Here is a 144179-nt window from a genome sequence, read left to right on the forward strand (position 1 = left end):
ATCCCATATACATATGTCTATTCCATATACATAAGTCTATCCCATATACATAAGTCTATCCCATATACATAAGTCTATCCCATATACATATGTCTATTCCATATACATAAGTCTATCCCATATACATAAGTCTATCCCATATACATAAGTCTATTCCATATACATAAGCCTATTCCCTTTATCTATTTTGTACCCCCCTGCATTACCCTTGAGTTCTTATTTCATTTTATTTAATTTTATTCTATATATTTTATTTTATTCTATACTATTCAACATACTTCATTACATTTTAGGAATCAGTTAGTTAGTCAAGTAGAATTTCTTAGGTAGCTACTGTGTTCAGTCTAGAACAGGGGTCTCAACTCAACTTACTTGGGGGCCGCTGGAGGTAGAGTCTGGGTGAGGCTGGGCCGCATCAAGTATTCCACAAAGAAAGGGTTTCAAGTATTCCAAAAAAAATACAACTTCTTTTCCCTTTCCTATTGCAAAACTATGCTGTCTTTATTAGGTCACTGATTACTCTTGTTGAGTCCGCCACCTTCCTAAGTCCTCTGTACCTTGCACTGGGTGACAGGATATATTTTCCTTCCACTTAGTGTCACTCCGGAATCACGTTTCAACCAAGTGACTAACGCGTTGGCTAACTTGTCAACAAAGCCTGAGCTATGGTAGCCCATAAGTGATAAAAAATAAATAAAACGCCCAGGGCAACGACTTGTGCAACAACTCTGCAAAAAGGTGCATGTGAGAAAAACGCGCGGGCCGCACAAACACTAAACTTTGATGTCAAGTAGGGGGCCACAAAATATCGTCCCAATTGGCCTGCGGACCCCAAGTTTGAGACCCCTGGTCTAGAACATATTGTGTGTAATCACCTTCGTCGCATTGACATTTCAGTGCATATATGTATAAGTATGTATATGTATGTGACTAATTAACCTCTTGAAACTTTAATCTTGAAACAATAAACACATCAATAACACAGTTTTCTGACTAGCAGGGACCACGCCTGGAGAAAGGGATGGACAGGGAGTGTGCATGGGGGGCGCAGACAGTGAATCTGGAGAATTTGCACAGGGGGAAGTAATCTGAGGCCAGCTCCCCTTTCCCTGAGCGAGTTGTTGCTCGGCATCCCCTCTGTATGGGGCCAACCTGTCCCCGTGAAGCGTCACCTTCCTCCCTCGGGGTGGCAGCTGAACCCTGTACACCATGTCACCCATCCTTTCCTGTACCACACAAGGCCCAACCCAGTGACAGTCCAACTTAGGGCACCGGCCCCTCCTCCTCTTCGGGGCTATACTATACCCGATCCAGCTCTCCAGCCTGGAAGTGCCTCCCACAGGCCCTCACGTCATCATTTATTTTCTGTCTTATGCCCGCCTTCCCCAGCTGGTCCCGGGTAAAGGTGTGGGCTGACTCCAACCGATCTTGGAGTTTCTGAGTGTACTCTCACCCCGAAGGAACTGTGTGGGTGTCAGGGTGCTTGCCAAATGCCACCTCTGCGGGTGTCTGTATCTCCTGTGCCAACATGAGCAGGGCAGGTGTGCAGGTGGTGGAGACCTGCACAGCAGACCTGTAGGCCATGAGGACCAGAGAAAGGTGCGTGTCCCTGTCCCGTTGATGCTCTGCGGTGGGAATGGCCAGCTGCTGCGCTAGGGTCCTATTAAACCGTTCTACGAAGACCATCACCACTGCTACTCTCTCCATCAGGGCCCCCACCGCCAGCTGCTGAAGCGGGGCATGGGACTGACCTTGTGGGAAGCACAGACAACATCCCTTTTGAACTGTCCCCAGTAGGACCCCTGACAAAGGCGGCAAAGGGTTTTGGAGACTCCAAAATGCCCTGCCCCAGCGGTACCATGAGAGGTTTTAAGCACAGCGTCTCTCAGTGCTCTGGGGACCACCACCTGCCACCCTCCCTCTCCCGTAGGCGACTCCTTCCAGGCACTTTGCAGCACCCTGTGACTCACCTGCAGAGACTCAAACTTTGCCACAGTCCCTTAGTTGCCATTGAACTCCCAGCCACCTCGTCCCAAGGTGGCCTCTGTCGAGACTCCACCCACTGGAACACCGCGTGTAGCGTCACATCCTGTTCCTGTTGTGCCCTCGACTCAGCCATACCTTACCTCCATTACCTGCATCTCCCGACAGACCAGCCCACTCCCTTCGTACATGGGGCATAACTCCTTATCCTCCCGGAGCTCCCTTTCCCGTGCCTCTCTCCACTTACAGTATCGGCATCCATCTGGAGCACAGGGGTGTCGGTGTTGGAATGGCGAGCCCCAGCCCTGTGCACCACTGTGAAGACATAAGACTGTAACTCCTCCAGTCAGCGTGCGACCTGCACCTCCGGTTCTCTCAAAGACATCAGCCACTGGAGAGCTGAGTGATCAGACCGGACAGTGAAGGGCAGGCTCCAGAGATAGTACTTGAAGTGCCTCACCGCCATCACCATGGCCAGATGTTCTCGACGAGTGACACAGTACCGGCACTCTGCCTTGTTGAAAGTTTGCTGAAGTACAGCACCACTCTCTCTCCTGCTGGCCCTTTCTGAGCCAGCAGTGCACCAATGCCAACATTGCTGGAATTGATATCCAGGATAAATGGCAGGGTGGGGTCTGGGGGAGTGAGGGTGGGGGACTCCATCAATGCCCCCTTGGAGAGACCTGAAGGCCTGCTGGCACTCTAGTGTCCACATGAAACTTCTGTCCTTTTGCAGCAGACGGTAGAGGGGATCGGCTGTGCAGGAGAAGCCTTGTACAAACCGGCTGTAGTATGAGGCCAGGCTCAGGAAGCTTTTCAGCTGCCGTTGGTCAGTGGGAGCTGGTCAGTCTCATACAGCGTGCACCTTCTCCTCCAGCATGCTGATGCCCCCCCGTGTGTGCCCTGAGAACTCCACCTACTTTCTGATGAAGCGGCAATTTTTGGGTGGATCTTTAAACCTGCTGCTTCCACTCTCTGAAGTACCTGCCGCAGCACCCGCAGGACATCCGAAGCACACAGGAGCTTCCAGCTCCTGTGTACCAGGATGTCGTCCAGATACACAAAACATTCCTGGTGGGGGATACCAGCCGGCACATTCTCCATTTACCTCTTAAATGTGGCTGGGGCCAAAGCTAAGGATGCAATACTGCTTTAGCCCCCTACCCGTGCAAAAGGTGGTCTTTGGGCTAGTCTTGGGGCCTCGGGTCGAGTGAAGAAAACCTGAACGAACCTGACACCAGATCCAGTGACTCTTCAATGTGAGTTAATGGGTACAAGTCTTTCCTGGTAACATTGTTCAGGGGTCTGTAGTCGACACAGAATCTCATCTTGGGGCTCCATTTCCTTGCTACAATCACAACCCCCCAAAGCCCATGGGCTGTCTGAGGGCTCAATGATGCCTGCCTGCTGCCTCTCTTCAATCGTGCTGTCTGCAGCCTCCTGATGACATGTCTTGATGGGCTGAGCATCCCCAGTGTCTATTTCATGCTGCACCAGATGTGTCAGGCCCACATCACCATCTGCCAGAGCAAAAACGTCCTTTGATTCCTACACACCTGCCACAGTTCTTCCCGCTGCCAGGGCTCCACCACATCAGAGTTGCATTCCCATATCTCCCTCACCGCTGACAATCTATCCCCCTCTTCCATTGTGGTTGACTGGGCCAGGGGAAGGGGGCCCAAGCAGGTAGAGGGGAGTGTTGTCGGAGGGGGGGCATGTTTGTCGGCAGGAATGTGGGGCATAAGGACTTGGCTGCCAAGTGCTAAAGAGGTGGGGGAATACCCCTCTTGAGCACCTGAACTCGGTAATGGGGAGCTATCACTACTGACTGTATGTAGTCACATTGTGTCTCTGAGGCCTTCACAGCCAGTGGGTGTGGTATCAGGGTTTCTGAGGGGGATATCATTTTTACAATGGGAAAACCAGGGAAGCTCAGTGTGTTCTCCCCTAGGTCCAGCAGGCAGGGAGCAAACATCAGGAAGGCCAATCCCAGTATACATTTGTCCTGCAGCTCTGCCACCCACATGGGGAAACTTACTGATGGACCCCCCACATCTATAGTCACCCAGTCACTGTCCGTAGCTGCACCGTAGTCTGCTCCAATTGTGTCCCCGCTGGAACAACGTCAGGCCTCCTTAGTGTTGCCGTCGAACCTGTGCCCACAAGGGCCATGCATGCAGCCTCAGCCAGGGTTATGGGGACGTGGCAGTTATCCCCAACATGTGTCCAGCCCACCACCATTGCGGACTCTGCGGTGTCATCCGCTTTGGGGGGGAGTAGAGCCCAGCTCCCCCGTCTGTGCTGTTGGGCTCCCGCTGCTGGTGATGGGGTGGCAGGGGACACAAGGCTAGGGGTCCATATAATCCTGTCTATACAGGCCCTGAGCCGTTTACCTGGTAACTGACCTTTTTTCAGACACTGCCTGAGGAGATGGCTGAGTTGGCTACACCCCCAACAGACCAGGGGCGTTGGTAAGGTCGTGTGGCACTGCCTGGTGATTGCAGTGACACCGCAGAGATCAGTTCATTTGTGTCTGTCACCCCAGGCATCTCATGAGCTTTGCTGTTGTCCACTGAAGTTGTTACTATAGGACTGCTTCCTCTCAGCTTCAGCTCCCACAATCTCCTGTTCCAGAGCCAGCTCCAATGCCTCTTGCAGGGTACGGGGGTGTACCAGTTGGGTCTGGATGCACAGCTCTCTGGGAGTTATGGCTTACACAAACTGGTCCCTGGTGAGCTCACTCTACACTGCAGGGGGGCATGTAGGCATATGCCCTCCTTGACGGGGTCTCAATGTCATTGGCTAACACCCATAGCGGCTCTCCAGGTTGTCTGTGCCTGTTCAACACAGTTCAGAGCACAGGAGACCAGGCTGTTCACACCGTCCAAATCGGCTCTGCAGAGCCCCAACCAAAGCCCCATAGTCACTTCTTTCCTCTGGGCTAGCATCAACAAGCATGCTTCTGCATCATCCGTAAGGCACAACGCCAACGGCAGAGCTTTATTGTCCTCTGACCAACCCGTTGTCTGCGATAGCAGTTCAAATTGGGCATGAAAAACCTCCCATTCAGTCTTACTGGAATACTTTGGCAATGACTATCTTTGTGTACAGTCTGTGCGTAAGCCATGCCTTCACGCCAAGTTGGCGTCACCGTGCCGGTGAGGGGATCTGCACTGTGTGCAGTGGGTCGGAGGATGCGAATCCCGCGTCAGCAGCCATTCTCCTGACCGTCTTCATCACAGGGTTTTGTTTTCCACTGAAGCATGTCCAAACTCTGTCGCCAGACCCAGCACCAAATAATTGCTGTTCCATTTTAATCTTTGAGTGCCGCGTTCCACTGCATCATGTCCAACAGATGGCGGGTGCTATCCGGCTAAGCTAAAGGCCAACTTAACGTCGCGTTTAACTTCTGCCACAAAATGAAACATTCCGCTCAAGGCTTCAAATAAGCACAAGGGGTGAAAAGCTGTAGTCCAGTGCATTTATTGTATAACAGTATAGGCTACTGTTGGCCCTAACCACGGTGAAGAACAGACCTGCCCGCTCATCCACCTGGCTCACATTCCTCACTTCCGGTCTCTCTCTCCGCACTCCCTGGACCTGTCCCCTTGAGCATCTAAGCCTGCAACACGGTAACAATAAACACATCAATAACACAGTTTGAACATTTCGAAAAACGTTCTGGTATTTCTGTGAGAAATTACCATTTCTTGGCTTTCACGCCGTGCCACACAATTTCATTGGACCGCGTCTGTGATATCAATCAAATTTTGGCTGGACCCCTTATAATGTGTATAATTGAATACCATAAGAGAGGTTTCAAGACAAAGCAGTGGCCCTCTTCATTTAAATTTGGTATAAAATACTGCTGAAACCTTTAATAATGTTAGTTCCACTGATTCCATTTGAATCAGATTTAGGCTTTAAAACAGATTTAAAGCCAGCATCAAACTAAACGGCAAAGGGAGAATGGTCTCAGGAATCTGCAGTCAAAGCAATTACCCCCACATTGACCCCTCAACCGATATAGTATTCACATTTCCGTGATGAATGCAGTAATAACTGCATTGCCAGACGGTTTCATTGTATTTTCTTGGGAGAGTTTGTGTGATAAGGGATTACGCCGTACGGATAACAACACCATGGAGACAGGCCCTGCTAAAGGTGATGAATGGACCACCGTTGGGTTTTATAACTTCCGATTATAATGGCAATCTGGCGTAGCTGCTGTGATAAAAGCATTAAGGCACCTCTCCCGGCTGGAAGCCCTCTGCAAACCCCCCGGAGCATTTTAGGCAGAGATGCACAGTTCATAAAGTCACAGATTGGGGTTTGCAAAAATACCCAGAAAAAGACGCGGCACACAACACAATGGACACAAGCAAGTTGAGGTCATGATGTCAGCGCTTTCAAGTGCTACACAAATGCACGGAAAACACTTTTGAAAAATCTCCCAGTTCTATGTTTAAAGTGTAACAGTATATCTAAATCCATGTAATCACATAAAAATATATGCACACATAATTAAGAACATATCTAAGAACATAATGTAGCTTCCAGTCACACACTTTTATTTCAGCACAGGGTAATTCTTTCACAAACCTTTTAGATTGTGGCCTCCCTTGGGTACCTGCCAGAAAGCTTGCCCCATCCTCAAGGCTTTCCTTATCTTGGCCTGACCAATTATTTTCTGTATCTGTGATGTTGAACTGACCATATATTCTCTGACTCCCTGAAAATAAACTGTTCGACTCAGAGAGCTGCTCCTTAGCACATCTCTGATCCGACCCTTGTACAAGTAAAACCAACGTCTGTCTGCCACTTTATTTCGGACCACTGATTGACAAACTGCAGATTAAAGCGACCCTTTAATTTCTGTAACAATTTGGCGTCACGGAACAGGATCGAGCTGCGTCCAGGGGGACCATCTATGACGGAGCCGGCATAGACAAAAATCCTTGTTTGGAGGACCGTTCTTTGGTGGGACTCTGGGGCGCCGCCTCGATTTACGTTCCTGATAGCGGGGTAAGACAGATGTTGTATGGCGGGAAAGAAGGTTTCTGATAAATAAATAAATTTAAAATCAGATCTAAAATCAGGATTTATTTTATGATCCAAATACCAACAGATTTTCCTAAAGTGAAGTGTTTTATTCTAACCAGGGTTTAGAAGAAACCTGGAAATATAGTGACGACTATATTTACTTCTATTAAGATCGTAATGTACGTGAAATGAAATGTGGTTTCCACAGTTTTATTGAGATCATAAAGTACGTGAAATAGAAGGTGATTTATCTATTTAGACGGTAAATAGGTACATGAAATAGATAAAAAGGGAGAATAAACACAAATTGACACAAAGGAAATCCCTAGGTTAATTAAATAAATTTATAAAGAAATAAATAAAATAATATAAAATAAAATAAAATAAAACAAAATAACTTGAAGTAGCCTAATAACACCATGGGTACCAGTAATAGTAAAACGCTACAGGAAGATCAACAAGTAAGGGAATCGAAGGAATGTTACAAATGTATGAAGGGAAAAGATGAAAGAACAGTGATAATTTTGGTGGAATGGGAAAGCTTAGATTTTCCCACAGGAGGAAGCTTTAGTCTAAATCAGCTACAGCAGCTGAAAGTTAGATTACAAGACAGAGAAAAGAAAAAGAGGAAGTACAAGGCTGATTGGTGGGCTTTTGGAGGGTGGGTAGAGGAAGCTAATAACAAAGAAAAGCTTAAAACCGCATACTGCTAATCAATGTACTTCTTTGTATCCTATTCCTGGTGAAAATACCTCCAAATTTACCCAACCACGTCATTAACAACGAGCCTAACATCATCAACGCATACATACCGACCACATCAACACACATACTGTACATCAACACATCAACGACACACCAGCGGTCGACCTGGAGAGCGACGACGACAAGACACAACAAGCCTAGGGCCGACGCCTGAAAGTTGTTTTCCACAACCACAGTGGACTGGTGAAACCTAAAACACCACATGTGACTCATCTACGGTCCGCATTCATCAATGGACTGATGTTCCCACTCAGTGACATGTTGGAACGCTTGTTTGTCACCTGGAAGACGCTGACCCTTGCTGACACCGTCCTCCATGCTGAACACGTCTATGAGACACAACAAAGACCGTAAACAAGATCAAAAGAAACAACGTCAGTCCCAGACCCAGACGACCATGCTCGATCAGGCCCTCACTCAAGGTCAGCAAAGTCCATCACAGCCTCAGCAAAAAACCTCAGGCCAGACCCAACGAGGCGGGGGATGCTGTGGAAGCCGTCTCAGTCATCGTGGCTGAGGAGGTCACAACCTAGGCCGCAGCACCTGCTATTGTTGCAGCTAGGAAGGACACTGGGCCCGCGCCTGTCCCACGGCGCCAAAGAGACAACCACAGGGCAACTGGGGTCAAACAGGGGAATCTGGACAATATCAGAGTTGACGCCGGGAGGAGAGGACCCCAGGGAAAGACCCAAGCTATGGCTCTGAACACCCTGATCAGGTGACACGTACACACACACACATAGGAAAACACTGACGAAAATGTGTTGTTCAAGCGTATTATACGCAAACTACCTGACTACCTGTTTCATTGGATCCCTGACTATAGACTCCCGTTTACTCAGTTTGTGGCTCAAAAGGGTGGATATATGCTATCGGTGCTGTGTGAACCCCATGGGGGAAGACTTTCGCCCGGTTGCATATTTCTCTTCTAAATTAGAACTGATGCTACAAACTGGTAAACCAACACAAAGACACAACAAAGATTTTTGCGTTATCATGTGCGTCTGCTTGACATGGCAAACATAAAAATCTAATTCTGTTCCCCAATTAATCAAGCCACCCTACTCGCCCCCACTGACATCACAGAAAATAAAAGTTTGAACACGTCACACCTGTTCTTAGATCTTAACATTGGCTCCCTGTTAAAACCAGGATTGATTTTAAAATTCTGCTACTTGTAAATAAAGCTATAAATGGCCTTGCACCTCAGTATATAAAATAAATGCTAATTATACATGAACCAGAAAGAACTCTCAGGTCCACAGTCAGTGGTCTTTTAACTATGCGTTCGTCGTGCCAAAGAGTCAAATAAGTTTGTGAGTCTTTGTGGCATGTGTCCAGGTCAGAGAAACACAAGACAATATCATAGCTCTCTAGATATAGTGATACAATTCTTAGAATATAGTGAGTACAGGCTATGGTTTATTCTTTGTTCTTTTATTCCACTTTTTTTTATTTAGTGCTAAATAATTCTGTGTTCTGCATTCTCTAATCTATATTTCTCCTTCCAACAAACAGTGCAGAGCCACCTGTTCTCTGCTCACTAGCACCATTCACAGAGTTTGTTTTATCAACAATCTTCCAGCAGTGGAATTGTCACAGAACCAAAAGCCCCCGCCATTTCAGTACCAGCCAAACATACAGTAAAAATGCAGATACAGTGGCAATATTCCTGTGCAGAGAATATAATCTGTGTGTTAAGTGTTGTATGAATTATTGTTGTGTTTTGTGTGTAAACAGAATCTGTGAGAGTACTGTATGGAGGTTTGTTGTATGGTCTGAACCGCGGACCATCGTCTGATCTACGACTCGGCCAGTAAACAGGGCCCATAGGAATTAAGGTGCGAAGAGCCATTTTGAAAATCTGCATTAGTGTTGACTGTCTGGGACGTGGTAAGACTTTGTTAGTTGTAGGATGTCTGTCTCCTCCTTGTGTGCACTGTATTTTGTGTTGCAGCATTATTGCTGAAATTAATGTTGTTTGAGTGCTGTTGCGATAAAGATGACGGAAATATTATTGTATTGTGAGGGAAATTGAATGACATGGAAAAGTGGATGAGAAATGGACTGTTAAAAGTCACGAATGGAGATAGGAGGAAGTGAGCGGCACAAGGGTTGGAGCATACTGAGAGAAGTTTCTGGAAGACATTACCCTTGCATGTGCTTTGCTGATGACATGTGAATGTGTGTGTGTGACTAACCCTGCCCACAGCTTGGCCACCACATAGCAAAGATTGTAACATTGAGTTCCACCCACTCCAAGCTACACACATTTAGCATAGACAATAGTGCTGATTATCAACTAAAACCCATATATAACCATGACTGAAACCAACTGACCTCAACGGAACCAACGGAACCATCCGAACCACCAGATCTGTCTCCCCCGCTCACTGACATCCCTGCCAACCTGTGGACAAAACGACACCAGCACCACCAGTGCTGCATCCACCGAGGAAGCCAATGCCACTGCCAAAGGCGAGGTTCTCACACACAGTGATAACACTCAGCAGAAACTATGAGCCGGCAAAGCACATGACACCCATTTAACCCATTAAAGCGACTCTGCAGAGTCATAGGGACTCTTGTATTCATACTAATCACAACATTATTAATAGTACTCCCGATACTGCGGCATTATGCTCAACCGCTAAAAGATAATGGGGTCTTCCAACCTACAACCCCACAACCGATGGAGTACACATGGCCACATCGCCATACAGTACATCTGGGACTGCATGATACACTGCACCCATGTTAACTCAAAACACAATCTGTAAACGCCCCCTGTGTCTGCATAGATGTCTTCGGAGTTCCAAGGGAGGTCCCCTCAAAAATGTAAGGCACAAAACCAAATTCAAGTGGATTTGCGTCTATACAATACTTTGTCCCTGGTTATTGACAAAAATGTAGATTGGGTGAACTACATCTATTATAATCACCAAGGCTTTGCCAATTACATGTTTCAATTGTTCAAGGCCCTCGGTGTGCAGCTAGACGCAACTTCAGTAGAATACTGTCTGGCTGGACAAAATATTATGCAAATTGGGAGTCCTACTATCCAAAGCCAGTGTTATAATGCTTGTTATTTGTTTTATTCTGATGTTCATAGGATGTTGTGGGGTTTTGGGATGTGTTTTTCATTTTGTTATGCATTTCTGCATTTTGTTGTTATTCATTTTATTCTGCCTTTCTTTGAAGCCTCTTTTATTCAGTACGCGGAGATGTGGAGATGTTTGATCTCCAGGGGGGAGTGATGGTGAGTCTCAGAATGGTTGAACAAAAAACTCCTTCACAGAGCTTGTTAGGAGCTTCGAACATCTGGACTTGGCCAAGATAAAGATAAGGTCTTATCATAAGGGGCCTCTCTCGCTATGCACATGTACCTGCCCTGCAGAATATATGACCAGCTTGCATTCTGCTTTGATTTTGAAGGTTGTGGGGGTGCAGCAAATGGCATTTTTGGCGCAACCTGACTTTTCCTCTTTGTTTCCCTCCTTAGATACGCAATCACCCCTGGCCGAGCTGGAAATGGAGATCTGGCTGTGGGCTGCAGTCCATGGTCCCTCTATGAGACAAGTCCACTATAAGTATGGAGCTCCTCAGAGGTAGATATAGAGGTGGTGAAGAACTCAGAACATTCCACCAGATGACCCCTGGACCCCACGCCCCTCCAGTCCAATCCCCCTCTAGCCTGGCTACTCCCCACCTTGTTATATGGTCATCTTTTTCCTTCGCCCCTCCATCAAAAGGACTTCCTGGATTTCCCACTGGGTTTTACTGGAAGTCAAGGGCTAGTTTTTTCTGATAACTATATACAAACGGGGTTATTTGTTGACATACCATTTTTTTTCTTGTGTAACAATCATTTATTTTATTGAATTTGTTCCCGCTTTATTCTTAGTATACATTTCTATGTACCTATTGAGGTTGGTTTTTGGTTTGTCTTCTGTTGTGATGCGCTATACGTATATATTTGTTCCCTGTGTGTGTTTCATTTTTAACATTATATTTTGATGTTTTTACATTTCATGTTTTAGTATTTACATTTTCCATTTTTAAATTTTAAATCATTTTAAATTTTTATTATCCTTATGTTTATATGATTAAAAGGGTGGATTGCAGCAATATATCTAAATCCATGTAATCACATAAACATATATGCACACACATAATTAAGAACATAACTAAGAACATAATGTAGCTTCCAGTCACACACTTTTATTTCAGCACAGGGTAAATTCTTTCACAAACCTTTTAGATTGTGTCCTCCCTCGGGTACCTGCCAGAAAGCTTGCCCCATCCTCAAGGCTTTCCTTATCTTGGCCTGACCAATTATCTTCTGTATCTGTGACGTCGAACTGACCATATATTCTCTGACTCCCTGAAAATAAACTGTTCGACTCAGAAAGCTGCTCCTTAGCACATCTCTGATCCGACCCTTGTACAAGTAAAACCAACGTCTGTCTGCTACTTTATTTCGGACCACTGATTGACAAACTGCAGATTAAAGCGACCCTTTAATTTCTGTAACAATAAAACTGTTTACATTTGAAAAAAATAAACCCTTTTGGTGAAACTATGGATGTCTCTAATAGCTTGATTTAATATAATTAAAAGATATGTTGTTTAATTTAAATGAAGGGGTTTTGTTTTTGCTTTGCTGCTGTTGGGGGGGGGGGGGCTGCTATTCACCGACCCCTGCTAAAGTTTACCCCAGCTAAAGTTGCCGCCGAGATCGCCAACTGTCAAAATGATTCCCACAGTCATCTATTGACAGGGGCAGTATCAAATCAAATCAAACCTATTATTTATGTGTTGAAATACGAGCCAATGACTGCAGAGTTATTTTAGGAAATAAAGGAAATAATTTGATTGGTTTCCTGTGACCGTATGATAACATCAGGTGACAGTGGGAAAAATTGGGATATATGTGCAAGCCTGTGAATACACGGTTTGAGTGCGGATGAAATGTGAATGTTGAGACCAGAGGCAGGCCCCCAAAGCTTGGAGGTCCCATGGGCCAGGACAGACAGCGAATGCCCACACAATATTTATTTCTCTCTCTCTCTTTCCATCTTCCGATTTCTCTTTCTCACCCCGAACACAAAACACAAACATGCGAGTGCACACACACACACACACACACACACTCACACAAAGACAGCTATATCTATTTCCAACCAATAGCAATGACTCTACCTCCTTTTTTGAACCATGAGGGCAAAGGGCTTGGAACGATGTGCCTCCATGGCTAGCTAGATTATGGAAAAGGCCCGCATTTCGGCAGTTGAAAACAATGATGAAATGAGGGATGTTGCGTAAGAGGCCATAAGCTAGACCATAAGCGGCCTCACTGCTTGGCCCAGCTGGCCAGATGTTGCCTACGGGGGGAGGGGGGGTTCCTGCAGCGGGTGGAGGTTAGGTCCGACTCTGTTAGCTTTAGCTGACGACACAGTCGGTCATGAGCAGGGAAGCAAGAGGCAAGGAAGGTAGAAAAACAGGCTGCAGCGGCCTTGCGGCAGTAAGGCAGTCCTCTGAAGTCTTTACAATTCTGTTGAGACTTTCAGTCACGAATGTGGAAGAATGTACCCCCCTAGCCCTTATAATGAAAAGGAGGTCTTTTCTCTTCCGGGGAGCTGCAGTGTCAAAATAATAGGGATCAAAGCTCTTTGAAGTGCTCGCTTCTCAACTATCCTTATTGAAATAAGAAAAGAGACTCTGGATCTTACTGACAGTAAGATTCAAGGGTTAACTCTTCTAATTGGCAATACCTGTAGAAATGTGTGTGTGTGTGTGTGTGTGTGTGTGTGTGTGTGTGTGTGTGTGTGTGTGTGTGTGTGTGTGTGCGTGTGTGTGCGTGTGTGTGTGTGTGTGTGTGTGTGTGTGTGTGTGTGTGTGTGTGTGCAGCCACACCCATCCTGGGTCTCGGTAATTGGGGTCCAGGATCAGAGTGGGTGCATACCTGTTGCTTATTGGTTGGTCTAATGAGCAACAAGTAAAACCCCCATCCCCACACACACTCAGCAGAGGAGCCCTGTCATGACACCTGCTCCATCTGCGGCTAACTAGCCCACTCTCTACAATAAACTGTGTCTCTGTGTCGGAGGTCCGTGAAAACGCCACTTGGGTGGCGTGTGATAGACAAAACTGCCACACTACTCCAGTCATTTTCTCAGACAGCGTAGGGTGAACCAGAGAGATGGCGCAATTGCTGGGTTGAAGTAGCTACTGAGAGTATCGGTGAGTGTCCGTCCATGCGATATCTGTGTGTGTGTGTGTGTGTGTGTGTGAATGTATGAATATGAATATGTATGAATATACTACTCTTATGGGGCATGTACCGCTAACTTAACAAGACGTTTCTACAGCAGAAAAATATACACTGAAAAATGGAGTACATACAAATGTAGACGTGACTGCTTGCAGAAGGGTGCACTTTGGCGCTCTAATTCAGTCCATTAGAGGTTCCCTTTTATTAAAATGAGACATAGAGACACTGAATCGATGAAACATAGGAGGGCTATATGCATAAATGAGAGATAGTGTATAGTAAGTGTATTGTGTCGTGTTGAGCTCGAGTGTTAGTGTGCAAACTCAATGAAGTTGAGTTTCTTTTAGATAGATCCATCTGGATGAACCTGTCGGGGGCTTTCTGCTTCAAGCAGTGGTATCCATAGTAACAGATTAAGGCTACCCCTTGAGAGGGATCAGAGCAACGATGTGAGTGTGTAAAGGCTGGTGATGTGCATGTGTGAGTGTGTCCGTTTGTGTGTGTGTATTAGTTAGGCAGGTAATTCATAGGACATATTTTACACAATTATTTTCATTATTGAAACACATCCCTGTTTCCATGACTACCTTATGTCTGAGGTGTAGGAGAGAGGGAGAGGGGCGAGAGAGAGAGAGAGAGAGAGAGAGAGAGAGAGAGAGAGAGGAGAGATTACTGAAGGATGAAACGCAGAGGTGAGTTCATGATGATGAAGGAAGGAAGGAAGCAAGCAAATCAAGGATGAAGGAAGATATCATGTGCAGTTGAGGGTTTTGTTTTTGAAACTTTGCAGCATGGGGCCTCACTGGGAAATGGGCTAACACCCGACAGGGCAGAAATTGAACAGGAATGTCCAAACCACGCCATCATTATACGGTAAGAAAAAGTGCATGGAGGAACGCAGATGGCCTGGACGTGCGGTAGCGGCACATGGACACAACACACGAGGACATAGGACATATACCCTCGCACACATTGGGGAGAAATGTGCCGTGTGCGGATCAAACATATCAGAAAAAAATAGCACAAGTACGGTGCGGCACGGTGAGGCATGGGTCAGGCCTGATGTCACACAGCATGAAGGACCGAGGGGGTACGGAGAAATGGCCTGGTGTTGATGTTATTCTTCATCTTGATGAAGATATTTGCATGGCCGCAAACACTCTCATTCTGAAGCATTAATAATAATTTAACTGCAATCCACTATGTGGACAGTGTGCACACTAGGAAACGCACACAGATTGATAGTGTGTTGCTGGTGTGTATGATGATGTTCCTTTTGAAATTGAGGGATTGAAAATGTGAGCCAAAAGCGGAGCCCGAGATATGAAAGAAAAGGGAAGGTTGGTTGACAGAGTGGGTGGTTGGTTATCGCTGAGGCAAGCGGGGATCGCAGGGGTTCATCAAAACCCCCAATTCGATATACGAGGGGTAGCTTAGCGTGAGCCTATCATGTTATACCTTCATATCCAACTCCACCAACATCCCCGGAATAACCTCCAAGCCCCAGGGGTGGGGGTGGGGCTGTAAATCTATTGCCACGCAGCTAAAGTGCTTCCAAGGTACATGAGCCGAGGCTCAAGAACCTACTGGTGAAATGATTGGGATGAAACAGTACGTAGTAAATCAACAACCCCACCCCAAGTCTGTACCAGAGAAGTCCAAGTCAAGTCTCAAGTCATTGAGGGGCAAGTCCAAGTCAAGTCTCTTGTGGTTGTACAGTAATGAGCATTTTATAATCTGCTGCATCACTTTAAACAGGATATTGCAATGCAATATGAAAAAAACACACACAATGACAGCTTTCCTTTAAAGTTAATAACTGTATTTTGCCTTGTAACATGAAAATAGAGCTACAATTAAATCAATTTGAAATGTAAAAAAACACTGCAGTTTACTTCCAAATCATAGAGAATCAATTATCAGTAACAGTATCATTATCATTAACTTATTGGCTGGATAGCACAAACGTAAGTTTTTATGCTTAACATTTTTCAGTGTTTACATTTTGAAGAAAAATTTGACACATAATATAATGACAGATAATTTGCCAAGAACAAAATATTTAACAATAGTAAATAATATTATCAGAAAAATAAAACAATTACAACCATAAGTCAAGCAAGTCAAGCAGCATCCCCCTCACTGTTGATACAGCAAGGGGGAAGCTGTGATTGGCTCCATACTGTGCCTCAAATGCTTCCTTTAGCCCCAAGTGGAATGAAGTAAACTGCCAAATTTTTGTCACCTTTGCCATTGCATGGTTCAGAATTGTCTCCTTCAGTCCATCTTGCACAACACTGCTGGCAAAAGCACTGTGGCGGCTTTTGCCAGCAGCTGCTCTGGATGGATTGCAATCATCCTGGTAATCCTCATTTATTTCCTCCCATAAGTTGCTGTGTTCCAGGTCAGCTTCACCATCTTCACTCTCAGTTGTAGCCAAGGGGAAACAAACTGTGAATGCTTTCTGGCATTATCACAGATAATGTAATTTAATTTATGTTTTTACATTGAAGTTGTCGCATATCCCCTTAAATGAGAACACTATAATAAGTGAGAACACATTCTTTCACTAGTGTGTGCCCCTTGACCCTGTTCTCCATTTCCATCAAGTGGGCTGTTACCCCTAAAAAGCCATGCATGCTCCTGTCAGTCCAAATATCCACAGTCACAGACACAGCGTCTGTCTTTCCTAGTTTGGATTTCATCTTTGACTGTGTCTGCTGCTTGCTCACTCAGACGTCTGGTTACGGCTCTTCAACTTGCTGGGCAGTATGTCTCCTCTACCACTAACATGAAATTCTTGACGCTAGGTGTGGCAGATTCCCCATCACATGCCATCCATGTGGCGTGTTCAGGGCCCTCCGGCACAGAGACAAGAATACAGACTAAGATCCGGATGATATAGCCAACAAATTTTATGTGTAGCAAAATCCATCTGGACATACAGGGTTCTGAGGGAAGCGTTGGTTCTAAACTAATGTTGCATGCTATATCAATATTTTTTTATGAATATAGAGAGGGTGGCTAAAAAATGGATACAGACAAATGTTACTCAGGCTAACAGGAAATATTGCTAACATTATTATGCATGCAATAGTAACTGTAAACTATTTTTCAAAAACAGTGTACAACTGTATTGTACTACACTGGGTCTCCAACTAAGGACAGTTTATAATCTACTGCAAATCAACACATCCCTCTAGCCTCTCAAACCCAGTGTAATTGTATCCTAATAAGTCTGTAACATCACGTGGTCAACAATAAAACTGTAACCACCCTGTTCCTTTTAACAATTAACGTGGTCTTTCTCTCACTTTAACATTAGCCAGCAGATGGTGGCAATGGAACGTGGATGATTAAGTTACCCACCATTTTTATGGCCATGGCAAAGCCAGCACTCTATCCCAACAAGTGTGGCAAACAAACAAACACTCACTCATCTTTTCAAAAAAGTCAGCCTCACAGGGTAAGCTAAAATGTTTGAAGCATTCACATTACCAAGTGACTGACCTTTCTGGTTGCTAGCGAAGTTTGATGTGGTCGAGCCAGCATTCTTTATTCTGATACCGCAGACATTGCATTTCGCGATTATTTTGTTTGGGCCTTGTGTGAAGGTATTTTAACCAAAGATTATAACAAATGCCACAGCAGCTGCAGGTGTGCTCGCCATGCTGTGGTTGCTGCACGTTAGGGGTGGGTCATCTGTGCGCGGCCGCGCGCACGCTCAGTGATGTAAGGTTACGCATGATAATAAGGTGAGTGGGGGAGGGGAGATTTCCTTAACTTTAATGCGGCAAAAAATAAAAAATAAAATAAAATAGAGATTGTTCACGAGTCCCAAATCTCCAGTCCGATTCGAGTCTGAAGTCTCATGAGGACGAGTCAAAGGTGAGTCTGAAGTCATTCTGTGTGCGACTTAAGTGCGACTTGAGTCCGAGTCGCGAGTCCGGGTCCCCATCAATGATGTCAACTAGGTATATTCTGTAAAAATACATATTATTGTGTCCTGTGGGGGATGGATGGACATGTTCTTTTACGGTAATGGTAATGGCGAGTAGGTCACCTCCCCTCAAATGATTCAAAGCACTCAAAATTGCAGCTGTGGTATATGGTCCACATAATCACAGATCAAACCGTCTCCTCTAATGGTTTTGATGTACTCAAATTAGCCAGAGCAGGGGTACTATTTTTTCTTTTGTTTGTGTGTGTGTGTGCGTGCGTGCGTGCGTGCGTGCGTGCGTGCGTGTGCGTGCGGGTGTGTGTTGGTGAGCCTGAATACACTGTTGCCTACGTGCGTTTGTATCAATCATTTTTTTTCACGAGTAGAAGCCGTGTGTGTGTTTTTAGTTGTGCTCTGAGTGTCTGATATTGTATGTTTGTTTATGTGTCCTGTGTAACTGCAGGCATGTGTTTTTGCGATGTCGACAACGCCGTCTTGGCAGCGGGAGCCACATGTGGCCTGACAATATGATATGATGGATATGGACGGAATGGATTTCCTGCGTCGGTAATAAGGAGAGACAGCATCTCCGTCAACTCAGCTGTGGTCACGCAGGGCTACAGCGAAGGGTGTCAGACCTGTTTCGGGCGCATTCACACACATACTAGTGGAACAAACAATCAAATGTGCGTCCCAGGTGCAGATTACTGCATGAATAATAGAAGGACCCAGCTCGGCCGGAGGTATGACTCACAGCCTGTTTGGAGACGTGCGCAAGCAGGACTCGCAAACCCCGAAACATTCCGAAACGCTTGCTTGTTAGCAACACCGGTCAGCACACTGGGCCATACCCTGAGGGGAGAGAAAAAACGTCACTGAAGCAGATGAGCAGAGATGATGATGATGGTGACGAAAAGGGGTGAGAACAAGAGAGGGAGTAACAGAGCGAAAGAGAGGGAGGGAGGGGGTGCATTGTTAGGCTATGCGAGTTGATATAAAGAAATCTGTTGGTGGTCTGTGTTGTCGCTGGGTGACTCATGACCCAACCTTCCAGACTGAAGAGGACAGCGCTCAATCCTGATCACAGCAGATGTGAGTACCAGCTGCCAGTGCCGTACAACCCGCTACCAGCGGCGCCCCAGCTCAACCCTATTCGCAATGGACCACCTAGCGCAGCTGCTCTCTGCGTCCGTCAAACACCCTGGATTATAAACGGCGCTCTGCTCCCTGCACACACGCTTGTCTATTCTCTCCCGCAAACGCTTGACATCGACATATGCACACAAATACATACACACGCCCACATACTGTACATTCATTTGACATACGTACATGACCTATAAATAGAGCAGCCTGTCCGTAGAAAACCCAAGTCCCACCCGAGTCGAAGCCAGTAAATGGCTGTTCTCACATTTATATGCCACACCAGCCGTAGCGGCTGAGTGGCATATACTGTAAATCTTTAGACTGCACGGAGGACCTAAGAACTGAACCATAAGTACCTTGTTGACAAGCATTTTTAACATGATTACCGATCACATTTGATTTCAAGGTTTCAGGGAATGAAAGTTTATATCTTCAATTTTGCAAATATGTTGAAAGTTGGATTTCGATACATATTGCATTTTTCTGCTTATTTCTTTATTTTGAATTTAAGAGCACCAACAAGTACCTTCCCGTGCTGCGCTGTGACACATATTGTCTTCTACCTTATTTTCGTGCGCTACGTGCCTCACTTTGATTGGCCAGTGTATTGATGACACTATAAAAAAAATTCCGCCAGTTTGTCTGCTTCAACAATGCTTATGCATCCTTGATATCCATACTTCCCATGAAATTAAATGAAGAGTCACTCCAGACAAGCTGGACCATTTGCTGGACCGCAAACATGCACTGCCTGTTACACAAACATGCACACATACATACATACATACAGTACCTACATACATTTAAGTAATTTCCCCCTGGGATTATTAAAGTATTTCTGATTCTGATTCTGACATACATACATAATTACATACACAAAAAAGTTAAAAAAATACACCTCTCTTCCACATAGGAATCACTCTCCCAGAGGATTCCTTTGAAGATTGGTTTGGAGTCCAGTCGAGACCAATGGCCTGTCATGCACGACAGTATGTGACAACACAGAATGACAAATGAGTGCACGCAAGGCTGCACTATAGACACCCACACCCACACACAAACAGACCCAACACACACCTTAACGCTTATTGAGGGGGAATAGTAAGTGCTCGGCATCTGCTCTGCTGGTGTGACATGGTGCTGTTGGTAGGAGGTTTCTGAGTCTCACTCTTCTCTTACTTCTCCACCTCCTTATATAATGAAAATATACTTGGCCGAATAAACAGATTCACATTGCGATTCAAATTCTGGGTATCTAGCCAGCTTGCCATGAAGCTGTCTCATACCAGAGCACCTGTCCAACTGTAGTTGTCGCTTGTAAGTGGAAGATTTTCGCTGCCATGTTCTTTGCTAATATACATTTATTGTGATTTTTATTAATTCCATTTTTTTAATGTGAAAAATCACTGCATTAATGCTGTGTTTAATATGGTTACAATAATCAATTTACTTCAAAATAACTTAGTATCGAGACATTGCCTCCATTCAATTAATTGTAAATGGGTAAGAACTGTTTGTTGTTAGTAGTATCTATTTCAATTTTAACTTTACTTTTAGTGACTAGTGCCTTTTTCCTGTTTTGTTTTTACTACTAACATTTTACTATCAACAAGCTGTTTTGACTAGTTATTTCTCATGACAAGAAAAAAATACACGTGGAGGCAGGCTGTGGAAGTGTGAGTCACGAGAAAGATTCATTCTTTCTCCATGTGGTCTTACAAACACACTGCAAATGCCTCGCGTTCCTCAACCCTCTTGTGTGAATTTGATGTTACAGATTCTCTAAAGAACACACTGAAATGACATACTGGAAGGCATATTTAGCATTCCTTAGCTTGCATGGAGCTTATGCTGAATCCTGTTCCTCACTAAGGCTACGTCCCCACTGCAGGCCAAATTGGCCCAAATCCGATTTTTGTTGCTCATATGTTTTTTCCTGACAGTGTGAACAGCACAAATCACATGGAATCTGATATATTCAATTCGGAATTGGGCCACTTTCATATGTGGTCCTTAATCAGATACTGGTCAGATTTTTTGCAATGCAACCTCAATCTGAACAGTCAAATCCGAATTCATGCGACTTTAACAAAATTCTAGAGCAGTCTCCCTGTAAATAATGGAGGAAAATAAATACATTAACTACATCCACAATAGAACAGTATTACGGTCATGCAAAGAAATACCCTGTGTTTTGTGAATAAACTCTGAATTCTGCCCCAGACTTCAGGACTGGGGAGCAGAGCGAGGAGCACTGTGGCCGCCCCCCTACCCGCAGCACCTGCACCGTGGCCTGCAACCGCCAATTAAGCAACGTATACAACGCTGGGAGGGAAAATAAATAATAGATAAATAGATAAATAGCCGACCAGGTGAGGGGGCACCCACGCTCACCGTGTTTTATGAATAGCACCTTGTGTGGGTGTCCTCTGAGGGAGCGATCGGGTGCAATTTGCGCATATTGTGGTTTTTTTTCCAATTTCACTGAATTTGCTTATTGAAATAGAAACAAAAAAAGCACCGTACCCCTGTCTGGAATCAAAGACTTCATCCGCAAGCTTGAGCCAAGGTACTTGGTCCCACACCGCCCGACAACCAACGGTGCATTTGCCTGCCATTTTACTACTTACTTACTGTGAATGTGACCCGTTCACACTGGAATCTACTTTTGGCCACATTTTAAAAAATTATGTGAATTGCCAAAAAAAAAATCGGATCTGATCAATAACTCTTAATTGAGCACTAAGGCTTGCAGTGTGAACATAGCCTAAGATAAAATTTTGAATTGCATAAACCTTATGTAAGCCAAGATGCAACACAGTCCATTCTCTCTGTTTGTGTCCTCTCGGATGGATCTATGTCTGATTTGATCCAGATGCATTTAACAGTCTGTCCAAAAACCTTATCCACACATAAACCTGTGTTGCATTTGCATCTCCACCGTCATTTTGTCTGTATGTGTGTCAACACAATCAGAGGGAGGGAAATACGTTCAGCTCTTAAAAGAAAGGGCACGATCAGTTGCGTTTTTGTCCGCACCATTCAGTGGAATAAATATGACGCTCTGATTTATGTAGACGCCGCTGGCTCAATCATTGACAGCTGCATGCCTACACCCATCACCGCCTTCACTGCTGTGTGACCCCCTCCCGCTGCGCCAGATACAGACACTATATTTAGATCTGGGGCCAAGAATACGGCAGCCAAGCAATCACCCCCATCCTGCGTGAGTGATGAATTGTCCACCCCCTCCACTCACCTCCCAAGGCCCCGCAAACACACAGGCAGGTCTCTGGTCATCTTTCAGATAAATGTAACGACTAACATACCAGGGTTATGCCAATGGTTACGCCAAAATAACCGATAGAAAAATGACATATCAAGCCACACACTGTCAGTGTACACTGCTTTCCAAATTATTATGCAAATGATATTTTTCTCGGATTTTCCTAAATAGTCTATGCAAATGACAGTCAGTAAAATTTTCAAGTCAGTAACCGTTAGGGTTTAATTTGAATGTTTTTAAACAAACCTCCCAATGATAACAGTATTTTTTTGACAAATAAAAAACACAAAATGCACTGTTCCAAATTATTATGCACAACAGAGTTTAAAAACATTTTAAAGGTTGTAAAGAACAGAAAATAGTACTTTGTTGAATTTGCAGCATTAGGAGATCATATTTACTGAAATCAAAAGCTATTTCAATCAAAAACATCTTAACAGGCCAAGTTACATGTTAACATAGGACCCTTCTTTGATATCACCTTCACAATTCTTGCATCCATTGAACTTGTGAGTTTTTGGAGAGTTTCTGCTGGAATTTGAATTTCTTTGCAGGATGTCAGAATAGCCTCCCAGAGCTGCTGTTTTGATGCAAACTGCCTCCCACCCTCATAGATCTTTTGCTTGAGGATGCTCCAAAGGTTCTCAATAGGGTTGAGGTCAGGGGAGGATGGGGGCCACACCATGAGTTTCTCTTCTTTTATGCCCATAGCAGCCAAAGGGACCTACCAGCTCTCTCCCCATGATTCCAGCCCAAAACATGACTCCACCACCTCCTTGCTGACGTCACAGCCTTGTTGGGACATGGTGGCCGTCCACCAACCATCCACTACTCCATCCATCTGGACCATCCAGGGTTGCAAGGCACTCATCAGTAAACATTTGAAAATGAGTCTTCATGTATTTCTGGGCCCACTGCAGCCGTTTCTGCTTGTGAGCATTGGTTAGGGGTGGCCCAATAGTAGGTTTATGCACAACTTCAAGCCTCTGGAGGATCCTACACCTTGAGGTTTGCGGGACTTCAGAGGCACCAGCAGCTTCAAATACCTGTTTGCTGCTTTGTAACGGCATTTTAGCAGCTGCTCTCTTAATCCAATGAATTTGTCTAGCAGAAACCTTCCTCATTATGCCTTTATCTGCACCAACCCCTCTGTGCTATGAATCAGCCACAAATCTCTTCAGTACAATGATCATGTTTAAGTTTTCGTGAAATATCTAATGTTTTCATACCTTGTCCAAGGCATTACACTATTTGATGCTTTTCGGCAGCAGAGAGATCCTTTTTCTTTCCCATATTGCTTGAAACCTGTGGCCTGCTTTATAGTGTGGAACATCTTTCTTAAGTAGTTTTCCTTTAATTGGGCTCACCTGGCAAACTAATTATCACAGGTGTCTGAGTTTGATTTCAGTAATTCAAAGAGCCCTGAGACAAAATACCATCAATGAGTTTAATTGAAAAACAAAAAATGTAATGTTTATGACACTTAAATCCAATTTGCATAAAAATTTGGAACGCAGTGTAGAGCGAGACCTGTATAGATCAGTGGTTCTTAAATGGGGATATTGCAGGGGTATTCCAAAAATGTGCTACCTTTAAAAATGTAATAGTCTTTGCTATAGCACATATTTTCATTGGAACCTTACATTTTAAATCACATTAATGTCAAACGGAAATTCGAAAAATGACCATACAATCTAGCTAACTGCAATATTTTTTATAATCACCCTGAGGTTTGACAACCAGGCTAAAATAAATGAAAAAATCGATATGTTGGTTAAAACGCAAAACTGAAAACATTGAGAAAAAAGGAGAATCTATGAAAAAGAAAGCAAATCCAGAAACACGAAAATGTCATCAGTATTGTGAAGTGAAGAACAAGGTCCATGTTTCTCACTAAATTGTAAGTATCTGCATCCACCCTTCTTATACCATGCAGTTCATCATTTATGTGGGTTTTTGAAGCTGAAAAAATATCAGAGGGGGCTAGACTACTAAAAAAAACGTTTGAGAACCACTTTAATCGCTCATGCTACCAACTGGATAGTGTAACTATAGTAACTGTATAGTGAGAATATAATTAATTAAAGGGGGCCTATTATGCTTCTTTTCAACAAGTTAATATAGGTCTCTGAGGTCCCCAAAACATATTTTTGAATTTTCTTTGCTGAAAATACCACTCAGATTATGCATTCTATTCATGCCTCTAACCCATCAAGTTCCAGGATGCTGTTTCAGGGGGTGGCACAAGGGTGGTTTGAGCACAAGTTCTGGGATCTGTAAGCCAGTGGGGGCTGAGCTTTACTTCCAGGTTCTGATGAATTTACTATGTAAACTTTCCCTGATTTCACCTTATCAGTCCACCAAAATCTGTTTCTGAACAAATTTGAGGCGAGAAATAAACAATCGAGTTGTTGAATCTTCAGTCAAATTAAATCTACAAGGCCTAATTAAAAAGTTGTTAAGACTTTTGTTTCCGACAATGCACCACATGAGGGGATTTTTTTGTTTAATGCAAACGTCGGAAAATAAAATAAAATAAATCTCCAATAAACCACAGCTGTGATGTGGGGTTGGTGTGGTTTGAGCAGCCAAACCTGACCTGGATCTAGGTGATTGGGGTCAGAATGGCTGCATACCTGTTGCTAGTTGGTTGGTCTAACGAGCAGCAGGTTAAACCCCCATCCCCACACACACTCAGGATAGGAGCCCTGTCATGACACATGTTTATCTGCTCCTGGCTATTTCCAACTGGCCAACTCCGTACAATAAACTGGTGTTTACAACCCCCCGTCTTCTGTGTCTCTGCGCATGATGTCCCTGAACATGCCACACTGGCACCTGTACAGGGACTCTTCGGCACGGGGAAGGGACACAGAGGGGCCGTCCGAAGACGCCCTGGAGGAACCAGTGGATCAACAGGCGGCCGGTCCGGTGGAGGACCGGGGGAGAAGCAGCCAAAGCAACCACCACGGGTTTCCGCTTGAAGCTAGCTCCTCTGCCCAGCAGCCACCACTGGGACCATCCAGCAGCCCAGCAGCCAGGCCACCCCTCCAAGCAACCCCCGCAACAGCCGAGTCCGGCCAAGCCTTCCCCAGCCAGCACAGCAGCCCAAGGCCCCACTCTCCGGAAGGGAGGAGAGGGCCGTCTGTTGTGGCCCTGGGGGAAGGAGGCCGGTCGCCCATGCTGCACCGGGGAACCAGGTCCTCTTGAAGGGGACCAGTTAATTTTTTCGGACATTTGTTTGTTTAAGGTATGGGAACCCTGTGTCAGAGTTTGTTGTTTTAGGTATAGGAACCCTGTGTCAGAGTTTGTTTTAAGCATTTGCTTTTTCATCTCTGTTCTCTTTTGTTCTCTCTCGGTGATGCTGGGGGGAGTAGGCTTAGGCCAGGAATCCTCCCTGGCCTCAGTTTGGTGTCAGAGGTATGTGGTGTGGGGTTGGTGTGGTTCGAGCAGCCACACCTGACCTGGATCTAGGTGATTGGCTAGCTGCATAACTGTTGCTCATTGGTTGGTCTAACAAGCAGCAGGTAAAACCCCCATCTCCATACACACTCAGGATAGGAGCCCTGTGATTACACATGTCTATCTGCTCCTGGCTAATTCCAACTGGCAAACTCTCTACAATAAACTGGTGTTAACAACCCCCCGTCTTCTGTGTCTTTGTGCCAGAGGTCCCTGAACATGCCACTTGGTGGGCGGGTGGTCGGCGAAACTGCCACAACAGCATTTTTATTGGTTTTGTTTGGAAAAACACAGATTGCACGGCGCAGCCTACAGTCTATTTAGCGCATACTTTTTTTTTAGGAAGAAAGCAGACAGCAGAATTATTTTTTAAATACTTACATTTCCATTGTCTGCAGTATTGTAGTACAGTTGGTATTGATTCCTTTTTCTTTAAAAAAAAAATGTGCTGGTCTGTGCAGCCAACAGAGAAGTTCCCATCGGCCCTTATTACTGAATTCTCCAGCCGAGGGTGGAGTTACTCACATGGACCCCGCTTCTAATTCTACTGAGGCCCTGAATGACTTAGATAAGGGCTGCAAATTTGAACGACTTGTTTCATGACATATTTTCTGAAACAGACAACTCACAAAAAGCTGACTGACTTGTCCTATTTCACAGTTTGTGTGTTAGTAGGCCCATCAGAGACCCAAATGTATGTGCACAAGCACTGAAAAAATGTTTCTTTTCATAATAGGTCCCCATTGATGAAATATTCAATCATATCTTGACAGTAATTGAATCCCGGCATGTCATTCTTTTATTAATCCCAGCATGTCATTCTTTTACCTTACCACGGATCATAATCTAAATTCACAACAATCCTGATCATTCAAACCTGATCATTCAAAACAGGTTGATGTGATACGGTCTCAGAAAATTGTCATAGTAGCATTCGCAGTAGCACTTGAATCTTGAATCTTGAATTATGCAGGTACACTGAACAAATCATTCGATGTAAACATAAGACTATCACTTAAACTAAAAAACAAAACTAAAATAAAATTATATTTTTACGCATTCTCAACTTCAAATGTGTATTTTCATTTTTAAATTTTAGTTTGAAAATATTAGTTTACCAAATGAAAGCATTGTTGTTTTTTTTTAAGTTGATCCAATGACTCAAATCCCATTTTCAGTGTAGAAGGCCCCATAGTCACACACACACACACACACACACGCAAACACACACACACACACACATACAAGTCACTCAAAACAAAAAGTCACCGAACAACAACTTCTCCGAAATGCAACCCAAAGAGTGCAAAACAATTTGTGCTAAGAGACCATACATGCTCAACGTGGAATGCAGCTCTTACAGCTGGAGAGAGAAGTTTAGAAAACGGACTCACTCTGAAATGAACTGTATACCTTTTACTACCCAGCAAGCACAGAGTTGTGAACAAAGGATTAGGAAACAGAGCAAGATTGCGACCTGAACTTAGTTTCCATGGTGATAGTCCCCTCCTCGCTCCCTGACTTTCCCTCTCTCTTTTCCCGCAATCCATTTTAATTAAAACGTGCCTGATGCCAAGAGGCCAGCCAGTCAAGCTACTCCTTGGCTTCCTCTCTCTTCCCGTCTCTCTGTCTTGTCATGTTTGCTTTGACTCAGTCTCTTTCCCTCCTGTCTCATCTCTCCACCCTCAATCCCTCCCGCCCCATCCGTCCATCCTCTACTCCATCCTGCCATCTGCACTGGTCTACAATGCTCCTTCTGTTTGCTTTCCATCTCATTCTCTCCCTCTTTCCTTCTTCTTCCCCTTTTTTTCTCACCTCCTTCTTCTTCTTTTTCAGATCATCCCTTTACACTGTTTACCATGTTCTCTGTCGAAGATTGTTCTTTCAGCCTGGGTAGATAATATTTAACACAGAGTGTTATCCTTAAAGGAGTGGAAAAACCCTCTGTTGGCATCTGAAGCATTGGGCCATTTATGCGATAGCGTTCTTTATTAATTGGAATCTAGAATTTCATATTTATTGTTTTGCTTTCAAACAAAAGCACACCCTTCCCCCGCTACGTCCCCAGAGGTAATATTGCGGAAATTAGACATCACACTGCTAATCTGTCACATCACATTCCTCATGCATGCAAACGGCGGCTAATTAATGAGCGGCGAGAGCAAATCGGAAACATTCAACCTCCTCCTGTGTAAAAATAACTCCCACAATCCTTTGGGGTCGCCTGCAATTGAGTGCTGGGATGTCCCCTTTTTTTTTAACATGATGTGTGTGTGTGTGTGTGTGTGTGTGTGTGTGTGTGTGTGTGCCAGTGTATGCGGCATACAAATGTGTGCGCAATGATAATTACCACAGCGTGGAGGGCTAATTGGGCCAGTGCCTATTAATTCATTAAATTGTCTCCCTCATGGTGTAGACTTCAATTCTGGGCCTCAGCACTGGGAGGTCCCAGTCAGATCCAGAGAGAAATGAAAGAGAATGAGGGAAAAAAAATTCTAAAAAGTATAAGGAAGGTAATATCTAGAGAGGACGTTTGCCCGTTGGGTACCATTGATAATCACAATGGATCCTGTCTGACTTCCTCCCTTGATCTACACAACCTCTGATCATGGCCCATTTTGAAACAGAAACCACTGATGGATATTCTCCTTCTTTCTTATCAGAGCGTGTTTCAAATTCAATGTACTGTGTTGGATAAGGTGCTTGAGCTTTTACGTGATCAGAGTGCACGTGTGTGTGCATGTGTGTGTCGAGTAACACACGAAAGGCAAGAAGGAGGCGGGACCAGGATTTAGAATAGTTGCCATAGCAATCTGCTTAGTATTGACTTCTGGCAAAGGCCACGCTCTTCTGGTTTATGTCCTGTGCTGTGTGTATGTGTGTGTGTGTGTGTGTGTATGTGTGTGTGTGTGGGTAATTTTAAGCTGTGCATCTCAGAAAGATTTTCATCAAATGTTAAATGAACCAAATGAGCAGATAGCGATCGTCCAAAAGGCACAATGAGACCAGCACGATTCTACGGAATACAAAAGAGCCAGGCTGGGACCTCCATCTAGACGTGTGTATGTGTGTTTGTTTTACTATACTTGTAAGTATAGTAAAACCAAATAAACCAGTATAGTAAAACCAAATTGAGTAATTCTTTGGTTTAGAAGTTCACCAGGAACGTGGATCCTCACTAGGTGTAATTACTCGGACCTCACTTTGGTACCAGTACAAGAATGTGTGTGTGCGTGTGTGTGTGTGTGTGTGTGTGTGTGTGTGTGTGTGTGTGTGTATGTGTGTGTGTGTGTGTGTGTGTGTGTGTGTGTGCATGTATGTCTAACATGAAGCCCTGGCAGTAGAATTTTTTTTGCCTCCATATCTAGGGAAAACGGAAATATAAACATCCTTCTTCATTGCCTTCATGGTAAATTAATCATCTGCCAGACAGCAACCCACTGTCAGCGGCACACCGATAATGGTGAGGCCACACAAAAATGAGAATAATGACAATATATCCTCTGTGCATTAGAGCAGTTAGGAGACTACTTCTAAGCATTTGCACTTGAGGAATGCGTGCTTCATGGGGGTGCGTGTTTGCTCTCTGGTACCTCGGAAAGGGGAGCTTTTGAATTAAATTACACCCAATCAATGGCATTTTTCATAAAGGGGAATGGAAGACGGGAAGATGTGATCCGAAATGTAGAAAAACGATCCAGCCACGGAATGAAGAGAGATAGGAGGTGAGATGAAATGCGATATAGGAGAGAGGTGCCGGTGAGAGGAGGGGGAGAAGGAGCTAATAGGAAAATGTCAGAGCTGCCGGGAGAGAGCAGAGATGACAATGGTGGGGGGTGGTTTAGTGTTGGGGGGGGGGGCTAGAGGTGGAGGAACAGGGTGGAGGCACACTGAGTGGCAAGCAGGGAAACATAATCTTATGGCTCTCACTGTAATTATCTGTGATGGCCTTAAGATGTGTAAAGAGAGAGGGGGAGAGAAAGAGATGAATGACGCATTCTGTACCAAAGAATGAGAACGATAAAGACACTGACAGTGTCTTCATAACTACAGACTAAATGACTAGATAGATCATTCTTTTTTTTTCTTTTTTTTTTTTTTTAAGGACTTGACTAAGACTTGACTCATTTCGGATAATGTAGATTTCTGCAAATTCCAGAAGTGATTACTTCAAGACTGGTCCAAAAAGGCAAATTTATTTGAAAGAATTTTCAAAATTAATATAACGTGAGTGACAGGTTTCTATGAAATGCTGAGTGAGAAAATTTAAAGTAATTGATCTTCATGAGCTTATGAAAACGGATCTGACATGGCTCACAAGGCAGTTTTATGGACAGGGAAATACAATTTGTTATGTACATATCCTGTGTGACTTAAAATGGGCCAACCCATTTAATTGTATCAAAAGAAAAGACTAAAGATGACGATGATGATGATGATGATGATGATGATGTTGATGATGATGATTATTTATTTAGGAAAAGTCATGCTATTTCAGATAATCTGTCAATGAGTTACAGTACCAGGCTTACTAATATCAATTCACCACTGCAGTTCCTGGAAGATTGAACTGGCAAGAGGCCTGTATTCATCTAGTTGATCTGATTGACTGTAGCACAAACATATTCCTTAGTGATGCAACGTTTGTTCCAAAGAGTTTGTTACTGTCTCAGCGTCACAGCTCCCTAGTACCATAATCCCCAGAAAATTATGTGTTGGAGTATTATTTTCAAGATTTGCATATTTGACACACACTGTGATTTTTTTCTGTGTTGGTCTGGGTTCATGTACACACCTGCTGCTTTTAGTTGCAACTCTTTTAGAAAGAATGTTGCCATGGAGAAAATGCTATGCTTCTGTAGGAATGGGTTATATTTGCCTGGTTCCAGCCCTGAATCGCCAGCCCGCCCACTTTTTAAAATTTGTCTGCAATTCAGAGTCTGGCGTCGGTAGCTTCAGGTTTACTTGGCGAGACCAGAATTTTCATTGTGCCAATCAGCATTCTTGTAGGCGGGATTTGAAAATCTGATGACAGAATCAAGCTGTGCAATCGACAGAAAACAAAATGGCGACTTCCGTTGCTAAAAGCGTGGATTCTATTATAGAATATGTTTTGAAAAAACTTCCAGAATGCTGCGATCTCACGAAGATGCTTTGATCTTGTGAGGGAGGCTGTGATCTTGAGAGGGATGCTAGGACCTCACGAGGGAGCATACCGTGATCTCGCAAACAGACAGAAGTGAGTACAGCTCAAACCTGGCGGCGCCCAGCTGCACGAACTAAAACAACAACAATCACTAAACCTCAAAACGCTACGCAAATCCAAAGTAGAGGACCTTGAAGATTATATCGATTATTATAATAACGAGTATGTGATGGAAGAGGACCAGGACAGTAACAATCAGCAAAAAGGAAGACGCCAGACTCAGCTACCGATACAGATGATCTAATTGATCAAACTCCCAGCGCTGTAGAGGTTAGAATCTTGGATGATATTAACAAGAAGCTGGACATGCTTGGTCTGCTCCTCCGAGACATTTCCAATATCAAAGACGGCCTTGATCTACATCTTCCTGCACCGCATGGTCGGAAACATGCAAAAAGACAACGCAGATCTAGAAACCTCCGTGAAGAGTTTCACAACGGAGATGGATAAAATAATGAAAGAGACTATCCTGGATATCCAATCCAGAAGTATACGGGACAACCTCATCTTTTCCGGGATCCCAGAGAACAACACTGAGACCCCAGAAAACGCGGTGATAGACTTGCTCCACAATGCCCTGAAACTCTCCATGGACAACGTGAAGCAGATCACCTTCTACCGGGTTTACCGACTGGAACACCGCGTGGGGAACTGTCCCCGCTCGATCATTGGTAAATTTGAACACTTCAAGCAAAAGAAGCTGGTTAAAAGCAAAGGATGGGAGCTGAAAGGAACCAGGCTGGGTATGAATGATCAATTCCCCCAGGAGATCAACGACCGACGGAAGGTGCTGTACCTCATCCTGAAGGAGAACCGCCAGAAGGGTAAACGAGTATCGCTATTTGTGGATAAACTATCTATAGACGGTCTGTTATTCAGAGACTCCCCCACACCCTGGTTATTCTGATAATTCCAATAGGCAAAATGTAGAAATTAGCACCCTATCTATGTCAAGATTGTAAATATAGCTCACTCTCATCATCTCACCTTCCTAATCCCTCCCTCTCTACTTCTCTCATCACTCTCACCCTCAATCCACTCACTCACTATATGTATATCTGATTCTGCGCTGTTCTTTGTTTATCCTTGTCTGTTTGTCATTTGTTTGTATAGATATGTATCCCTACAAACTTCCTGCAATACGAGGACAGTAAAAAGGAATGAAGAAGAAGAATCATTTATTACTCGTCTCACAGATGCACTGCACTCACTCAGGAAGAGGAGAAAAAACTCTGACTTATCTATGGGAAAACATGGGCAGGGCAGTATAGCTATTTCCTTGGATGAACATCTATCAACCCCTAACTAACTTCAATGACACCCATTCAGTTTGTGAGTTGGAATGTGAGAGTTTCGGGCTCATCAGCTAAATGTAGCAAAAAGTCACCTCACCAGTATGAACCCCAGCTTCTGTCTACTGCAAGAAACTCACCTCAATGCATCCGAGCACCTCAAACTCAAAGCTAAATGGGTTAATCAGATGTTTTCTACATCATATAACAAAAAAAAATGAGGTGTTTTTATATTGATCAATAAAAGTATCCCAGATCAGAATAAAACCACAATATCAGACACAGAAGGGCGATACATAATGGTTAACAAAATTTTAGGAAACATCAAATTAACCATATCTAATATTTATGGCCCCAAGGTGGATGACCCAAATTTCTTTCACAATATATTTTCAGAACTCTTAGAATTCTCTGACTCAATTATTATACTGGGAGGGGACTTCAACACAGTACTTGATCCAAGTTTAGACTGTTCACAAACCAGAGATAATCACAGGGATGGTAGCTCAGGAAGTAGAGCTGGTCGTCTAGTAATCTAGTAATAAAGGTTGCTGGTTCGATCCCAGGCTCCTCCTGCTAGCATGCTGTAGTGTCCTTGAGCAAGACACTTAACCTCTAATTGCTCCTGATGGCTGCGTCCGTCGGTGTTTGAATAATTGTAAGTCGCTTTGGATAAAAGCGTCTGGTAATTGTAATTGGCGATCAAATAATCCACATAATAGAGAATACACATGTTATTCACCATCCCACAAAAGCTTCTCCGGAATTGACTTTTGTTTGACAAGTAACTCTGTAATGTCCAAAATCACTAATAATCTCCAATCACAGGATGATTAGTTTCAACCTCATAAATGAAACCAACCCGAACCCTCCTAGCAGTTGAAGGTTTAACATCTCACTTTTGACAGATAAATGATTGAATAGTTTCTTTCCAGAGAATGGACTTCCTTTATTGAACTGAATGACTCTCCAGTCACTCTGGGAAACGGCAAAGGCAGTTCTGAGAGAGTATTATTCCATTCTCAACTCATAAGAAAAAGAAAGGAAAAGAATGCCAAAATAAACTGGACCAACGATTAAAAGACTTACACTCCCAACAAGCCCACTTACCCACTGAACAAATCTTGATAATATCATCCATCAAAACGCACAATTCGTCATGTAACGAACAAGGGTGAATTTTTTTGAATGAATTGACAAAACAGGTAAATGTATTGCTAATCAATTGAAACGCGATAGAGATAGAACATTTATTACAGCCATCAAAGATCCACAGGGTAGAATAACACTCAGAGACTTTTATAATAAGCCATATCACTCAGATAATGAATCAAACATATCAAACATTAACTGATTCCCCGATTATATCAACCTAAACTATCCATAGAGCAGGCTACCACATTAGATCACCCACTTATTCTAGAAGAACTCAGGAAAGCACTCTTTTCTGTGCCCAGCAATTAATTAACTGGATCAGTTGGCTACCTAGCGGGGTTCTATAAACACTTCTGGCCATTTATTTCCCCATTATTCGTCAGAATGGTTATGGCACATGAATACTGCTCTCATTTCTGTTTTGCTCAAACCCAATAAGGACCCAACCCTCACTTCCAGTTATAGACCCATAAGCCTAACTAATAGCGATTTAAAGATTATTAGTAAAACAATGTGGTGTGGGGATGAGCAGCCACACCTGACCTCGAACTAAGTAATTGATGGATCCAGGATCAGAGAGGTTACATACCTTGTTAGTTGGTTTTACGAAAGAAAAAGAAAGAAGAAGAAACAATCTTTATTTGTCACACAACACACCACACTACAACACATGCTTGCACACACACACACGTGCACATGCTTTTGGATGGTGGATAACGAGCTGCAGGTAAAACCGCCATCCCCACACAGACTCAGGAGAGGAGCCCTTGTCAGGACACATGTCTATCTGCTCCTGTGCTTATTCCCACTGGCCCACTCTCGACAATATACTGTTTTCTACAACCCTGTCTTCTGTGTCTCTGTGCCGGACCCTTAACATGCCACTTGGATGGCATGTGGCAGGCGAAACTGCCACAAACACTAACCAACAGAATTCAAAAAGTAATTCCATTTATAATTCACCCAGACCAAACAGGCTTTGTCAAGGCCAGCAACATGCACCATTTATTCAGTCTGTCAGCATATCTCAAAGGAACAACTTAAATACTATTATTGCTTCTTTAGATGGCATTTGACAGGGTTAATTGGACATATCTCTTTTCCACCCTCAACAAATTTGGCTTCGAAGAGTCACTCATTTAATTGATCACAATTCTGTATAACTCACCATCGGCTTCTGTCATCACCGATGGTTACACTTCACAGAGTTTCACCCTACAACATGGCACAAGACAAGGATGTCCGCTCTCCCCTTCACTATTCGGCATCTTTGTCGAACCGCTCACAGCAGCCATCCATCAAATTATTAATATCATTGGCATACAAACAGGAAGCTAGTTCACGAAATTAGTATGTATCCATATTTAGTTGTATTTACAGAACCCAATATCATCCCTGAAAGTGTTCAATCTTATATCTCAATTTTCAGCCATCTCAGGCTATTCAAAAAACTGGACTAAAACCACGGTCTTACCACTCAGTGGGGAAGACTGGAATGCTGTTACCCAGAAACTTCCCTTAACCATCACAGCGGGCAACATTAGATACCTTGGTATTAATATCTCCACCAATCTGTCAGGTTTGTTTACCCTTAACTTTATTCCATTGCTCAAATCCACTGAAGAAAACTTCACTCGATGGATAACTTACCCATCTCACTAATTGGTAGGATAGCAGCAGTCAAAATGACGATATACGAATACTACGAAAAATAAACTATATATTTTCAATGACCCCATTCCAACCAACAGTGAATTGGTTTAATACTCTAGACTGAATAATCAATCAATTCTATTGGAAATAGAAGAAACTGAGAATTAAACTAGCAACTCTACAGACAAACAAAGACTGTGGAGGCCTAGCAGCCCCAAACTTCAGATACTACTATTTAGCGAAACATCTTCAATTAATATTAAATGGTTACAACCAGAGCAACTATTGGGCCATGGATGGTGAGACATTGAACAAACAGAATATCAGGATTTATCATTATCTGATCTCCCATTCCTTACTGAATCAATAAGGAAACATAATTGCTTCATTCATTGCATTGACTCTGTCAGCCTGGTGGAGATTCCTCAAACTCAGTGGTCACACTATATCTCCAAACAAATTCAATCCAATCTGGCACAACTCCGATTCTCTGGTTAAAGACAGACCAATAATTTTCATGTCTTGGAAAAGACAAGGAATTACTCATCTGGAACACATATTTGAAAACAATTTGGTTATTTCCTTCCCAACCTTAACCCAAAGGTATAATATCGATGGCCACAGTTTCTAATGTTCTAAAAGTTAAAAACAAATTAACCACGGTGCTACAGAGCAATGGTGGGAGTTTATCTAATGTACGATAAAGCATCATCAGTAACTATGGGTTACCCAGTGACAATTCTTACCCATCCTAGTCTCAGAAATCTTTTGAATTTTGGTAAATGTACATTGACTATGTCTAGGCTAAGAGACTATTATAGGCTCTTAGAGCAGGAAGATGTCACCTTAGTAAGGTGCGTCACAGTAAATCTAGCTGAGACTTGCCAACACCAGAGGATGGGGAGCCACATGATTGTGTTCAGGAAGTAGAGAGATATGCAAAGCTCAGACCAGACTTGCAAGCTTTCCCACTGCATGTGTCAGATGTGGAGTATTGGACTGATGGGTCCTGCTATCGAATAGGAGATACATTGAGTGCTGGTTATGCAGTAGTCAAAGCCCAGTGAACTGAATTCGTTCTTCTGGTCACCCATGAAGTGGACTTGGAAGATAAAATCACGCTCAGAGATGTGGTCTCTATGCAAGAAGCTGCGTCAGCCATAGATAAACAATTATGGTTGGACCAAGGGGCCACTCAAGATTCTACTGGTCTGTGGAAAAATCTGATGGTATCTGATGGTGGACTGATGGTAGCACCCCCCAACCTACTAGGTCTGATTATTTAGGAAGCACATGGGTTAGCCCATGTTGCTAGGGAGGAAGTAAGGAGTATGGTTTTTGGGCACCGTACTTGCTTGAGCAAATTGATAATGTCATAGGCAGATGTACAATCTGTCTTAAAAACAATGTTCGGAGGGGTGTGATGGATCCACCCGGTCACATTCCAACTCCAACAGGTCCTATGCGTGAGTCGGTTGTGGATTTTGTTGACATGATAAGACCAGTAGGAGGTAAAAGATACATGTTAGTCGTCGTGGATAGATTTTCATGGTGGCCTGAGGCATGTCCAACCAAGCGTAAAGATGCTCAGTCAGTTACCAAGTTTTTGTGTTGTGAGGTCAAAAGCAGATGCGGACTTCCAGATCGCATATCCTCAGATAATGGGAAAGAGTTTGGGATAGAGCAGTAAAATTAATTCTGCAAAAATTGGGATTCTTCATAGGACTAGTTGTTAAAATCCCTAAATTTTCAGTACAACAATTGAGATGGTTGAGAATGTCATCTTGGGTGGGGTGAGTTTTGCACAGATCACGGGCCACTAATGCGAAACATCTTCAGTTGTGTGCCCCGGCTTCATTGGGTGTTTCGGCCATTTATCACAAGACACCCTCTGCCGAGGTTGGCCCACCACAGGTTGATCAGACCTGAGTGTGTGTCGCACGATGGCACCAACATGATTATTTGGCAGCACATGTTGCGTCCCTCCGTTTCAGCCACAGCCAGTGACTGCTCCGCTCGGCTGCAGTGGCAAGTTCTTTAATTGCCTTCCTTTGGGCCTGCCCTCTGATCCCTACCTCCTTCAAGAGCCTTGTGGTGGACTTGGCCACAAAACCTCTGCAGCCCAACTCCACTGGCCGCACCTTCACGTTCCAGCCTCGCCCCTCTGCCTCTGCTGCTAAGTTAGCATACCGCAGCCTCTTCCGTTCTAATGCCTCATCGATGGCCTCCTCCCATGGGACAGTCAGCTCAATGATAAAGACTCGCCGGCAGGACTTGGACCAGAGGACAAGATCTGGGCGCAGGTTGGTAACTGCAATTTCGGGTGGGAAAGTAAGCCTCTGGCTGAGGTCTCCCCGCATTTCCCAATCCCGGGCTGCGTTCAGTGGGCCAGAGTCTGGGAGTGATGGCTTGGTCCGCCGTTTCTCCCCTTCCCGCATGAAGGTTGTTCTCCGTGGGAAGGTAGTCTGGGCATTTAGAGGCATGGCATTGGTGGTTACCCTCTTGTTCTCGATTACAGCAGCCAAGCATTTCAGCACTTGGTTGTGGCGCCAGGTGTATCTTCCTTGCGTTAAGCTGGTCTTGCAACCCACCAAGATGTGTCTGAGGGTTGCTGGGGCTGCACACTGGAGACAGGCTGGGTCCTCTCCATACCAGAGATGTAGGTTGGTTGGGGCAGGACATCATAACTTTTGGCTTCATTTCCAGGTGCAGCAGGTCCAATCTTGACTTGGCCCTCAATCAGCATCTCTGCAGGAGTGCATGTAATCATCCTCTCTGTCCACTGCTTGATCACGGTCGCCTTTACAGGAGTCTCTAACAGCCTCCAAAAGAAAACAGTCTCTGAAGGCACATACTGTATGTTGCAGCCAGTGTCTCAGGTAAAGGTAGTCGACTCAGCGTGTCGCTGTTGGTATTATCTTTACCCGCTCTGTACACCAGTAGTGTGCTGGTAGGCTGACGGCTGACAGATCCCAACACTGTGCTGGCTGAGGATAGTGGTGGGATGCATCTCAATTCACTGAGCAGGCTCATCAGTGGTTGATGGTTCGTAATAATTGTGAATACCTGTCCATAGATGTATTGATGAAAACATTTCCCAGCAGAAAGAATAGCCAGACCTTTTTTGTCTAACTGCGAATAACCCTTCTCTGCTGCTGTCAGGGTACGTGAAGCAAATATCCCACTGCCACTTGGTGACACCGTGAAGAAGCCTGTACAGCCTGTACTGTGGAGGACAGGAAGAAACTTCCCATAATAATTTACCACGACCAAAAATGATCAGAGTTCATGGATGCTCTTGGGGCTTGGGCCATCTTTGATCACTCTTACTTTGTCTTCACTGGGCGGAGCCTCTCCGCTGTGATCTTGTGTCCCAGGTTGGTCACACTCGGAGCCAGGAACATGCATTTTCCACGTTTCAGTCTTAGCCCTGTGTCTGAGAGCCTCTTCAGCACCTGTTCCAAGTTAACCAGATGCTCTGCCTCCATGGCTACTATGACCAAAATATCATCCAGATACACTGCAACATGCGGAATCCCCTGCAACAAAGTGTCCATTGTCCTTTGGAAAACGGCAGGGCTGGACGCCACTCCAAACACCAGCCAATTGTACTTGAATAAACCCATGTGAGTGTTGATTGTGATGTACGCTTTTGAATCTTTGTCGAGTAGCAGCTGTTGGTAAGCATGGCACATGTCCAGTTCTGTGAAAAGCTTCTCCCCTGACAGGGTCGCGAACAGGTCATCCATCCGTGGCAATGGATACTCCTCCAGCTTAGTAACCTTATTCACTGTAATCCTGTGACCCCACATAAACTTGCAGTTTTGTCTTCCTTCAAATCTGGAACAATGGTAGCCGCCCACCTTGAAAATTGGATGGGCTCAATGATGCCCTGCCTCTAAAAATTTCAGTTCCTCCCCGCCTTTGCCCTTTATGGCCTACTTTACGCCCCCGACCTGGGAAAAACCGCGGCGTGGCATCAGGTCGACATGTAGTTTCACTGTTACACCCTTCAGTTTGCCCAGCTCACTGTACCGCTGCAGGATGTCCTCAGTCGTGTCTGTCGTGTGTGCATAATTAATGTCATGCCATGTCAACATTTCCAGTAAAGACAAATTGGTATCGAGAAGAATATAATTTAGGAACTGCTATCAAAGTCAAGGTATCAGTATTGTATTAAGTAGTGTAACTATCAATGATCCAACCTACAGTCAATCAGGTTCCTTCAATCTCAGTGAAAACGCAACAATCCTCACCTAAAGCCTTCATACGTCCAGAACATTCTTGACCGTGTCCCAGGACAACGATTAAGGAAACCATTCCTGGTTTATGGGCTTTGCATTTTATTAGGAATGCTGGTGAGAGACTTAAGCTTGGGAAGGGAGTACATGAGTGCGGCAGTGTAATTAATTGATGTCCCGGGGAGCATTTGTTTCCATCTTTAATGGTGCCACTCTCAGGCACTCCCAGGCAAAGTGTGCATTACCTAGTATTCATAATTGATGGCGCCCTGTTCAGTGTGCAAACACAGCCCTGGCTGGGATGAACCGTGTAAAGGGATATGGCACACACACTTGGGGTGCGGGCATTGCACGGGAACAGGGGCACACGCAAGCACGCACGCACACACGCACACACGCACCCACGCACCCACGCACGCACGCACGCATGTACGCATATATGCACGCACCCACACACACACACACACACACACACACACACACACACACACACACACACACACACACAGACACACACACACACACACACACACACAAACTCACGGACAAAGATACCCACAATAGCAAGCACAGTTTTGACACACAGACAGACAGGCAGCTATACAGACACCTACACACACATACAGTACATACATATAGTACATGCACAACATATGCAGAGGTAAACATGCAAACAGACACACAACCTTACTTGCACACACAAAGTGGGAGATAAGGTGTAAGATAAGAAAAAGTGTCTCGGCAATCTACTGGCACATGCACAAACAAACACATATACAAACACACCAGAGCTCTATGCAACTCCAAATTGTTGTTTCCCCTTTTGTTCTTTATTCAAATGTTATCAAACAATAATACACATCTGTCCAATAGGAAAGCCTATTTTGAAGATGAAAATAGAAAATAATAGCAACGTATGATTTTGGAATTTCAGGTCAAGCAAAACCAAACACAGCACTTTCTGGCTCGACCTAGCTTGTCCAAAATATTAGAAGTATTCTACAGCAGACTTTAACACAGATCCAGGGTCAGGGTTACAACATCAATGTTGGCTGGTTTCAAATCTGTATCAAGTCATGTCATATCACTAACTGCTGCTCTCAAGCTGAATTATTGTCTATTTAGGTATTTTTAGAATGATTAAGCGGGGGTGCGGTGGGTGCCGACCGCACTGGGTGACACAATCAGAGGGGGGGACGCCACGGCCCGTGAAACATGTGTCTTACCCACCCAATTAAAAGTCGCTGTGTGATCTCCACTCTGCTGCGCGATCAGAGAAATCTCCGCTACGCTGCGTGTGCCCGTTCCCCGTTTCTCCGAACAAAACAAATAAAAACAAATAATAACAGTGTGTTTTTTCATTTGAACATGTATTTATTTTCCTCTGTTTCCTAATTAAATGAAGCAAAAAAAAGCCCTGTAGGAGACTTTCTCATTCACTCTCTTACCCGCCCCCCAAATCTCCTTTAATCAAGATTCAACATTCAAGATTCAACAAGACCACCAAAATCTCAACCTTCTATAAGTAAGTGTTTTCTGTCTTAAGTATTTTTAGATATTAGATACCAAATTTTTTTTTACATTTTCTAACAAAGTTTTATAAAAAATATATACATATATCAAGTGTGAAAAGCTTTTACATATAAATGAGAAAATATAGAAAGATAATTGAGCATCAAACCACTCAAATGTTGAACCTAGATGTAAGACTGGCCACCCCTTGTGTTGTGTCTTTGCCTCAGAAACTGTCTTTAAATGTTTTTACTTAGCTTGCATTTTTGGACTCCCATTTAATCATCCAGGATAAGTTGTGCCTGTATGCGCGCGTGTTCGTGTGTGTGTGTGTGTGTGTGTGTGTGTGTGTGTGTGTGTGTGTGTGTGTGTGTGTGTGTGTGTGTGTGTGTGTGTGTATGTGTGCACTCTTGTGTGCATTCGATGTATCATTGCTGCTCCTCAAATTATCAACTGGAACTATTTGGACGATTACTCACAGGCAGTAAAACCTGTCAACATACATTTGTCACCAGTCACTTCTGATTGCTTTCCAGGCTGGAGCCGTGCCCTTGGGCAAGACATAAAATGGTCGTACTTTATGATGCTAATGAGGTGAGCAATCCCATTTTCTGGCCGATACCTAGAGACAGACCCTTGTTAACTCAACTCGCAAAACATCAAGCAGGGAGTTTATGTGCAACACCCCCCATCCCCCCAAGAAAAAACCCCACAAACACTAGGAAGTAATAAAAACCCATCCTGGTAGTATACACACTATAGGCTTTGGCAAGGATGCACAAGGGGGGGATACTAGCACAAGTCATATGAAATGCTAAAGATGGCGGCATCAATGGTAAAATACATTTTCTTCTTGATTTCCAACAGTTATTTCTATTTTCAGGTTCTGGCTCGTATTGAATGCTGTAAAGTTGCAATTATTTCATAGATAACTGGATGGTGCATGCAGCGAAACATTGTTAAGTTAAAAAAAATTGGTGGCAACCGTATCCAGTGATTGCACCAAATTTATTGGTACAATCAAACATAAAATCTCTATGGTCATATGAATTACAGAACCTAAGTTATAGAGATGACTCCCCATTAAAATGCAAATTAGTCTTGTCTCTTTAGCCACAAAATTACAGCACGGTGGAGTTACCAAGATGGCGCCCAAGTTACTTTTCTTAGGTAATAGCTCTGGTCTTTCACTAAGCTCAATTTAGACAATAAGGCTCAATTTTCATCGAGCTTTCTCCTTTAAAAAAAGGCCAAGTATTCTGAATAAGCCTAATTAAAACAAATTGATGAACACAAATAATGAAACTATGTGTGCATAAAAAGATGTAAAGATCTGCAAAGCAAGGCAAAAGTTGAGACCTGGTGTTTTCTCTTTCTCTCCACCCCTGGATGGATGAGTCATTCACTTTGCTCTCTGCTCATCAATATTACAGCACCTTCCCTCAGCTGCCAGTAGGCTCAGACCACATTACTAATTTAACTTTTATTTTCCTTTTGATTTTCCTTGCTCTGCCCTCCTCATATCTGTGGCTATAAATCTAAACGCATCGAGGCGCATGGGGATCATTTGATTGGCTTTAAAAGGTGAAGGTTGTCTACGCCTTACTGTCAAGCTATTGATTTGTACCTTATTATAAGAAAACAACAATTCATTGCTCACCTTTAGACATACAAATGCTGTTTTTTAATTTTTAATTTTTAAATGTAATCACTACTTTATTATAGCACAGTGTGCCTGACCCATATCCTCTCTGATGCACAGATGCCCTGATTAATCACAAGACCAACCTCAAAGATCAGGTAACATAATTTCAGCTCCCACTTTCTGATTATCCCACTCCTCTGGTATTGATAGTTAAAGGTACTGCTGATATCAGAGTTATAAGCCCTTGGTTGGGCCAGAGGTCAGGCACCGATTTTATCAAATTTTCTAGGCATTTCAAAATAAGGGAAGTGGGAGCGGTAGACAGGGGTAGGTGTAATTTTCTCTGTTGGGTATTGATCACATGGGCTTGTCCACAGCAATGAGGTGAGATATCAAAGTGTGTGTGTGTGCGTGCGAGCATGCGTGCGTGCGTGCATGTGTGTGCTTGTGTGGGCATATGCTTATCAATGCACACAACTTGGATTTTTCAATCCAACCTTTCTATTACCAACTTCTGGGCTTTTTCGAATCCTACTAAGTGTTATAATAGTTTAATATAATAGTAATAGTCATGCACATTTGTGCAAATACTGCAACAGCTATACTTACTTTTCTTGTAGATCAGAGTGCCAAGGTGTGCTGAAGTAATACCCAAGAGACATTCTTACCCAAGGTTCAAAAGTGAACAAAGCAAATAAAAAAATATTATGAGAAAAAATGCTTTAGCACAGTCACTTGCATTCATTTGAGAGAGGAGAGACACTCTGCACCCCACCACTGCAGGAGCCTACGTTCCCTTCCACGACTTCATTAGGGTAACGTGGAACAGAGAGGCTTTTCACCTTGGTTCTTCAAGACCTTGGTCCAGCTGCCAACTTCGTCGTTACGTTATGAGACAGACACCATCACAGTGTTGAGGGATTTGAAAGACTCCTTTATTTTTCCTATCACAAAGTGGGTGCCTAAGGGTGAGATTAGACAAGAAATTTACACAACTTTGTTGAGGGCTGCAGCCAGCCTACAAGAGTTAGTAATTTATGGATTCAATACATATAATAGTGAAGGGCCTAACTTATTATTTTCTAAAGATTATTCCAGCATGGGGATGCAACAGTAATCTTTCGCTTTAAAGTTTTTGTTTTTTGGGAATCCTTTCACCATGTAGAGTTTGAGTTCCACATAATTTCTTTGAAGGATATAGTTGGGCTTTTGCTACTGTGTCTCTATTTTCACCTTCCGTCCTTATGCCTGACGTGTGACTTTTTAAAGTTATTTTAATTACGCTCAATCATTTCTTGGATTAATTTTATATCCACAAAGCTTTAAGAGCTTGTTTGGAGACAAGTCAGTCAGAAGGCACTCACTCCCATCTCTGACTCATTCATTAAGTTCAACTGCATTGATCTTAAAGGTGAGAGCATCCTCTCTTAAGCTCTGTTTTAGTTGCCACAAGCGAGGCGATGCTGCTTATTGCGCGTGCACTACCAGAGAGCATGAGCATGCAGTATACTGTATAGTTACCATGTAGATGCCGTTGCGATATTCGCCTGAAAGACAGGAGGCACTGTACACAAAACTCTAGGGGAAACTGAAATAACTGCTGTAACGCTAACAAGGAAGACCTGAAGGAAGGATCTGAATAACTAGAAAAGTGCGGTAAAATTTAAATAGAAAGTGTTAAATGTATGTATATTTATTGTAGTCAGAGTTTTTTTTTTTTTTATAAGTAGTTGTGAGTTTGGCGCTATCTCCTTCCATGAATTCAACAGCATCTGGTTATTTTTGTGGTCATGCATTGATGGATTGTACCGGTGAACCTATTCGCACAACATTCCTTCGGACGCGTCCATCTTGAATTACCTGAAGCGCACGGTGCGGAGTTCCAAAAATTTGGTGGCGCACGCCCTTGCGCAAAATCGCCGTGCAGTGCTGTTGTGAGCACCACAACGACGTCATTTGAGGCGCACACACAAAACTACGGCTGCAGTGACTATAAACCAGGCATTAGCAAGCCAAAGGAGATTAAGCAGGGTGGCATTGTAACGTATAGTCAGGGTGTTAGCGTGAGCTCATTGGTGCATTAAAACAAGCCCTCTCTGTCTGCCTTGACTGCAGTCTGCAAAGTGTGTGTACTCTCCCTCTAGCTAATTAGCTAGTGCTGAAACTGGAACAGTTCCTAAAGAATGTGGCCCAGTGCGTTAGATCTGGCGCAGTGCGTTAGATCTCATCTGTCTCTAAAATAAAAGAAAATGATGATGATGGTTACTTTATTGTAATTACTATTAGAAACTTGTTTCTAAACCCTTTTTTTATTCTTGTCAATCTTGTGGCTTTCAGGCATTTGCTCGCATATATCTAGCAGGATTACTCAAAGCAGGTAACCCCCCCCCCCCCCCCCCCCCCACACACACACACACACCTCAACTTTAAAATCACTCTCATATAATCCCTGTATCGGACCACAGGTGACATCAGCCATTGTGGGATTAACCGTCGCACAGACAGACACAGACAGGTGTGGGGGAACACTTGGTCTGTCTCTGAACAACAGATCTGTATCATACTGTCCAAAAACGATTCAAATTGATTTCATCAACTGGTCATCAAACACACTACTTCCATATTTAATAAATAGATCGAAACAAATATGCTTTTAAGATAGGTAAATCCTAAAAACACAACATCAATTCCATATATGTTTTTTAGGAAAAAATGCAAAGCTAGTCAGTGGAAGATGCAGCTTCACTCAGCAAATTATGACATAATCTAGGTCATAAGGAAAATTAACTGTAAGAGTATGTAGTTCTTCTGCTTTTGTAATTAGGACATACTGTATGTATGAAATCTCACGAGAGCCCTGTTAGTCTAACCCTTACGCCACAGCCTCGGTAAACATGGCCAGGGCAATAAAGAGAGAAGTTTAAATGTTTAAAAATATAAATATTCAAATGGTATTGAAGTCAGAGTTTATTCATGTAAGTCATACACTGATAAGCCACAACATTAAAACCACCTAACAACCTGCCTAATATTGTGTAGGTCCCCTTCGTGCCGCCAAAACAGCTCTGACCTGTCGAGGCATGGACTCCACAAGACCTCTGAAGGTGTCCTGTGGTATCTTGCACCAAGACGTTCGTAGCAGATCCTTTAAGTCCTGTAAGATGCGAGGTTGGGCCCCCATGGAGCGGGCTTGTTGTTCCAGCACATCCCACAGATGCTTGATGGGATTGAGATCTGAGGAATTTGGAGGCCAAGTCATCACCTTGAACTCTTTCTCATGTTCCTCAAACTATACCCGAACAATGTTTGCAGTGTGGAAGGGCGCATTATCCTGCTAAAAAAGGCCACTACCATCAGGGAATACCGTTGCCATGAAGGGGTGTACTTGGTCTGCGACAATGTTTGGGTAGGTGGTACATGTAAAAGTAACATCCACATGAATGTCAGGACCCAAGGTTTCCCGGCAGAACATTGGCCAGGGCATCACACTGCCTCCGCCGGCTTGCCTTCTTCTCATAGTGCATCCTGATGCCATCTCTTCCACAGGTAAGTGACGCACCCACACCTGGCCATCCACATGATGTAAAAGAAAACGTGATTCATCAGACCAGGGCACCTTCTTCCATTGCTCCATGGTCCAGTTCTGGCATTCAAGTGCATTGTAGGCGCTTTCGCAAGCAAGCTGCGATGCACTGTGTGTTCTGACACCTTTCTGTCATACTCAGCATTTACTTTTTCAGCCATTTGTGCTATACAGGTACACCTCACTTAACGACCTACCTGTTTAATTTGGACTTACGAACAGCTCTCTAAGCCGTCTGTATTGTACGCTGCGTACAATATCGTGGAGTCTCAGTGTCAAGCATCTCATCACGCATCACCGTTCTCAGACTCAGTCTGCCGCAGTCGGTCAGTATTCACTACACTAGCGTTCGCAATCACCACACCCCCTTACACCCCCTGAAATTGCACGGGTCCTCGCTTATTGACCAATTCGCTTAAAAACCTGGTCCTAGGAACAGAACTCGTCGTTAAGTGAGGAGTACTTGTAGAAGGTCCTATCTGGGAACGGACCAGACGGGCAAGCCTTCGCTCCCCATGCACATCAATGAGCCTTGGGTGCCCATGACCCCAGTTGCCGGTTCACTGTTTTTTCTTCCTTGGACCACTTTTGGAAGGTACTAACCACTGCCGTTTTGGAGATGCTCCGACCCAGGCTTCTAGCCATCACACAGCTAGATATACTTATACTTACTTATACATATACTGTACTTGCCCATTTTTCCTGCTTCCAACACATAAACTTCAAGAGCTGAGTGTTCACTTGCTGCCAAATATATTCCACCCCTTGACAGTTGCCATTGGAATGAAATGATCACGGTTATTCACTTCACCTGTTAGTGATTTTAATGTTGTGAGCACAGTTCAGGTCATATTGTTTCAGTGTTTGCTTTCCATTTTTTTCCCTCGAAAAAACTCTAAAACATATCCAGTTATATGTGTCCAGATCCATTCAGAGATTTTTCCACGTCATGAAGCGCGAGGGGTTATGATGAAGTAGTGTAAATAGGATGCTCTAAGTTCATTTTCAGCGTCTTTTGTTTGGAGACTTCGCCTTTACATCAGAACACCAGATTCAGCCTGGTTTTGTCAAGTGAACACCAATAGTGGTAGTCTGGGAAGATAACAGCAAATAGTTCGTTGATAAAGAGAAACAGACTGGAAAAATGCAAATACTGAAGGAGTTCAGTATTTCCATGTACTCAGACAAAGATTTGCACAAGACTTTTTTTTAGCAGAAGCCTTGGGACTAATCGAGTCTTGAACCACCAGCTGGGGTTGTCGTTGAAGTGTGCAGAACAAAGTGGGTCCAGAGTGTGAGGAGCATAATTAAAAAAGTCAGCTTAGCTCACTCCTCTGATGAAAATATCATCCTAGAGCTGATTCAAGGGCACTCTTCTTCTGAGTTGGCTTCGCAAGCGGCGGGGTTTTGCCTACAGGCACAGCACTCCTTTTATGTGTTTGAATTATTGCAACTAGTATGCTGGCAGAAAATACATGTTGCCTTTGTATGCAATTAAGTCAATTGTAGATAGCAAGGCTGGTCATTACGCTTGGTTTATTCACACCGCTCGGAATAAATGTACGATACCTCATTTAAACAGTCTGGTTGCTTCGTGTTCTAAGACGTACAATGTGTTGCTGAAAACTGTAACTCCCGAACAAATATACATTTGTTCTTGATCTCCTCCATTATGGCCTTTCTTAAGGGAGTAGGGGCGCTGACCATTGAGAGACTTGAGGTCTCCACTTTTCTAGGGTGTTCTGGGGGCATGCCCCCTCTGGAAATGTTATTTTATTTTTAATTTATTTTAATTTTATTTATTATTTTTTTAATTTTTTTAATTTTAAGGGGAAAAGACATACCAAAACTCTTTCCATTTCTGGATGTTATGCATGGCAGGGGCTGCCCTGCCTCTGACACTGTTACTGTAATGAAGGATTACAGAAATAAACTTGACTTGACATACAGTATACAATGCAGACAATGAGCTTATGCTTCACAAATTAAAAAGGGTAGTCCAGCACACCAGCCTACTTGAGAATAAAGGTTATATAGGTCCAACAACGACCTCCCTGCGGAGGGAGAGGGTATTCGAAAATACTTGAATGAAGGTCAGCTTTCTGGGCCGTTGTTTCCCACGGTGACCAGCACGCCTAGGGAAGAGAGAAGAGAGAAGAGAGGGAAAAAAAATGCAACATGACACGCCCGCGCCGTTACGCAAGAGCAGCGAAAGTGCAACAGCGGTGGTGAACACTAGCTTAGAGAAAGGGAAAGTGCCAATGGTACACAAACTGAACAGCAGTAGAGAAACACAAAGAGAGGGGGGATGGGGGTGGGTTCGGGGTAATTTAATCAAATCAGTGTCCTCATTCACAGGACAGAAAGAGAGTTAGACAGAAAGAGAGAGGGAGTTCAGATCATCTAATGAAATAAGTACAAGCTGAGTCAGATGTTTGTGCCTGTCTCTCTGCAGCAGCAACAACACAGAGGTGAGAGAAGGACGGGGACGAGGATGCATGGCGAGTAAAGGGGACCTATTATACTCCTATTCAGCAAGTTAATATCGGTCTCTGAGGTCCCCAAAACATGTCTTTGAATTTTGTTTGCAGGTTGAGAAGTTGAACTCCGGTACTTCCGGAGAAAGAGCTGAATCTTGGCTTGATTCTTGGGCTTCATTTTTTTACTGGTGAGTTACAGGAGTTAAGTTCAAATTTATTTGTCACATACATATACATACATTGATACATTTATGCAGTGAAATGTCATGACACCTGATGATTACGCACAATAAGCTCTATAAGCTCCATAAACACTAAAATGTGCATAAACGACACGAGGCGCTCACGCAGGCGGCCGCAAGAGGATATAAAATATAAACACAATAATCATTGTTTAGTTATCATCATTGACTGTCTTCCATCTTATGATCAAGGACTGGAGAAACTTTTCAGTTGCTCTGCTGAGTCAACACCCGCTCGTCACTTCAGCTTTGCGCACCGCGTGCAAGGGGCATTTCTTTTGTGTGTGTCAGATTATTATTAATTATTGCTAGGGCTGCACCCGACTTAGAATTTTGTCAGTCTAATCGGATTTGGCTGTTCAATGCGAATACGCAATCAGGGCAGATGGAGAGCCTTGTCTGCGTCGATTCACGCATATAAAAATATATTACTATATTAATACATACAGTATATTAATACTTATTCATAATTTGTCATTGAATTATATCCCTGTAAATGTGTTTATGCTCTTGTTTTATCCTGTTATTGTAATGCAAACTGACTGACAACAACAACAACAAAAAAAAGAAGAATTACCGCGACTATACGTTGCTTTTTGCCGTACGAGTGACCTCTTTCTCCCCCAAAGAGGATCAAAGACCTGTACTTGAAAAGTACAACGCCTTGTCAACAGGAAAAGATTGGTCACGTCTGTATGATCGTTTCCTCATCACCTCAACCATCGTCCTGCTGATCGATCAACCATGGCAAACAGTCCAATGGCAGGACTTAAACAACGGCCGCTACTAATTACAATGTGTTGGTCATCATATTCACAGGATAAGTTTTGTGATAATAATAATAATTAAGTGATAACCATTCCTTAATCCCATTATTTCTGCATATCATTGTGTATTTGTGTAAACTCCCCATGCATTTGTTCATTTCATAATCAGATTCATGATGATTTTTTTTGTTTTGTAGTTAGAATTGTATAATGGCTTTACACAGGATTTTTCTCTTAGAGCAACTTGGGTTTTTCCTAAGTGTGTTGTCATAGGATAGTGTAGAGAACCTTGTTTGGTCTTTTACTTTTCCCTAGTCATGAATGGGTAGAAAGGTTTGGCCAATCTTAGGTGAAGATGTCCTTAGAACTCTGTCTAGGTTTTGTTTTTTCATTACACAAAGGTTTTTATGTGTTTCCCGATTAGACAGGACTCACAGGATAGTGTTAAATTCTTATGGGATTTTCTGACTTTGGTGTTGTTCCATTAGGAACAGACTGTGATGAAAAAAACAATAATTGATGCTTGTGATAGAAACTGTAATAATTGATACTTTATATGCTATATATAAAGCATAGGATCTTGTATTAAATGTGTGATAATTCTCCAGCTTCATAGCCCGTGTCAGCTTGTGCGACATCACAAGATGGATATTTTGGGAGTACGTGCAGATGGCCAGGATGTTCCTAGGAATTTTCATAACAATGAGCCATTTGAGTATGCTGCTTTGATGTGTATTCTGTATTGTTTGTTATTGTTGACTTTTTCCAGGCTAAAGTGGACACCATTCACCAACAACTCCTGGTCCCTGCCCCCTTATCTCCCAACGTGTCCCAGACACTTGCAGTGTGCCCTCAGCTGCCCCCCTCCACCCCCAATGCTCTCTCTCTTCCTTCTCCCTAGTGGATGCTTCACTAGTCTCGAGGTTGGTGACCAAAGCCAAAGCCTCCACCTGTTCCCTGGACCCTATGCCAACGGTATTGGTGAAAGCCTGCCTTCCTACCCTCTGCCCCTCCATCACAGACATAATCAACTCCTCCCTAGCATCTGGTACAGTTCTCCCCAGTTTCAAAATCCTACAGAGCACACCACAGCACAGAGACCGCCCAAATCAAGATCATCAACGACCTCCTCGCTGCAGACTCCGGTAACATCAGTATCCTCATCCTCCTGGACCTCTCCGCTGCCATTGACACGGTTTCCCACACAATCTTCCTCAAATGCCTATCTGACCTCCTTGGCATCACCGGTAAAGCTCTCTCATGGTTTCAATAATATCTATCAAACAGAACTCAATTTGTCAACATCAACGCTCCTCCTCACCCCATACCTCAGTCATCCATGGCGTCCCTCAAGGCGTCCCTCAACATGCTAACTTTCACTGCTACGCTGATAATACACAGCTTTATCTCAGCACCTCACCATCCACTCAGCTCCCACCACAGTCTCTGGTCAACTGCCTCCATGCCATAAAAATCTGGATGACAACTAACCTACTCAAACTCAACAGCAAAAAGTCAGAGCTCATGGTTGTGGTCCCAAAGCCGCTGCTCCGGAAGGTTGGCGATCTCCTCCTCCTCCTCGACGGCTGTTCCATCAAAACATCTCCCGAGGTCCACAACATGGGTGTTATCCTGGACTCTACCCTCTCCTTTCAGTCGTACATCAAATCCATCACCAAGTCCGCCTTCTATCACCTCAAAAACTTGTCCTGTCTCCGTCCCTCACTCTCAGACTCCGTGGCAGAAACCCTAATCCATGCTTTCATCACCTCCCGGTTGGACTAATGTCATGGACTCCTGTCCGGGGTTTCCAGCAACGCCCTGGACAGGCTTCAGTATGTGCAGAACTCAGCTGCCAGGGTTATCACTCACACCAAGCCCTGGCAGCACATCACCCCCACCCTCATCCACCTCCACTGGCTCCCGGTCAAGTTCTGCATCTCCTACAAACTCCTCCTCCTCCTCCTCACATACAAATCCCTTCACGCACTCGCCCCCCAATACCTGCCCGACCTCCTCCACCAGCACACTCCATCCCGGATCCAATGGTCTTCAGACATGGGTTTGCTGTCCATCCCCCGTACCAGACTACGAACTTTTGGGGACAGAGCCTTCAGCGTGGCAGCCCCCACCCTCTGGAACTCTCTCCCTCCTGTAATCTGTAACGCCCCGACCCTGGACACTTTCAAGACAACCCTCAAGACCCGCCTTTTCACCATGGCCTTTCCCCATTAGTTAGTTTTAGTTAGTTTAGCTATCCCTTTGTTTTGTTTGTTCCTCTCTCCCTTAATCTAAATTTAAGATATTATTATTATTATTATTATTATTATTATTTTACAACTGTAGGAAATTGGAATATTTCCTATGATGATGAAATCAGACCGCTGCATTGCTTTTCAAACTGTTTGATCTGATCTGAACGACCACTGCTAGGATACCCCTGAATCCCAATTCCAAAGACTGATCTTGTAATTGTGATTGTAATTCATATAGACACAGATACACAATGTAAGGATGCAGAGTGTATAACCACCGTGCGAATGGCAGGTGAGATCCTTTGGCGAGTAACAGGCACAGTCTCAAAGATGCAGTCATACCCCAAAACACTGTTCCTGCCAACCTCTTTAAATGGCTCCTTTCATTTTGCTCTGCCTTCCAAATCAATTCAGTCAACCAGCACTGGGCCCGCTGTGATGTGTGTAAACACTGGTGAGACTAAATACCAATTAAGTCTGTGTGAACGGGGCTTTAGGTTAATTTAGATAAGAATTCATTTTTTGTAGAATACTCATCCTGCCAGCTGTATTCTGGTTAATGTTCTTTCTAACTTTAGTCTCAATGGACCTGTGCCCATGACTCATCCAGGCACCTGAGCCACGGCCCAGGTGCCATTACTGCTCCAAAGTTCTGCGAGGTGTGACCGCCTTCATCCGATGTCTACTTCTGGAGCCACCTGATGTATGTGTGTATGTGTGTGTGTGTGTGTGTGTGTGTGTGTGTGTGTGTGAGAGAGAGAGAGTATATTGGGGGTTATTCCATCAAGAGGAGAGTGAGGAGAGACCGACAAATCCATCCATAAACCCATACATCCATCCAGTTGGAGGGGAGGAGAGAGAGAGGCCTGAGGATAAAGAGGGAGAGAGATATTGGGAGAGAGCGAGAAAGAGAAAGCGAGAGCCTCATACCGACGCAGAGAGGCAGGGAGAGGCCGAGAGAGCGAGAGAGAGAGAGAGAGAGAGAGAGTGGGAGAGCAGAAGGGGGAGGGGGCAGAGAACCAATAGGAGAAGCGCTATCTAATTAAACTGCTACCACGTAATCCCAGCAGCACCACCCCCCCCCCTCCTCTGCCTCTTTAAATCCACTCCAGCGGCGCGTAGAGTGGAGACAGAAACGGCCCGAGAGGGGGAGAGAGGGAGAGAGCGTGCGAGGGAGAGAGCCAGAGAGAGAGCGAGAGAGGGAGAGCGAGCGAGAAACAGGGTTTTAGCTTTGGGGTTTTTTTCGTTACCCCCCCCCCCCCCTTCCATCCCAGCCCGCCTCTCGTCCGTCCATCACTACCTCCTCCAGCCTCGTGTGGACGCGCCTTAACATGGTGTTCCGAGGCTCCGCGGCACGGCAGTAGCCCAGGCCGGTCCCACGCTGCTCCGCGGCGGCTCGGTCCCAGCTGTCCCGCAGCCCGGCTGCCCCGGTGGGGTGGGGGTGGAGGTGGGGGGGTCGTGACGAGCATCTGTCTCCCAGACGGCGCCTCCTCTCGCGTCGAAGAAGGTAGGGAAGGGAAGGAGCGCCTCGAAAGCTCACTCGGCGTTCCTCCAACGCCACGCCGCGCCGCGCCGCCGAGCCGGGTCAATCGTTTGGTGTGGCTATTGTTGTTGTTTTTTTTTTGTTTGTTTTTTTTTTGTTTGTTTGTTTTGTTTGTTTTTTGTTTGTTTCATCCGGACGTCGGACGTGGCCGGCGCCGCGTGCCCATCTTTACCCAGAAACCCGCGCGCGTGTTTACTCGATGGCGAAATAAACAACGAGGCGCGAGATCTCCGCTCGTTTTATTCCATTACTTGCACAATGCACATGGTGCTGCTTCGTGCGCCCCGCTCCAGAACATCCTTTCAGCGCCAGATCCCTCGTCACCAAAACAACAACAGTTCCCCGTAGCTCTCTAAAGCAGGTACGTGCTGCGGGTTTTTATTTATGAATGAAGTGTGGGAAGACGATGCCCTCAATTTCGGACACGGTGGAGATGCGGGTGCCCATGGTGGTTCGCTAGATCCTCCCTCCTCCTCCTCCTCCTCCTCCCCCCGCCTCGACCACAGAGAGGGTGGTTCTGTCATGGTTGCACCCTGCTTATGTCGTCCTGTTGTGGTTGTATCGCGCGTATGTCATGCTACTACCGTGGTCCTGTCGTAGCTGTGTCGTGGTTCTGTCCTGGTTTTTCATGGCTCTGTCATGGTTGTGTTAGTTGTGGTTCTACCGTGGTTTTGTCGTGGTTGTGTGACGGTTTTGTCCTGGTTCTACTATGGCCCCGCCGTGGTTGTGTTAGTTGTCGTTCTACTATGGTTGTGTTGTGGTTGTAACACTGTCACTGGCTGTATCGTGTTTATGTCGTGTTTGTTTGGTGCTTTGAATCACGCGTCTTGTCATGCTCATTCCATGGTTCTGTCTTAATTCCTAGCTGCATAGCTGTAAAGTGTTTATATTGTGTTAGTGTGGTGTTTGTATCGTGGTTGTACAGTGGTTGTATCACTGCCATGCTTCTTCCATGGTTCGGCCATGCTTCCGTGGCTCTGTCTTATTTGTGTTGCTACTCTGCCATGGTTCTGTCATAGTTCTATCAGGGTTTTGTTGTGGATTTTCCATGGTTGTGTTATGGTTCTTTTGTGGTTCTGTCATGGTCCTATCATGGTTATATAGCTATTGTTCATGGTAGCAGAAACTCTGAGTGGGTCAGGGGGTAAGCTACTTTCCCTCTATCAGGTAGTAATACTATAATAATCTGATAACCAATGGTTGTCCTACATTATTCTAACAGTCTCCACAGTCTGCTTAGTGACACTTTACTAGTCCCTGTTCTGTTAAATAGTGCATCACCTGTCCAGTGCAAAATATGTACTGTAAAATTTCATCCACGTTGGAGGAAAAAAAAGTTGTTTGTTTATGTTTCTTGCCAACAGAGGGCAGCATATTTAACCTCATATGTGCCACTTTCTACTGTAATTCTATCCTTATCAGACATTAAGCAACATCCGATTAAAGGAAGAGTAATCTTGCGGTGGCACAGTGCTTGCACTGCTGCCTCACAGCAAGAAGCTTCTGGGTTCCATTCCCACCTGGGGCACTGTTGGAACCGTGCTCAGGTAGGTTATCTCCAGATGAGGGGCCTTTCTGTGTGGAGTTTGCATATTCTCCCTGTGCTCACATGGTGTTTCCTCCATATAACATTGGCAAGGACCCCCACCAAAACATGCAGAAGATTGTTGTCTAACCAGCAATCGACATTTGGAGTTGGTTCTCGGGCACGTCACTGTATGCTCCTGGCTGCCCCCAGATGAAGGACAAGCTGAGACAGGTTAAATGCAGAGAACAAGATTCACTGGCCACCATTGAAAGCGTGTGTGTTGGTCACCGTCGCCGCATGGGTGCATGTGTTGTGGTTAGTGGTGTAACGAAACGTAGTGTAATCACCCCCCACAATACGGCACACATGTGAACCTTCGATTAATTGCAAAATTAACCATCATACTGAAATACAGTTTTACTGCCGCTGTTCCCTTTTTTTTTATGTTTATAATTCCATAAATCTCAATGCAGAGTTGCAGTGAAAAGTAGATAAAGACAGATGCGTGCTGTGTTTTACTCTGAAGCGCAGTGATTGGTTTATGGTTCGTTACGCTATGTTGCTGCTACTTTAAGACATACCTTGAAGCAAATATGCGTTACGCTATGCATCTGCTTGTCTGCCATATTTGAGCGGTCAAGATCAGCTAGTAAACAACATACGAACATATATGTATGTGTATTGACAGATGCAGACTTCTCTATAAAATTGACTGTAACTTGTGTAATCCTGAATCGATATTCATGAAATATAGTTTGTTATAAATGTGAGAAATTGAACATGATACCGGAATTTAATTCAGTTACTGGGTGCGGATCAAATTGTTTTTTTCATTCACTACCATGTTTATAGGAAGAAAGTATAAATTTTAAGATTTTATGCAAACATAAGTCATCTTGAGTTTTGTTTTCATTTAAGGCCATGGACAAAAGTTGCTTGCTTTAGGTCCAAACCGTGATTTTTTTGTGATCCTTTGCACCCCTAGTTGTGGTGTGTGGCATGAGACAAATAAAAAATGTTCTTTGCCGATGATACCAATTGGCAGGCTGATAACAACACAGGCATTGCATGCCTGCAATTGAATGCATTCAACTCCTTTCTATCCGGGTTTGGGAATAGGGAAATGAAAGAGAGGATTTTGCACTGGAGATCACCAAGTATTAATTTGCAGTTGAGTAATGGTTATAGGTCTAAAGGCACATTGACCATTCTCGACTTGTTATTTACAAGGCAAATAAATAAATCAAATGCAATGATGAGAATGCTAATAATGTGCCCATTGTTAGATCTCACCTCAGGTTAATGAGAGTGCTGTGTACACTGGGGTGAAGGGCTCATTGATTTGTAGTTGATGTATGTTATTTGAGGAAACCAGTTCTTCATTTTCATCTGTCCCACAATCTTAATATAGTAGGCCACTAGCATCTCACTGTCATTGTTGCTTGCTTTGCTGTTGACTATTTCTTAGCGCCTGTATTTAGCCCGCACGTGCTAATGCTAGTCTAGTTGTTACATAAGAAGATTAAACGGATGGTGGAGCAGCAACATCTCTCTGTCAGTCGCGAGACACACACACACACACACACACACACACACACACACACACACACACACACACACACAAAAAAACAAGTTACGTATGCAGAAACCAGAGTTTCCGTTAGAAAAAATTGGTGCCGGTCCATGTGTCCTGGAAGATTTCAAGGTCCCGGACAAATGGGAGGGATTCCGGTCAGTTGTCGTCTGTGTTTATCGAGCTTAAAACAATTGATAGGCAGGCTATATAAAGAATGAAATCATGAATGCATGTAGATTTGGATTTTTTTTTTATTGAATATTCAAAATTACATAAGTCCTGTCAGTTAACGCCATTTAAAAATAATCAAATAAATATTATGAATATTACTAATAGAAATAAAATATATCAAATTATTTCCCATTGTGAACAATGAGTAACTAGTGCAGATGCTTTAATAAACATTTAACTTAAATACAATTTTGATCAAATCAAATACAATAAACATGGTAAGTAGGTTGAAATAAATAATAAAGTTTGTGGTGTTGACGTCTCTTCGACATATTTTACACAATGGATATTTACCGTCTGCCTTGGGTCGAACTGAAATATCCAAGATAAACCACCAAACTATGGCTGATGTGTCCCTGTTGTCACATTACATCATCTTTGAGCTTCTCCTCTGAGTTCTGGGCGCTGCACTCTGTCGCTGCTCTGTGTGAACGTCTACTGTGTTTACAAGCGCAACACGTCCAGGGGAGAGGAGGCGGGGCTTATTTCTATATCGGCGAGCGTGATTGGTTAGGGGTAAAAGGTCAGCTATAGATTGTCCAAACTGATTGGCTTTCTGCTGCAATTTGCCGAATGCGGAAATGAACAGATCTGCAGAGTAATTTGTCGGAATGATCGTGTCTATTTTATTTCGAGATTGAGAATAAAAATATTGGGATTATTATAATTTTCATTTTTTCAATTACAAAATCTGGCAGAAACATGCAAAGAATTGCCAGTGGTCTCCGGACACTGTTGACTCAGGGAATAATAGAGGTTACAAAAGGTAATTGCCTGGCAGAATGGAGTTGAATAAAAAGGAAGAAAATGAAAGAGAGTGTTAGAGAGACATTAGCAGGGAACAGAGGGATAAAAAAAGGGTTCCATTATCGGTCCTTACTCTATTAAATGCTAATTTTGGCCATGTCTCCAGTCGAGCGTCATATATTCTGTTATTATTTCTATGTCATAAGGCCAGGTCATTCCGTAAAAACCCAGCGGTATTCATAACCAACCTTGGTTCGAGAGGAGGAGCTCTTGGCGGTATGTGAGGCCTGACCGCATGTCAACTTGGAATACATTAGCAATGTAAATGGCTTGAAAGTCACTTTGAATTAAGGTTTCTGTCCATTACCACAGAGGCAGGTCAGTTGTAAGTCAAGGATGGTGGGACATATATACTGTATACACATACACACACACACACACACACACACACACACACACAACACATACACATGAATAGACTATTCTCTGTTGTTTGGAGGGGAGCAAGTGAGACCTTTGAATCGGAGTAGCCTTGGAACTCATCTGTCTCGATGTGCAACGTTGGACCATTGTTTCTAATCAGTACACACAAACAAGACAGTATAGCAACAGATATACTTAAATGGTAAACTGTAGTGTGTCAGTTATTGGAAGGAAGCGGTAATGGTCATACTTATCCTTTTCCATGTTGTGACCTGGCTTCATATTAGCGGACTATTGTCATTGGGAAACACTGATCAACAAATACATCATTATGCTCCATTATGACTGTGATCATGATGACGACAATAACAATGGTTTATATAGTTATCCGTCTGCTCACCAGGAATATGATCCGTGGAGTCGTTCTTTATTGTATACCTTCTGGGAGGAGATTTTGTGTCTTTTGTGGTACACTGTGCAGGACTTGGCCTCATTTCAGACATATTAGATCAGAGGTACTCAACTTCATCGACTGAGAGGGCCACATTTCCACAAATACTGACCGGGGGCCTTTATTTACCTCAACTGCAGAGGGTAGCTTTATTGGAAGCAGGCTTATATTATACTTTTATATCAAATTCCCTCTGTTTAGTAACTATATTTCATACTTTAGTGTGAATTTGAAATCAAACCTCCTTCTGGGTGCCATGCCATGCAAACACGTGTATGGTGAAAAAAGAAAGCTAGTAGCTAACCTAAAAGTCACACTATGGTGGGAGCTTACGGGGAATAACAGTTTTCTGAGTTTGCCTTGAATGCACCACTTCTGCTTGAGAGAGTGGCAATACTCAGAGGGCATTTGCCCCACGAAGTGATCTGCGATCTGATACGCAGCAGTAGGAAATGAGTAAATTCAATACATCTACAATTAAAAACATACTGGTTTCATTTGCTTTGTTTGCAATGTCCGATCAGTTTTGCCCCGGGTCTTTACTTTAGGCACGCTTGTATTTGTTCGTGAATGCCATGCACCCGGCATTTATTTGAGGCCCGGTTTTTGACTACTGGTCTGACTCGGAAAGTCGGAAAATCCTCACCCACCCCAACCTCAAAATCCAAGACGTCTGCCACACGCATCAACAATAAGCGAAAGCTGTAGTAACGGCTGCAATGTTAACAAGTTTTTTTTAATTTATTTACAAGTCTATTTGGACGTACACATGTACATGTTCGTGAACCCCCAGAGGTGCACTCCATTCCCCGAACCCATATTTGTTCTGTAGTTGTCTGTATTACGAAACAGCATGCACAACAAAGGAGGCGTCCATCTTGGTTTTCCAACTTTCCGGCAACTCGGGTGTGTCATTCCCAGCTCCAACTTCCTAGATAAATGCAATGTACCATTACTACCGCTGTCTAATATGCTGCACAGTCTTGCTAGTCCTTTTTTCGTTCTAAAGCATCATGGGATATAAAAAAAAAAATCTCAATTTGAGTTTAAAATAGTTTTATGGGTAAATAGTGTCTTGATAAACTGGAGAGGAGTTGGAGAGCTGGAGAGTCCAAAAATGCATCAGACAGTCGGATCCAACCCCCTAACGGCCGTCAGATGACCAGACAACCAGTACAATGGCGATTATTTTACCATTTACATTAACCGTGACATTTACCATTTTCCTTTAATGAGAGTCTTAAAAACTGAGATTTAAAATTATAAAATTCCCTTATATAGAGTTTGCAAAGTATAAAAAAAAGCATGCAATTCTTTAATAAAAAGAGAGATGTTTTGATAGTGAAATGGTGACATCCAAAATTAATGTGAATAAAGTCATTATTTTATAAATATTCATATATTTTATTTATTTTGTCTTACATTATGTAACATATCTACTTAGTTTTAATTAGTTTAGTTCAAATAAAAAACGCAAATGTGAACGCAAATTTGGCCCACATATCAAAGGAGTGTCAAGTTGTCTAGATATCATGATAGCCTCAACACATTACATTCACTATTGCGATCGACCTCTTATCTGGTTGAAAAACTCATTAATAGCAACAAGCCCATCGCTATCGAAAATCCAGTTTTCATCATCCACTTTATTTTTCTTTGTTGGCTTGATCAAAAGAGCTATTTTTTTTGCTTGCTTGCATCACAGCCGAATTAGAAAGATGTCTGTAACTTCACTTTTCTTCTTTGTCATCTCTCCTCTCTTCCTCTCCCATCTCGTCTCTTCATGGTGCACCCACTCTAGCCATTTAAAGGCAGAAATGTCAGCCAATTACCTCCAAATCTCTGCGTGTTTTTTTTTTTTAATTTACTCAGGGGGAGTGAAATGTGTGTGCGTTTAACTGTTTTAGCTTTAACAAGTCTACGGATCTCAACTGATGAGGCAGAGAGCACACTCGCTGCACCCTTTCCAATCCCTTTGCCGAAAGATGATATCTCAAAAGGGCCCTGACTGTTCCTTCCTCCGCTCTTTTCATCACGTAAGCCCAGCCTAAATATCGCCTCTCCTTCAGACAAACACTCCCGTGTTAAGATTTTTTTTTTTGCAGACTGGCATGCTTTTTCTTCCTCCCACCTCCTCCTCATTTCTTGCTATACTTCTCCCACTCGATCATTAGAGCCCCTTCTCCCCCCTTTATCTCCCTCCTTGAATTTGTGCCTGCCGTGCTCTCTTTGCTTTCATTTTACTCTGCGCTGGTTTACAATCTGTTCCTTTTCTCTCTCCCCCGCTCCCTAACTCTGTGCCTCTCTCCCCTCCCTGGAAAACAACAAACAGGAACGGCAGAGAAACTGATGACAAAAAATGGTTTTCTTTCCGTGCCTCAAGGCGTTTTCTCAATCTTAGCTGCCACTCCAATTGCCTGAGGAGAATTGGGATGTTGGAAAGTGTTTTATGGTAGAATGACCATAGAATGACCAGGCTGTATCTCCTCGCGAATCTATCCTCAGTGCTAACTTTGGTGGATGAAGAAACCTTGTTATAGGGATCAGATAAATAATAATGATTAAAAAAACAAACAGAAATGTACAAACACGTTTCCATCTGACAAGTCTGTGGGTGTCAATTTGGACCACTGTATTGCCGTGGGAGTGCTTTTTCAAGGAGCCTCTGACCTAGTAATGGAGAGCAAATCAGAAATAGAAAAATCGATTTGGCACCCGGCGGGGCAGGGATGCATTTACAAGCAGCTGTAATAATGACTGCATATGTTGTAATATCTGCAGTCAAACACTGCAAAGGCAGAGAAGCCTTTTTTGTTTTTTTGTAAGTTGTCTGTATGGCTGTGGTTGCCTTTTCTGCCGCTCTGAGGCATAAGGATACTTGTATGCATCAATCAGGGAACAATCCTGCGTTTACACATAATGCACACAGACACTGTCAGCATCTGCCTCACATACACCCGTGAACACCCTGCTTTTTTCTTTTTTCTCATTTCTTGTTGGATGTCATTAGAAGATGCCGTATGTCATAACTGATCAGATTTTCGTTGATTTGTTTTGTTTAAATCCCTTATTGTTGTTGTGGTGAATATCCCCCTCTTGGCGAAGCAATAATGATTTGTTTATTAGTTGATCAAAAAAATTGTAAGGTTGCCCTTTGAAGGGGAGTTAGTTGCGACCATAAATGCAAAACAAAGTGTTGTACTCTTGAAATTTCACCGGCCATTCAAAGGACAGAGTTATTGTAAGTGTATCGATGATTATTATTAAAGATCGGCATCGCAGGTTGGAAATTGGATGTCCACTCGTAGATTAATTCTGTCTTGGATTCAATGCGATACAGAAGGGGTGCCCAACCTTTTTTGAACCAAGATCTACTTTTAAAGTTTCCATTCTGCCGAGATCTAACTGACAAGAGTCAACCACGGAAAACAGAGGCAAGGTTTGGTGAACTGAGAAATCTACTAAGAGTTTAAAAACAGAGGAAGTGAGAATACAGAAATTTAAAGTGTGTACTCAAAGGAGCAGGATAACATCACACATAGTAGAAATGGCAAACTAGCAGTAAGACACACTGGGGCAAGGAAATAAATACACATAGGGGTCACAGACAGACAACAGACAACAGCTGGGTGACACAGAAACCAGGGAGACCAGGAGGGAGACATTCACACCAAAGACGAACTGCAAGACAAGAGCGGAGGAAGAAAAAAAAAACAACATAAGGGAGGAGGCAGCTTCTCGTAGTCGGGGCAGTAGAAGCTGGTTGCAAGCCTCAGGCAGACAACAAGGTGGTCATCCGTCAATTTTGGACCTGTGCTTTGATTTGATGATTTTCATATGAGAGAAAGCAGACTCACACAACTAGGTTGATCCAAAAAGTGCTGTGAAGTTCAAGACAAATCTTCTTAGGTTGGGATACTTTTGTTCCAGCAGTAGGTTCTGGGTTTTTGTATCCAATATGAATACCCTCTGTTGAACACCCAGCCTGCTGACACCACAGTTATATAAAATAATATAATAATACTGTGTACTATACCTTTTGACTTTTTTTTTCTTTAATATACATCTCATTTTAACCTCCATTATCAGACAAGTCTGTTACGCAGCAGTTGAAACCGCAAATATGTCCTAGATATGTTTTGGCAATCTCAAAACAATTTTGTGCACAGCATACCTGTGGGACCTGCAGGTCATGAGTCAACCCACTCATCACAACAAGGTCGCCTAAAATTTGAGCCTTGTTAATGTTATTCCTGGTCTTATGTGGCCTTTTGCCTGTACAGGTCATAAATACATTGGCAATAGTATTCATTGGCATTTTGCTTACAGCAATGTCGGACGAAAGTTGCTTTCGTACCACAGTCAGTTCCACGGCTAAGCATACTCAGCATACCCAATCATGGTAAGCCAGGGAAGAGCCTGTTAAGTTCGTATTCCCACACAATAAAATGCAAATGCCCTGGTATTCCTCTGGCCAGCCGAAAGTTGATTGAAAAGATGCTTGACTGTGCAATGTACTGTATATCCTGCACTTTGCGTGGCGTCTCATCATTGGCATTGACAGACTGGCTGCTTTATAATCTGTTGTGAGTGCCATGCTGTGTGCTGCCATGCAAGATGCACCTCTCTGAGAGAGAGAGAGAGAGAGAGAGAGAGAGAGAGAGAGGCGGCACTTGCACGCATTGCAAATGTGTGAATACTACAACTCAGCCTGCAGGAGAAATATGTGTTGTGTGTGTGTGTTTATTACGGTGGGGTTGAAAAACGAAATAGCCATGCAGAGTGATGTCTGAATGTGTGATCACTGCACACACACACAAACACACACACCCCACACATATATTGTCGACATTGTCATTTTTTCTGTACAAGCTGAAGAGGGGATGCATTGCGGGATACTGGCCCCATCCCCTCCGATAGGTGAGACATGATAACTAATGAAGGGTAAATTCTCGCTGAGCTGGTCCTTTATCCTTCTTGACGTGGTATGGAGGGGGGGGGGGGGGGGGTGACGGTGTATTTTTAGGGCCCATGTTCACTTCACAGTTACAGGAAATGGGGCAGGAGACGGCTGTAATGTGGTTTGCCGGCATGCGTTTTCCGTTCATTCCAATCATTCCCCCTTCCTGAAATCTTTGGGAGTTTGATTGTTTCCCAAGCTTATAAAAAAAAGGATCTTTATCCCCCACACACTGTATGAGACTGGATATGTGGCCTTATTTGGAAATGTTTGGGGCCATTTTGAAGTCTCATATGTATCATTTAGTCTTTGTTCCCTCTGTACTACCCCAACACACATCCACAACCCACATCCACCCACACACATCCCCACGCTCTTATAGTGTAGTGTCATACTGTCACTCTTTTACCCCTTTCCCACTGTGCCAAAAACTCAGTAACACCCGCTAACATCTGGCATTTGTCATTAGTGGGTAAGTTGGGACAAATTACCCTGCAATAGACACAGGTTTTTATCGGCTCCAGCTCCCATCGGCTCTGATGGAAACAGGACACCCGGGTAGACACGCAAATTTTGGGTGATGACACGTATATAGACAGGAATATCCATGTATTAGTCCATCATTTCATATCCCATTTAGAATCCAAAATCAAAATCAGAATTTATGGACTTTTTTCCTACATGTGGGATCATGAATTGTTTTGAGTGTGGGGAGTGCTCTATGGGGACCAAAGTGGAAAACCCCACACTCCTGCCGGTGAGACACTCCAGCACCACCCGCCCCAAGCTCGTCTCCGAACTGGAGTAGCGTCTCCGCTCCCCACCGCTGAAGGACTGGTGCGTGCATTGTGCGTGTGCTGTTGCCGGTGCACAAATGCGGGCGTGGATACTCCATGTTGCTTCTAGGCGTCTAGTAGGCTTCCCCGCATTCAAAAAACCTGGGTATACCCACACATTTTGGTGTAAAAAATGTATTATTCTCTTTTGAAGTGATCAATCGCATTCATCGCGAGTCAGTTTCTCCTAGGGATGTAGCAAAAGATACCACAAGATAAATTTTTGCAGTCAGGGTGGCTAAATTCTTTGTTTTAAACATTACAGCAGCAGCTCATATTCAGTGCAGGGAAATACTATCAAATGTCAATTTCAGTTCACCGCACTAAGGTACAATTCACACAATAACAATCCATACACACTCCTACCTTGCCCTCAAACACTCAAAATTCCACTATAAATTAAAACACCGACTGCTGCGTCAGAGAGTCCTGCCCTTTATTTTGTTTTTCATTCAGTGCTGAGAGAGTACGAGTTCCAAAAAAAGAGAGCAAAATGGTGGGGGGGAAAGTGGAAAAATGACAGAATTGGGGTAGGGGTTGTAACCTTGCCATGCGTGCGTGTGTGTTTGTGTTGACGTGTGTGCGTCAGCAAGCAGCTGGAACATACTGAAGCACTGCAACCTCCCGTAGCCCCATGCTGCCCTTCTGCCCTTCTGCCCTTCTGCCCTTCCGAGCTGCACTTTCCCTTATCTTCACGTAATCAAACTTTCTCTCTCTCACTCTCGCTCCCTCTCTCTCTCACTATCTCCACCACAGCAGTTCCTTCCTTGGCTGATAATGGATTATTGGAGAATTTGCGCATGCACTTTCTTGTGTGTGTCTTTTTGACAACTGACTATTAATGTGCTAATTCCTGATCCAAACACAGGCCTCTCTCCCATCACTTCTAACTACAAGTCTTTTATTGGTTAGCCAGTTAGTTTCTCCTTGACCTGAATACTTAATATTGTGTATCCCCCGCCCCGGCAAAAGAGGGAGGAAGTTGATGCTGGGAGAATAATTACCCTCTCCATCAAGGGGAGGGTATGTGCATATGCGTGTGCTGATTGTCTGTGTGTGTGTGTGTGTGTGTGTGTGTGTGTGTGTGTGTGTGTGTGTGTGTGTGTGTGTGTGTGTGTGTGTGTGTGTGTGTCTCTGTGCGGCATGATGCAGTTGGACATAACAGTTAAAATACTCTCTGTATTTCGAAAGCCCGTCACCCTGGAGGCCTGGAAGCTCCCCAAACATACACACTTTTTAGACTCTTCAGAGAGCAAGGAGAGAAGCAGCGCAGTAGTAAATCTGAAACATCTTAGAGTTTATTTGACTTACCCAAGACAGTCAAATGAAACCAAATTCCAGAATTTCAGATGATGGATGCTGTATAAATGGTGTGTATGGAATTCCTAACTTGTGCAGGGTAACACATTTTGAGTGACAGAGCTTTTCATGTGTATGTTTCATGCTCGTCCCACATGTGCTTTACACTGGGATTTACACCGGGACGTCCAGATAGTGTTATTGTCCAATTTGTCCTCTTGATCAAACTCGAGAAAAAACAATTGGTGGAAGTTAGATAAGCTGTGTTCTTGGATGCTTCATAATGTGAGCTATATTTATATAACTTTGCTGTCCACGGTGCCTTTTTCCAAAAAACAATAAAATAAATAATACAAATAAATAAAAGTTATTGCCAGTGTATGCTATGCTTATTCACAAGCTCAATGAATGGTTGAGTCCCCTTGTATCTGGCTGTTACATAAATATAAAGCAGCCAGTTTGTCAGAAGGTGAGAATTTGACTGCTCTCATCCTCAATGAACCCCTTTTGCTTTTATTTTTTACCTTTTCCCAGCCTGTTGGGAAGGTTAGCCAAAATCGAGGCACCTGTTTTAGGCCGCACCCACTTTAAAATCCCCAAGAAACACAATAGGAAGCTCCTAAACTAAATTATTTTGGGCAGTTTACTAATGAAGGGCAGCCAACGAGTAGGTAGGTGGACAGGCAGCGGGCCAAACTTGACAGGCCCCCCTCCATTACCAGTTGGTACCTTGGCAGGCTGTGTGGAATGGAGAGATCTGGAACAGTGATACCAGGGGAGCAACTGAGAGCAGACTCTGGTTGTAGGCTGGCAGGCTGGTGGGCAGGCACGGCCCACAGCATTTAACGAAGATCAGCATCCTGTTAAAAAACCGACAAAAGTGACACTGGGGACAGGAGAGGGGCCGGGGGGTGCTTGAGTGTGAGGGCTGATGGAGGAGCATACAGGCCAAGAAAAGTGATAGGGCAAAATGAGAGGGTAGGGGGGGTGGGAGATGCTGGGTACCTTGATCTCTGTTAATCAATTGCCGGCTAAGTTTACAACCATATCCGTATTCTCCTTCAGTTTAAGCGACTAGATGTGAGGGCGGGAGCCCAAATTTGTTTTGGCGTTTAAAAAAAAAGGCCTGCCAATATTCTCTGTTTTTTTGCTCCATTTAACAGCTTGTGTGTGCCAGCCCTCATGCATGTAAATGTTGGTTGTTGAAAATGAGTCTAATCTGGATCTAATCCTTCATCAACTGGATTATCTGACATCTATACCACTGCGATATGGATGTGACTATGGGCCAAATTGATTTACATTAGGGCTGAGATTATGGGTTGTGATGCGCTAAACAATAATCCTTCTTCAGTGTACTGGAACTGAATTTGTTTCTTTCCAAGGGCAACAAATTGATTTCTGGCCTCTCACAAATACGCCTTGAATTGTAAGGTTTTCATAAAATTCAATATTTGAATGGTACTCTATTGGTATTTCTGGTTCCTGGAGTTGCTGCCTTTATGAAAAGTTTTGTTCTATCATTGTTCTATAGTTTTCAACTATTTTTGTTGGCGTCTGCTGGGACAGGTGCGGTTGTCTCAGTGCTTTTAATATTGAGGAATGCCCCAAGCGCATGGTCGCTTGTGTTTTGCTTCAGATGGAGCTGAACAGATTTGGAACAGGGGCTCTTAGCTCATAATACACAGAGCTCGCAGCCTCAGAATGCCTCAGTATCAGCCCGTTTAACTATTCCAGTTGGCTCTGTCTCTTTTGATCGAACACATAATATCAACCACTGCTGATAGGCTTGACCAAGGTCACCAATTTTTGGGGCTTGCCGGAACTAATTTAAGAATACTGCCAGGTGGTCCTAGATGGTTTGCAAGTTCAGTTTCAAATCCCGCTTTCTCTCCGGTTGTCATGGTTTCTTTATCCCAAGGAAACAGTGAAAACAGACAAAGTGACATTGTAATATTGAGCTATCAGAGGCAGTATTGAACAAATCATCACCCCAAACTTGTAATATTCATCTTTGAAGTGCAACGTCTTTGTTTAAAAAACATGTATTGTTAGACAGGGATGTACTTGTGCAGTTACGTACATCCATCTCCAAGTGGCACTTTTCCTGTCGGTTGGATTGGCCTTTCGATTGACAACTTAACAGGGCAATGAGAGTGTGTCTCCCTCCCTTTTGGATGGGAGGCTATCAAGCTAGGATCGAAGCTATGTGGGGGATCGCCTTCTAAATGTTTCCATTAAAAGGATTTACTTTGCCACAATTAGGATCTGAATGCTCGAGGTCAAGCTGTCTCCTTCCTGTGAGAAGAGAAACGAACTTGTGGATATCCCCCCCATTCGGGCTTTGTCCTGCGTCATTGAGCTAGTGCTGAAATAATAAGCCAGTGTGTGGGGGATGGGTGATGGTTGTCGGGCGGCAGTGGTCCAGCCAACCGTATGTCTGCTGCACGTTCCAAAGAGAGACACGATGGATTTTATAATGTTATGTTTGGCGGAATATCAGTGCCAAAATCGGCGAGTGCAAACGAGATTCGCGCACGTAGAGGAGCCGCGCGTGTAACTCAAACCAGCCGCGCGCGCATATTATTGTGGCGAGCGCTTCCACAGCTCTCGGGCACCGAATATATTGTAGCCTGCAAGGAGAAAAGCATGCTTTGAGCGCACGCAGAATCCAAAGGAGCGGATAGAATTGCTCAAAGTCCTCATCTTTTATGATTGGCCGTTGTCTTTGTATCGGTGCATGTAAACAAGAAAGGACAAAGAAACACTGTTCCCCTCTCAATGCTTCCTGACCGTGCGCTCAATCGCTTAATGTATGTGAGTGTGTAAATGTACATAAGGTTGTCTAAAATATATGCGTATCATATATATTAATTATATATATATATTCAACATATACTGTATATATTTATATATTAAATTTAATCAATATCATATATTGTTGTTTGTTGTATATTGTTATATATATATGTATATTTATGTTTTATACCCGGCAGATTAACTTCACCTGGCTCGTCCTGGCTGTCCGGCTTTGATATCCCTCATCAGTTATAACGGCCAATCATAAAAGACAAACACTGACCAATTATATTTAGGGATACAGTGGTGACAGGGTCCTCCCACTTACTGCCAAAAGGAAAAACCACGAGCGAGCAGGTGAAAGTTTTGTGAGCAGGAGAGCAATGACAGTAGTTGTTCGCTCTGGGATAAGTCACACGCTCCTTTGCTTTCTGGGTGCGCTCAAAGCATGCTTTTCTCCTCGCAGGCTACAATATGGCTCTCGTGAGTGGAGATATTCTGCGTGTGTGAAAAGCTGTGAAAGCGCTCGCAAAAATAATATCTGTGCGCAGCTGTTTGAGTTGCGCGCGCTACTCCTCTACATGCGTTTGTGTGGATCTCATTAAAGCTCGCGGAATTTGGACTGACCTGCTCTGGAATTACATACTCGCTAAAGGTCACCTGTTGGCAGATGCTGTGAAAGTGAAAAGAAAAACACTTGAATGGGGAGGAGTGGGGGGGCAAGGTGGTCTTAGCACCCAGGAAACAACCTTTCCCACCTGTGTTCCTATCTATCTATCTACTGTATCTATCTATCTATCTATCAATCTATCTATCTATCTATCTATCTATCTATCTATCTATCTAATTTAAAAACAAGCCCAACATGAACCCAACCGGATAGCTCCCACGGTTCAGGACAGTGGATCCACTGATCCTCTAGACAGCGGTATAGACAGATGTATTTATTTTTATTTGATTCCTACTTGTATAAAGCTATTTTTTGTGTTAAGGGACTGTCCCGTTCACTGCGTAATGGGAGCAACTCCAGTCCACTGCGCATTTCTGTTCTGGTCTCTCCGGTCAAAGCAAATATAAACAGAGAGGCAAATTCACAAATAATGGATTGTAGCAACTAATTGCACCGTGAAATGCGCATCAATTGCGTCCGCTGTCTGCTGTGTTTTAGTGTCCGGTTCACAAAAGCGCTAATGATCAGCCAGTCCAAACACGCCCATAAAGTTTTGCTGTTGAGTGCAATTTGCCCTTGTTTTGCGTCTGATCGATATGATCCATGTGGCAGTGTAAAAAGCTACGTTCACACTGCAAGCCTTAGTACATCTAAAATAACAACACAATGAATGACCCAATCGCTCCCTCAGAGGACACACACACACACACAATTTTAGATCTGGTGCTATTCATAAAACGTGGGAGCATGGGTGCCCCTCAACGGGTTTGTCTATTAATCTATTTATTTATCTATTATTTATTTGCCCTCCCTGCGCTGTAACGCTCCTTAATGGTGGCGCTGCGCCTCGCTCTACTGACGGCTCCCGAAGTCAGGGGCGGAATTTCTAGTTTATTCTCGAAACACAGGGGTACTTGTTTTTACTTAACTCTCCATTGGAGAGTCATTACATATTTACACCACTGCTCTACACTTGCCTGTTTTACGAATTATCAGTCTTAAATAAATATAAAACCTAAAATAATAGTCAGACACTAGTCATTTTGATTTAAAGAGCTTAATGAAAATGTACAATTGTAAGGAAATCCTTGGAGGGGCTTTGCCGGAGCTGTGCCAAATCCTGACAGGGGATTGGAAAATAATTGTCCGGCGGGGGGACCCAGGTTTTACCGAGTATTTTTAGGTTTATTTGCAGTGACTATAAAACATTTAAATAGTATGAGTAAATCTATATTAAAACATACTCTTTCCACACAGTTCATTTATGACATGAATAAAATGTATTGACTACTGTCAATTACAGTAGAGACTGTACAGACTACTAAAGTTCCGGGCCGCTGCACTGGAGAGGCCGCAGCCTGCGGAGCTGTCCATGGTACGATGAGGTTCGATGCCATCTGTGGTTCAATGCAGTTTTGACCAATTTATTGCTATTCCCCCTAACTTTTTGTTGTTTTTGAATGTCTTTTGAGTTAGACAGGAAATATAGGGCCGTTTGTAACACCTTTTTTGTACAATGAATTATTCAAAGTTTCAACAAGTTCCTTTTGGAGTGCGTTTTCTTTTCACCATGGACTGCTGCCTCTCCTGTTACAGATGCTGTGACAGTAATAATATTAATAATAATAATAATAATGATAATAATAATAATAATGTCAAAATATAATTTACAGAACACTGCAAAGTCTGGGTGTGACACCCCTTATAAATGCACTTCACTTTTCACAAGGTCTCTGCAGACAGTAATAGTCTCTCCAACTGTGTGTGGCTATTTGTGCCAGTGTTTGTGAATTTCCTGCTATTTATAACAAGCCTCATTTTGCATAGAAAGGGACCAATTTTGCGCCAAATGTATGAAAAATACCTCATTTAAATACTCGCAAATATCACCGGAGCACTGAGACTCTATTTGCATGGCAGCGCAGTTAGCGGTGCATTTCACCGTTTGCGGGTGCTTTGTGAATTAGACGCTTGCTTTTTCTTGCTTTCTTTTTCTTTGTCATTTGCACTCGTTTAGCGGCCACAAAAGCCGCGCAATCGCTTTGTGACTCCTCCCCAGAGTGTTCTCATTGAGGATCTATTTATTTCTGTTAGTTTCCTACTTGTATGAAACACTTTTTTTTAAAAGATGGAAGGGACTGCGATCACTGCGTAATGGAATGAACAAAACAAAAGCCGTGTGGCCCGTGCTGCGTCACGCACGTCTCCCTGTTGGTTTCTGTTGCTATGGGACTTAATTTAGTAAAATCTGTTTTGTGTGATTACTTTATTTGTAAACAATAAACCCTTCAGTTCTGGAACGGGGAGACTTTCCAGACCAGACTTTAATATGACACATTGGCGTGCAAATGAGTACTTACTTCCACTTACGTGGGGGACGTCAGTTGAGTCGGTGAACCTTCAATGTGGCCCAGGACACACTGGTGTTTACACTGCCAAAGGAATGCCGCCATATGCCACCTTCAAATGTGGTCTGAGGGATCGGACTATTGGACTATCTATCGATTGATTTAAGTTAGTGCAAAGGCCAAAAGCGTTTGCTTCTGTCTTTGACTCAGCTTGAAAAATAATCACATTTAAGTCGTGTGCTCATTTCTGTTGTACATTTGCATATATTCTATGCAATTATCCAGGGTGAATTACCATATAAGTGCAATTATTGGGCTCATGTCAAGACAGAGAAGACTGACAGTGGGAATCACTGCTGTGAATGTGAACTTGCTGGCTACACAGATGATTTTCTCATACTCTTGACTGTGCAGATGAGCTCTGCCATGTAAATATTTCATAAGTTATGGCTGCGAGGAGACTTTATGTAAGCCTCCTCACCGGAGAATGACTGTATGGCTGTCTGATAAATATGGAGCCAAGAGTGCGGAATCAGTCGTGTTCTTTCTAATGAACACTGTGTGAAGTAAGCGCCAACTGGGAATGCCACGGTGAGAAATTTTTACTACCAGTTAATAAACTCATGACAACACTCGTGTTACCGCTACCACCGGACATTTTACAACTGGGGCCGTTATGCACGGCTGCTTATTACAGATGGAGGGCGACAGTTCCCGATCTATACCTGATCTAAGGTCTCCTATAGCCTTCTCTCCTCTCCTCCTGTATGTGCACAAAGCAGACACTTTCACTTTTTTTGATATATATATATATAAGTATTGATAACACGCTTAGAATTTTACAAATTAGAATTTTTTTAATTTAATTAAAGTTAGCGCTGATATTTGAAAATTAACTAAATGGGTTTTATTTTGATTAAAAAAAAAAAAAAGCAAAACGACAGTGGACAAGTAATGTAATCTGTCTAGGTCTGAACACTGTAACACCGATAACTGCGGCAACCCTAGCGCCAACTGTACCCAATAATATCTTCATAAGGCAGTACTAGAGGTTTTGGTTGATGCTGAATTGATCTGTCCCTTTTCCCAAATTGATGGGACATCATTTTGTCTTAAAGTTAATAGTTAAAAAGAAGTAGAAGATTTTGACCAAAAAGACATCTTTGGAAGATAAGAACAAATTGACGCGGTGATCTGGGTTCTAGCTCTGGGCAGGCCCCCGGCGCGAACTATGTCCTTTGTCTGCTTCTTGCTAAGACAACACCCTCTAGCCGCGATTGTTCGAAATGCTGTTGCATCATGGCAGGGGGCTTCCCAGTTCCGGGTAAACCTCCTTTTCCGGATCATCCTCCTTGTTTTTTCCAGAGTTGCAGCACTCGGAGCAAATGAGCAAAAGGCTAGCGAAAAATGGATTCCTTTGAAGGAAGGATTGCCAAGCTCGTTCAAAAGAAAAAGAAAGTGGCACAGCTATACGACAGCTATATTATCGCCCATGGGCGATAATATGGACATGTAGTATGTAATATATTGTATGCATTTCTGAACGCTGGGTCAGTGGTCACCCGAGCGTTTCAGTACGGTTGTCTTGGCTACTGCCACGGGTAACTCCTAGATGTGCATACTAAGCTCCATTGGTGGGACACGGTGTGCTGACAAGGAGGAGAGGACAGTGAGGACATTTGCCAGCTCAAACCCCTCCAGTAATAAACTTCAGGGACCAAAACGGCCAGGGTCTGGACAGACTGACAGGACATTACTCTCTATCAGCATGACCCAGATGGTAGAAATAGCTTGGCCCCTTAAACGGACGCATTGCTAAAATGAGGTCCTCTACACCCCAGGCCTCCTCCCTAACTGCATGCAGGGTCAAAGCAAGTGTGTTGTGATAATGTCCAGATTTTCTTTTTACCTTTTTTCATCCACTTCCATCAGCAAATGGGACATCCCTGGTCTACTCTTAACTTTCTTTCTCTCTCTGCCTCTTTCACCTTTATCTCTCCTTTCTCTTGCTCACTCCCTCTCTTTCTGTTGCCAGATGCCTTTTAAGCCCTCTGCTCCTGCACTTGTGTGACCTTTTAATGCTCATCAATCTCATTCTTGTCTTCCCTCTTTGCGGTCCATTCCCCATTTTCATCAGCAGTAGCTTAAAACCTGAAAACAGTTACTACATACTCTCAACAGACAGAGGTACAGTCCTCTGTAAATACTGTTTTTACACCATGAATCATCTTTCATTGCGTTGATACAAAATTCAGATATTGTGCTATACAATTGTGTCCTCTTATCGCAAGGATAGTCATGATAATCATTGAATTACCGTATTTTCCGGACTATAGAGCGCACCTGTATATAAGCCGCATCCGCTCTATTTAAAAAAAAAGAGATATACAAGCCGCACCGGGCTATAAGCCGCAGATATCTATGTTGAAAAATTAGATATTAACTGCATGTACAGAACGATTTTGAACTGTAAATGTACATGTATGTACCTGAACAGATTCTTTCCGAACAGTGCCTTTTAACACGGCAGCAACTTTGCTGATTAAAACGGAACAGAACCAAGAGAAAAAAAACGGCATTTATTTACCTTCATTTCTCCTGTGTTTGAAAGCACAAGTCACTTTAATCGTCTTCGCTGAAACCCATGAAGTCGTCTTCTTCAGTGTCGGAGTTGAACAGCCTCAGAAGCGCTTCGTCACATCTGTCTCCATCAGTCTCGCTCTCCGTGTCGCTGTCATCCTCCGGTGAAGTTGACTCTGAAGGTGCGCCGCTCTCTTTGCGTAGCAGTCCAGCCTTTCGGAACCCGTTGGTGATGGTGGATTTTTTTCACAGCACTCCACGCTGTTAGGGTCCACTGACAGACATCAGAAAAAGATGCTTTTCGCATGCGGCCAGTTTTTGTGAATGACTTCTCACCACTTGTCATCCAAGCCTCCCACTCAACCCGGAGTGCAGCTTTAAATGCCCGATTCACACTGATGTCGATGGCCTTCAATTTACAACTTGCATCATACGAACTTCTTAGTGTGGGTTCCATGATGAAGGGGCGAGGATTTGAAAATAATTACCAGTTGGTAATTTATCGTCCGTGTTCTATCTGCTAAAGAAAAAGTAGCGTATTCTTCTTTGCATTGATTTTTCGTCTATCTTATTTTTGATTCTAATTCCGGTTAGAGCGCCCCTAACGGTGGAAGAAAAATCCACAGAATAGCCGCACCTATGTATAAGCCGCATGGTTCAAAACCTAGGAAAAAAGAAGCGGCTTATAGTCCGGAAAATACGGTAGTTAGATTAGCCTCATTTGGCCTCATTCATGAATAGTGCGGCACACAAATGTCAGTTGACATCATGCGTATGCATGTTCTAAGTTCTAATTTTGGGATCCATCAATATTGTCTTGATTTTGTTACTTTAGATATCAATTCAGAATTGCCTCAAACCACTCGTATACATACATCGTAAAGATGTCAAAATGATGAAGACGAGCTTTAACTTAGTGTAATATTAGAACTATTGGAATTTGTAAATATCCAATATTATGTAATACTATGCAAGAACAGGAAGTTCTTAATATGGAGAAATTGAGGCATGGTTTATGCTGATTATAAGTTGGGGTCAAGTCTTGCACGAGTCTTGAATCGGTTATTGGTGATGGTGGTGTCCAGCTGTTCTGCCCACAAAGTAAGAACATTACTACAGTTCCCACGGTTCGTTTTCTTTTTATTTCACTAACATATTATCTAATAGCAAGGTGTACAGTGCCGAAAACCAGTATGACTTAATTGTGTCATAGCAATTATGTATAGATATTGTGTAAAATTCCACATTTTTATCATGGCAATAATTCTTTGTTAATTCCTCTCATCAGTGTGCGTGTTCCCCCTGTGACACAGAGCTATTCCAAGACAAGATGTGTTGGGAATTTTCCCTACAGGGGTGGACACTACAAGGACCAGGCACCATTCTTATTTTTAACAACTTCATTATCTTTTCTTTCACCCAAGACCCCCCCCCCTCTCTCTCTCCCTCCCTCTCTTTCTGTCTTCCTTTCATTTTTTGCTGCGGTCTGTTTCTTCCTCAAGTGGGGGGTCAATGACGTCCTGACATCATTTTGAGGCAAAGCTCCCTCCCCGTGCCACACGCAAACACATGCCTTCGCTGTCTCAGAGCTTCATTCCATTTTCCCTCATCCATCCATCTCGCTCTTGCTTTTCCGCTCCTCTTCCCCATCACTGCACTCTCTCTTCCCTTCCTCCCACACTCCTCTTCTCAGTCACTTCCATTCCAGTCCTTCATGAGCTCGCTCCTCTTCTCTCTTTTTCCAACGACAAGGCATTCCCCCTCCCCTAAGCACATTAAATGGGCTGTTTTGTCCGAAATGTTGACGTTTTTTTCTCTCTCTTATAACAACGGCAGACACTCCCGTTCCTGCCCTCCCTCTCTGTTGCTTTCTCTCTCACCCCTTCATTTCTCTTTCACGTCGCCTCTTCTCTCGTTCTCTTCCTTGATGACGTAGATGAAGCTGCGTCATACTTATCTACTCGACAGAGAACCCCTTACCTCCCGGTCTCTCTCTCTCTCTCTCTGTCAGTCTTCTTTTCTCCTCCACCACAACCAGGATCATCCTCAGCGCAGATGTTGGTGAAACAGTTGGAGGTCCAGAACAGATGTTCAAGGCGCATTGTGCGTGTGTGTGTGCGTGCGTATGTCTGTGTGTGTCTGTGTGTCTGTGTCTGTGTGTATCAAGGCTTACTACTTACAGGCTCTGGACAGCGACCAGCAGCCACTGGGCACTTTCACTGGCGGGAGGGATTAGTGTTTTATAGGCCTCTGGGTGGAGGGATAACAGAGAGATAGAATGAAAGGAATTGAAAGTAGTGTGTTTGCTTACAGTATGTGTGTGAGCAAGTGCGTAGGGGGGGGTTAAACGTGTATCCCTGTCGGTGAAAGTAGTTTGGTATTTTTTTCTTTAACTTTTTCTTTAAAGTCTTATTTAATATCTTTCCGAGCAGAAAGGGGCACGGGAAGGAATGTGGAGTTAGTCTTCACAGGTCACTGGTTTGGCTGAAGGAAATGCAGGAAACAAAAAGAGAGCGAGACAGGTGGGGAGAGAGACAGTATGTGGAGAAAACACAGAAAAGGTCACTGTGTCGGAAGTTGACAAAGTGGGGGTTTGTTCTGTGGCATTGGCTCCGCCAGAACAGTGCATGTAGAAGGTCCGCCGGTCCGTTTGTGTGTCTGTGCCCGTCTGTCTCTCTTACTCTCCCTCTGTCTGTCTGGATGTTGTCCGCCTCCCTGTCTTCCTGTCCTCTTTCTGTGAATTGACTATATTGTATTCTGGCCTTTTGTCGATTCGTCTTGCGCGAACAATCCATAATGATAATCCACAATCAGTTTTCACAGTTTAGTTGTGAAAAATTAGAATCAGCATATGCTGCCCAGGAGGGGGCCAATGGATTTTAAAAAGGGTGGAGAGAGAAAGTCAGTGACTGTACCCATTGACAATTAGACAACCTTGGTGTTAGTCGTTAGTTATTATAGGTAATTATTGCAAGTAGAATGCTTTCTCTTGAGTATATTTGTGTAAATGTGCATGTCTCTATACTGCCGGCATATGTATGTTTTTGCACATATGTATGTCAATTAAGGCTGTCAAACGATTCAAAAAATTAATCGTGATTATTCACACTGATATCATACCATTACTCAAATTTGACGAAAAATAAAGATTTTTCTATTTAAAAATCCGTACATCGATACATATAGTCATACTATGAGTCAGATTGTTAAGAAGAAAAACACAAAAGCATCGTCATCAAAATATAAATAAATACAAACAAATCGCATTTTCACCATTAAATACGTTATTCTCCTTTTCCTTTGAACTGAGACTGTTGCTCAGACAAACAAGCATGGAGGTCTTTACATAGGTGATAAATAGGTGCTATATTAAAACATGGAAAACAATCAAATAAAATAATGTAATAAAATTAATAAATAATAATCATTTTGCCGCGGACCCCCCTGCAATTCCAAGGGGTGCCAATAGGGTGCCGCAGACCCCAGATTGGGAATCTCTTGGATATAAAAGTCTGTGTAACAAGTCTTCACATTTAAATGTCTGTAATTTGTTTGTTGGGTAAAAATTATTGTAGTCAATGAGTTATAGCACTTTTAAAATTGTGTCTAACTATGTGTTAAACACAGCAGCCCTCAGCGCTGCTGCTGACCGCAAAGCAGCAGCTCATTCCGGGGAAGCCAGCAGCCGCTCTCGCTTGTGAGTTAAGGAGCTAAAGGAGAATATCGGTTAATAACTCACTGATAACTCCAAGGACTCCCATGAAATGCTCATTGTCAGTGCTGCCAAACGGTTTGCTGTACTGCAGCCAAGTGAGTCGTAGTGCCACCGTTTAATTTTTGTTTTGCAATTATTAAGTGTAATTAGTACTATCTACTGTATATCACTCATATATCCCTCACAGATCCCTGAAAAAAGATGGATAAATAGATAGATAATTCTATAGATAGGTAGATACATAGATAGATACATAGATAGATACATCGATAGATAGAGTGTACCACAGGTGGCTGCTAGGTGAGGACTGGTACCTCTATTCCCAGTCTGTTTGATTTGGTTTCCTGTTTCAGGATGGAGAAAGTCGGATTGGTTTTGTTTAATGCTCCACTGACACCCTTAAATTATACCAATGCACAGACATACACACAAATGCAATCAAGCTATGTTGTAACTGAACACGAGCTAATTAGACGCCTCGCACAAGAAGATAGAGTTTCAGCTGCTCCCTGGGTATGGTGTCTGTTAGCATAGCAAAATGAACAAATGATAATCTGCTGCCCCTATGCTCACCCTGATTATTTTTTACACAATGCCCGCTGTTGAATTACTGTAGTTCAGTTTGGTGAAGCCCTTGTAAGACCCAGTCATCAACGTCAGGAGATTCAGGAGATACCCACAGGGTTCTCTAGATGGGTGGGCGGGCAAGATGCATGGACAAATAACCAGTGCCAGTTGCCAAAACCAGTGTTTCTGTCCACGCAGGGCATGTTGGGAGATAAGCGGACTGATCTGACACACAAACACACAGCTGGAGCCAGATAAAGCTCCTAAATGTGATCAGCAGAGCAAGCAGGCTTGACGTCATATATCGGGTGGGGCCGGCAGTGGGGGGTTGTGAGACAGTATTATGGGATGTTTTTCGAGCACTGTTGAATGTGATGCAGCGGTTGAAAATGTTGGCCTTGTTGTGCAACAACCCCCACCCCGCCCGTGTCACAAAAATACGATACAGCTTGATCTGGTTCTCAGTGTCCAATGCTGTGAAACGAGATCGATCACGTAGGCGTGTTGCAATACTATCCACCGGTGCCAGGCCAGATTTAATGGCCTCTTTTGGCCATTAAATCTGGCCTCCATGTTTTTGGTGGTCATTGGTCGCTGACCCTCCCTCTCGTTTCTCTTCCTCTGATTGGCAGGTTTGAAAACAGAATACATACAGCACAAATATAGAGCAGTCTGCGTGGTGCTGACGCCGCTCAAGTTGCTACTGTCTTCGTGGAGACCGAGTGTCCTGTCCCTTCGCCATGGGGAAGCAGAACAGCAAACTGCGGCCAGAGATGCTCCAGGACCTCAGGGAGAACACAGAGTTCTCCGACCATGAGCTCCAGGAGTGGTATAAGGTACGCTGACCCGTCTGGACACATACATAGGCAACGCGGGTTTACAACACACGTCTAAGAACATGTCTCTGTTGGTGGCTAGGTCACTCTGGTTCGCCATTTTCTCGTGAATATGCTCATCCTCTTCAGCTCACAACAGCTCCCAGCCTGATAATCCAGCGAGGAGAGTGGTACATCCCCAGCAGAAGGTTTCCTTTCTCCTGGAAGAGATTTCTCAAACAAAATCTCTCCATGATAAAGTGGCACGGTGCGGTCCTTGCCACTGCCAAATGAAACACTGCCTTTTCCGTGTGTGTGTGTGTGTGTGTGTGTGTGTGTGTGTGTGGGTGTGTGTGTGTGTGTGTGGGAGAGAGAGAGTGTACATATGAGCACATGCTAGTGTATGATATTGTGTGTGTGTGTGTGTGTGTGTGTGTGTGTGTGTGTGTGTGTGTGTGTGTGTGTGTGTGTGTGTCTGTTCTAGGGAAGTGACAGTACATGGTATGTTATCAAATCGTTCTGTACGCCCCAACAGTTTAAAACGCACACACGGTATCACTGTGCAAAGTGAGCGGCATGCCTTGAGTGCTGCTTCCTATTGATTACAGTGTTGGAGCTCCACTGTCCACGTCAGCTGCGCGGGTTCAGCGTGAAGTCGTGCAGCATTTCTCTACTTTTGCGCGAGAGGTCTATATTTTTTTATTCAACTGCACGGGGCTACGCAGCCTTTTCAATAGAAACACGAGATAAAACAACGTGGAAATGTTTTCGCAAAGAGTGCAATCAATAAAGGCAGTGTCCCTCTTTATTTTGAACTTCTCCTCAGACACTCGATTCCACTCGCACCACCACGTTCACGAACGATCTGATTCTTTTAAACGGCTCTTTTGTAGGAATGAAGGGAATCGAGTCTCGCTGAGTGACGTGCCCTTCTTTTATTGTCAGGTTTTGGTTTATGTCGTGTTGTTTGTTTAGGTTGCCGTCTGTTAACAAGTTGCTCTACCCACTGTCACGTCAGGTTGACAAAGTGAAGGCACACACGTACTGGTCTGACTGTAAGGTTTTTTTTTTACTATTATTATGTCTGAATATACTGTTTGTATCTGTTCTACATTAAAAAAAACTAACTATAGTACGAATTTTGTTTATTATGTATTGTGAACGTTTTTAAAATATTATATATATGAATAAATAAACATTAACGGAAATTAATATTTGAATTATCCCCTATCCTGGACACCTCCCCTCCAATCATATGAACTTATGCAAATTATAACAACCCACCAATGAACTTGAACCCTGTCTCCCCCTTCCCCCACAGGCATACACACAGAGCATTATACTAGTTATTTGTGGCATTTGACATTTGACATTTGACTACTAAAAAAACATTTTTTACACCTTTTAACTTTAAAAAAATGTTTTTGCTTAAATATAAAGATACCAAAACGTACTGTTACCGTGGCCCCAAAACCGTGATACATACCGATCCATGAACCCACTCTACCCTTGCATCCCTAGTGTGTTCATGTTCATTTGTGTTTCATCTGTGTACGCACACATTTGCTGGTGCTTTGTGCTGATAATGTCTCCATGGCTGCACGGATTCGATCTATATGAACAGCTGTTGGGGTCAATGCGAATGACAGCTGTTGTTGTTAAAACATCGTCCCAGCTGACCCGTGATTTAAGTCCTCTGGCCCCCAGTGTGAAGACTAACACTCCTGTTACACCGTTCACTCCATGGCAGCAGACCTAACTGGGCTACGGTTTGAGTCAGACAAAAGTTCTTCAATGGGTCTTTTGCTGCTCTGGGAGTCTCTGGGTAGAATAAGACCCTGAAACTATTTTGAGTTTCTCACATCTTAAATGGATGGATCCGAGGAGACTTTCCTATCAAAGTCTGCTGCCAAGAAAAGAAAAGATGGAACTATCGGGACCAATCCTGTGCAGGGATTAAGCTTCTTAAAAAAAAAAAAAATGTTCCTCTTCAAACCTGCTCTACATTAAAGTTATCCATGCCAAAAGGGAATAGAGTAGGTTTTGTAACAGTAAAAGGGTTTTCCTTTCCTGATAAATTCCAAAACTGTGAAAAATGTGTCAAGGGAGTTTCAATACTGGAAAAACCTTGAATTGAAATTCTCCACAGACCTATAGTTAAGACAGTTAAAGTATAGGTTAGCTATTTTTCAATCCACACCTTGTTGGTTCCCATCATTTATAACTTTTTATTTCTAATAACTAATGCTAAACCTTAAAAAGTATTATTTTTATCTCCTTTTCTCCTCCCATCTTCTTTTCGAAAAACTCTTTCAAGAACTTACATTAACATCACACATGTCTTAGTGTATTCTTTCAACATGTTTCAACAATCACAGTAATATCACATTTTATTTATTATATTATTAACTTTTTGCTATTGCCGAAGTACATCCAAAGTGTAATGTTGCTGACAGTAGGTTAACAGTAGGAAGCTGTGCAGCCAAAAGATAAGATAAACTTTTATAAGTCCCACAACGGGGACATTTTTATCATTCCAGCAGCAGAAAGGGGACAGCAGAAAATAAAGAGCATATCAAGTACACACTATGAACAATATAAAATATATAGAAACATACAAATAAAAAGAATCACCATAAATAGGAACCAGATAGTACTAAGTGATAAGTGTATTGCTCATATCTTGACACATTGCACATCAGGGATTGCAATTTATTTATTTATTTATATTTTTATTTTATTTTTTTTTTATATAAAAAAATTGCACTTGAATCCAAGTACAATTTGTGTGTGTGTGTGTGCGCGTGTGTTGTTGCTCTACTGGCTGCACGGTTGGTTATACAGTCTGACAGTCGCAGGAAGGAAGGACCTGCGATAGCGCTCCTTCCCACACTTTGGGTGAGGCAGCCTATCGCTGAAGGAGCCTCCAGTGCCATCAGAGTGCTATGCATGGGGTGGGATTTGTACTCCATCATGGATGACAGTTTAGCCACCATCCTCCTTTCTCCCCCCACCTGCACTGGGTCCAGGGGGCCCCCCAGGACAGAGCTGGCCTTCTTGATCAGTTTTTCAAGTCTCATCCTGTCAGCTGTGGTGAGGCTGTTGCCCCAGCAGACCACTCCATAAAAGATGGCTGATGCCACCACGGTGTTGAAGAAGGTCCTCAGGACAGTCCCCTGCACTCAAAAGGACCTGAGTCTTCTAAGCAGATAGAGTCTGCGCTGACCCTTCTTATAAAGTGCATGAGTGTGATTAGTCCAGTCCAGTTTATTGTTCAGGTGAACACCCAGGTACTAAGATTCCACGATGTCAATATCCATTATCTGAATGTTCACCGGTGTCGGGGGGGAGTGTCTGCGCCTGCGGAAATCCACCACCAGCTCTTTGGTTTTCCCCGCGTTGATCTGGAGGCGGTTTCGCTGGCACCAGTCCACAAAGTCCATGGTGAGTTTACTCCCTGTCGTCCTCATCTTTGATGAGGCCAACGATTGCAGTCATCAGAGAACTTCTGCAGGTGACACCTGGTTAAGCTGAACATGAAGTCTGCAGTGTAGAGGGTGAAGAGGAAGACCGTTTCTTGCGGGGCCCCCGTGCTGCAGATGACCATGTCACACTCGCAGTACTGAGACCTCACGTACTGTGGCCGGTCTGTGAGGTAGTCCAGGATCCAGGAAGACAGGTGATGGTCCACTCCTGTGTGCTGCAGCTTATCCCTCAGAAGCACAGGCTGAATGGTGTTGAAAGCACTTGAGAAATCAAAGAACATGATCCTCACAGTGCTCCTAGGCTTCTCCAGGTGAGAGAGAGCTCAATGTAGCAGGAAGATGACAGCGCCGTCCATTCCGATGCCAGGCTGGTAGGCAAACTGGAGTGGGTCCATTGATGACCTCACCAGGGGGTGGAAGTACCAGCCTCTCCAGGGTCTTCATGAAATGAGACGCCAGTGCCAGTAGCCTGTAGCTGCTGAGGTCCTTGGGGTGCGAGGTTTTGGTCACTGGTACCACGCAGGAGGTCTTCCACAGCTGTGGTACTCTCCCCAAGCTTCAGGCTCATGTTGAACATGTGCTCCACTATCCCACAGAGCTGGTCTGCACATGTCTTTAGGATCCTGGCGCTGATGCCGTCCGGACCTGCAGCCTTTCTCTCCTTCATCTTCCGGAGCTCTTTCCTCACCTGGATGGTAGTGAGGTCAGTTTGAGGAGGACAGATTGGAGCAGGGGGGCTGAGTGGAGGGTGTGAATGGAGGCGTTTGTCTCAGGAAAAACAGTGAAGCTGTGAGCTGAGGACTGAAGGAAGGGGGATGGGGCAGAACACCCGGGGTGCAGATGATGGAGGTAGCAGCAGAGGTGAATAGGCAGAGGGAGGGGTAGGTGACTGATGAAATCTATTGAAAAACAAATTGAGATCATTCACCCACCTCTGATCCCCCACAGCCTAGGAGTCTGGTTCATTGTGGCCCGAGATGGTTTTGAGGCCCCTCCAGACTCCTCTGGTGTTCTTTTTCTGCAACTGGTCCTCCATCTTTCTTCTGTAATTGTCCTTCCCCTCTCTGATCTTCCTCCTCAGCTGCTTCTGTAACTCCTTCAGCTCCTCCTTGTCTCCTGATTTAAAGACCGTTTTCTTCTCCTTGAGGAGAGCCTTTATATCCGGAGTAATCCAGGGTTTGCTGTTGGAAAAACACTGTACAGTCCTGGTGGGTACAGTGTTTTCCACACAGAAGTTGATGTCATCTGTGATGCAGTCAGTGAGACCGTTGATGTGCTCCCCATGAGGAGCACAGAGTTCTTCCCACACAATAAAGTCAAAGCAGTCCTACAGAGCCTCTTCAGTCTCTTTAGACCACCCTTCACTGAGGTTTGTACACAGGCAGGAGATGAACCAGGTTGTGATCTGATCTTCCCTGGGGGGGAGGGGGGATGAGTTATATGCCTCCTTGGTGTTGGCATATAACAAGTCCAGTGTTGAGATGGTTTTTATGAGTGCAAAATAGTCACTAGAACTCTTGAAAACATGATAAAATAGAGTTTTTGATCCTTTTATTTTTCATTATAACAGAAAGAAATGACATGTCTAATATATGCCTGTTTCCCATTTGCGAAAATGAGTGTTTTTAAGGTGTTACCTCATTGGACTACATTAAGTAGAATGAGAACTTACATCAGAGCATTTATTTAGTAAAGCATTCAGCAGGTTTGTGCCACAGACAAACGTTTTTATAACATTTTAATAAGAGTAACCATTCAGATTTTGTCTCGGCTTTGTTCGCCACTCTCTCTCCAGGGCTTTCTGAAGGACTGTCCGAGTGGGAATCTGAATGTGGAGGAGTTCAAGAAAATCTACGCCAACTTCTTCCCTTACGGCGACGCCTCCAAGTTCGCCGAGCACGTCTTCCGCACGTTCGACACAAACGCCGACGGCACGATAGACTTTAGGGAGTTCATCATCGCCCTGAGTGTGACATCACGGGGCAAGCTGGAGCAGAAGCTCAAGTGGGCCTTCAGCATGTACGACCTGGACGGCAATGGCTACATCAGCCGCGATGAGATGCTGGAGATAGTACAGGTGAGACTGGGGGCCAGGCGGGGTGCACAGCTTAATGGAGGAATACAGTTTTGGTTTTGCAGTAAATTGGTTTTGTGGTGCAGGATCTGAAAGGTCAGTCTGGTTTCTTAGGCATATGGCGCCAGCTTAATTGAAATGTATGGAAGATGATATAAGGAGTGACCTCCAGTTGAAGAGGTTGCCTCCCCTGACATTTGGATTAATGTTTTTACTGGGAAGGGACTGATATTGATATTGGAAATCATCCTGATGAGATAAGATAACTCTTTAGTGAACCTTCAGGATCGAGAAATTGGAGAAATACAGGTGTTGCAACAGCAAAAAAATGATACCAGGCTAAAGCAATGCATTGTGTTGGAGATTATCCTCAACACCATAAATCTCCTCTACCAAGTTAGCTTCAAGCTAATTTTATCGGACAGTTAATTTACATATTTACTCGTGTCGGTTTGAAATGGAAGGCGAGATACTATCTTGCACTACAGGAAATGGAAAACAGGAAAGGGCTCAGCTCAGGCTTTTTGTACAACGGACAGAGGTTCTCAGGGTGGAAAAGAATTTTCGGTCTGCTATTTTAAGGATTTTCCAATGTTTGCAATGTCGTTTGTTACTCAGATAAGACTTTTCTTTTCCCATGCCATATGTCTGTGAATAGTTCGACAATGACGAACCCCAAACTTATTTCCCCAATGACCAGTGTCACCGCCTCTAACCTCTATGTACATTTTTATCAATAGCAGATTTGAACTTTCAACAGAGTGACAGGTTTAAATTTAGAAGTCTTAATTTGGCATCAGTCGGAGCTCTTGGATGTGAGCGACGCTGTCGTGGACCCATTCACTTTTCCCAAAAGCCTACGACAATCATTTTTTTCCAGGCATGCCAAGGTCAGCCAGAAAGACAGGGGAAATGAGCCAGGATCTGCGCATGTGGATAACAGTGGATCTCTGTTGAAAAGAAAACAAAAAAAAACAAAACAGTGGATCTCTGTCGCCTAAAAGCCAGTGTGGAAAGTGTGTTCATGAAGAACCTTGTATTCCACAACCTGACCAGCTGTAAATGTGTATACTCACGCCAACTAAGACTTGCGCGAGGCGAAAAGCGCCGTGTAAAACCCCTTTGACTGCCGCTGTCCCGGCAGTTCAATCGAAGAATCAAACAGCGCCTCAGAGAGACGGAGGCCCGAGGGGGGACATGGGAATAGACGCCGGGCTGAGGACCCAGCTGGAGTTGCGGTGTCTACCACTGCGTTCTTGAGGATTAGTGAGTTAAATTTAACCGCAGTTTATCCCTTAGTGTGCAGAATACCGGGGATTATCCTCAGGCCCATTCAGGCTACACACCGTGGGATGAGAGAGGAGGGACTTGTGGGCGAGAGCGAGGGAGTTAAAGAAAATGTCCAAGAGTGTCGATTTAAAATGCTGTTTTTTGTTGTGTGAAAAATGGCAAAGAATGAACAAAGAGCGCATTAGCATAGGACGCGGCTCTATCTTTTCCTCCTTTTATGTAAAACCTTTCTTTGTTGCTTTCCCAAGTACTTGAAGGACCATTCTCCACTGCGCTCAGCTTTTTAGTCAGAGGATGAGTAGGTGTCTCGCAGAGCACCCTCGTGGGGACGCAGGCGGAGTTGCTCAAAACACAGATGGCGGTGGCATCCTTACCTAAAAGCCAGACGATGCTCCCCCAGCAAGCAAGCCACAGCAATGTGGCTTCCTCTTGGCGAGGCCCACGTGTTATGATGAAATGAGATGAATTGATGCATGAATTGATATGAGGCACATATCTTTGTTTAACTATTGAATTGTAAAAAAACAACAACTTTGAATCACAGTAGAATATTGACCCATTGATTTACCGTCAGGCCTTGTATTTGTTAGAATCTGAAAATTAACATTCAAAAAATATTGTGTCCTGTACCCTGCCAGCTGGAAATCACAAATTTTTCTGTCTCGCACCCCCCACCTCTCTCTCTCTCTCTCTCTCTCTCTCTCTCTCTCTCTCTCTCTCTCTCTCTCTCTCTCTCTCAGGCTATCTACAAGATGGTGTCGTCCGTGATGAAGATGCCTGAAGATGAATCCACTCCCGAGAAGAGGACGGACAAGATCTTCAGACAGATGGACCTCAACAATGATGGTGAGAGGTGGAGGGAGGGGAGGGGGAGATGTGGGGGATCCAATCTGCTGCGTGTCACCAGGGAGAAGAGGTCCATCACACAGCTCCCATGTTCTCAACTCTCCATTCTTTCTCTCCCCCTCTCCAGGTAAATTGTCTTTGGAGGAGTTTATCAAAGGTGCCAAAAGCGACCCCTCCATTGTCAGGCTACTCCAGTGCGACCCCAGCTCCGCATCCCAGTTCTGAGGGCTGCGGCTCGGAATGGCTTGGAATGGCCCACCCGCCCCTTTACCCCCAACCCCTGCCCTTTCCTGCCCCCTCCCCGCCTCGTTGCTATGGAAACAGTCACTCAAATCAATGCATGATAAGTTGTCTCTCATACCTTTCGTTTTGGTACAAGATGGAGGAAGAGAACAGCAGAAGAAAAATGAAACACATGGGTTTAATTTCAGCAAGTGAGAAAGAAGGGGGGAACCTGCACAAGCCGTGTACGATCAGTCGACTGAGAAAGAGACATGGACAGAGTCGCCAGGGCATCTGCTGTGTTTAATGTCTCTCTCACTCCCTCGCTCTCTTCCCCCTCTCCCCGCGCCCTTCCAACTCTCCAACTCTCCTCCATTAAAAAATGTTTTTGGGGGGGATTTGGGCGAGCTCACTGCTTTAGCCACAGTTTGTTATTTATTTATTTTTTTGATGGAAAAAGAAATTCAGGCGTTTTTTTTGATTTTATTTTTTTTAACTGGACGTGAAGAGAACCCTCGCATGGACCGCCCGCTGCTTAGACGCAGCTCTGTCCCGTTTTCCACTTGCAAAGCATGTTTCTCCTTCACCACTTTTTGCATATCCATATTCATATATATATATATATATATATATATATATATATATATATATATACAGTATATATATATACATGTACACATATGTATGTGTGTGTGTGTGTGTGTGTGTGTATATATACACACACACACACACACACACACACACACTAATATCTTTTACAGCTATCATCAGACATATAGAGAAGTATATTGGTCCTCACGTACACACTCTGGCTCTCTCTAGCGTCAACATGGCAGTATTATGTAGCGTAGCTGGGATAAATCTCGGAGCTACACAATCTTTCAACAAGGAATTCCAGGTCCCCCGGAGAAGGATGGTGGCGGATATTTCAATGTTATTTTTTTGTTTGTGTTATTTTTGTTTTTGTTTTTATTTTGTACATAGTATCTTTTCCTCCTGACGTTTTTATTTATTTGTTTCTATTTCCATTACCGTGGATTTACGCTAATTCAGTGTTGTTGGAGACGGCCGGATCCCGAATTTTCTTTGAAAGTTCGGGGAAAATCTGGACGAGGAAAGGGAGAAAGACTCTGGACTTCCGGATTGTTGTGGTTCGTGGACGGCATCACACGTCAGTATTTGGGGGGGGGGGGTGCACCGGAAGATTCTGTAACTTATTTGACCAACGACACCAGTAGCACATATGATTTGAGCCGCCAGTGGGTGTGTACATTGTGGTTCTGTCTGGAGATGGACGGCATTTAGGTATATGTGCGCGCATGTGAATATATACACTAAGATAGCCCCCTGAATTTTACAGTATTATCGTGTGTTGTTTCTTCATTTGTATCAGTATTTTAAGGCTCAACTACGCGAAGTAAAAAAAAAAAAAAGGTTGTCGTAACCTCTCATGTACTCTGCATGACAGATAAAAGAAACATGAACGCACGGCTGTTTTCTGTTTGTAGCCCTGCATTATCCTCAACACTGTACCAGGCACTGAAAACAACATGTTGGTCAAGCTTTGGGACTAAAACACGACCCAAATCCTAACCCTCCCTCTCTTTCCTCTTAACAGAGAACTCACTAAGGGCTTGTCGCTTTTACAAGCCCCTTCTGATTTTGTCTGTTGTCCATGCAGCTATTTAAACAGATTTTATTTAAAAGGAGGCAAGACTCCTCTGTATAGTCTCTCACATCTAGTCAGTAAGGCTGCTCCAACCAGAGAGGAGCTCCCCTGACCAGCTGCACCTCTTTGCGTTCGGGGGGGAATATCATTTGTGTCACTGCCCTCTGGTGGTCGGGTGAGGAACAACCGCTGCTGCACCTCCCCATTGAATCCTTTTCTATTCTCACTGCCACTGACAAACTGGTACCTTGTGTTGGATAAACAGCCGCCCCCCACCCCAGCCCCACCCCTTTATCCTTTCTTCCGTTGCACGAAAACCTCACGTGAGGGTTGTCATGTTTGTTTCGTTCTCCCTAAAAGAAAAGAAAAAGAAAAAAATATATACCTTATGTGTTTCAACGCTGCACGTGTGGTCATTTCTTCATCTCTACCTTGTAGAAGGACAAGCACGTAATGCCTGACGCCAAAAGCTGTCAGTCACCCCGTCAATGGTGGAGGAATACTGGTGGTGTGACAGTGCAGCTCTGTAACAAGCCCCTGACAGGAGGTGGGAGCGCTGCTGTTTGAAGTGTCCATTCGTAGCAAAGCTGTCAGTCTGTGTGTGTGTGTGTGTGTGTGTGTGTGTGTATATATATAAAGTGAGCAAGTTAGCAACCACTCAATCCTGTTAGGTCACCATTTCCCTGCAATGAAATGAATGTTAATATGAACAAAGCTGCGAATTAATAAAAAAAAGGCACACACACACACACACAAAAGGCTAAAAACATAAAACAAAGTTTATTTAGAAATAAAATAAATATAAACAACAGCTTCAGATGAAACTAGCTTCTCGACCTGGTAAAAATATGCAAACATACAAATACATAGCTATAGAATCCAGGAGGAATATTCTCACACACACACACACACACACACACACACACACACACACACACACACACACACACACACACACACACACACACACACACACACACACACACACACACACACACACACACACACACACACACACACACACACAACTTGAGCCGCAGAAACTCCATAAATCTGTTGAATTAAAGTAAATTGCACTTTCAGGTCGATGGAACACATCACTACAGTAACAGTTGAGGTTAGAGTTTGCACTTTTGAATGAGTATTGGGAAAAGTAAGGCTTCCAAGACATGGCAACCCCACCGTTAACATCCACTTTCGCCATTAGTTCCCAGTTTTTCCCCTTTGCTAACTCCCCCCCCCCCCCCCCAAGAGGGGCTGCCCTGTAAAGCTAAATCCAAAAGCTGGAGCGCTCCAGGGTGGCCCTCTCTAGCAGCTGGTCCTGCTCGGGGGCCCTCTGCTGCCGGATGACCCTGTCTTCCACCGCCGCCCTGCCCCGCCGGGGCTGCCGCAGAGGATGCCTCTCAGACGGAGGGAGACTGTGGTGCTGTATGTGTAGGGGACGAGGCCGCGGGGGCTGCGGGGGCTGCGGGGGCGGCGGGGGCTGCTGTTGTCTTGGAGGCGGGGCATAGCGGGGTCTCACCATTAGCTCTACTGCCGTTGCTGCATTGATCTGCATGTGAACACAGAGAGAGGGGGAGACTGCAACATGTGTTTGTGTCAATAATGCTCGTCTGGCAACTTCCTGTGTTCCTGTTACATTCCCTTTTGAGCTTAAGGCTTGTAGCAGACATTAGGTTAGTTGCAGTAGTAGTCGTAGTCGTAGTAGCCATGACACCAGAACTGACCCGCTGCCACCGAAATAAGATAACATGACTTAGTATGCCAAATTAGTATGCTTTAAATCACAGTGTGCATCACATTGTATACGAAAAGTACTAGGATGACATTACATCTGGTGAAATCTGAGTATTCAAACAGTGCCAAGCGTAACCCGCAACGTGCTTGAAGGACGTACGGACAGACTAAGGTATGCAGGTCTAATATAGAGATTTCTTAATATCCCTAGTTCACTTTGAAAACCTAAAAGATAAAACAGTGTGTGTGTGTGTGTGTGTGTGTGTGAGAGAACCTCACCGTCCTGCCACGGCTCCCTCCGTCTCTCTTCTGGCGAGGACAGCACGGCAGACCAAGGAAGGCCATGCAGACGGACACGCAGCGCGAGGAAAACACCAGCTGGACGGCACACGTCACAATCAGCGGCACCCACAGAATAAGTGTGGTGCTCTGGGGTGGAGTGGTTGGTTGGGGGGGTCCAAGGGAGTGAAGAAAGGACAGCTGTGAGTGGCAGCCAACAACCGGGCCATAGACACAGAAACGTGATTTGAGGCCAAAGCACTTGACGCAGAACAAAAGCAGGTACGATGGGCAAGACAACTTGCAGAACGATGCACTTCTAACTGAGAAAATGTGCTTCGCAAGTGACGCTTAACACCCACGAAGCAAGTTGATGCACGGCGATGGAGTCTTAAGGTTGAGAGGGGCTGACAGGCCATCTGTAGCACACTGATACAGGACAGGCCAACGGACAGGGTCGCGTCAGCATTCCTGTCACTTCCCCGGCAAAGGCCTTAGTGTGGCAGATCGACGAGTGAGAGACCAACACAAAACGCAGAGTGAAAGACGTGAAAGGAAATTGTACAGGTGGGAGAGCTTAGCTACGCTTGAGGCACCACTGATCCGTCACAACCTCGTCGGAATAATGTGGTAATGGCCAGGAACGAGAAACACTTTAGTCCTTTGTTTTCCGGCAAGCTCTCCACCTTAGAACAGCTATACTTGAATATGAAAAACTAAAAACAACAATCTCAAATAAAAAAAGAAATAAGTGAAGTGCAAGTGTCCGGGGCGATAGACTGAGCCAATACAGACCAGGGGTGGTCAACACAGAGACAAGAGGTTGCGATCACAACAACGGCGTTTGGAGTTTGCTGTATGGGGCACACAGCATCATGTGATACCATATATTTTTATGTCAAATTTGACACAAATACCATTTCTATCAGACTACTCTTGGATTTAATTTAATAATCGATATTTATTTTGCATTGTTTGAGTATTACTGCTCATTACTCCCGGCGAGAAAAAAGGTCAGTCAACCTCTCACATTCACACTCACACTCACACTCACATAGATACGCGTGGGGTCAAACGGGCACTCGTTGGTGACACTGGAGTAGCCAATGGCGTCGGGGAAGCGGCAGTGGGTCAGAAGACTCCGCCCACCATGGAGTATGGCCCTCACCACAGAGACGAGCAGACCAATGGCAGAGGCCGTTGCCATGAGCGCCGAGAGGAGGCCGAGAATAAAGACCGACCAGATCTGGCAAAAAACATAGAAGGAGACATAAATCTACATAGGATAACTTTCTATGGTAATATGTTGAATCTCAGTTGCTATGAGGGCTGGAATTTAAGTAAGCCCAGTACAACCTGGTGAGCTGTCGTCTAAAACCTGGTTTCAAACATGAAAGTTCAGTAGACTGTACCTAGACTGGCATAATAGCAGTAATCTCGATCCATTTTCAAAAACTATATTTCACCTCTTAACGTCTTGAGAGTTCAGGCATTGATAGATTCATTAAATAAAATTGAGTTACTATATGATGACTGATTTAAACTGAAGCTGAAAATGTCTGAATTAAATGAAGCAAATGAGAGATGAGCTTAATGTCTAGCACACACTGGGAGCGGCAGAGTTTCTCTGTACTATAGTACACTGCTGGGGGAAATCCTTCTGCCATAATGGAAGTGATGCAGTGACACATACAAATAAGGAACCCAAAAAAGTCTGCAGAATGACAACTAACTTAATATCTTTCACTAGTCAATGCTGCATTGAACAAATTCAAGTTGTTTTTTTTACGATTACAAATATCGACGGCAATGGTCATGCAACGAACATGACCTGAAGGACTGCCAACATGCCAGGTTATCCTGTGTAGTTTTAATGGGTGGAAAAAATGTAAGCAGAAAGCTGAGTGCGTGGTAATCACATGCTGTGCCTTAAACAGCAAGTCCATCAAACCTGCTCAGCGAGTGAATGGTGACTAAGCTGCCAAACAAAGGAAAAAGATGGGAGTGGCGTGTCGCCATGAGTTGGCCACACTCGTTGAAGTTCAAGTTTGAACAAACTAGCTTGCCAGGCTTGTCTGAGCCACAGCTGATTCAACAAGCAGGGAGGAGGAGAACTGCGCCCGAGAGAAAAGATAGGAAGGCCAAAAGCATTCCAGCTCGGGAAAAGCGGAGGTGACACAACACGCTTTCGAAAAGCAACGGCAGGTGCTTCAATGTGACAGGGAATCCCATCGACTACCGTGTCACCAACCAGCGCTCTGCTCCTCTTGGTTTTAGACAGGACGATGGCTAGAATCCCAACAACCACAGCCTGCAAAGAAAGGAAAGAGACGACACGTTAAACACAAAATGCTCACAAGGACGACAAAAGAGATGACAACGTGGCAGTGCCACAGTGTCACATGTTGCTACTCCGTCCACCCCACCACCGTTATGCAGACTGGCAGTCGGAAAAATACAAAGAAACCCGAAAGTCTGTCGTTGATTTTTAGAGTGCTGTACGGTCTCAAAGACGGGACTTTGCAGAGTACCGCCCATCTGAATGGCGGTGTTTACAATAACGAAGAATATTAATGATTTATCCATATACTTTTTGCTCCACCTGTTTCTTTTCCAAGCAGCAGCACAGCTCGTTACTTTATTAAAGGTTTCACTGAAGATTGATTTACCATAAAATAAATATTGAAACACAGCGATTTCACACACACACACACACACACACACACACACACACACACACACACACACACACACACACACACACACACACACACACACACACACACACACACACACACACACACACACACACACACACACACACACACCTTCTATAGCTATTTTTCGGACACCACTCTGTGCTCACCGTTAGGCCCGAGCTGAGAGCCACTACATTGGAGATGGCATACTCCATGGCCCTGGCCTGCTTGTGGACATTGATATGTCTCAGCACAGCTCCGTGGACCAGTGCTCCCAGCAGGAAGTTGACATGGCCAATCAGAATCATGCTCAGGCCCATTTTCATCAGAGCCTTAGGATCCTCCAGATTGGCACAACACACACCTGGGGGAAGGGGTTGGTGTTGAATGGGAGGGAGGTGTGAAAATAGATGGGCTAGAGTGGGCCTGAAAAATACTAAGCAAGGCTAAATCAAATATTGCAGTTGTTTTTTGATGAACACATCCATATTGATACATTTATGATTTGAGGATGACTGTTGGTGCTTTTTCATAAATAAAATTATATTTTATATATATATATTTATTATAGATTCAACAATATCATAATTATAAAAATCTCAAACAATATCGAGTCTTGTATCACAATGTCTATATAGCCCCAATAATAAAAATGGTTTAAAAAAAAAAGAAAAGAAAAGGGGAGGTAGAAGGGCAGGAATTAACATCATTTTAAAATCAGGGGATGGGGAATTGAGAGCTTTGCAGAGGCCCTGGGCTGTCTGCATTCTGTTGATCAGCTCCCACAGACGCCGGGTCAAAGCCACGGCAGACATGTCACCAGAATTAATGATTACCAGCTGAACACATACTCCACCGTAGGCTGTACAGGAACCGTTTGTTTCAAATATACAGCGGTAGTCAAGGGTCTTCAAGGGTTACATTATCATTTTGTGTGTGGACTGTGTATATGTCAGTTAGTATATATATGTGTGTGTGTGTGGTAATAGGGAGCCACCCCACCCACCCCCACACACACACACACACACACACACACACACACACACACACACATATATATATATATATATATATATATATATATATATATATATATATATATATATATATATATATATATATATATATATATATATATATATGTGTGTGTGTGTGTGTGTGTGTGTGTGTGTGGTGGCTCCCTATTACCACAACACAGAACAATTGTCAAACTCCTCCACACAAATGAGTGTGAACGATTTATAGATGGGGTTAAAATGATGGGGTTGTGATCGAATGTCAACATGCGTGTAGATTATTTAAAACAACAACAACAACAACAAAAAGTGCTTTTACAACTATGAACAACCTCTGCTCGTATGAAGGCGGACCAACCCATAAAGGCAACAATTTGACTCTGACCTACAGCACGGACAAGCCCGGCTGTTACCTAACCATCCATCCAACCCCAACCCCAACCACAACCACCTCAAGGCGACCAAACACACGATGCGGGTCTGGAGGTCTGACGCCCGTGCGAACGCTGCCGCACCCTAACCCTCACCCCGACAACACCGCGACAGCGCCGCTCACGGTTACCTGTGCTGGCCATGGCGTCAGGTCACCGCGCCGTCCGCTCGACTCGACTCCCGCGGCCCCGGGGCGAACGCGGCAGGCGGACACAGGTGCAGCGCGTCTCCGCGCAGAGTGGAAGCCCTCCCTCCGGGTGCAGGCAGTGCGTGTGCAGCCTGGTCCTCCCACGCATTTCAGGGACGCGCTGCCACAGGAAATGGCTCCAAGGTGACTCCACGCCGCGCGGGTGGTGCGGAGCTGCGCTTTTTAAATCCTTTTCGCTTCCATCTCAGTGCCAATGGGACGGGATGAGGCCCAATCGCTCATAATGGAAATGACCGGAGTTGCGCAAAACATGTTTTTTTCTCTATTTGTTTTGTTTTTGTTTGTTTGTTTGTTTGTTTGTTTGTTTTTTTAGGCAAAACAAAACACTGGGCCGGTGCTTTCGTTCATTAGTGGGGATTGGATGTCTCTTAGAGGACACATCTCTGCTGCCATCTGGCGGTGGACTGGGGGATGACGGCGCGGAACGCCCAACGCGCTGGCGGTGTGGGGTTGCCAGCTCGACAGCGGAGTTTTTTGCCGACGGTTATGTACCGAACCCCGGCTCACTTGGGTCATACCTGGCAACCCCCGACTCGCGGCCGATAATCGCTGCGATGCCGTGGGCGGATAAATGCTTTTGCGTCAAAAATACTCGCATTTTAAACTTAAGATCCCCGCCAACTTTTTTTCCCTCATAAAAGTTTCTCTAATAATCGAACAGAATTGACGGTATTTACTAATCGTATTGACTTTCCAGTTCTTCAAGCTTTTGTACACCTCGTTCACGTGTTTTCATTTTTCTCCACCTTCGTGGATTGCAAAAGAAAATCTTTGAATTTTTTCACGCATTTTCATTTATTTATTTAGTTATTTAGCTTTACTCACCATAAAGACACACGGATGTTTTGCTGAAATAACTCAGCTCTTAAGGTGAAAAACCGGATTGTTTTATTTTAGTGCATGGGCAGGATACACAGCACGGCTTTGTGTTGCAAATGGTGTTTTCCGAGTTTCAAACAGTGGAACAGAACAGTACAATATAAATGAATTGAGTGACTATAAATGATCCAAGTCTTTTGTCATTTAAAGGATTTGAAGCATGTATTGCAGTGACTCTGTAACAATACTGAACATGTAATGAAATGCAGCTTATACAGCAGGGGCTTCTTTAAACATCAACCGGTACGTTATAATGATACACTTGACACTTAAATGAGTCACTAAAGTGGAATCTTTTGAGTCCCTGAAGCATGGTTTGGAACGATGTTAGGAGGTATATGGGCCGTTGCAGTCCTTTTCGGGGCATATCTTTTTTGAAGGGGTGCGCACCCTGCCTCGATGCCGGAGAACCAGCACCCTCACTGCAATCAGATAGAAGATCTCACAGAGGTTGAGGACCACACAGATGGCAGACGCTCCCACCATGAAGTAGGTGAACACCGTTTTTTCCGTGGGCTGGGCAATGTAGCAGTCAACCATGTTGGGACAGGGACTGAGGCTACATTGAACGCGCCTAGGCAGCTCGAAGCTGTCGTAGAGGAGGTGAAGGAAATATAAGAAGGCCAGCTCGATGGCCGTCTTGAAGAACAGGCTCAGAAGATAGGTCCACCACAGCCCTCCGTGCTTCCGGCCCGTGTTGTCGTAGAGTTGCGCGCTCTCCCCGTGCTTGGCGCGGTACTTGCGCTCCCTCTCCTCCCGGTAGGCTACATGGAGGACCACCATGAAGGAGGGACAGGTGACAAAGATCAGCTGAAGAGCCCATAGACGGACGTGCGAAATGGGGAAGAAGTAGTTGTAGCAGATATTGGTGCATCCCGGCTGGCGGGTGTTGCAGTCAAAGTGTGCCTGGTCGTCACTCCACACGCGCTCAGCGGCCACCACGAACACCATCACACGGAAGACGAAGACCACTGAGAGCCAGATGCGCCCGAAGGCAGTGGAGTACTTATTCACTCCACTGAGCAGATCCTGAAGACTCTTCCAATCCATGGTTTTAGCTTGGTTTTCTTATACTTCGGTACCTTCGATCTTTCAGGGGGATTTTTGCTCCACGCCCTTGACTAATGCGTCAACGTAAACCACTAGTTGGGAGGGGAAAAAACAGACAAGACTACCTGTCAATGCACTTTTCTTTTAAGAAGGTAGTTAGACAGTTGTCCAAATACAAGGAAAAACATAGATATTGTTTATGCCAATGAATAATGCAATAAAAATGACCCCGACATGTTAGCTCTTAAAATTGTCTTTGATGTGCTATGCACCCTAGAAGATTTAGAAAAGTTATAAAAGGCATCGCATAGATGAGGTGCCTATTTGCTTTCCTAGAGGTCGTGGTGATAGCCAGGAAACGAATCCGTTCACTGCCTCTCTTTGCCGCTACTCTAGAGAGTCCCCCGTAATATTTGAACAACGATTAAGATGTGTGGCAAACAAACTTCACTACATTTTACACAATTCTGCTCTACGGTTCCGTAATGAATTAAACTTCATCCGTTTACCTTTAGGAAATGTGCATTTGGGCCATCGCGTCCCTCTGTCCAGCAAATAGAGCGACTTTGGTTATAGTCGTGTTAAAAGGTAGTTGGAGGCACTTCTCTCCCACACTTGGTGTCAGATATTATCTGGGTAGCCAAAGAAGCATTTGGCCACAGTCTGGAGGTGTGGCCAGTGTACCTTGGAATTTATCCAAAAATGTACTTCTAATGGATCATTGTAAAGGTCCACTCAAAGAATGTATTTAGCGAAACTGATAGCGATACAGTATTATTCCAATCTCAGAACAAATCTCTGGACAGTTGAGACTGATTTCTTAGAAACAGTGCATGTTGATGATATGCGACTAAGTATTGTACACGAGATGCCAGTGGTCGATGAAAACGGCCAAACCAATGACTTAGCTTTCCGAGAAAAAAACTTGATCAACAACACAGATGCACACCCCAATGTGTTGCCACTGAATGAGAAATTGGCTCGCTTAATTTCTCTTCATAAAATTGAATGAGCAAAATAACCCTTATAACAATTTGTACACCCCAGTGAGTCACACTCCGATTAAGATCCATTTATCACGGTCACTTAAATGGTGACCAATCTTCACATTCCCAAGCAGGAGACCTGATATCACTTCCATTAGAAAAGTTAGATTTTAATCTATTTCTTTTGTTGACTTCTTGATAAATGCAAATTACGCAGAGCCAACACCTTATATATATTTGCACAGTAGCTCTGTCGCCATAGGTATTGGCAGATGAATGACATATGAAGTACATGTCTCCAGAAAATAATGTCGTCACCAGTCACCACAGCGGTGTTAACAAATACTATAGTGTCATGTCCTTTCAAGTGTTGTGTAGATTATATTTTAATCTATTTGCTGATCATTGATAAGAAAGCAGGATTCTGTGGATTACAGGATGTGGTCACTTAACATCTGTGATTACTCTAAATATTAGGAGTGGTTGCTAAGTCAGATCTCTTATCTGATCTAAGTCATGTTTTTTGCTCAGCCTCTCTTGGGAGTGTTACATTATGTCAGGATTCAGGTGTATAAGGTGTATAAGGTGAATAAGGTGTGACTATATATTCATACTTCATTACTCATACTTCATTATTCATACAATTCCTTCCACTTTTTTTCCCCAACACTCAGACTCAAAATCACTGTTCCCAGGATTTTTTGAGGGGATCAGTTGCTTCATTCATTCTTTATTTGCCTCCTGCCATGTATCCCCCTCATAAAAAGTCATTGTAGTTTTATTTTACGAAGGATGTTCACGCAAATTATTCTACAAATCGTAAAAATAATCCTATTGAATTCAAATTCACCTAAAACTTATATTCTTGTTGCTTACAATTAATAAAGAAAGCACAGAATTCTTTTCATCTTAACAATATTAGACCATTATCAGGGAACATTATTTTGTTCTACAACTGTTTAGTACAAAATAAAAGACACTTGTTTGTGCAAACGTTTCTTTGTAAAACTTTTACTGGTAATTCAGGTCAACAGAAGAAGAGCAGCCATACAATGCAGGGAATTTTCATCCAAAAGTTATTCTTCCGACCGAAACTTTTCTCTTGTACTGTCGAACACTTTTATTTGAGTATGTTGCTTAGGCGATGGCGAGACTGTAGGCCGGGGCAGAACCCTCTGGAGCGCCCATGCCCTTGCCATCTGCCATCATCATTTTCTCTGGCCCAGGACCTTTGAAAATTGAATGATCCCTCCCAGTCAGCGGCGTCTTGACCAGCGCGAACGAGTTGTCTTGTACAGAGCGGTGTCTTCCGCTGGCGCACTCCCAGAACCTCTTTCCACACAGATAGAAGACCTCGCAGATGGTTAGGAGGATGCACACGAAGCTGGTCACCACCATGAAGATGGTGAATATCTTCTTCTCTGTGGGCCTGTGGAGCCCACGGTAAGGAAGGGTTATCAGATGGTACGGCACGAATAAGCACATGCTATATTGATTCGATTGACTTGGGGAAGAGCTCCCTGGTAGGTCAGAGGTCAGGGGCAGTGTTGCGCCCTTGGAGCCGACTAGGAACTGAGTCAATAGCTCAAGGTGTAGCCTCTTCGACAAGAAACAAATCATTGACAAATACAACTTAAAACTAAACATATCTCAAAAAGATATGCAAAAGAGAAATTGGATTATTGTGATGTCAGGTCTTCATTGTTACCTGGCAATGTAGCAGTCCACCGTGTTGGGACAGGGCTGCTCTGTGCATTTCACCAGCGCTGGGAAGAAGGTGGCCTCGTAGATGTAGAACAGGAGGAAGACGAACACCGCCTCCACTATTATCTTGAACAGCAGACTGAGGAAGTAGGTCCACCACAGACCTCCACGCTTCTTCCCGGTGTTGTCATAGAGAGGGACACAGTTCTCGCCGCACTTCAACCGGTGCTTGCGCTCGCGGTCGTCCCGGTAGGCCACGTGGAGGACCACCAGGAGGGACGGACAGGTGACGAAGATCAGCTGGAGGGCCCAGAGCCGGGTGTAGGAGATGGGGAAGAAGTGGTCGTAGCACACGTTGTGGCAGCCAGGCTGGCGGGTGTTGCAGTCAAAGTCCTTCTGCTCGTCGCCCCAGACCTTCTCGGCGGCCACCACGAAGACCATGAGCCTGAAAATGAAGACCACGGAGAGCCATATTCGGCCGAATGCAGTAGAGTACTTGTTCACCCCGCTCAGGAGCCCCTGGAGGAAGGCCCAATTCATGCCGATGAATGCCGGTTTAGTGTCTCTGTGACTCCACACCCACCGAAGAAATAGCGCAGGAATTAAAACAAACGGCCTCAAAAGCACCTTTTACTCAAGACAAGGCGCGCTGTACTGAGCACGCCAGACACGATAAGCCTTAATAGCGCGCTTATTACGGCTGCCTTCTTGGCACAGGATGGAGGGGAGGGAAGAACATCAAAGAACAGTAAACAGTCTCACTAGTCCTCCACCAGCCATTCTCAGGTGGGAGTGGCCGGCGAGAACAGCGCACAACAGAGAGATAGAAAATGGAGTGGAAAATCAAAATAAGAAAAGAGTCATTATTTCTTTCATTTCTATACATCAAACCCTAAAATAAAGACCTATTTCATCTCGTTGTGGTTTTTCTCTCTCTCTGTTGATCTTAAATGCGTGGCTTTCATGCTATGGTGGAATTCTGCCGGACAGAGGAAAGAGACGAGGTCAATCACGTTTGTTCTCATACACATTTCACACACTCCTCAATGTGCTTCATTAGACGACACTTTAAAATAGAACACGTCTGTGTATGAGCAGATACAAAGTGCGGTCCACATCTTCCAAACAATGACACGTGAAAAAACAAAGGGATTTCTAATTCCTTTTTTAATGTTTATTCTCAGGGGTGTTGAGGTTAATAACCAACTTCAGATTATGACAGCGAACTCTGGGACCGTGTGTCCATCGGAGCTGTGCAACGGAGGGATGGGGCGGCAGAGAGAGGAGAGGAGGGATGAGAAAAGTTGATTAAACAATATTGTCTATGGCCCTTCCCTCCTTTTTTTTGGACTGTACACGAAACCATACTTCCTGATTCATCGAAGGGGTCACAGATTGATATAGACCAGCCCACTTCAGACGCACCACCCCCCTCTTCCCCTTCCCCATCGCTCACCAGTCCCCACTGCAACGCTGCTGCTGGACCGGACAATGTGACCCTGCGGTCCACGGTCCGCCCGTGCTAGTTGGGGAAACACCGACACGATCGGACCGAGACGACACCTTCAGTTTGTTGTTTTTTTTATAACTATTTTCGACAGTGCACGGACCCGCTCCCACGGTAGCCGGCTGCATCCCGCCCCTCCGCGGCGACGGCAGGTAAGGTACGCGTGCGGAGCTCCGTGGGACGGCGAAGCTCGTTAGTTAGCTAGCCTGTAGCCAGCCGGCCGGGTAGCGTGCTAGCTGTTAGCTCGTCTCTGCTAAGCCAAGGCACACAGCGACATTCAAAGCGGAACAAGTTGATATCTGGTGTCTGTTTGTTTGTTCTCCTCCTCGGGTCGCCAGGCTACGGATCGAAGCAAAGTGTTGAGTGTGGACGGCTTGGCACAACTTTGCTAGCTTGTGAGGTAGCGGGGCTGGAGCTTTTAAAGCCGAATTCACCGCAACGCACTGCAGCAAACAGAGACCGTGTCCCTGCCTTTCACACTCCGAGGTGCCAGCCGAGCACCCCCACAGCCGGCCATGCGACAGTGGTGTGTCACGGCCGCGACCCCACGCACCGAGCCGCTCCCCGCGGGGCGCCCCGCAGTGTCCCCTCCTCTGACAGGTAACCTGGTCCGGCGTGGGCCGGTGTTTGTTTTGGTAGCGGGGCGCCGGGCGCCCAGTGTGGCTCGCCGCGCTTAACTCCCTCTGTTTGTCTGACCCCAGAAACCTGTTAACCCTTAACGTGCACCTCGACCGGAGAGACGACTGTAAGAAAACACGTTAGAAGACATAATGTCAGTGGGTTCCTGAAGAATGCTTGGTGACTTGGCCATTCTTCTCCGTTTCCCCCACTGTTACATTTCACTGTGTAACCCACGGAGCTGATATAGTAATAATAATAATAATTAATTATACTTTTCTGGGATAAAGTAGGATTGATAGTGACTACCTGGAAGGAAGCTGCAGTGTTTGCAACAGTTAACATACAAAATAGGAAATAGTTAGAAAGCAATGAAATAAAAAATGTATGACGACAATGGCAATGTATGGAAAATGTGGAAATATACGATTGAACCTAACGGTTTCTGTACACAGTAACATATGACGATGGCAACGAAACCCAATGATAAACAACAAAATATATAACAAAAAAAATCAAATAATACAAAATAAATTAAATAAAAATAGAAGTCACCCCCCCCCCCCCACCCTAAAACAGAAAGATTTGGTCACATACAAAAACGATTGAAATAAAACCAAGTGAACCAGAAATCGAACCCTAAGATGAGAAGAAATTGGTCAATAAACCCGTTGACAAAAACATTAAATATGAGGCTAAAAGATGAAAATGGCCAAATGCCTATAGAAAAAAAATAAACCTAAAATTAAACCCATAACAGAATGCCATTGACTCTAAAATCATCAATTTTACAATTTTTAAATTTTACGAACTGCACTTTTTTTTAAATTACCTGTTGTATTCTACTGATGGGGGCGAGGGGGGGGTAAAAGTAAATAAAAGTATCTGGAAAGTCTGAAACACTTTAAAATTCAGTGGACTGAAATCCTAGAGTGTCTTGTCACACCTAAAATGTATTTCAGCACCCACAACAAAGATAAAAGTTGGTTTGCTATTTAAAAAAAATACATTGATGTTACAATTGTTCATTGTAATGGCTTTTTTTTTTTTTTTTTCAACCATAAACTGACCTCTCAGCCACAGTAAACATCAAACTCTATAGTGAAGACTTTGAAATTGTTATTTGGGTCGCTAGTGATGAGTAATTGATGTAAAATATTTATTTGCGTTGCTCTTTCATGCCGTGAACATTAAAGCGTTAAAGAGAGAATGCGTTCTAGCTTTTTTTCTGTAGATAATTATGAGGTTTAGATTGACAAATGGATTTTAGTTGACTAACAATGTTAATCCATTTCAAAGTCACTTCTTGTCAGTTTGTGGTGAATGACGCTCCAACTGAAACAAAGGAGCTGAGGTGGGTTAATACATGACATTTCTACCGGCGCTTCTTTCAGATGCCAGGATGGAGTGCTGCGAGGTGGAGCCGCGTTACACCATCGAGCAGATCGACCTCCTGCAACGCCTTCGCCTGTCCGGCATGACCAAGCCCCAGATCATTCATGCCTTGGAGTCGCTGGATAGGCTCGACCCGGACCGCCGCCCATCGCACTGCGACCCCCACACAGCCCCCACCAACGGTGCCCCCGCGGCAGCCGCCACTCCGGCCCAGGCCCCGTCCTCCTCCTCCTCGTCCTCCTCATCCTCCCTCTCGCTCACGTCGGCCACGACGCAGACTTCCGGCCTGGACGGCCCCTCGCTGTCTCCGAGCAACAGCTGCGAGGCCTCGCCCCCGCCCCTCTACCCTCCGAGCACAGGGGCTCAGAGGTCGTTCAGCTACGACATTCTGGGGGAGGACGAGTGGGACCTGGAGGAGAAGGTGGAGGAATACATGAGGTGAGAATGACGGAGGAGGGCGGAGGTGTCAACGTGCTGAATTAATAACGTCGACAGTGAGAAGGTGAACCGGTCTGTGAGGACAACCTAAGGACCGCTGCAGACCAAAAGCACCCAATTATAACATCAGATAATGACAGCGCAAGTCCCAGAGGAGCAGGCTTGTTCTCGCAGAATATTTCATTGAGTTAATTTAGGTCAGGCGTGCAGGGATGGCTGAATTACATATTTTATAAAGACATATTCACATGTGGTAAGGTGTTTGCTAATGCAGCACTTCTTTCAATATTTATTCGCAGACGGGACAGCAACCTCGTGAAAGAAGAGATTAAAGCCTTCCTCAACAACCGCAGGATCTCCCAAGCCATTGTGGGCCAAGTCACAGGTGTGCCCCCTACTCCCCACGATGCCAATAAATAGTTAATACTCAGTCGGGAAAAGGAATACACCGTCTGATGTCAGAATGTGAAATGCTCCCTTCCCCTCTTGTTATCCACCCTGTAGGTATCAGTCAGAGCTACATCTCCCAGTGGCTACTTCAGCAGGGTCTGGAGATGAGCGACTCTAAGCGCCGAGCCTTCTACCGCTGGTACCTGTTGGAGAGGAATAACCCAGGTGAGTTGCTGGCCAGATGGTAGAAGCCAGGGGGTCGGGGGTCTAGGTACACAAGGCCCACAGGGAATGCGATTGGACCGGTGTTAAGGTTTAAAATCATGGCATGGATGATGGCGTTTTGGATTGCAATAACAAGAACTGAATATGTGGTTTTTAGATTATATACATCTGATATAGTTTAAATTTCAATGTAGTTTAAAACAAATGTAACATGGGCAATATATGTTTCTTTGATCGGCCTGCTATTAAACTGTTTTATTTTTTAGTTGACATATCGACTAGTCTGTATTTGTACAATTCCCCCCTCAAATATTTTTCTCCTACAGTCCAAATAAATTTAAGTGACTAAATATAAGTGGAACATCTTTGCACTATGAGTTGATTTTCATGTAGAATCGTCAACGCTCCTCCAGTCGGCTGATATAGCACATCCCTGCTGCCTGCTAACACCGCCCTCCATTTGACCATCTTTGCCATTGTCATGTCTTTGCACTTTTCTCGGTGAACCTATCTACATAGCAACCTGCCTCCTCTCCCTGCTCACTGGTTCCCATATTCCATTCTGGTCCATGAGTGCTTTGAGGTCAAGGAAGGACACGAGGGGAATCTATAATTCCAGATGAAAGGTGCAAGATAAAGCTAGCCCTGACACTGGAGATGCTAATCAATATTGCTAAGATGTATGGTCAGAGGTGTAACTGGAGTGGGTGGATGCAGTTTGCCTGCGCAGGGTTAAGTATCAGCATTGGTTGGCGGTGATCTTTTTGTGTCTCAGGGTACAGGGACCCAGCAACAGCACAAAGGTTTTGCTTAATTATGGTGAAACTATGCAAGCGGCGATATTCGCTCAGAATTAATTTGACGCTGAGTTCCGCATGATTGTATAATATTATAGAATCATTGAAATTACGAGTTGCAGATGGACCACCTAGTCTCCCAACTTTCTTCCCTCACTGTGCTTTTCATTTTTTTTTGCTGTTCCCCACTTGCATTGGCTCTGCTATAAGCTGCTCTCTAGTCCACAGACCTGTCGTGGAGGTTTTCCAGTGCTGGTTTTCATTCCAACATGGCTAACAAACAGGCTATTAACAAGCATACTAACAATATCTTGTTTCGGTAAAGCTTCCAGTCAAAGATGGGCTCGCCACGTGGCTCACAATATAAGCTCCTTTGGACCTGGCCATTGTTAAACATTCCAAGAAAAGATAATTTTCCCTGTTATCTTTGCACAAATTGTCAGTTAAGTGAGTTATCATGCAAAAAATACACATAGCTTACACAAATGATTGACAGGCCAGTCCACAGGAGTCTCTCTTCACACTAACGTAGAAGCATTTCAATTTCAAAATTTTCATTGACGCTTGCAAAAAGGAAATCTGTCTATAATCTGATCTCTGGCCTGCCTGACCAGTGGTTTTGTCCTAACTGAAGGGCTGAGGTGGAGTGAAAGCCAGCACGGCTTGGGTCCCAGGGCCAGGGGAGGGGACAGGCACACAGACGCAGGTGCCGGCCTCACCAACATGCTCCCCAACCCCAACACCAGTCTCCACCCCAACCCTGCCTGGGGTCGGCAGAGGGAGCTGCTGATGCACCTGCTGCCCTGGTACACTGCTGCTTCTGCAGCCGCCCAGGCCCAGCCAGGTAACCCCACCCACCCCATACCCCCCCAGCCCCAGTTTTCAAGCAGAGATTTGAGGACCCTGTTGCTACGCTCTGCCTGACTCCTGGCCTGATGTCAATGTTTTCGCTGTGACTTTATAATGGTCTTAAAATGCATCTTGATTGCCTTTCAAATGGCTTTCAATACCGAAAAGGGTTGAGCAGGATCCTTTTTTTTCCCCCACATAGAGAATGGAATGGAAACCACTTGGTCCTTCTGAGATGTTCTCTCGCACGGCTGCATAAGCACAACAGTTAAGCACAACAATTACCACCACTTGGCTCTCCGAAACTCACGCTCTCGCCCTCTCGTCAGGTGCCACCCTGTCGATGCGGTCCCTGGTAAAAGAGGAGCCAGACTGGAGGACGGGGATCCTGAGTAGCGAGAGGAGCGGGATGGTGGGTGGGCCTCTCAGGCTGCGCAGGGGCAGCAGGTTCACCTGGAGGAAGGAGTGCCAGTCAATCATGGAGAGGTGCGCAATCGCAAGGCCCAAATGGGGACATTCAGTCGTTGTATGAAGACATTTCACTATCTATCGCAACATTCTGGCTGTGGTTTATCTTTATTACCTCTTGTTATGGTTTTGTTTGTCGATAAGTTGTGCTCCAATGTTTCAGTGTTTAAAGGGATACGTAGTTACTCAACTCCACATCTAAATTTTATACTCAAGGTTTGTGTTCCATCAACTATATGACAGGGTGAAAATGAGCAAGAATATTGAACAGCCTCGAAAACGACCTCTTTTTTCATAGTCTGTGATGCGAGCAGGATTGTGTGGACAAGTTTAAGATATCAAACATTAAACAAAACCACAGATTTTTTTTTTTTTGCTTGGCTGCACACACAGCAGATACCTTACCGCCTGGACCCGATCACAGTTTAGAATGTACTGGCATTGTCACGTTGCTGTAATTTAGTCACTGAACTCTGTAACCTAGCAATGGGAACAATGGAAATGCGGACAATTTCGTTTTCAAATCACGGCAACCAAAGAGTAAGAGTATGCCTTTGATAGACTGTAGTCCATATTTGGATGTCCTCTTTTAATGATGTACTGTGTGAAAGTCAAGTTGTTCAAGACAGGCTGCTGGAAGGCTGAACGAAAGTTGTAAGAAAGTTATTTGAACTAAAGAAAATAATCAAACCATGTATATATGAATAATTGTTCTGACCAAGCTATAGCAGCTGTCTGAGCAGTTGAAGATGCGATGCAAGAGAAAGGGTGAGGAAAAGCCCCCTTTCTTCTACAGTCCCTAACCATTGTGCCCAATTGATTTTGCCGTTATACAGTTGGCTGTAAGCACAGGGGGCAAGCTAGGCACTCAGAGTAATAAGAACTACACTGGCACTCAGACCACACTCACCAGCCCTGCATCCACACATTACGCAATTTCACTGCAGTGCTGATCTTTATGAGCTAGTTTAGACTGAAGGACGATACAGTAGAGGTTAAGATGATGTAGGGACAGTGTGTGTGTGTGTGTGTGTGTGTGTGTGTGGGTGTGGGGTGGACACACTGGGCGGGGGGGCGGCAGCGGAGGAGGAAGGGATAAGAGGAATGAAAGTGGCTGGGAGAAATGGATCCTTGTGCACAATGTAAAATAAGACGATCATCCGCTTCCAGACGGCGATATTTAAGGAGTGAAGCGAGCGATGAATGGCAACATGCAGGGATTATCTTGGTGTATTTTTGACACATGTAGTTTTATGATTTCAGGGAAGGCAATTAAAGCGTCCAGAGATAACAGCTGGTCATTTAATGCACATGATATGTGCATAAACTATGTTGTTGGCTGCACGTTCACACACACTCCCTTTTATTAGATAAGTGCTGTTTCTCAATCGTAATAGTAGTAGTACTGGAACTCAGTGGGACGCAGAAGTGTGACATTTTGGTAACGCCTAGGCCGCACAGAAATAGCACTGGTGCTATTTTTAAATGAAGATAGATTGCTTTGATTGACCCAAGATGGTTTAGTAAGCTTGATGCCATGTCTTTCAGTTTTTTTGTAGAGAACCAGTACCCAGATGAGGCAAAGAGGGAGGAGATCGCCAATGCCTGCAACTCGGTCATCCAGAAACCAGGTATGGTGGCAAATCCACTGCCTTTAGGGCCGCTGCCATTTGTTGATGTGTTTTAATGCTGACGCCATCGCTTGCCGTGTTGCTCCACTTAATGACACACACAGATGTACTAGGGCTGGACGATATGGCCAAACATGTTATCACGATATGTTTTTTTTTTAATATTCATCAATCACTCATCAATGTCGATAATATCACAATATACATATATATAATAATAATCATAATAATAATAATAATGCACAATTTACAGTTTTAAGTGTATTCTCATGGCTTAACCTTAAACACTGAATAAATACAATAAAAAATATGTAAACTAAAAAGAGAAATAAATAACATAAATATATCAGGGCTACAGATATTCCTCTATTATCCCATTTGATTTGTATGCTTTGAATTTTTAATATTCAAATTTTTAAAAGTGCTCACATTTAGTGGGGGCAGGGGGCTTACGCTTTTCCCTTGTACACACATTGAAGCGCTGAAGGAGAGGGAGACGCGGCGGTGTGCTCATGAGTCTGCTGACACAGATTTTGCACAGTTACCGGAATATTTCTCTATAATGTGTGTTCACTGTGCAACAAACTGGATGAACTTATGTTGAACTTAATTGCTCATCACATGTGGATGATGTGATTCACTAACGTAAACCTATTGATAATTTATAACCAATTATTCATTTATATTAAAAACACACAATTGAATGGCAATTTCAGCATTCCAATAGTTTATTTTTTTAATATTGGAATTGTATTTAAATTTCATTACTGCAGCCGTAAAATACATATCAGAAACATCATTGTCGTCTGAGAAAATGTCTGTCATTAATGTCAGTTGGCGATCAATGGAGTTGATTGCCAATTACTTGTCATTCTGCCAAAGCCTAATAGGTACTTATTGGAACTTATTGGATCAAGTGTAAATTATTTCAAATTTCAGCTTTTGTGAGTTTAACAATATAATTTAATATATATTATATTGTTATAAAGCCGCCTGGCTGCTTGTTACTGTATTAATAATTAAATCACTTCATTAATAAAATAAACAAGACTATTTTTGTTATCCTTTGTGTCTAAACGGACTGAGCAGGCTTTTATTGGCGTTTAGAACTAAGAACTACTTTACTATAGAGGATACTGTTTATCCAGTTTAAAAACATACAACATATAAACAACATATATTACAATAAACATTACAACATCATTAAATACAGTTTCAGGCAGATATTAAAAAAAAAAAAAAATTAAAATAATAATCAAATTAATTAAATAATTTTTCTTGTAATTGTCTGCTCCTATCCCTTTTATTAAGGGAAAAACACATTATTTGATAAATTCCCATTGCGCTCCAAATGTTCTTTACGTGCTCCTAATGGCTATTTTTTCAACTTAGGAGCACATGTGCCCCTTGGGGGAATAAGTAAGCGTCATGCCCTGGCTCTGCAAATTCTGCGACTGTTTTCAAAGATCATATGCTTCGATATTATGGATTAAAAGGAGAAATCAATAACAACATTCTCTGTTTTGAGAGGTTGAAATCTCAGCAGCTATCAAGGTAACAGTGGGCTGACTGGATTGAGCAACACAATATATACAGTATATGTACATCCTAGTCAATTTCCTCAGAGAGTGAATACTTTGCATTTTACAGTAGCACTGTCTTGGTTCTCTCTCTCAGGGTGCAAGCTGTCCGAATTTGAGCGTGTGACTGCACTGAAGGTGTACAACTGGTTTGCTAACCGTCGGAAGGAAATGAAGAGAAGAGCCAACATAGGTGAGTACAGGACCCCCAAATTTTCAAACCAGTTTGATATGAAACCTAACACCAGACCGGATTGTTATACAGATGTGGCGGACCAAGGGACGTGTTTAAGCCGCCGGTGCAGACAGCAGACTGCGCACAGCTGTCCTGAATTGGCTGAATAAGCGCCCGGGGGTGGGGGGGGGGTGAGCCCCCGCGCATGGTGAAATTCAGACACAAGAGGACAGAAGCAGTGCGACCACTTTTTTCCTGTTTGTTTTACTCAGTTACATTCATTTGTAAAATGATTTACGCAAGAAATACCTTATTTATTTGTGGATATAGAAATACATTTATGGCTCAGATTTTTTTAAACCTTAATACAGATTCGTAGATTGTAGTGTTTATTTATATTTTCCCATTTGTACTTATTGCATTATATGTAGTTGTGGATTGTGGCACAAATTTCCTTCCATAATGTGTCTTTATTAATTTTGAATAACATTTTGGCCATATTACATCATTTAGCTGGCACTTTTGTCAAAGCCATTTCGAAATATATTTTTCCATAAGTTAAAACATATGTAGAGTAGTTATGGATATAAAAAAACTGATTGATGTTAAGAGCAGCAGAAAGCACCAAGTCGTTTTCATCGAAAATCGCATCTGTACAGTGGCAGCGGGTCCACCGTGGATTCTAGCCTAAATAAAACTCAGCCAGGGACTATGATCGTGGTCACTGTGAAAACACCAAAAGATAAGGAGGAGATCGCGATTTCGGAGGGTTCTTCTGTCGCCGAGGTACTGTTTAGTTTTTATCACGTTGATACTTGGAGTAGCGGCGTCGCTCCCCGGCACTGTGGAGAAAACACTTTTTAAACTTTTTAACTTTTTTTTATGGTACTGTGTAAACAAACACGCATGTAAACACAGCGGGAAATTATCGGACTCAGGAAAAAATGATCAAGGTCATGTCCATATATCGTACGATATGTCGATATAGTAATTATCGCGACAGGCCTACCACTGCCATCAGGGAATACTGTTGCTATGAAGGTGTGTTCTTGGTCTGCATCAATGTTTAGGTAGGTGATACGTGTCAAAGTAACATCCACATGAATTCCAGGACCCAAGGTTTCCCAACAGAACATTTCCCAGAGCATCACACTGCCTCCACCAGCTTGTCTTCTTCCCATAGTGCATCCTGTTGCCATCTCTTCCCCAGGTGAACGACACACACACCCGGCCATCCACATGATGTACAAGAAAATGTGATTCATCAGACCAGGCCACCTTCTTCCAATGCTCCATCGTCCAGTTCTGATGCTCACATGCCCATTCTAGACTCCTTCGGCATTGGACAGGGGTCAGCCTGGCCACTCTGACCGGTCTGCAGTTACACAGCTCCATATGCAACAAGCCGCTATGCACTGTGCGTTCTGACACCTTTCTATCATAGCCAGCATGAACAATTTCAGAAATTTGTGCGCCAGTAGCTCTTCTGTGGGATCGGACTAGACGGGCACATCATTCATCACACGCACATCATTGAGCCTTGGATGCCAATGCTGGTTCCCCGGCTGTCCTTCCTTGGACCACTTTTGGTGGGTACTAACCACTACATACCGGGAACCTTCCACAAGACCTGCCTTTTTGGAGATGCTCTGACCCAGTTGTCTAGACATTGGTCCTTGTCAAAGTCACTCAGATGCTTACTCTTCCACATTCTTCCTGCTTCCAACACATAAACTTCAAGAACTGAATGTTACTGATACTACATCTGGTGAGAAATTTGAGTATGCAAACACTTGCATGTGTACCACAACGTATTGTGAGTGCAAGATGGCGGTAAAAGTTTCTATGCAGTGTCGACATCAACCCGCAGCACCCTGTAAGGAAGTGGCGTGGATATATAGCGATGTAGTAAGTCCGCAAAACCATTATTCTTTTTACTTGCGTACTATAGTATTATGTACGATTGTATTACTTAACATGGGAGGCAGGTGGAAAGAGTACCAATACTCCTTAACAAGTATGAGTTTTACTTGAGTACAAATAGAAGTTCTGATGAGAAAAATGACTTAAAGAGTATTGAATTGGTTTATTTAAAAAGCTGATTGAGTTACTTTTTTCCACCCTATTTTATTTGGTGGTACACAATCTTTTTGTGTTGACATTGGCTATAAACCATTTAAAGCCATTGAATAACATGGACAAACCACAATGAATTGAGCTGTTTTTATTTTGCACACACAATACTGGCTGTTAAACTACTGCCTGCATATAATCATGGACATTGAAGTTTCTTTACTTTGTTTATCTCTGGAAACGCTCTGTAACGGTTCCAGGTGAAACCGTACTGAAGTGCTGGAACGAGTAGTTCGCCGTTTTAGGCCCAAGGCAATTTTCTCCCGAGTTCTTGTCTCATCACTACGCTTCCCTCTGTCAGAGGCCGCCATTCTGGAAAGCCACGGGATCGAGGTGCCAAGTCCGAGTTGCCACTCCAACGGAGAGGAGGCGGAGACGCAGGAGCTCACTGAGCACATCAGCCAGCGGTTCTCCGAGCAGGTGAGTACATTCAAAGCCCAGATGACAAATGACTTTGGATGGGAAATGGAATGGAAACGCACTGTGAGACCATGTGTCTGCCGCTATGATCAGGCAGTTTGATGACATTTCCTCTATTCTGTGTGATTCTAAAGGTGATCAGTTGATGGAAAATAGTATTTTTTACTTTTGTTTGTCTGTTTTATACATTTTTTTTTTACCCGACAAAGGAAGAGCCGGCTTCTCAGAGGAACGTAGACACACAGGACCCTGCCTCATTGGCCGCCACCGAGGTGGCGCCCCTCCCCAGCCCCGCCCCCCAGGTCCTGGAACCCAAAGACGAGGAACCCAAAAGGGAGACTGTGGACGAGGAGTGACGACCCCCCCCCCCGTCCCCACCCACACACACCTAATCCTGGAGGAGCTTGGATAATTGCCTCGATATTTCAAAAACAAACGAAATAGGGAAAACGGCTGACGAGTCTCCAAATCCCCCATATCCTCATAAAATGAATGGAGAAGGGTGCTAAAGCTTGCTGTGGTGCCTCTAGTCGTTAGGAGGCCACTGTAATGTATCGACAATAATCCTGCTTATATTAATGGCAATATCTATCTCTCTATATTTAGTGCATTCCAAGACGGTCTTAATAAGCCTCAGTTCCTGCGAGGTGGGAGGAGTGTAAAGAATACCTCACCCACTTAATGCTACGCCTTTCCTTTGCGTCATGCCTTTTCTTTCAACAATTATTTTTTAACAAGTGGTCGTTTTGACGTACGACAGTAGTGAGTTGTACACGATGAGCCTGCTGGTCAGGTGTGATTTCAGGTGAAAGGGGAGGATTTTTTTTGACGTGATCTCTGGTGTTGGAACACAGCTTGACGCAAAAAGGGTCTAGCCCCGCTCCGCCCGAATGTCTCTAGCTCCACCTATCACAAGGGAGGCCGTAAGCAATCCGATTAAATCAGCCGATCAATCAGTCCGTCGGTATTGATCCCAAACGATTAACGAGCCCTGAGGGACGAATATCATCTCAGGTAATCCCAAAGACGGAGGACGAGGATGGCGGAGGGTTTGAAGAGTTTGAACAGGTTTTGTGTCTTTCCTTTCAGCATAAGCTTTGTATTAGTCAAACGAATGTCACCTTGGAATATGTTCAGCCAAAACAGGAAAATGTTGTTTTATACCTTTTTGTATTAGCAGAATAAGTCCAATGTCATGTTTCCGTATGTCTTTGTCATGTCAGCCGTCTTGTCAAGGAAGCAGTCCCTTTTTTGTCCTACTTCTTTTCTAACGCGTTGTCTACACGTTTCCATGTTTGTCCGAAGCCAAAACTCAGCGAGTGAAGCTTGATTATTAGTTATGTAAGTCTACTGTGAGTTGTTTTTTTTTTTTTAAACGTTTGAAAGAACGCTAAAAACAAAATATCAGTAATTGTGATATATCAACCTAAGCACCTTCTTGGCGTTGGAATAAGCTACAGCTTTGAGCTCTTGTTAAGTTTTGAAAGTTGCAACGCTGCACTTCAGAGTGGTTACCACTATAACTAAAAGAAGGGAACGGTGCCGTCCTAGACGTGTCCACATCCCAGATATTTTCTGCGGGTGCTTCTTTTCAAATCACTTTTAGGGCACTATTGCAAAAATATTAGAGGATAAATTAGTTTTTTCAACCAAAACCTCCCTAAAATAACCTCACACAACCTCGCTGCCTTTAACTATTGAGAAACTTCTGCTGGGCTGCTGCAGACTGTGTGCTTAAATGCAGTTGGGTTAGGGTCAAATGTTTAAGAATTATTATTTTTTTGAAACACGCCAAGTATCTCAATGGTAAAGGGTGAGGTTGTGTTATGAACTGTTATAAATGATGGAAGCCAACATTTTAAGGCTGGTTTAAGGCCTGGTTTAAATATCATTGAACCTATCCTCTAACCGCCAGATTTGGAACAGCTGGCCAGATCAATCCGTTAAACCTGTTACACTCAAACGTCCTCAAAATGGTCATCAAATACACCCAGCCATTCTGCCGCAAATGCCCCCGACCCGCCCCTCCGACAAGGTGGCTACAGTCTTACCTCTCAATGCCAAAGCTGTGCCGTGGAAGAGACGGGCACACGAGCACAGTCGTGTGCCCGCAGGGACAGTAAAAAAATTCTGACCTCTACAAGTTGTCAGCAGCCATGACAGCCGTGACACTATAGACACACACACACACACACACACAGATGTTCATTTGCTCAACACACGACTTTAGCTTTTTACCTCAAAAAAAAAATCGTGTCACAAATGTGTTACATGCCGGTTTTGTAAAGAAACTGACAAGACGTTTCGGTGACGTTTCTCCTCTGGACACTGTAGCATTCATGACAGTCAGGGGATTGAAAGACGTTCGTTCCACGAGCACTGGCTTCTGAGGGGCCCCCCCTACGTCGCACACCATTTCTGATTATTAATAAGCTTTATCTTTATCTGTCTGCTTTTATCTGACAACACAATAATAGTAATAAAAACATGTTAACCATTTGGTGTGACTTGTCTGGATTTATTCATAGCTGGGAAACAAGATCACATTTCCTCCTGTGTTTGGTTTTATTTATTTATCACAAGATGGTAACATAGTTATTCAGCCATTTGTACCTGCGCGATGCATGATTCCTCAAGAAGCGTCCTTGCTCTCTAAGGGATGGACAAGGTGGACATTTTTTTTTGCCCTCCTCACTCCAGACTTGCCATGAAAGTTCAATGATGTTTGGATGAGGTCATTGGGGAGGTCATGGTAGGCGGTTTCCTGCATTTTGGTGTTCAGGAAAACCATTTCAATGTGTTTAGCGGAACATATGAAGGCATTGTCATCCTGAAACACAGATGAGGGATATAAAGGAGCACTGTTCGCACCATGGTCTGGTTAAATGGCCTTTAGCCATTTCATGACCATGCAGAGCGATTATTGGACCAGAGACTACGGATCGCTTTCTGTGTTTGAGAGTTGGAGACGTCTTTCGGCTTTCTCCAAAAGTAAACCCGTCCGGATGTAGGAAATAGTGTTGAAAATGGCTCATCAGACCCACACTACGTTCTTCTGTTGTTCAGAGGTCCAGGTTTTGTGCTCCTTACAACAGGTTAGGCGTCAGTGTGTGTTGGATTTGGATACCCAGAGGGGCAGCCCTGCCATGAAACGCAATTGTGTGAAGTTCACAAGATGTTTTTTTTACATCAGGTCACATGCAGCCACTGAGCCTCTTTGCTGATGCACTTTTTCCGTGGTGAGCATATGCTGTCATGTGAAGTAATTCTGCAGTTTTTGTGATGCAACCCTGGAACCTTCTTGCGGTGAGGCAACAGAGCCATCGCGCCACAATTATTATGGTTTTTGTTTTGTCATTCTGAGCAATATACTTTTGTAGTATTCTGCTCTTTTTCATTATTTATATGATATTATATTTTACCGTAAACCATAAAGTTATGGTCACTGTAGTGGAGGTCCTGGTTAGTTGGAAGAGGGCTGGAAAAAATGTGAGAACTTCAAGTTGAAGTTAAACATGACTGCACTGCAACTGTACTGCAGCTTTTCTACTATAAAGTCATTGTTTTTCTTTGTGGTCCATCGCACACCCTTTTAGTAGCACATTCTAAACAAATGTAATAAAACTCTAAATTGTGGTTACATTTGTCCAAAGCGTCGAATCAAACAAATCAGGGTCATTCTCGTTGTTCAATATGCATATTGACCAAGTAAAAAGTTAAATATTCTCTCCCTTCTATGGCAGATCGATGTGTTTCGTGTGTTTCGATTTGATCAATCCTGGGTTGAAAAATATTGACCTGACCTACAAAATATTATTTCATGTTTTAATTCATATTTAGTTTAATAATTTTTTTTGGACTCATAACCAGCTGCTTTTTAAATACAGCGGCAAATGATTGTGGAAAATATATCAGGGTTAGGGTTAGGGCAACATTTTCTGTTTCCTTGTCATTAGACATCATAGCCACACAGTGGAGACATTGTCCAGGAAGCGACTGTACCAGTCACCTTGTAATAAAACGTTTAACATTTTTCAGTATATTGTAAACTACATCTCAGCGACTCAGAATAAATGAATGCTGACAGTGAAATATGCAATTGTATTTATTGTTCAGTCTTTTATTAGTAGTGTGAATGAGCTAAAAATTATATATTTTGAGTCCTTTTAGCCATTTTCCAGCTGCAGGTTTAAAAGGTGCAGGTTGACCATATTTAGGAAAAAAAAAATTAATGTTATTGACGTAAACATCCAAGAATACACAATAAAAGATTAAAAAAAGGTTTCCGCGCAGCGTCGTCTTAAACCCTCAATGTGCTAAAAGGAACTGGTGCAGCTGTATGTGACAACCTCTTGAATCTTGAATCTTGAATGATGACACGATAGAATGTCCGAGAAGCCGTTCTTTTTACTAAAGTACACTGGGCAATAAAACCAACACGAAGTAGTCGGAGACGGGGCTAATCACGGTCAGAATCCATCCCCATCCTATCCTCTGCAATGCGTTGTTGATAAATTAACTCAGTAACCAATCAAAACACAAAATATTTTACAACACCATTTCATTGGGCAAAACAGTAACCGTGACAAGCAAACGCATTCAATCGGATTCCCCTGAAATTACTTTCAGAATGTAGATGAATCATGACAACGGATGTCAGAGACTGTTATCACAGTCAAATGACTGCAGGTCCATTCCAGGCCTGAAAGCATACAGTAACTCTTCTCCTAAGATTGGGAAACTGAATCGTTAAACTCTGATCCAAGCAAACAAACTGTATTGGAAATTATTATTATTATTTTTTTTTATTTTTTTTGCTTAGCCCTAAAACCTGCAGTAGGGCATTTGAGAATTCATTGTCCATGATAGTGGTGTGATCTCAAAGGCTGATTCAGCAATAGTGTCGCCGTTTTCCGCCCCATCGCCTTTTCCCGACCCTAGGTTATTATCACAATGTCTCAAGATGCTGCCGGGGCAGACTGAGCAGGAAAAATGGAAGCGCTTCCCAAACACACACACACACACACACACACACACACACACACACACACACACACACACACACACACACACACACACACGGAAGTCCAACACACGTTGACACGATGCACCTACGTACGAACAAACACACACAGACACTCATTTATATATGCACACACTCACAAATTGATAGTAACACAGTCATTCACACATCAGTGCACATCCACAGATGGGCCACGCATTCACGGCGTACAATGTATTTTTTCCCCCGTGTCGGGCTTTGCTCCTCTATCACTCATTCCCTCAGAAGTGCTTTTCTTTTTCATCTGCTTTTCTTCCCCGGCGGAAAGCAGAATTCATGACTTGTCACCTTTTTTATTTTTTTTTCGCTGACTGCGCGGGGCTGTCCGGCGCCTCGGTTAACGATTTCCCGCCCATTTCCGCCTCCTCACCTCTCGCAAAAAAAAAAGAAAAAAAAAAGAGACCCAACGACGACGATGTATTAGTCGACGGGACGGACAGTGTAACGACATTTACCGCTTTCTTAAACGGGGGCTTTTTTTGGGTTGGGGTTGGGGTTAGGCTTAGGTTAGGGTTAGGGTTAGGGGGGAGGAAAGAGGTGCTGTACAGACTGTGTTGAAAAAAAGAGCGTTGGTTGGCCATGTGTCTGTTTCCGAAAGACACACACGCACACACACACACACATACACACACACAACGACAGTTTCATATTGCCCAGTCCTCTGAAAGTGTGTGTGTGTGTGTGTGTGTGTGTGTGTGTGTGTGTGTGTGTGTGTGTCTGTGTGTGTGTGCTTTTTAAATAAAGCCCAGGCACCAGGCATGTTGGTCTTTTGCCCTTGAAAGAGTGACAGGAGAGTGGATGAGCAGGAACCTTTTCACTATGTCCTATTTCAGAAGGCAAGTAAAAAGGGGGAAAACACACACACACACACACACACACACACACACACACACACACACACACACACACACACACACACACACACACACACACACACACACACACACACACACACACACACACACAGTATGACACATTCTGCCCTGAATCTGTCAGAGCCTCGGCCCCCCTTTCTGCCATCAGATAAGAATATCCACAAAGGACTCTGCTTTTTTTTTTTTTAACCACCTCTACTTATTCTTCCTTCCTGTAATTTCCGAGCATCTCTACAAGGAGCGCCCGGCGACATCTCAGATGAATGAGATGGGGATCTTTAGATCTATGGATCTAAAGGTTGCTGGTTCGATCCCAGGCTCCTCCTGCTAGCATGCTGTAGTGTCCTTGAGCAAGACACTTAACCCCTAATTGCTCCTGATGGCTGCGTCCGTCGGTGATTGAACAATTGTAAGTCACTTTGGATAAAAGCGTCTGCTAAATGTAATGTAAAAGAAGACCCATCCTCCTCTCTTCCGAGGCCTTTCCTGTGTGAGCCAGGTTATCTGCTTCACACTTCCCCGCCTCAATTTTACCCCCTATCTTATTCTTGCTCTGGCCATCATAACTTGTCCTCCCCATCATAACTGGTCCTCCCCCAACAAACTAAACCTATTTTTCGGCTTTCTTGTTCAGCGGAATGCAAATTTGGTTACAAAAACAGTCACAAATGTATGAGTCATTTTCTTATACTCAGCGGTATTGCATTGTCTTTGTGACTTTGTCTTTGTCTTCTGTAATCTCTCCTTGGAAGTGGTGCGTAACCTTTTTCATCTTTCTGCAGCGCCGCTCTTCGCCGACGCCAAAGTCCACACGCTCGTGCTCCATCGCTAGGACCACAATCCGCAGTGTTGTGACTCTTCCGATAAACGAGGAAACATTTACACACGGAAACTTCCCAAACGGGAACCGTAGCAGTCCCTAAAGTCCCCCAGGAGGTGGAGATTATGCAAATCAGGAAGAGGGGATTAGTCCAGTCAATCCAACTCAAAAAAGGGAAAAATTGAGAGAAATTTCAATTGTGATGTTTCATTGTTTTTATTGGTCCTAATACCATCCTGCATCATATATTCAAAGTATACCTTCATGGATTTAGTGGAACATATTTTTGTCAAGGTCAAAAGTCAAAGTTTCGACGTTTTAGAGTAACCCAGTCTGGGTAAAATTGTGTTAATGTTGGAGGGTCTATGTACACCCCTCCAACATATTTGGTGTCTTTGGTGGCTTAGTTTTAGGGGTCAATCTTTCCAGTAAAACATTTTTTTGTAGGATATTCTAATGTCTTATACCTATTTGGGGTACTACTACCCCAACAACATTTTTCACTTAGTTTGTGCCACACTGCTCCTATGGGTGTATCGGCCTCTAAACTGGGTATCAATTGTTCCTTATAGACATATGTGTAGTATCTCTGACGTCATCATTCATTATAAGTTATAAGTTTGACACGTATGTAGGGCAAAGGCAGAAATCAGAAGGCCCAACACGACCAGAATGCCCAACACGACCTCCCCATCCTGGGAAAATTTTGACCCCCCCGCCCCCCCCACATATATCACTGTAAACACAACTATGTAATTTCAATATTATTAATAATATGCAATGAAAGCACTTGTGCTGTTACTTAATAGCGCATTTTTACATTTCAAAAGATTAAGACTTGCGATTTGTTTTTGATTTTATCTATATTAAAGCAGCTGCACTCCTTACTTACATTACGAATGCTGTGGAATGTTCAGTATATAAAATTAATGTTTAGCATTTTATTTTCAGATTTTCCCCCTATTTTTCTTTATTTATTTTGTTGAAAAGAGGACGCAAAATGCTGCCAAGTTTTGTTGGAACGTTTTTACTTTACCTTTTTTGCAATGGAGATTTTTATTTTGAGACCAGTGTTTATTTCGGACAATTTCATTCCATCAATACATGTGTTTTTAAAATGCATACTCCACCAACTACCCTGGGAGATAGGAAAGACATAAAGGGCAATAGTGGAAACTTACAATGGTTGCCTTCGAAAAAATTATGGGCAATCACTGGTGATTGTGTTTGATGGGTACAGCAGCCATCATCTACGAAGGATGGTGGCCATAAAAGGAGGAATACAAAGACTGGCCAGAAGGTTTCATTCACATCAACCATGTCACCGAGGTTGAAAAAGGAGGAAGTTCTGTCAAACGATGACAACAAACAACGTTCCATAAACCAGTTGGGGGAGGGACTAAATGCTCAGGGGGACGCAGATGTGCTCAAAGTTCAAATGGCAGTGACAGCAGCATTGAAATAAAGAGCTGTGCGTGTTGGAGATGACTTCATGTCATTTTAGGGTTAGGGGACCCGCAAAGTTCACATTTACATTCATATCTGATGGTTGTGTGTAAAAGAACATCCTAGAAAACCAATGTATGGACATTTCGACCCCTGAATTGACCTTGATCCACTCAGTATATAATGGTTTACTTTTAATATGTTATTTGGATGTCCTTACGGATCACATAAAACAATGAACAATTTCAATTTCCGCAATTTCCCCTGAAACCACAGATTGACTGCACAAGCTGCCACACGTGCAACTATAATAATAACCACAGGCGGCATAGTGGCTCAGTGGTTAGTACTTTGCAAACACTATATCAAGGGAGTTTTAAACTGTCATTCATGGAACATAGTACATGTCCAGCTGAGCAAACTGGTTCGCTGTTGTACTGGAAGAAAACAAGCTCTCTCATTTTCCCTGACAAATTTTGTGATACAAAACTCAGACGCTGTTCACTCGACAGCCGCTAGGGGGCGAGGAGCCGACTGTTGAGTGCGGATGCGCATTCGGTGGGAAGTACGCTTAAGGTTTGATACATCACGTCGTAGCCATGAGACTGAGTACTATGGCTCAGCATTCACCATCCTCCTGCAGCTTGGGTTTGAACAATTTTCGTTGTTCAGTTCCACCTCACTTGTGCGGACCAATGGTGGTGAAAGCAATTGCGAAAGAAGTACAATTCTCCTGTGGCCTAAATAAGTGGCCTGCATTATACAGCACGCTCTCGATTCGATGGGTGACAAAGGTGCTTTACAATTTTGCCACGCACGCAGGCACGCACGCATGTGCGCACACACACTCACTCACACATCAGTCGACACACCGAAAGGGGGTTCATAGGCAGGTTGCTTCCTCGCTAGCGGTGCAGGTCTTCACCTGGGTTTTAAAAAGCATCGCTTCAAAAGATTTCCACACCATCCTGCATATCAAAGACTCCCCCCCCCCCCCCAAGAAAAAAAAAATTTGAAGCGGCAAACAGGATCAATGGCTTGAGTTCTTTTTTTTCTAACTTTATACTTTTTTTTTTTACTTTTCCTGACTTTTTTTTAATCCTCAAAGGCCCTATTTTTGGAAATCTGTGTGTGGCGGACCCAGGGCCGAGGTTAAGACCCATGGCTTCCTTCTTGTGGCCGTCCAGCTGCCTGGAAGCGCCCGCGCGGTGCTGATTGGTTCCGATCCGGGGCAGGGAGCTTTCTTAATATTTGTCTGTCTTGCAGAAGGAATCGGTGCACAGGCTCGTCAGCCGACCAGGAGCCAGCTTGGAGTGTCATTCCTCCTGCGCCCAAACTGAGCATTAGGGTTTATTATTTATCCTTTTGGCCAGCGAGCCTTTCTGTTAAAGACAATTACATAAAAACCCTGGCCATGTCGGCAACCCACGACCAGAAAGACTACCTCCCTAAACCCCTACCTGTGTAAAGAGACTCCCACACTGTACGTGTGTGTGTGTGTGTGTGTGTGTGTGTGTGTGTGTGTGTGTGTGTGTGTGTGTGTGTGTGTGTGTGTGTGTGTGTGTGTGTGTGTGTGTGTGTGTGTGTGTGTGTGTGTGTGTGTGTGTGTGTGTGTGTGTGAGACAATTCAGCCCATAATTGTCAATGAATGCATCTCCTCCTTAAGTTAGGTCCCATACTGAGATGCCTGTGTTTTACCTGCCAGTCGAGGGTGCACACTCATCAAGTGAGGAAGGACACGGACTTACAACCTGGTCTCAGTTTCCCCATTTAAACCCGACATTAAATAACAATAGGACAACTTAACAAACTCAATCGTTTTATATTTTCCACCAACCCCAGAGATTCGATTTGGATTGTGCTAGATGGGTGGGGTTACGGGGCAATATACTGTATGTGCAACTTAAAGCTGAGGGTTATTCTGGTCGGGCTGCTGAGGTGCTGCTGAGTTCAACTGAAGATGGGAAGTGTGTTTTTTGATTTCTAAGGTGTAAGCCATGGCTTGTAATTTATGTGTTGCTAATAAGATTAATTTATTGTTTATCAACTTCAAGACAGTTTATTATGTTTTATTTATACAGTGCTGCTGAATATTGGCCCAATCTGTTTTGTCGCTCTTTGTTTGTGAGAATAAACCTCCCTAAACCTGTATCTGCGTGCTGTGTCATCCAATTGAGGTCTGAGTCAAAGTCATAACTGTGACAGTGTGTGTGTGTGTGTGTGTGTGTGCACGTGTGCCTGCAATGAATGGAGGACGGTCCTGCGATTAAATCTATTGTCCCCTGTGTATCAGAATGTGAATGATGTTGATGCACTGTTGTTCACTTCGTCGATGATGTGTGACAACCACACGCACTCACTCACTCACGTAAACCCGCCAGTACTGTCACACACTGTAAAAACACACACACACGTTCCGAATTTCATAGAAGCAGTGCTGCTGGTAGTGCTTGTGACAGCATCACACCCTCGCTGCAGGTTATGTATCTCACTGCCTACCCATTGATACCGTTCTCAATGTACAGATGTTGTGAATTTGAGACATTTAAAGGCATCCGTGTCAATCAGACGCAGATGATTTGTTTGCTGTTTACATCAGAATTGCATTCAGAATGACTTGATTTCACCAGGCGCATTTACATGTACGAGGAATTTGTCATGGTGTGCGTCTACAGACGATTAGCATTTAAAAAAAAGCATGAAATAAAATGAATAATAATAAAATGGAACAGAGTGAAAAGTAAAGTACCCTGCTACCTGGCGCATGATTATTATTATAATACATTACACCCTTCAGCTGCTTCTCCAATGAACTGAAGCGCTGAGAAAATCAAGGCATAAATATACCTGACAGAAATACTTGTGACTTTAAAATTGGAAATCCATAACATTGTCTGGATTACACTACAAGAGAAAGCAATGTTTTTTTTGCTTCTTTGTTCGTGGAATTCTTTTCTAAATCATCCTTTTCTCAATTTTTTTTCTGATCAGTTTATTGCCCACAACTAATTGCGCTGCTTTGTCAAATTCATGGCTGTTGTAAAGTGCCAAAGTGTACAAATATGGGATTTTTTTAAACTAAATTATCTTACAGATTACCATTTTAATGTATCAAATCTATATTTGCTAAAATAACAGAAAACATCCTCTACTGGTGGCTGCGAGGTCTTATTATTATTTTTTCATATTCTTCAATGGCATCAATATCTCCAGAAATTCGAAAAATGTACCATTTTACTTAATGAAGTTTGATTGGTTTGCCAATGCCTTTAACAGCGGTCCCTACATTGCATCTCTTTACATACGATAATGCAGAAAAATGTAGTTTGGTCCAAGAATCAGTACAATGCGCTTACCTCTCTGCCAATGTGCTGGTCGAGGTTCTATTTTTCTGGCTCTTGGCTTTTTGGCTTCACCACATGTAGTGGGTGGAGCTGCGAACTAACTTTCAATGTAAGCCAAAATTTTACATGGCGTGTGTGTGTGTGTGTGTGTGTGTGTGTGTGTGTGTGTGTGTGTCTGTTTCGCTTGTCGTGTATGCTCGTCAATGCAGTAATTAGGGTCCGAGCCCAGAGCATGTGTTTCTTCTACAGCCTTATTGAATTGCCTTTTTGTGGGCCTTAAGATACTCGAAAACTCACAAAACTTTGCACACTGTGAGAAACAAAATACACATGATCAATTCTTTGAATGATGTTTTACATGTTTTATATACGACAATAGCCTTTTGTGTATGTTACGTAGCTTTTAAAACACATTGCCTTGGCGTTTTAATGAGGCTCTCAGAGTTTATATGAAGAGATCTTTCCAACAATGCCTACTGTAGTATAAGGGTTAGTTAGGGTTTGCCAGATCATAATCCATTTCACTTAACCTGGTGTGGAGATAAGGATAGGGGCCTCGACAGGGGGCTCGACAGGGGGCTCGACAGGGGGCTCGACAGGGCGCTTGACAGAGCCTTGTGGTTTGTTTTGTGGCATAGGAAGACCTGTGAGGTAAGGCCTGTGACCTGAGTTTGACTGTTAAACCATGGTGTGAGTGAAACACCTGGATATGTAATTGAGGGGGCATAGTCCTGTAAATGACAAGCTGACCAATGGTTCACAACTATTTTAGTCGTTATCTCTGTTTATCTAGTTCATAAAAAGGCCATTTATGTAAACACTCAATGTATGCTTTCCCAGCACCGATAGTGTTCAATGAATTTCATTGTTAAAACATGTCAGCTTTCACTGAAGGCAACAGCGAATCACATGGCTAGTGAATGGGACACAACCTCTCATCGGTATAAACGCCCCCATCCACATCGACGGAGCTGAAGTGGAGAGAGTCTCCTGCTTCAGTTCCTCGGTGTGTTCATCAGTGATGATCTCTCCTGGTCTAGGCAAGCAAACGCGGCAATAAAAACTGCCCAAAAGCGCCTATTCTTCCTGAGGAGACTCAAGAAGTTTGGCATATCTGTCAGGACTCACACCAGCTTCTACCGATGCACCATGGAAAGCATTCTCACTGGTTGCGTCACCGCCTGGTACGGCAGCTGCTCCACTGCTAATCGCAAGGCGCTCCTGAGGGTGGTGAAGACAGTGGAGCGCATCATTGGTTGCCACCTCCCCTCCGTGCAAGGCATCTACCGCACAAGATACCTTAGGAAAGCATGGAAAATCATAAAGGACTACAGCCACACAGGCTACGGACTGTTCACGCTGCTACCGTCTGGTAAACGTTACCGGAGCATCTGGGCATGGACTACCAGACTCACCAACAGTTTTTACCATCAGGCTTCTCAACCTGCAACATCTGTAGTCACCTATGTCAATTAAATGTACATCACCACAACTGCATGTACATATCCACTTCTTCTCCATGCACTTCTTCACTTTATATTTATATCCATATCTTGTGCAATAGACTGACCTATTTCTGTTGGAACTGCTACAATGTTCCAATTATTTTAGTTTCCGTTTTAGGATTATTTTTCTTATTTCCATTTTATGTACATACACTGTGACCTCTTGCCCGTATTTGTAACATCGACTCTTACTCCTTTTTCAATTTTTTTATATTTGACTCTTATTTTATTAAAAAATATATATTTCCTCCTTATAGTTTCCTTGTTATTTTATCTTTTTATGCCCACTACACAGTTGTTGCCTGTCATGCCCCAAGAATTTAATTGTACCAAATGACCTTGTGTTGTACTGTACACTTGACAAACAAAACACTTTGAAATTATCACCTGATCACCTGCAACCGCGGAAGCAGCATAACACCATCTTCTTCCCTCCTCTCCTAAACTCTTCCCTGAATCCCAGAATCCCTGTGCCATTCCATTTTTTCTTCTCTCGCTCGCTTCCCTCGATCCTTCAATCCACACATCTCTCACGCACCCAACCCCTCCTTACCCCCTCTCCCACTCGTCCTGTGTGACCTTGCGCTATTCTAATTATTCTCATTACCGTGTCACTTCAGAGGTGGCTCCATACTGCACCAGCAGCGAGGACCGACCCCGACCCTCTGGACGGAATCAAAGCGTTGACGGCTGATTTAAAAAACTTTGCAGTGCCCCTCCCCCTCAGGTAATTAATACGCTTATTAACTTCCAGGCTTGTACCCCCATAAGCCCCATAATCAGGGCCCACGAGGAGAAAGCGGGGAATTAATGGAAAGTCATGCAGCCATAACTTGAACTGTGTGTGTGTATGTGTGTGTTTTTCAGTGTGTGTGCGCATCAACCATCCAACTAAGAAGTTTGGAGGTTGACTGAAATTGAGCTGTGAACTCATTTGGCAAGTAAAGCAACTTATATGGCTAGCATAACGAAAAACTGAAATAAGGGAACTTCCTATGCATCATGGCAAGAGGGCGCAGCCAACCAATCGGGTTACAGGAATCCAAGTGAGAGATACACTTTTTTATTTAGAGACAACCAAAAGCTGCTTTAAAAAAGCCTGATTAATGTCCCCTACGCCCCACACACACAGTGGCATAGGGTTCGTTTGAAAATTAGGGGGGAACACATTAAATGGGGGTCTTGGGGTCCTCCCCCAGCAAATTTTGAGCTTCAAACCCTTGATTTCCTGCATTCTGGTGAATTTATGAATTTATGGGAGAAATGTCTTTATTTATGTAAAGGAAAACACATTATTCAGGCAGGAGGTGACAATTTAAAATATAATGGAATGTAATGCAGTAAGGGTGTCAGGCATTCTGTATTCGCTTTCAAATATTTATTCTCCCATAGATCAACTTTATCATTCAATATTATCCCTGCTGAGTCAACACACATAGGCATGATTTACTCTTCTGTCCTCTTTTGTTTGGGGAAGTCCTCTTGAAATATGCATGTGGCACCTATTCCAAAAAGATAAATGTATTCATTTTAATTAATTGATAAACCCCTGGATATGAATAGCTTATGTGTTTCAGAAAGATTTCTGCTCATGTTCAGAACTTCCTGCACCTTTAAAACATATCACACACTGACTGCTCCAGTGTCACAAACGAGTGGCCATTTGACCCCATGTGTATCTATGTGAGTAAGTGTTTGCGTGCTTACGTGTGTGTGTGTGTGTGTGTGTGTGTGTGTGTGTGTGTGTGTGTGTGTGTGTGTGTGTGTGTGTGTGTGTGTGTGTGTGTGTGTGTGTGTGTGTGTGTGTGTGTGTGTGTGTGTGTTTGGGGCTGGTGGGGATAATTGCATTTCCTACAAAAGATTCAGTGGTTGTTATGAGCTCATATTTCATTTTCATATTTTGTAAAAAAAAAGGCACTGGGCCCTGCCCCTGTTGGAAGCATCGTTGCATCTACGAGTATCGTTGTAGTGGTTTTTCAAAATAAAAGTAATTTTCTTATTTCATGTTTTTATTGGGGGAGACACAAATCAACGTGTTCTAAATATTGAGGGGGACGTATCCCCCCCCTCCCGAAATCTATATACACACACACACACACACACACACACACACACACACACACACACACACACACACACTTTATGTCTGCGTGAGCAACTCGAATCTGAGAAATTACATCCGAATACAAAAAATGTTCTATAGAAAGACATTGACAATGCAATGCAGGAAAAGGTGAATAAACACCCAGCTCATAGCTTAACCCCACAGTCTGGTTGTCTTCGACTGACAGACGTGGTGGCAGATGTCGGATCAATGGCTCTGCGGACCCGGCACGGGATGCAGAGTTTCCAAAAGATATTGTGCTAACTGCATTGGAAGACTAACATAAAAATACTGTAAGAGATACAATTGAGTGAAATATAGCTAGTAAAACCAGTGATAGGAATAAAATCGCCACGGTGCACCAAGTTTTCCGACTCTTGACTCCCCGGTAGTGGACGGTGTTCCGAATCCTTTCAGGGACATGAGTCTTTTGATTCAGTTCACAAAAAAGATTTGTTTACCGATTTGTTCACCGAATCGCAAACGATTTCCGGTGATTCTAACATGCGCGAACGACTCGTTCTTGCAGTTCAGTTTTCCCTGCAGCCGAGGTCTGTGCAGGAAGTCTGCTATTATTTAAGAAATGTTCTACAATGTACTACAGCAGATGAGACTTTTAACTACGGTGACCAGATGTCCCGGTCAGTCTGGGAATAATAATAATGATGATGATGATGATGATGATGATGATATATATATTTTTTAATTATACTTGAAAATGCTACGTTCTGCATGCACTGCAAGGGTGTCGTTCGGGCCATCATAAAATGCCATAAAATTAATATTAGGACGGCCAAACATAAGCGATCATGATAATAATAATAATAATAATAATAATAATAATAATAATAATAATAATAATAATAATAATAATAGCTGAAGGCAGCAATACACGGGGTCCAGTTTCTTTGTTGAGGCATGTGTTAAATATTGTTTTTTGTGTAATGCAGTGTAATATACATTGAAAACTTACATTGAAGGGTTTCCATTAGCCTTTTTTTCACAGTATTTTTCATCAGTACTTTTTTTTATATTGTGACTGACCTTGAGGACTGGATTTTTGGACAGTAGATTCTTTGTTGTCTTAGATTTTCAGCTATTTTTCAGCATCTTCAACAATTACAAAAACAACTTTTGAAATTACTTTTCATATATCATCTAAATCCCAGTTGTTTATTTTCCTGTAAATAAAAAAATTCCCATATTAACCTTTCTTAGGGAAAAAAAAGCTGTGGCACCGCCCGTCTCCACTCCAGCAAAAGGCTCTATCCTGACCGCTGCATGATCCGGGGCACATCCCCATTCAAAAGCAATGTGTTTTTAATTGTAGATTCTTTTTTGTAATTGAATGAAACCAAAGAAAACACCTTGCGTAACCGTTAGTAATGAGCGACACATTGTCAGTCACCCCCCCGGAAACTATTTCCACCAGTTCTTTAGGTTCCTTCACTGATTGGTTGCAAACGACTTCTTGCATTAGCTTTTGGCGGAAGCGCAAACAAACAGTTTTGGTTGAGGATTCAGTTCATTCACTTCAAAGATTCAGTCAAAAAGGACGAATCATTTGTGAACGACCCAACACTACTGCTCGGAGCAAACAGCAAAACTCTCAAGGTGGCTGATTGGTTCGCTCTGGTCACCTCCGTGTAGGCTCCAGCGACCGGGGTAGGTTGGCAGTCGAGGAGAAACCGCATTACTGACTGGCACGTGCAAATTGAGGGTTTTGAGTAACCCTAATATGTGGTTTTCAAATGAAGGCATTGATTTCGCTTTTTAACTTTAAGACTTTCCTGAAGTTTAAAGGGTGCAATGCCATTGTTTTGACCGCCCATTATTCCAAAACCCCAGTAGTCTGATAATATCCATTTCACATGGCGATTGGACATGGACACACTAACCATCTACCTAAACTTAACCATCGCTAACCTGACCTTTCTTGGACTATTGGGGTTTCGGGAAAATGTTCTTTAAAAATGTTCCAATAAGGTTATTTTGATAACACACTGCATGTCTTTGATATGTATCCAATGACACCCCCAAACATTTGTGGATTCCAGTTTCACTAAGATTTTGGCATTGTTCCCTTTTCTCTGCTCGTCTTAAAATACTTGGGTCAGTCTGACATTGGAGCCTCTGTCCGACACTGTGGCAGTTCTGCCTGCCACAATATCACCCAAGTGGCTTTTTCAGGGCCCTCTGGCACAGAGACACAAGGCGACGGGTTGTAGACACCAGATTATTGTAGAGAGGCGGCTAAGTGGAATTAGCCGGGAGCAGATACATGTCATGACAGGGCTCCTATCCTGAGGATGTGTGGAGGGGGGTTTTCACCTGCTGCTTGTTAGCCCAACCAATGAGCAACAGGTATGCAGCCACCCTGACCCAATCACCTAGATCCGGGTCGGGTGTGGCTGCTCAAACCATCCCATCCCCACATCACAGACATGTCATCCAAGACAAGTTTCTCAGTATGTTGATTTTTGATTTACAAACAAAACGTGGCGCTGTTAAAAATCTGATTTCATCAGGGCCGTTTCTAACTTTTTGGGGGCCCTATGCAAAATGGTGTTTGTTGGCCCCTTTTTTGTGAAACTATGGGGGGGGATTCAAAAGCCTTTCAGGTGATCGGGGGCATGCATTTAACATTTAAATGCATCAGTCTGGTGTGCTTTAAGGGGAAAAGAGACAAGATCCATGAAAGACGTTTTTTTTCTCTTAAATTCAAATTAAACATCTCAAGTTGACCCCAGCAATTCAAACATACAGAAAATGATAATAAATGGAAAAACACATGGGCTCCCCCACACAAGAAACTCATGAGAACTTATAGGATTTACTGAATCTGCATTATAACATCTACCAAATGCGCATAAATGAGACAGATGCTGCATTGTCCTTCAAATGTTTATTATTAAATATTAGGGAAAAAACTGTTATGGAATCAAAATTAAGGCAACCAGATTAGTCCATTGCACAGAATAAGAGGGTGCTTGGTTACCAAGAGAGACCGGTCATTTTAATAAAAAAAAAAAAGAATGAATAAAAAGGCTTAAATGGCAGCTTGAATCAACAAAATCCATTTCAACATCTTTCTTTAAAGTTGGAATTTGAGAGCTAATTTTTGTTTTGACGGATATCCGATTTTGATTTCCAACCAAATTTCAATGTCAATTTTGGGGAAAGTTGGATTTTAAACACAAAAACATTGTGTCAGTTTATCTCGGCATGTTGCCATAGCCCCATGCACCTCCTTCACAGCACAGTGGGGTTGTGGTTGCACGTTTGAGCTGCTGTAGGTGTGGGGGCTTGCAGACCTGGTGGGATGACACAACGATGGCACATTAGGTGCAAACGAAAAGCTACGCTCAAATGCTAATGATGTGTCTGGGAATGTGAGAAATAATGAGCAAATTAAGGCACAGTAGTCAGATATATATTTTTTTTCATCTTACTTTCCTTTTGTGTTTTGTATGATTAAATAGCAAAAACAAGCAAAAGAGAATATTTTAATTAACCGCATCATTTGTAAGAAAACGGACGAGTACATTACTTTGGCAGGAAAATGCCAGAAAGACCATCTGTCACAGGCAGAAACGTTGTCAGCAGGTAGTTAAAAACACAAATTACACACACACACGCAATTACACACAAACAAACATACACACGCACGCACGCACGCACGCATGCACACACACAAATACCCACACACACATACCCACACACACACACAACACACGGTTGAAGTTTAAAAAAATGCCATATTGGGTACCACGGCTAACTTTCAATTAAAATTCATCATGCATAAACATTGTTTTGCAGCTACAAGTATATATACATATAACATACAATAGAGCAGGGAGACTTTGCATTAAAACTCAAAGGAGTCGCCACTATTGTTAGATATGACATTTCACTGCATATATGTATGCTCATATGTATAAGTATGTGATAAACATCTTGAATCTTGAATCTATTGAAACAAAATGACCATTGTGTTGTATTAGTTACATTAATAACATGTGTGGAAGGTAATATGGAAAATAATTTGTACAAACGATAACTAGGCAAAACAGTGTATGGATCCTTCTGAACCAAGTAATTATAAACATAGTGTTTTGATTTATGAGGAGGTGGGTGAGAAGGAAGTTGAGAAAAAATATGTTTTTGGTCAAAAACACAGAAAATAAATGAAATTAAGATGGAATAAAGAAGTATTCATTTCTTTAATAAAAGTGACTCAGGTAGGCAGTAATCGATTGGTCGTGCTAGAGCCAGATATTACACTCAAGATTGTTTTACTGTTAACACAGTTTGTACTTCATGATTTTTCTTGGGAAATTAATTTAATTATCTTTTTAACTATTATTTATTTTTAATTTAAAGGCCAGTTGCTGAAAGCTGCCGAGATGAAGGAAGACACTGGCATTGTTCAAGTTCAAGTTCAAGTTCAAGAGATTATTTGTCACATACATACACATACGGTCGTACATATATGCAGTGAAATGTCATGACACCCGGTGATTATGCACAAGCTCTATAAGTTCGAAAAATATTCAAATGTGCGTAATCGACACGAGGTGCTCGCGCAGGCGGTTGCAAGGGGCGGTTGTTGTGCATTATTCGAGACAAAATGTCCCCGGAGGTGCGATACCATAAGTCCTGTTACAGACAGTACATCAGGTTCTTGACAAAGTCCACTGCAACTGTTTTTGGGACCTCAATGGAAGAACAGTGGGTAATTGTATTGCATTTCCAATTAATAATTAATAATTCCCTCACATTTTTGCACATTTCAAGAGTAAAGCATTGACCATCTATATAGTCCATCTGTTTGTCTGTAGACACAATCTTGACTGCACAACTCTTGGCACAGTAACTCAGGTTGATAGAATGTGTAGTGGTAAGTGAAGGTAGAAGAATCTAGAAACAATTTATTGCAAGACAGGGGGTATTTCATCGACCACTTGCAATCAGATTTTTTTCTCTGAAGAATAAATAAAAAATCTCCTCAAATTGCTTGGTCCATTACTTTTGGATCAATTTGCTTCTGTTTATACTGTAAAACTATATAAATGGTGCTGATGTGAGGAGGCAGGACACAAACTACAGAGAAGCCATTGAACCCAAACAAAGGCTTGCCGTCGCACTGAGGTAACCAAATACAAAATCACCAAATTCCATTTCCTTTATGTGTGTGATGTGTTTTTAGATTTATTATAAGATATGACTTAGCAATGATCTAGGACTTTACATTTTAATAACAAAGAACATTAAATGTAAAACAATAATTAATAACACCAAAATTAACAGCCCATGACACTCCATATGACTGCTGTCCTTGATACATATGCTTGTTTTCTTCAGCTCCTTTTTCATTAAAGCATAGGACTCAAATTATTTGGCAAATGTCTTCCTTTATAGTAATGCAGGTTGAAAAGATAAGAAGATTGTGGTTTAGGGGTGGTGTGGTTTAAGCAGCCACACCTGTCTTGGGTCTAGGTTATTGGGACTGTGATCAGGGTGGCTGTTCTCCTGTTGCTTGTTAGAGCAATCAATGAGCAACAGGTAAATCACCCATCCCCCTACACACACAGGGAGAGCCTTTGTCATGACAATGTTCCATCTGCTATTGGCTTGTTACATCTTGCCACTCTCTACAACAAACTGGTGTCTTTGCAACATCTCTGCCTGTGTCTTCGTGTCCGAGGGCCCTGAAAACACCACTTGGGTGGTGTGTAGCAGGCGAATCTGCTACAAAGACATTAATGGGCAAAATTATAGCCACCATTGATAAAGATGAGCAAAAAATAATGTATAAAATAAACAACACAGGTAACAAGCTTTATTTTATGTTCAAAAATATGGTAAAAAATAAATAAATAAATAATTAAATAAAGACATTATTGTATTCTAATACAATAATAGAGTTTTAGGGGCTAGAATTGTCAATGGTTGACAGAGGCTTTATGTCTTTCACAACATATTCTGCCACAAGCCTCCTCAGTTCTCGGGGCTCAAGCATCCTGGAAGATGATGATGATCTGGCACAGAAATCCAATTTGGCTTGCTGTGGTTCACTTGGCTCCTGTCTGCTTTTCTCTTCTGCACGCTAGCTCCCCTTATCTCCTTTAGCTTTGTGCTGGGGTGAACTTTATCGAGATGTTTCTTAAGGTTGCTAGTACTATTTCTCGCTATTGATAGCTCCTTAGACTTTCCGATGCAAATATTGCATTTTCCAATTATGTTCTTGTCCCTTTCTTCTATAAATTCAAAGTAATACATACTGTACATCCACTTGGAAAATGTGCTGTCACTTGTCATGTCTCACATTAATTGTGTGATTCAGCTGACAGCTTTCAACTGACTAAGCACTTCGAACATAACTTCCGATAACCAGATAGATTTATGTAACATTCTAATTTTTTCTGGTGGGTTTACTTAGTTTCGGATGGTAACGCGCGTTGCTTGACATGGTTACCGTATTGATATTACCCACATTGTATTAGTATCGTGTTAAATTACTGTGTTACTGCTAAAAATTTATTTAATACTGTAACACATACATAGACCATCAGGTGGACACACAAAAATAAACCTGAAACTCATGTTACATGCTTCGATCAAAGGAATACCTGAAAGGCAGCTCAGTAGCAGGATATTTATTTTCTCCCTCAGTCTTCTTCTTTGTAAAGCAATAAAAGCTCTATGAAGCATGTGCCCATATGTAGATATATCATTTCTAAATTACAAAAAACAATTTATATATAAAACAATGCGGGATGGGTAACAGCTGTATTTTTTTTTAACTTAAACCCCAGAGGTAAACTAATATACCAGGTAAAAGGAAGAGATCTCATTCTGTAACAGAGCTCGGGCATCTAAAGAACACCTTCTGATCTCAGGGCCCCTTGAAGCAGTCTTTTTTTTTTCAAGGCCCCCCGAAATGCATTTCCAATTATTCAACCCCATTGATCCCATTTCAGCTATTTTAGAGTCCTATTCAGGGGCATAGAGAGATAGGGAAGAGAGAGGGGTAGAGAGAGGATATTTGAAAAGGACTGTGAGCAGCTCAGTCTGTGTGTTTGGGTGACTCACCTGAGTCTGCAGGCTGTAGGGATTTCAGAACGCTGCATAAAAGGAGCATTTTCTTTGAACTCATAAGCCAAGTTGAAGGCCAAATAATGGACAGAATGATAAAGTTTGGCATTTCTTGGTAACATAACGTAGACTAGTGTAAAACCCCATTATACTCTTTTACAAGAATAGCAAAGGACTTCGTTCACTCGTTGACCAAATAACACTTTTAGGATGATCCTATTTTTGTGTCGTGTGGGTATATGTCTCTAAATGGGGTATCAGATATTCATTTTCCCACAATAAATGGGGGGCGGCGTGCTATGAATCAATACTGAGATAGGAGCGCTGTGATGAGGCTCCAGTGTTTACATTGAAATATTGGGAACGTAGGGACAGCCTGCGGTTGTAAAGCGTGTCTGTGACATGTCTCTTGCCATTCGCGGGGTAGAGAGATGGACCAGAAGACAGGTAGAGCGAAAACCAGACTTTGCTGAGCGCTGAAACAGAAATTAAACATGTCTTTGTCTTTTCAGACAAACGTAAAAGTTCTCCACATTGATAAATGACCATGCAATGTCACCCAGCTCTGGAATGGAAGCCCGGCCTCGCTGTCGTGTGAGAAAGAGAGAGAGAGAGCGCGAGAGAGAGAGTGAGCGAGAGAGAGAGGGAGAGAGAGAGATTGCATTTTTAAAAACACTTTTATTGAACAAATGTGGTATCTATTGATTCCAGTGGCACAGGCAAAACTAGAAGACAAGTCAATGAACAAAGCATTAAATAAATAAATACATATTTGCAATAATGATATAATCATAATACTAAGAAAAATAAAAAAAGAACATTACAAACCACTAAAGGGAAAAAAAACACCCATTTATATCACATATAACACATCAATCATTAGTTTGTAAAACCTAAAATGAACCCACACCCTGGCTCTCACCAGAGCACCAAACCAATGGGCAACCTCTTGATTTACATCATTCTGTATTCTAGTTTTCCTGCACATGACATTATCCGAACATTGAGCATTGAGCTGTTATCGGTACAACTTTCCTTCATTTCCTCTGAAAAAGACTCGCCCTACATTCCCCCATGCGAGCGACAAATGGCGTTACCCCCGTTTTGTATATCCACCACTCGATCAGACGGTTTCCTCATGGGACGGCACATAGCAACGGTGGATTGTTTGAATTATACCATCTCTATGGCACCTTCGGGCCTGGTGCCTGATTAGGAGAAGCTCCTAGCATCAGGCCTCTAAGATGCGGTGGTTGCCACTGTACAGTGCGCTAGGGTGCCCTCTACCCGCTCCCAGTATTCACTGAGGTGCCGTATTTTTGCCCAGTGAATAGCGGGGATTCCCCTCCGATTGCCCTATAGGGCCAATATAACCGTTCCTGCAGGAACTGTTTGCTGAGGGGAAAGAGGGCGCTACACTGAAGGTCCATCTGGCAGATATTTCTGCATGTCATGTGGGCTTAGACGACTTCACGCCAGGCAGTAACCCGCTGGCGTCTTGCTTTATGGCATGCGTGCAGTGCCTTCTTGGGACTTATTGGTAGTCTTGTGGGCTCTGTCAGGTCTTCCGTTTGAGCCCCTACACAACGCAGACATCAAGATCATTTCTCTGAAGATGGTCTTGCTGCTGGCGCTCGCCTCTGCGAAACGGGTAGGCTAGCTGCAGGCATTGTCAGTCCACCTAACCTGCATACAGTTAGCTGCCCCCCCACCTCCCTGCCTGCAGATGCAGCCAAAACCCCTCCACGCTTCCACAGTGTCCTACATAAATCATTCATGGACACAAACAACACTTCAACACACATGACCATCGACGCTAAAACAAAATGCAAAAGTACACAAGGAAGTGTGTGTAGGAAATTTTTCATAAATGTCTACAGAGAAAGAAGTGTTGGCGATGGATCATGACTCTTGCAATGTGAATAGCCATCAGTCATCCGCCAAAAGTAAGCAAGAGTAAGATGTCCACTGAAAGCCTAAAAGAATTTGCCGATGCAAAGATTCCTTTTGCTCTTCCAACTGAGTATGACCCTCTGAAAACACCCTTCCACCACCTTCTTTGGGCAGGCAACAACGAAGAGAAAGGAGGGGTGGTGGTGGTGGTGATGGTGGTGGTGGTGGTGGTGGTGGTGGTGGTAGTGTGTGGGTGTGGGGTCACAGAGCTAACGAAGTGTGACAGTTCAGAAAGCATTCATGGGGGGATAGAAAAAAAAGAGGTTCCACCAGTCTTAGCGATGCTAAACTGAGCGTCGCCCTGGGCCTTAATGCATCCCTACCTCTCTGCCCCCCCCCCTCCCCTCTCTCTATTTGTATTTCTCTCTCCCTAACCAAAGATACCAGAGGATTCCGCAGGGGAAAAATCCTGAAATTGCTGGCAGGGTTCGAATTTTAGGAGGGGGGGATTGTCACTCTGCTGCTTTCTCTCTTTCTCTTTTTCTCCAACTCTCTCTGGCCTATTTTCCCTTTCTTTCGGAGCGTACTGTAACGGTAATGTAGTGTGTGCTATAGGGAGAAAAAAGGTCTGCGCGGTGCAGAGGGAGCGGGGAAGGAGCATTTCCGAATCGGGCTCCGCCACCTGCCCATGGGAAGCAATTCCCCCTTTTTATGAGCCAATTGCAATTCAGCTTACAGGCTTTCCATTTTGTCAATGACAAGAGGGAGTCAGGGCAACCTTGCAACCCTCAATACTAATAACAAAGTAATGGTCAAGAATAGATCAAGTTAGATTGGCGAGAGTTAGAGAGCGTGCAACCTCCCATAACATAAGTATTTACGTCAGACAATATTTGCCTTAATTTGTTTTGAGCCAATGCACACTTGGCTCCACCTGCGGGTCGAATAGTTTATAATTAATAGGTTTTTTTTGGTCGTGGTTTTTTTGCCGGATGCTCAAAGGTAATGCATGCCGGTCACTGCAAGAAAAGCTGGAAAGTAGTGGGAGGAGAGGGGCGGCGGCATGGCCTCACTTTGTATGCATTAGGCTGTGTCACACCTTGTGCCCTGCGGCACTCCACTCAGCCCTGTGACAAGTTCATAATCCATTACTTCCTTGAAATAAGTATTTTCTAGATAGTGTGTATTGTTATTTTTGTGTGCCTTTTTTTGTATTTGAGTATACATATATGCCGTGGCTGTGTCCAGACGCCTACCTGCCTGCTCCGCTGAGACTGTGCTTCTATTAAATTGGGTTTTTTTTTTGTTTGATTTAGTTATTTGTTCTGCACCAATTTCAACGTCACTCTGCACATGCCGCAGCACACTTATGGACATCGGATTAAGGATTACAGGGCAAAAACATAGCTGACCCCTACGGTGCCGGACCAAACTTTTCAACCTACGTAATCCTTCTCCATTTTCCGTATGGATAGAACAGCCGAGTCCAGGAAATCCAAAGGTGGTGGGGTCTGTTTCATGGTCAACAACAGCTGATGTGACCCCAGGATTATTACGGCTTTCTTGCGTTCCTGCTTGCCTCATCTGGAACCTTTGACGATCATGTGTCCTTCCCCATGAGTTCAGTCATCACAATGGCAGTCTATATCCTTCTATGCACCGACACCGACATGGCACTATCAGAGCTTCATGATGTAAAATGTCTAAACAGACACCAGACAAGACACCCGGACGCAGCCCTTATCGTGGCTAGGGACTAATAAAGCGAGCCTCACACAAGTTCTGCGGCACCTCCACCAACACATCTCCTGTCCCACCAGAGGAGAACGACATTGGATCACTACTACACGCAGTTTAAAGATGGCTACAAGGCCGCCTCCCTTCCACCGTTTGGCAAGTCACACCATTCTGCAATTTTCTTGATACTGGAATATAAACAGCGCCTGGTAAGGGAAGCAGCAGAAATACTCCCTCACGAGCATGGTTTTCCGCTCAAACAAATAATAAAAGTGTGTTTTCATTTTAGATTTATTTATTTTCAATTTTTAATGAATGAATTGGATGGCACCGTGTGTAACGGGAAGACTGTCAGTCACTGTCTGACAGACAGGGACTGACAGAGTTTCCTGGATACCCTTGCCAACATTGGTGTGCCACTCCAAGATTTTCAGTGGCCCCATCTAACCCCTATGAAAACCATCACAGTGAGTGCTGACACTTCTCTGCCAGAAGATCTGAACCCGTTCTTTGCGCGCTTTGAGGCTAAGGGTGCTAGCATTAGCATTAGCCCCCTGGTTAGCACAACAGCACCGAGTTGCGCCAGCAGAGGTGAGCGCACACTCAGAGCACGACTTGAGGAGGTTTCTGAAATGGGTGAACACCAGGAAAGCAGCAGGTCTGGACGGCATCCCCGGATGTGTACTGAGCTCCTGTGCCGACCTGCTTGCCCCAGTGTTCACCATCATATTCAATCTCTTCCTGGCCCAGGGTGTGGTGCCCACCTGCTTCAAGATGTCCACTATTGTTCCTTTGCCAAAGACAGCCAAGCCAGCCGAACTCAATGACCATCCTGTCGCTCTCACCTCGGTGGTCATGAAGTGCTTTTAGACACTAATTAAGGATTACATCTGCTCCTCTCTCCCAAGCACCCTGGACCCGTTACAGTTTTCCAACCTCCCCAATTGATCAACAGACGACGTAATCACCCGTGTGCTGCATGGTCCTACAGGACTTACACACCAGGTGGTGCAGGACCAGGGCTAAGAGGATTATTAAGGATCCCCACCATCCCAACCATGCACCGTTCCCGTGGCTGCGGCAGCCACAAGACCAGAACGGAGAGACACTGGAAGACCTACTTCCCCTTCAAGCAAAAAGGTCACTGAACTCTGTCACAAAATAGGACTCACCTTATAAATACTGTGTCCACCACATTGCTGTAATACTTGTACACATTTGTATTTATTTATATGTATTGTTATTATGTTCAGTTCACAAATATTGCACAGCAAACATTGCACAACATTGCACATGTACAGAATAATATACAGGGGCGTTGCTAGGATGCAAAGACATCATGGGCTTAGCCCAAGCAGGCTCTAGCCATGTTGCCGCTCGAGGCAAACTGTTGACTGGGGGGTGGGGGGTTGGGAAGGGTAAGAGAGTGATGGAGAAAGTGTCCCCAGTGTGTTCGTGTTCGTTCTATAATGAAACAGAGTGAAATAAAATAATCGACATCTAAAATAAAACACTGTTTTGGCACACCATCGCTGGCGCAGCGTGAGCACAGTCGGTCCGGTCGAAGAGGGAGAGATTGGGGTGACGAGCCGCCTCTCAGGGGCTATTGTAGATCGGGGGCTAATCATGAATCATTCAGGGCTGAAGCGCTGACGCCCACCCCTAACGATGCCACAGCTTATATACATATATACATATAGTTTCTGTTGGTCGTGTTTTTTTTTTAATCCTGTATATAGATTTGTATTTTTTTATTTCATTTTATTCCTATTTTCATAGTTTTACTGTGTCCAACAGTCTCCGGATTTTACCAAAGGGTATTCCACTACATGTTGTATGTACCGTGAAATATGTATGCACGTGATGAATGAATCTTTTGAGTCTTGAATGTCCTTCGGTGTTTGGAATCAACAAGAGCCGAGCAGGAAACGGGGAACACAGCGACAGATAAAGACGGCGACAGCTGTGCGCCCACAGGCGGGCCTTTCCCCTGCAGCGGCCGGTAGTACCGCTGAGGGGCAGCGGAGGGCCAGTAATGAAACGCGGCGGGTCTGAAAACGAAGATACCAAATTAAATGCTGGTTTTGACCAATCACTGATGCTTAGTGTGTCCGTGTCAAATGACACCTGCATAGGATCATATTTCCCTTCGCTCTGTATTTATTTATGGATTTATTTATTTATTAAATCTTCGAAAATGCGACTCGAGGTGATTCCCAATGAACTTAAGGACAACAGACACAGGCCGGCGTGTGCGTGCGTGTGTGTGTGTGTGTGTGTGCGTGTGTGTGCGTGTGTGTGTGTGTGTGTGTGTGTGTGTGTGGGGGGGGGGGGGGTCACAGTAGGCGGCGTCACACCAGCGAAGCCGCGTCTTTCTGATCTCACTTCCGTTCCGCTGGGGTCAGTCTCCGCTCCTCGTCTGTTGTTCTTCCATTTCCAGCCGCGTCGCCGCGAGGAGAGCAGGGAGCCGCCAGACACTGTCCCGGCAGATTTCACCCCGGGTCGGATACGCGCTTCGTAGTTACATAAACGGACTACTTTTTTTTTTTTATTATTATTACTATCATTTTTTACAAATTTTTTTTTTTTTTTTTGTTGTTGTTCTTCATTTGGTGTTTTCGTGCGTTCCGTTTCGGCAGAAACTACTGAACAAACCCTTCAAAATGGAGAACGACGGCAAATATCTGCCCGAACTCCTGGCGGAGAAGGACAGCCTCGATTCGTCGTTCACGCACGCCATGAAACTTTTATCCGCAGGTAAAGTGTCTGTGTCGGTTCTGATGCGTGGAGGTCGGCGCTTTCCGAAACCGACGGCTTTGTTCGCGTGCGGTAGGCGGGACCGGGGAGAGGGAGCTCCGTTCCACCGCGCGCCACAGTACATCCTTAGACACACACACACACACACACACACACACACACACACACACACACACGTGTAGCGCCGAGAATCGGGAATAAATGCGTAGTGTCCCTCGCTTCAGTCCAACCGAAATGTTGCCTGTTATCAGTCGGATCTATTTAAGCGCATTTGGGTTGTGCTCACGTTGTAGCGGGGCTGCGCACTTCGTGGCACCGTATTGTGTGAGGTCCCCTAAATACTCCTCCAGACGTAACCCTACACGAACTGATTTTTTATTTTTTTTTATGCCCTTGTCACTTAAGGCTTGTTGCGTTTTTTTTTATACAAGATGCACCCTCCCCAATCCCTCTATGACCCCTAAAAATAGTTTTAGAATGTTTTCTGTCCTTTTGGTTGTTGGTGACTTATTTGGAGCTTTCAACCAGATTTGGGGCTTGTTTGAAACAATATCCGAGAAGTGATTGCAGGGCGGTGTATTGATTATAATGATTTACATCTTGACTTATAGTATATATGTGCTCCAAAATTGGCGTTGTGTCTGAGGATGAGCACCATCCGAGTAATCTTCTCTGTGTTGGAACTTCCATGTTGGGTAGCTGGTGGTGACTACATTTGTACAGTATCTGACAGGATTTGTGACGGTGGAGACCAAAGGGGTTTGAACTCAACTTCTATTCGTGTGCCTTCCAACCCCGGGGAGGCTGCTTCATTTCACACGGCTATTCTTTTGAGTGGGGATTTTTGAGAGTGATGTGACAGCACAGCAAGCCTGCCTGTGATGGTGGAAATGGCGAATAAACGTTCCCAACTTTTGGTTCATGTTGTGGTGCTCATGGTATAAAGCATTTTTCTAGAAAGCTGTCAGTGTGCCGTTCATTTATTTTTGGATCCCATTGTCTGTCCGAGACCAAAATGTAGAGATATTATGTCTATTTTCTGCCCACCCACTTCTAGAAATCAACAGCATTCAGAAGGGCGAGCCCCAAAAAGATGGGGAGACGTACCTGGACCTTTTCACAACAAAGAACATTAAACTCAAGGAACGTGTGCTGATACCTGTCAAGCAGTATCCGAAGGTAAGTATTTATTTTCCCCTCCTGATTTCTAAATTAATTCCGTGCAGCCATGTTTCAATTACATAAAGCTGGGGGTGGGGGTATCACTCTGGGCACTCAAATTACTCCCCCCGACCTCTGGCCTCTTTAGCTGGAGAGAGTAATTACTGCAGATAGCATCGTTATTTTTTTTTTCATGTCACTTAGAGGAATGAAAATATTAATAATGTCGTTGCGGGGGGGGGGGGGGTGGTGAGCGCATCAGATCTCTGTGCGTGCGGTTTAGGGTGTATTCGCATCTAGCTCGTATGGAGAATTTGTTCTGATTCCTGGAGCATTAACCCTGGGGGGTGTGGGGGTGTAAACGTATTGGTTAATTTGGGCATATGTGAACACAGCAACTGCACTCTCCTCCGGACCGGGACCGCCTAAAGAGGGTGGTCTTGACATGCATGCAATCGCTCCACGAGTAGCTCATTTGCAGTGAAAATGCAACCGACCCAACAAACTTACCTGCTGTGCTGTATACACTATGCACAGTGGGCCGCTTTCTTTAAGCGGCGTGGCTGTACGAAGGCGGTTCCGAGGGGCGGACTACAATGCGCAGAGGAGGAAGGGGGAATCGCCGTGCTTGCTGCCACGCGGTTTGCGGACAGAGCGGAGCGCAGAAGAGGCATGGACACACAGGACTGAGCCTTAATGCTATCTCAAATTGAATATGTTTTTCATATACAAAACACCTGTATATCAAGAAGGGCAACAAAAGCAATTGTTACCGACGCTCCATTTTGTGTCCGTGCAGGGGGTGTCCGTGCGAAAAAAAACTTGGTGGTTTCCGGAAATCCTAGGAAACTTGGAAAATTCGGACCAATCACAAACCAGTTTGCAAACGCATGGTGTTTAAGTAGGTTTGGTCCGCTGCTAAGCGTTGCAGTGCGAACACAAATCGAACCAAGTGCAGCATTGTAACATTATCCCCTGCATCGGGATACAAAGCAAATGAACTACAGGTCTGAATACGCCCTCATTCTCACTGCATTCAGTCTGTTGATGGCATGCATGTTCGGTAAATCCCAAGAGACCCCCCCAACATCGCCAAACCCTTTGCTCATTCTTCGCTAATGGAATGAAGCCCTTACTTACCTCTGTTGTGTTGCCTTGGTATCGTTGAAAGGGCTTAAATTATGAAATTGAGACCGGTCCTGTAGAATCTTAAGGAATGCAGATACCGGGCATGGTCGGTGTAATGATTTGCCATTGCCATCGTTGCCATTGTCAGGTGGCGTGATTTGGTCGAGAAGGTGAAAATTCAAGTGTTTACAAAAGCAGGCAAGCCCCGTGCCGCCCCTCCTGTAGATGAATAATTGCTTGTGCAGCAAATCACTCTTCGATCCAAACGAGAGCTAGGGGTCCATGGCATATCTCAGGCAAGTCGGATATTTAGTTGGAGTGTATCTGAAGTCCTAGACAATCCATGACAGCATGCTAGACTGTTTCTGTCCTGAATCAAACTATTTATCAATCAAGCTATTTATCCAGTTAACCTTTGGGAACACGCCGAGGGATTACTTTGATGGCAATAACTTTTGCAACTTTTGTCATAAACAACTAATTTTTCTCGATTGCATTAGTTGTTTGTATCCCTCTTTAGGAATTTACTATTGGAGACTTTTACTTCCCAGTCACGTGGCTTTGAACCTGTTAGTGGCTCTAGTCTAGTAGACGAACGTCGACAGTCCCAGTTTGTCCTGTGGGTGAAGGGAGTCATATTGACCCGTCACTGGTAAATGTATCTGTAAAGTGACTCCCAACCCTCATTGTGATTTGTACACGCGGGATATCGTCCTTCCGCTCTACTTCACTGTCTTTTTTTTTTTGTCTGCCTTTATTAGTTCAATTTTGTGGGGAAGATCCTAGGACCACAGGGCAACACGATCAAGCGTCTGCAGGAGGAGACTGGCGCCAAGATTTCTGTGCTGGGAAAGGGATCCATGAGAGACAAATCTAAGGTAAAACATGTGCACACACACACACACCCCTACCCCTACCCCTACCCCTATCCCTACCCAAGTGCGGGAGGCACCTGAAGCTTCAACACATCTGCCTCGTGATGGAGGGGTTCAGCTGGCGCAGAGGTAGCTCAGGCGTGCATAAACACCA

General features: G+C 43.8%; 6 protein-coding genes across 8 annotated transcripts in view; 3 read left to right on the top strand and 3 right to left on the bottom strand.

Moving 5' to 3' along the window:
• Positions 1–53077: 53077 nt before the first annotated feature.
• Positions 53078–87525, top strand: LOC307235864 (hippocalcin-like protein 1). The gene is made up of 5 exons (XM_080008122.1): positions 53078–53437; positions 78836–79039; positions 84299–84580; positions 86608–86713; positions 86841–87525. Exons 2-5 carry the CDS (start codon positions 78944–78946, stop codon positions 86936–86938), a joined length of 582 nt encoding a protein of 193 aa, XP_079864248.1. The 5' UTR covers positions 53078–53437; positions 78836–78943; the 3' UTR covers positions 86939–87525.
• A 2349-nt stretch (positions 87526–89874) lies between these two features.
• LOC307247807 (transmembrane protein 54-like) lies at positions 89875–95034 on the bottom strand (the record flags this gene model as incomplete). The annotated part of the gene is made up of 6 exons (XM_080023928.1): positions 94898–95034; positions 93487–93683; positions 92872–92931; positions 91675–91866; positions 90621–90770; positions 89875–90156 (listed from the first exon to the last, which is right to left on the bottom strand). The coding sequence occupies exons 1-6, from the start codon at positions 94908–94910 to the stop codon at positions 89875–89877; spliced, it is 894 nt and encodes a 297-aa protein (XP_079880054.1). The 5' UTR covers positions 94911–95034.
• A 1147-nt stretch (positions 95035–96181) lies between these two features.
• On the bottom strand, positions 96182–96904 carry LOC307247818 (gap junction beta-3 protein-like; the record flags this gene model as incomplete). Its single annotated transcript, XM_080023939.1, has 1 exon — positions 96182–96904. One exon carries the CDS (start codon positions 96902–96904, stop codon positions 96182–96184), a length of 723 nt encoding a protein of 240 aa, XP_079880065.1.
• Positions 96905–98985: 2081 nt separating this feature from the next.
• Positions 98986–101312, bottom strand: LOC307232617 (gap junction beta-4 protein-like; the record flags this gene model as incomplete). 2 transcript variants are annotated; one of them, XM_080003718.1, is made up of 3 exons in its annotated part: positions 98986–99319; positions 99599–100039; positions 101051–101312. In XM_080003718.1, 3 exons carry the CDS (start codon positions 101227–101229, stop codon positions 99028–99030), a joined length of 912 nt encoding a protein of 303 aa, XP_079859844.1. In that variant the 3' UTR covers positions 98986–99027. The 2 variants fall into 2 exon arrangements, with proteins under 2 accessions (XP_079859844.1, XP_079859845.1); XM_080003719.1 differs by lacking the exon at positions 101051–101312 and having other exon boundaries at positions 99599–100134.
• Positions 101123–114711, top strand: LOC307232605 (homeobox-containing protein 1). 2 transcript variants are annotated; one of them, XM_080003704.1, is made up of 11 exons: positions 101123–101258; positions 101440–101701; positions 103114–103552; positions 103852–103937; positions 104057–104167; positions 105599–105808; positions 106143–106299; positions 107830–107912; positions 109590–109685; positions 112102–112220; positions 112430–114711. In XM_080003704.1, exons 2-11 carry the CDS (start codon positions 101617–101619, stop codon positions 112574–112576), a joined length of 1533 nt encoding a protein of 510 aa, XP_079859830.1. In that variant the 5' UTR covers positions 101123–101258; positions 101440–101616; the 3' UTR covers positions 112577–114711. The 2 variants fall into 2 exon arrangements, with proteins under 2 accessions (XP_079859830.1, XP_079859829.1); XM_080003703.1 differs by having other exon boundaries at positions 101140–101253.
• Positions 114712–140572: 25861 nt separating this feature from the next.
• The window catches only part of khdrbs1b (KH domain containing, RNA binding, signal transduction associated 1b), a 10506-nt gene continuing 6899 nt past the window's right edge, over positions 140573–144179 (top strand). The window contains exons 1-3 of the mRNA XM_080002736.1: positions 140573–140861; positions 141919–142040; positions 143912–144028. Coding sequence (XP_079858862.1) covers positions 140768–140861; positions 141919–142040; positions 143912–144028 — 333 coding nt within the window. The 5' untranslated portion in view covers positions 140573–140767. The remainder of the gene's footprint in view (positions 140862–141918; positions 142041–143911; positions 144029–144179) is intronic.

Source organism: Zeus faber (assembly GCF_960531495.2).
Source record: "Zeus faber genome assembly, chromosome: 1".
Lineage (NCBI taxonomy): Eukaryota > Metazoa > Chordata > Actinopteri > Zeiformes > Zeidae > Zeus > Zeus faber.

Coding starts and splice junctions, on each gene's coding strand:
- LOC307235864 (XM_080008122.1), top strand. CDS start 78,944: ATGGGGAAGCAGAACAGCAAACTGCGGCCAGAGATGCTCCAGGACCTC. Junction 79,040..84,298: donor AGCTCCAGGAGTGGTATAAG/GTACGCTGACCC, acceptor CTCTCTCTCCAG/GGCTTTCTGAAGGACTGTCC. Junction 86,714..86,840: donor GATGGACCTCAACAATGATG/GTGAGAGGTGGA, acceptor CCCCCTCTCCAG/GTAAATTGTCTTTGGAGGAG.
- LOC307232605 (XM_080003704.1), top strand. CDS start 101,617: ATGCGACAGTGGTGTGTCACGGCCGCGACCCCACGCACCGAGCCGCTC. Junction 103,938..104,056: donor CATTGTGGGCCAAGTCACAG/GTGTGCCCCCTA, acceptor TCCACCCTGTAG/GTATCAGTCAGAGCTACATC. Junction 112,221..112,429: donor GCCAGCGGTTCTCCGAGCAG/GTGAGTACATTC, acceptor TACCCGACAAAG/GAAGAGCCGGCTTCTCAGAG.